Genomic DNA, 101408 nt, shown 5'->3' with positions numbered 1-101408 from the left:
CTTGCATAACTCTCAAGGATAGGCTGCAGTCTGGTTTTTTTTCTTCCTCTATCTTGCCGGTGCTGTTCCTAGCAATGTACCAAAGCAGAACACCCATTTGCTTTCTTGCTGGTGGTCTCAGTGGAAAGGCAGAGGCCAAACCAGCAGCCAGGGTTGCTGCAGAACTTTGATCAGAGGGCATCTCGGTGTGACTGCAGGAAGCTTGTTTGGCTGCAACAGGCATTTAGGCTGTCTGGGCTCTAGGGGAATTCAGTCCCTGCAGGCAGTGCATTAGTGTCCCCCTACACAGTAAGGCAGCTGCCTTTTTATTGAACTTACATGTGTTAAACAACACTGAACTGTTTCACCTTTGCTTGCATTTTTTGTGCCTTAGTGCAATGTGCTTGCATTTCTGAGACTCTGCTTGAGACAAGTAAAAAATGCAGGTTTAAACTGATTACTACATAAGCAAATCAAAGAACCACAATTAACAGTGGAGTTTGGCTCCTCTGTCAAACACTACTGGTTCAGTACCCTCTGAACCAACCCCGCCTGCTTCAGGTGAGGATAACCTCTGCAGAGCAGCATGAGGCTCTTCAGTCTTACTGAAAACTCAGAGTAGGGTGGAAATAGACCTCAGTGGCCTTCAAAATCCATCTTTTCGTATTTGGAGTTGTCTTAAGGTGCTAAAAGTATGGGTTGGCTTCCTTCTTGCTCAGGCTGTGGCTGAGGGAGCAGCAGAGCCAGGCTCCAGTGTGGCATCTGCCTCCGAGGGAGTCCTGTGAGCCAAGGGCTTGTTCAGTGCTGCTCACAGTGAGCTGTCAAAGGGTCAGCCCTGCAGTAGGGCAAGTGGTGGTGGGGAGAGAGCCCTTGGGGGACTTCTGGCTGTTGGAACAAGTGGTGCCTTTCTCAACATGTGTGTACTGGGGTGGGGATGCCAGCCAGGAATTGGTGACCTGTAGCAGTTGCAAAGCCCCGAGAGGGCATCTCAGCTGGCAGTGCAGAGCAGGTCATACAGACCTAAAGGTCAGCTGTGGGAGGGCACCAAGAAGACCCTGGCTGGCCACCACTGCCCTTGAGAAGGTGTATGTTCCCACCTGTGGCACTCAAGGAAGCATAGACACACAGCTGGTTGGGTTCCCTGCCAGCCTCACAGCCCTGAGTGAGCAGGCAATGGCAGCAGAGGAGAAATGTGGACAGAGCAGGCACTACTGGCTGCTTGCAGAAGTGGGGACTGGAGAGGATGGGGTAGAGCAAACCTGGTAATTTCCTGAGAAAGCAGTGCCCTGGTCTTTCATTCAGCTCTGCCACAGAAGGAGGGATGCTGCATAATAAAGAACACACTGTAGGGTTGTTAAAGTTATCTTTAAAGCAGGAAACCTCAGAAGTTCAAACTTAAAATGGCTCTTGCAAGACTAGTGAATAGTTATGCTAAGTAATTTAGAGCAGGAATATGCAAGGGTGGACCATTTATATCTAACTGACCTTTTTTCCAGTCAGTCAAAAATACAAAGTGCCAAAGACACAGCTCTGAGGAAGGAGGAGCTCCTTTAGGTTGCGGAGAAGCAATGACACCAATTAATGCCTGAATGCAAAGCGGCGGGTCTATAGCTCAGCTGATGCAAAACACTCCAGATGTATCAGTATCCATCATTTAAGGAATTACTGCCCTTGGGTTGTCAACGCATGGGACTAGAGAGAAAAATTGGAGTGTGCTGGAGAGGCAACAGGTGCTGGAGGTTGTCCCATCATGCCCTTTTCACATCTACTGGTTTTTATCAAACCACTGACTGAGATGGTCCTGAATAATTTCATATCTTTCTGATCCTACCTTGCTTACACTTACTTTCAAAGTATCTTTTTTTTCCTTACGAAGCAATTGGAACAAGGCTTGTATTATCCACTGCAGTGGCGTGACTCATGCATGTGGCTGGCCTTCAACATAAAGAGCATCTGCTTAAAGCCAAGTGCCATCAAAAGAAGACTTGAAGAGTAAAGCCACTGGATATGGACTACAAGTGGATTGCAAAAATGCAGGCCACAGAGATTCTGTTTTGAAACACTCTTCTGGATCTGGTGGCTGTAGCATAGCTTCCAGCAGAAAATGTTATTAAGTGAATTAGATGAACCTGATACTTAACACTGAAGTGAATCTGTTGTTGCTTATTGCTACATTGTGTTGGCAGAGAATCTATGCCAGTCTCTCAACAGAAGCTGAAAATCTGCAGAGCAGGTGATCTTAGCAAAAAGCAATAGGAAAACCTTTAAAATTATTTTTAAAAGAAGCTCTGGACCTTTTAAAATATTTGGTAAGGGATAGAATTCTGATTTACCATTAGTCTTTGTAACACCTATCACCTATGTCTGAGTTGGTGGATGACTATATATATATATATATAATGTGATGTCAACATAACACATGCTTTGAAAAGGATGCTTTATTTTATTAAGTATTGTAGAAAAGTTAGTTGCTGGGAGCTGTACTGAGTGCTGAGGGCAGGTTTCCTCCAGCTCCTGTAAGCTAAAGGAGATGTTGGGTTGAAGAAAACTCCATGGCGAATTTGCCTTGCCCAGAGCTGAATGAACAGCTTTCAAACAGATCATCTGCTACTGTGAACAAGGCAACAGGCTCAGTGTGAAACTTTAATCCTGTTCCAGAGGATAGACACAGGGACAGGCTCATTTGGTTTGAAAAGAAGGCGTGGGTGAGGGGAAGGAGATTGCGGGCAGGACTGAAAAAAATTGCGACTGAAATACTTTTGTACAAGGAGATAAAATAGGATGAGATCTGCTTCTGAAAATGTGTTTTTTATTCATAGGTTTGGGGGGAGTGGGGGCTGGGGCTTTTCTTTGTGGGCTTGTTGTTTTGCTTTTTTTTAAATTAGGGTGTATTACAAATACATATCTGTTTAGTCCCAAAAAGGAATTAGAGGAGTCTATGAAGGTTGTGTAACTATTTCCATATTATTTGACTGGTTTGAGAAGCTTAACCCTTTTTTAAACTAAAGTGTCATTGTGTAAGCCTTGATTTCTTCTAGAAAATGGACTTGTTTTTTTTGTAATAATGCTGGTAAAAAAGTTGTGCTCTTCTTGATCACCAAGATGGGGAGACTACCTCCTTTTTAGTATCTGTGATGGGAAGGAGTTACACTACTCTTCTACCTTTTAATAATTGCCTTGGCTTCCACATAGGTGGGAGTAGCCAGCCAGCATGTTAAGTTCTTGATTTGATGGTATACAAAACCCCATTGAAAGCCACACTGGGAGCATGATTAGCAAATTTTGTCTTTTGTTCTGTCATTAAGATTTGAAAACATATAGCCCAGGACTTGTGCAGCTGTGAACTTGCTGTCCATATAGAGAAGGCTGTATATAGAAGAATACTGTGAAATGGGTTTGAGTTTCTCTCAGTGCCTCTGCCAGGCAATGGCTGAAATCCCATTACTGCACTCACAGATGTGGCTGTGGCAGACCCTGTGACTGCTTGAGCTTTCCTGCTTCCTGTTTGCCATCAGCAGTCCCGTAACCTTCATGACTTCTGACAAACATCACTTTGAGACGGAGGAAAACATGCACATTCATAGGTGAGGCTGGTGAAGAAGTGGTTGCTCTACCCTGAGATTCATGTTGGTTCAAGTACTTGAGGGCCAGTACAGCTTGGGAATCAAAGGCTAGGCCCATTTTCCTGTAGGAGTTTGATCCCTGTTTACACTTAAACTTTGGATTTCCGTACTGCTGCCAGTGGGGAAAGCTGGTGCACCAACAAGTTTGTTTATGCTGGAGTTGCAGGCAACCAGTGCCTTGTGATTCCCTGTAAGAACAGCATCTGCCTGGAGCAAGCTGGCTGAATAAAACAACCAGCACAACCCTTTTGAAACTGATAAGGAGAAAGGTTGACGTTGTTTGGAGGAAGTGGTTATTCAGATTGAAACTGGGTCATTAGGCAATGAAGAGGGAGAAGAAAAGTGGAGAGCTGGGAATGTTGTTTGCTGGGAGTAAGCACAGAAGAAGTACCACCAGTTGGACTAACAAGAGGGTTGGAGTTTCTGCTAAAAGGGCTGTGTTTCAGACATGAAGTTGTTGTTAAGAAGAAATGTTTTTGAGACTTGTAGATGTCCACTGTAAGGACTGTGTGGCTGTAATTAGCAGTCACATCGCAAAAGCAGAAAGCATTCATTGACTGGGGTGGGAAACGCCTTGAGGAAAATATTTCTCAGACCAAACTTTGAACACTGTGGAGACCAAGCTAGTCTGGCTAATCATCCCTCTAGCCCTGGCTAGAGACAAAAACCAAAAGGGATTTTTTGCTATTTCTTTGTCACATACCTTCTGGGACACCAAGGGATGAGCTTGGCTTCAAACATGGGAAACAACTCTTAAGGAGTCATTTCTCCCTTACTGATCACCTAGAAATTGGTCTGTTCTCTGCCTTCTCAGGGGAGAGGTCTCTGTGCCAGTTACCACCACAAGTTCACAAGTTAGCAAATTAAGTTCCTTCAGATTTGGGCAGACAGAAGAAACTTTAATTGAGACCCTTCATGCCCATAAGTCTGCAACCCTGTGGGCAGTCCAATGCCAGGAAAAAGATTATCAGCACGTTGCCAAGGATGCTCAGCATGATCAGCCCTTACAGTGAGTTTCTCTGTTTAAGCTGAGTGACAGAAGTGACAACCCCAATTCAGTGTCAGTGGAAATCAAGCTGGAGGTACTGCTTTTATGTGACTCTGCAGGCATTGCCCTGGGTCTTGCCTGCCAGCCCTTGAATGACCGGGTCTACTTGTGCAAGTTTCAGCAGTTGGTAGAGAACATCCCCATAGCTGTAGTGTAAAAGACACAACAAATTTATCAGGCAGAAGCAAACAGCATCCGAGTTCTTCGCTTCTCCATTCTGCTGCTGACTGTCCCACTGCCAAAGTCTGAGATCTACAAATCACTGCCATAATGGCCTCTCAGAAAACATAGTTGAACTTCCTTTCAAACATTATGTTCCTTTTGGGGGAAGTTAATTGTTTTCCTTCATGTGATGTCTCCAGTTATGGTCAAAGAATTAGGATGTAGGATAGACACAGAAGCTAAAAATTTCAGCAAGGCAGCTTTTATTTCTTTATTATAGTTGTCTGTTCATACTGTCTTCATCATGGGTGCTCCTTGGTCTTATTATTGATGATGAATAAGAACAGACTGTGCAGAGATTAACACAGATGGTTGTAGCCTCAAGACTTGATGAGCTGTTACCAAAGAAAATAAATCTCTACTTTGAAGGAGAGCCTTACACAACAGAATTTCATGTGGTTCAGCTGTATTCAAAGGGGAATATTAAAATTGCTGAGCAAAGAATTGAATGGCTCCTGTTGTGAATAGCTGTCTGTATGGGTAAGTTGCTTACAGCAGTCTCTTAGATGGAAAAAACTCAACTGTAGTGTTTTCTTTTGGGTTAAAACAAACAAACAAACCCATAAAACAAACCTTCTGTGATTCAGAAATGTTTGGAGAGAAGCAGTGTGGCTCACCAGAGCAAATGCTGAATTGCAAAGGCAGTGCCACTGAAAATTTTGAGAGAGGAACCCTTAACCTCCTGCTACAGAACTAAGTTTAAAAGCTATAGAATAACTTCCACTTTCCCTTCAAAACCCCTCTCATATTTTTTTACTCCTCTTGTTTCTGAAAATGTGACATAAAGGCACCATTCTGGTTCAAACCCCTCTTTGAAACCATAGAAAGTAAGTTTTAAAGGTGTATATGCAGTGGAAAACAGCTGAGATGGCTGTGTAACCTCTTGCTGCAAGCACATGGGGCTCCAAGAGATCGTGGGAAAACAGGGAGAGTTTTTTAGACTAAAGGTAACTTGGGTCTAGTACCATGTTCTGCACCATGAGCTAATAAGGCAATCTTTTAAACTGAAGCAAATTAAATCTGCTGTATCAATCATGTCCCTCTCTTCACAGTGTACGGGTTTCAGGCTAGATACAGCTCCTGTAAACAGATGGCTGTGCTGATGGGAATGTCTTAGGCTGTGACTTCAGCTAGCAGGAAGAAAAGAATGGAATATTCTGTTGCACCACCTCCCAGTCCATGCAATCATTTCATCCAAAAGTAAAGACTGGAAAGGTTTTGCAAGTGTTTCTGTGTTTTTGTGTTTCTTAGAGAAAGGAGAGGATGCAACGTGCTCTTAATCATGTTGGTCTTTCTGAGAGACTTCATGAAACTCACTTCATGACAAGTTCTTTCATGGGCTGGAGATTTGTCTGTCTTGCCTTAATAGGAAGGTACCAAGTAGCTTGAAATATTTTTGACCACTCCAAAAATATGTTCCTGCTATAGAATTCTATCATCATTTTCCATGTAAGAGTTTAAAAACAAACAATAAACCTAGACCATGGCATGAGATTTCAGCTAGAGTATTCTTTAAGGTTTTGGAATTTGGGAGTGGGGGGTGGTTGTAGAATGTACTGAGTTTCCATTTCATCATACTGGTTTAATCTTCTGTATTCTGTTACAGTCTTACATAAATAGCCATAATTACAGTGATACTTTTACTTTATTGCTACACTGTTAACTGCAAAAAAAAAATCATACGAGAACAGTATGGTTATTATATCAATCAGTAGGTTTAAAAGCTGCAATTCTGCTTGGTTTTACAGCTTTTAAAGTATTTATTTCCCCCCCTAGGAATCCCATTGCTAGGCTCTAAGCCTGGTTGGGGTTTGAAAAGTCTCTTCACTGATTCACTGTCTTCTGCTCCATGGACAGCAGTAACCCGGGTATAGATGGTTTTCTATGTGCCTTGATGGGCTTCCCCAATGTCTGATCAGGTTTTCAGTAAAGTTGGCTTCTCTAAGCTGTTTGTTCTACTGAAACTGCAGAATGGTGTCTCCGAGATTCTTATCACTTTCTCAAATCAGTTGGATGTCATCAGATATGTCTCACATCTTTAAGAGGTGAATAACTTGGATGGTTAGCAAATGTAGCATCACAGTGGTAGTGGTTCTATCCTATGTGCTCAGTTTTGCAAAATGTTTGAACTTCCTGCTGGTGAGGAATATTTTAATTCTGCGGTCCTGTGGCCTTGCAGACGTTTGTGCTCCCCTCCTTGTGACCCAAGGATCTGCTTTAGGTCACAGACTTCAGCCATTTCTTCAATATTTGTGTGCAATTATTGCACTGCCATCATCAATTAATTTCTCCAGATATTTTTCTTCCTGGTCTCCTGCAGCTTTAATCTGAAACTTTCCATTTTCCTGTCCATGGACACCATCACAGCCTGAACAGGGTCCAATTTTCCATTAATGGACACAGCAGGCTTTTAAAATAAATCAGACGAAGGGTGGAGTCTGCAGCTCCAGATGCACCATGTGAAAGGGTCAGCCAGACCCAACTCCCAGCACAGCATCAGCTTCTTTCTGTTCATCTTTGTGCTTATTGAAATAATAAAAAGTGAATAAAATGGTGGGGGGGGTGGGCGGGGGAAGGAAAATAAGATGCTTAAACAGCATCAGTCAAGAGCACATAACAAGGAATAAAAGAGGAAAAGGGATGTAGTTATTAATCCATCTGCATGATCCATAATTTAAACTGTGATCTGAAAAACGTTCCTTAGAAAGTACGTCTGAATGCAATGCCTCCTATGCTCCACTGACTGATGGAGATCTGACTTGGCATATTTCTCAGGTTTGAGGAAATGAAAGGTTATGTACTAGACAAAAATATAAGCGATTTTTTCTTCTTTTTTCTTCTTTCTTCTGTGTGGTTGCTGTCTTAATTCACTTCCATTCTCTACAGATACACAGGTTGTCCTGGCAAGCAGATGGCAACTTGCAGAGTCTTGTGTTCAGAACACATTACTGAACCTCTTGGGCTGTTGTGGGAGATGAGCACTGTGCTGTTCTGGTGTTGGTTTTTTGTGCACTGTCATCTTGGCCTGTGGAAACACCCCAGATATTGATACCATAGTCTCTGCTGCTCATGGAAGAGGATGTTTCAGGACAGCTGGGAGGATGTTGCTCTGGAAGAAGGCATTAAATATTGAGCCTTCAAAAATATGCTGTGCTTTTGGAAAATCTGCATGTAAATGATATAAATGTCTTGGGGTTGCTTATTAAGCTGGAGTTAGTCTAGCTTTGACTAGAAGAAATGTTCACAACTAGAAGAAACTCACATTGTCACAAGCAACTGATGTTTGGAAATGTGTTGGACTTTGTGCATCTCAGATGCATAAGTCTGTGCTTTGAAGTTTTGCTGAAATGCTTGTGTTCCATGAGGAGCCCCAGTGCAGTCAGTGCCTGGGCTGCATCGTGGCAGGCCGGAGCTCAGACTAAGCCCTCTTCAAAAAGCTCACTTTAGACCTTGAAGGCAGAAGGACAGTTGCTAATGGTTGCATTTCAGTCATGCTGTTCATTCAGTACCCTCTTAGTCCTCTCACAGCTGCTGGGAGAAGAGAGGCCCACTTCTCAAGAAGAGATGAGGGTGAAGGTAAAGATGATGCTGACAATAATGATGATGATGGTGATTATGATGATGATGGTGAGTGGGTAGTCATTGCTCTAGTTCTCCTTTCTTCTCCCTTTTCCTCTAGGGATGTTACCATGGACAATTGTGGTGATGATCTTTCTTCCCCTCTTGTCAGTGCTGTGAATTCCTTTTCAAGGGAAGCTGAATGGGCGTGGGTAGGTGCACAGCCAGGTCTTATCCCAGCATGCAATTAAGAGGCAGCAAAAGCATCCAGGTGGGAACCAGGTCCACCATGTGCTCTTGTCCTGCACTGAGGACAAAACTGCATTTTTCCCAATTAAAAAGGACTGCATGAGGCAGTTTAATTGACAGGTGTTAATTGCTTCACTGGCTGTGCTCTCACTCACAGATGCAGGGCAATGTGAAGGAGGTGTCTAGGGTTCAGGCTTCTGTTTACAGATGTGCTGGCAAGTGGGGAGGGATTGGGGAAATAACATGGTCTAGACCATTAGTCCAACTCAGATGGTAGCAATTCTGTCATTTTTGACTGAGTGGGATGAGAGCAGTTTAGAAATAAAAGCATCATATGTGTCTTTTTAAAGCTTCACAGCTACTGTTTCTTGATTAGCTTTTTACCTTTTTAAACAAAAATCCTACCCCAATATTCATGCTTCTTTGGTTGCCAACAAAAAATATCACTAGAAACCACAGCCTCCTGTTGTTTTATGCATATTTATAATTTTGAAAACCATTCCTCCTTCCCTCATGCAGCCTGTTCAGCTCTGCAATTCTTCTAAATCTATTCCTAGTGTTATCTTCCCTCCCCACTGAGTGGCTGTTTAAGTTAAGAGCATGTTGAGTTGTGAAGGGCTGGGGGAGGCCGTCACGAGTGTGCTGCTTCCCCAGCCAGTGGCTGCCACGAGCATTCCTTGCAAGAAGGGAGCAAACCAGCATGAAAGTCTTGTGCTTGCTCTTTTCTTAGCACTCTATAAATATGTTGAGATTTTCCATCTTACCTCCTTTTTATTTTAATTTGCATGTATGTGATGATTGGAGAAGAGTGAGATAAGGAGAAAGAACTGAGACCTGCACACTCCCAGGGATTCCTGATACACAAACAGATGGGAAGAAATCTAGGGACCAGAACAGGGTTCTTTTAGTCTTCTGGTGTGAGAGATTAAAAGCTGATGTCATGCCTGTCATTTTTGTGCCGTGAAACACTGCCTTTGTCTTTTGTAAAACCCAAACACAGTTCAGCCCTGTGGGCAACAAAAATGGTACAGCAACAGGGGAAGAACAGGTGGCTTAAGCTAGTCTAGATGTCTCCAAACCCTTCCTTGCTGGAAGGCTTCAGCCTAAAGAAAAGTTTAGCTAAAGCTCTGTCTTAAGATCTAAGAGAAAATCCCAACATTCCTCTCGTAAACTAATGAATAGACTCCATTCCTGGTAAACCAGTCTTTGTTTTTGAACACGGGTTATTTAATACCAGTCTGTAAATAAACCCTTCTGCCTCTTCATCCTTTTGCTCTCCCAGTTAACTCTCAAGAGTAAAAACCCTCCAGCTGTTGGTAAAGAGAAGCAATGGAGAGGAGGGAAACTTCCCCTTTGGGTGAAAGAAGGAATGGAAGGATATAAAGGCTTGCTCACGGATGCTGCTGCATTGAAAATGAGGGAAGTTTAGGTCTTGTGTCAGTGTTTCTGAAAACCTGACTTGCACAGCTTCTTCCACAGCGGTTGTAGCCACTGATGTTAATCAAAGCAACACTTCACTACATGTGGAAGCCCCTGGGAGAGGATTTGTTTTCTTACCTCTACTTTCTCCTTTTAGTGTCTTGCTTAACTAAATTCCAGGACTTTAAGGATTGCTGCTAAGGAGCACCACACCCCAGAGCTCACTTAGTGAAAAGATTTCAGTTTCAAGTTAGACAAAATACTAACATAAATTCAAAAAGGTATAAATTGGTCACCAACAAAATTTGACTGCAAACTGGAAGACTTCTTCAGGTTTGAGAAATTAAGCCCTGGAGCATCTGTCTAAACAGTGTAACAGAGGCAAAGGTCCTAGCTGGTTTAAGATGATGTTTAGCAAGATTATGGAAAGGAGTGTATGACAGGCTAGATGAATGTGTAGGAAGGGAAATTTATGATAGCAGCCAATATTTAGTGTTTGCTGCTCAAGTCAGCAACAGCTTCTTGGTCCACCCCTGCCTTGCTTTGAAGGTGTGCAGGCCATTTTCCACGACCACAGTTCCGGCTCTTTCCCAGTAGCACGCTATAAGCATCGCTTCGCTTCTCTCTCTGTTGGTCCTGCTGGGGTCTGGGCAGGGTGTATGTTTGTTGGTTTTTCTCAGGGACTGAAGAGCTCTCCTCTGAGCTCATCTGGACCATCAGGTTCCAGGCTGTGGTGGGGGTCTCTGGCTGTTACAGGTTCACATGAAGTTGGTGGGAAGGATCACAGTTTAGGATTTTGCAAAGGCCTTTTTGCTTTGCATACAACATAGAACAGGCCGCACCTGATGGCTTTTTCTCTTTTTTTCTCCCTCTGCAGTGCAGTTTGCAATGGCAGATCAACAAATTAAGTTCAAATCTGCTTCCCACACTCTCCTGCCTTCCCAAAGGTGCAACCTGGGACAGATTTCAGTCTAGTGATGTTGGCATTGTTACTCCGATTGCTCAGTCTCTCACCTCGCTCAACTACTTTTACCTTGTTTGTGTATTTTTACATGTTTATTGTGGGGCCTGGTGCCAAAATCCTTTAGCATCGTGGGAAGGTGCAATCGTGTCTTAGCAAACCACTCCTCACTGCTTCCACACAAGTCTCATGCTCTATATTTTAGGAGGCTGGAGCAATTAGCTGAAGTTGTGTCATTTAGATACGTTACAAACTATCCCAAATAAGCCATTGCAAGCTCATAAGTATCTTAGGAAAATGATTGCCAAGTATTTTTCTGTATGTTTGCATGTTCTGAAGTCTGTGTAAATCATGGTAATGTTTGCATTGTCACAAATATGATTTAAAGCTGAGGGTCTCTGGAGTGATAGGTAAACGTAGGGAGGCAAACCTTTCCCGTAACTTTATTAACATGGAATGAAAATACAAGCTAATGGTGTGTTTGGTAAGACCACCTAGATAGGCATTGGATTTAGGGGGTGTCATAGGTGTAAAAAACATATCTTGAATGCAAACACATGGTGGGTGTGCAACACACAAATGTCCAAAACACAACTTTCAGCCTCCAAAGAGAAAGCAGATGCTTGTGAACTACAACTGGCACGTGGGCTGTTTTACCACCACCTGGGATAAACCAAAGTAATGCATTCCTAATTCTCCTGTGAACAAAGGGTCATGAGGTATGAACAATGCTGAGGAGCCTGCCTTTGCCTCATCCTCTGGCATAGCCACAGCTGGGACTCAGAGACCCTGCTTCTGGCATCTCCAGGTGTTGCCAAAAAAGAACGGCTTAAAATCCCAACAAACCCAAAACAACAGCCTGGAAAGAAGGTTATGATGTTGAATGGAGGGGAAATGTTTGAAGTGAGGGCCCTGCAGGGAGCTGAATACCAGGAGATGGCCAGGGTCCTTTGGCAATCCCACCACTGGCTTATTAATAAGCAGCTGTGTGTCCCAGGGGGAGACAAAACCAAACCACTTTTCACAAACAGATGAGAGACAGAATCATTTTACATATGGTCACTGGTGGAAAAGAGTCTGTGTTTTTCAATTTTTTTAAAACTTTTATTCATTTTTTTTTAGAAAAGGAATAAACTCTGCATGGTAGAGTGTATGGTATATAATTTCAAAACAGAACAAGTTATATGGAATGGATTATTTTCCCAAACTATTTAAAGTTGAACCTAAAATCATTTGTAAATCAACACGCATTGACATGTAAGACAAAGGAAAACAATCAACATGTTTTTTGTTTGGTACAGATCTTCTCTACCTCTTCAGTCTGAATTTTCCCAAGGTTGGGCAGAAAAGGGGGGAAACTTCTGCCCGTTGTCCTAATCATAACTGTACTGACCAAGCTTTGTGCTCTGAGATCTAGCAACATATGGCTTTATATACGTTCCTAAGTGAACAGTGCAACATCATCACCACCTTAAGTGTTTATTCCACATTCAAACTGTAACTGAACATCACTCTGAAACCCTTTTCCGCCCCCAAAACAACAGCAATAACAATGAAAAGCAGAAAGTCTCCAGCAATCAGATTTCATCCCAGAAATCTGTGTAAACTGTAGATCAGGGTTGGGTAGCAGCACAGAAGGCAAAAAATGTGACAGCTTGATTCAATAGCATCTCTGAAGACTACTGTAAGACTGTCATTCTTTAGTCTGCATCTTGCAATCACAATTTGCTTTTTCCCTGCAATACTATAAAGCAATATAAGAAAAAAATCAGACTCAAAAGCAAAAGGGAGAAGCCTTTGTGGAAAGGTAAAGCTTCTGCTTAGTCTTGAGTGGTGGCTATTAGAAACAGATCTCTGCAATCAGAAACAAATCTTGAATGTATATACACAATTTGGGTGGAAAGGGATACAGCCAAGGGCAGAAGCCCTCCTAGCTGACCCACAGACTGTTTTGAATCATAGGCCCACACTACACCCACTGCCTTTTTGGTCTGAATAAACCAGCAAGGCAGCCACGGGCTCCAGGTGCGCTCCAGGCTCTTGGCTCCACTGTTCCATGGCTGTGTGGGGGCCAGGAGAAGGAGGAGGAGGGAGTAAGAGTGCTGTCAAGGGCCCCCCTCCCTTCACTTTGCAGCTGGCTGAGTGACGCGTGCGTTGCAGCAACACGGGATGTTACACTGGGAAGGTTTAAGTGCACACTTTCCTCTTCATCCCCTCCTCCCCAACCCTGTTGGAATGTATCTATATCAGTAATCAGGTAAGTATTAATAACTGTAAGCTAGTATAGTCACCCGCACCTTTAGAATGGGGGAAGAGCAGTAGCATCAAACAAACTCCCTGTTTGTCCTGACGTGTAACCTTTCCAGATCCTGTAGAGCAACTGTATGCAGGCTTTTTTCATACTAGAATGTAAAGGAATCAAAGCTGGTAAAGAAACTGGATGTTTCCTGGCCTAACTGAAGGAAATAGTAAAACTGATTAAAGTAAGAGTGAAAGAAAGTAAGCATTAGTGTGTTTGCATCCTCTGGTATGTCCCACTTCTCTGCGTTCTGCTCACAAGCCCTTTCCATACGCTGAGCAAGCACTCCTAAACTTAGAGAGGTAAGGCTTCAGCTGAAATCTCACAGTTGAGACTATTATTTATTTTATAATTACCACAAATGTAATAACTTGACTTTAGTGGATCCATGTGGGGCACATTGAGGGCAAGGCTTGGTAAGTGAACCAGCACAGGAGAAGATTGGGCAGGGGTGGAATCCCACATGATTACAGCAATTGAACCATGTCCATCAGCATCGCATCAGCTTTGTGTGCATATAGCATCAGGAGCTTGGATAATGCCTGTGAGCTCTCCAGGTGTCCAGTCAGAACCAGGGAAGCTGCAAGAAGTTTTACCATAGAACTCCAGTACTGCAATGTCTAAAGGAACTGAATCTCAACGGGCACAGATTTTAGGTTTTGCACAGTCAATCCTAATTAAAACCCCAAAACTATAATGGCTGATGCCCCTGCTGTTGGAGCCTTAAGACACCCATTATACTGCTGAGCCCTACTCTTTTTTTTTTTTTTAATAAAACACTGTTTTAAGATAGAGCACAATAAATGTGCTTAGTACGCACTCTAACATAGAGCACAGAAATACAACACTACAGAGTGCAAGTCTAACCATCTCCACAGTGGGAAAAGTGCGAAGGTTAAAAATATGCATGTGGCTTAACACAAGATATTTTTAAAAAACATGACACAGAAATCTTATACTAATGCTTTCATCTTTACCACAAACATGACTGAAAACTTAAGGTCAGTTGCTGATCCTTCTCTCGCAGTAGTAGTAGTGTAATCCTTTCAACGGTACAATGTTGGAAAGATCAGAGAATAAAAAAACCCAAGTGTCCAAAAATGATCCCATTTACCACTTTTCCAGTAGTTACATTTTTCACGAAGTAAACGTGTAAGGTCACCTTGATCTTCACCATCAGTAACTGATACACTTGGAAACAGCTAAGCCAACCACCTGGACTGAGATCAGTTCGGCGTTGCACACGCACACACACACACACGGATACACACACAAATACCCCACAGGAAAAAGTGCACTTTCAATTGCTGATACAAAAATAGATTGGCACATTCTTTTTGACACAGTGAAGATATCTTCTTTAAAAGCTTTTGCACTTTTAGAAGTCCTCTTGGAATTTGCAGCAGGTCTGTAGAAAAAGCGCTACGAGAATGCACTCAGTGGGCTTCCAGGGTTTGTGTGATGAAGAGAGGGGTGGTCATGGAGGCTGCCCTTCTAATTTTTGCCTACTTTTATAGCTGTAGTCCCTACAGGTAGGGTCAGTTGCCACCCAGTTTCAGCACGTGAACTATTTACCAACAGCTCAGTCTTCACCTGCTTTGAGAAAGTAACGATACATAAATTCATCAAAGCCAAGAGTCGATGCAGTATTTCCTGTAGCCAGAAAAACTGTTTTGGGGGGGAGAGAGAGCGAAGTGTTAGCAGTCTGATTTTGCATTTCCAGTAGTAACTGCGGCTCGGGAGAGCCAAGCGGGAACAGTCGGGAGCCCCTTCCCCACCGGGCAGCCAGCGCTAGGAGTTCTGCACCAAGCGTCTGTAGTGCGGCATCACCTCGTGCTCGGGAAGGTGGAGAGCGAACTCCAAGGCCACCAGCACCGGGAACTCGAAGGCGATCAGCTCTCGCCTGTTCAGCCGGAACTTCTCTTCCAGTTTCTGCAACCACAGCAAGGGGAAAAAAAGAAATTAACAAAAATTCAATGAGGGTTTGCCTTTCAGAGCTTTCCCACAAATGACATTATTCAAAACACGCATGCTGCTGTCACTAAACTTCTGTCCTGATCGACTTGCATGGCTCTAGCTTTAGGAAATCAGAGCTGTGTGAACTGGATGTACCGAATCCTTACTGTGAAGGTGAACTCATAGAGCTCAGCCAGCCGTGCTATTTCTGACACGTTCGTCACTTCACTCATTCCACTGTGAGCAGATACATCTTCTAACGATCACAGTGATTAGCACTGCAGCAACAGGAAATTCCTGGCTTCATGCAAACATCAAAATCACTTGTGTAATGGAAGACATGCATCTTGTAATTGTCCACAAATTTCCTGCACTCCTTGAAACCACTAGTTTTCCTTTGAGCGTTAGGCTGTGCTACAACGCCCTGTTGGGGAAATGATTCTGCCACAATTTGATTTTAATACTTCTGAGGCAGAAGGTGTCATAAGAACAGTGAATAATAGAAACTGCTATCCTCAGGAGGGATGAGATGGGTTTTATAGTTGTTTTTGTGCTGTAAGGTACTAAACCTCCCATTGGCTCCGGTGTTTTCACTGGATGTGGATGCTACAAGTAGGCTTGTAACCAATTGCTCAGGGATATTTCCACCCCTCATCCTCTTAGGATCTCCCTGGCTTGCTGCTTCTCTGCCCACTGGGTCTACTGCAAAGTTCAGTGTCTTATGGATGGGCCAATGTTTCAAGATAGCAAGAGAGGCCAGATCTTCTAGTTCCACTTGGCTGATTTTTTTTTTTTTTTTTTTTGTGATTATTCAGAGGCTTTCTAACAAACTGACTGTCAGCCCAGCTCTGTGACTGCAGGAGGAGGGCATGAGTCCAGCCTTGCCCCCCCCCGCCATCCATGATCCCATGTCTCTTCCATTGGGTGAGCCGGTTCTAGCCATATGCCAAGACAACAGCCTAACTTTCTGTAGCATTAAATCATATTGGTACCTAGGTGCTTGCAGAGGATTATGACATAACACCCCCATGCTACCCCTTTCATGTGAAGTGGGTAGAAGACCTATCCCCTGCAAAAAACATCTGGAGTGAGGTGTTCTAATGGGAACACCTCCTTAGGCTTTCTCACCCAAAAGCTGAACTTGATAAAAGAAATACAAATGTCTGTTGGACTCCATTTGAAATTAGTATCTGCATTTAATTCCCAAAGGAGAATCCCTACTGACACTCCTGAAAACACAATTAAAGGCAAAATTAATTTCCTGAAGGTTCACTTGGTACCTTGAATTGCCAGAATGACAGCCAGATACACCTCAAACCTCACAGTATCTGACACCAGGACCTTCTATCCCATTAAACAACCATACCTCTGCAGGGACATTGATCACTACTGCTTCCACAAAAATGCGTAACAAGAAAAGATATTTAGCTGGCTGTACAGCTGGAAACTCAGAGGAGAGCATGTCCACTGACAAACAGACTTTCATAGACCACACACTGGCACTTCATGCAGATGGAACACTGGAGTCCTATAGATACGTACATCTATAAGATGCTTGACTTCATGTTTTCTGAGGTCACTGCCAATTTTGGCTGCTAAAAGAACACAAGCTCCAGCACAAAGCTTTCTATTCTGCTTGTTCAGCTTCCCCTTGAGAGCGAGCTTCTCAAAGTAGACAAAGGCCATGGCCACTGTGGGCTCTTCAAAACCACATTCTTCTTGAGCAAGCTTGCGCATTTCTCTCTTCAAGCTGAGTAAAGAGACCAGACAAATATGCTGTGAGGTGAATTTTAAAGCATTTCTCCTTTCACCCTAAGAGCCACGCTTTCAGAGATTCCTCCTGAGTCAAATGGCAAGGAAAACATAATTTGCTGGGCAGATACCCTTATTCTGTTTTGGGGGCACATTTCATGGAAAATTTCTACATCACCCCCACTGCCCCCAAAAGACAGTTGTGTCAAACTATAAAAGCAACCAAAAAAGCTCTGACATTTTTAGCAACAATATTTTATCAGAGGTCCTACACTGCATACATTTGTTTAGTGTATATATATTTATATCATAATAACATTTTCATTACTGGTGCTCTGTATGTTGCTTTTGCTGCGGGATATGGTCGGTCAAATCCAAATTGACAGTTCTGTCCATCTACTGCAGCACTGCCTGGTTACAGAGCAGTGTGGCTCAGTGTCCTTCTGGCCACTAGGGTCAAATGAAATTATCATTACTTCAGTGGAGCAGTATGTCTAGCCTGCTACACCAGAAACAGAGATGGAATATTACAACTCTGCTGTGAAGCCAACTACTCTTTTTGCTTCTGGCCAAGGCACAAAAGTCAGCACTTCTCTTTCCTCAGTCTCTTTTTAAGCCAAGTGCCATGAGCTTAGAGACTCCTGTGTTATTTTTCTGAGTATTTTAATATAGTGCATGCCCAGCTCTCATCCTCATCCTGTTAGATGCTGTGTTTGACAGCTGACCAGTGCATGTTTGCACATTCCTCTATCCTGTTTACTCATCCCAGTAATCAAAGCAATCATCTGACTTACTCTGCACCTCTGCTGGTCACTGCTCCTGGAAGATCAATCAGAGCTGTGCTTCTCTCATGTACAGCAGGAATTGCACTGACATGTGAGACAGCTGCATCACGTTGCAGCCTTACTGAGCTTTGCAACGTACCTTCTTATTTTACTGAGGGTTAGCTTGATGTGAGGGAACTTCTCCTTAAAAGTCTCATTCATGTCCTTCTTGAGATCTGATGGCTTCACGTAGTCTATGACCGTGGTCTGTAACACACGTGAAGAGAAAATTACTCTTTTAGTTTGTAACAAAGAAGATCACTCGATTCCCAGAAACAGGAAATCCCAAACAAGTGCCAGTCAGTCCCAATGCTTTCAGCAGACAGGAAAATGAAGTCTGAACTAAGGCAACTATTTATTTGTGGCTGACAAAACAAGTAACCTGTTCAAGCCTTGAACAATACATACCTCATTAGCATCTTCCAAGTACTGCTAAGAGTGAGTTTAAGATAAATGTGTGTGGATGAAACCCACCTGAGAAGTCTTGTAAGATAGAAAAAAATCATCACAATAACTGATATGATGACTAGATTTTGGTGCATACCTCCATGTGGTTCTGAGATCCATTCTGAGTTTCTCTCAAATTGATTCTTTAAAGAAACCACTTTTAAACAAATTTTGACTGCTGTAGCATATATTTATGATAAAGTAAGTAATCAGCTTGTACGGCAGGTCACTCAGTAGAGTGGAAGGCAGCAATGCTGCAGTAAGTTAGGCAGTAAATGGACAAAAGAGTAAGGACAATATTCAAAGTGTACAGCTGTCTGTCTCCTTTGGGCTTCCTATTCCAGCCTAAGGAATCTCCCCAATTTGCAGACAGTTCTCCTGGCCAACACAGCACCTGCATCTGTGGGTGTCCAGCACTTCTCTTGTTCCCTTAGTCTTTGTTCAGATAGCACTCTGCCCAAATCCTCTGTCATCATTCACCTGGCAAAAATCTATCAGCTCAACAACAAACCAACCTTTCTTTTGGGAATGTGTAAATTCTCTTCCAAGCTATGGCAGTTCTGCCCATTGGACAGAGGTGGAGAGGAGCCCCAACTTGGGCACCTGGGGGACAGCCAGGCATCCAGCAGCTCCCTGCCAGCTTCAAGTGTGTAAAAGAGCAGCAGTGGTTAGTGCAGTGAATTCTCCTGCTCATAAAACAGTATTTCCTTTCTGGTTTTGATTAATCTGTATTATGGCAAAGGGCTGTTAACACCAAACAACAAGAGGTGGAAAGAGGCATGCAAAACCCTTGCTGTATGTTATGTCATTATAGAAGGTGGAGCTCTGTAGCAATATATCCTCATGTGAATTGAAATCAGCCAAAAAGACTGACTGAATATGCTTTCAGACATTTTTTTTATAATTAAAATAATATATGGAAGGGCTTGGGGAATACAAAGTGCAATGGCTCTAGAAAGAAACCAGACAATTCCCTTTATCCAGTCATGTTCTCTGTTTCCAAAATAAGCATGAAGGAGTATAAAACACACCTAACTTTTCCTGCACTTTATTTAGGAGATATGGTACTGACCTTAGTAGGACTTTATAACAGAGCAGAGCGTGGTTTCCCCTGAATAGTGCCCAGCAGTATTTGAGGCAAACATAATAGAGAGGAAAAGCCCAAGTTTTTGCCACAGGATGTTGTTATGGTCATGAACACATTTTAAAACATGGGCCATTCTGCCACACCAACACTCTTCAGCCACACCTGCATCCCTGCATGTGTATGGATGAGTCTGACTGCAGGTTCAGGCAGACAGTGCAGTGCCCCTGAGGTTAAAAATTCATAAGCTGCCTTGATGCTGAAGCAGGCAATGTGCTGCCACACCTGAATAAAAGGAGGAGAGGAAAAGACCAGGAGGAGAAGCCTTGCCCTACCCAGGATCACTGGGAAAGCCTTCAATGGAATGTGTGGGTCTGCCTGGTTTTACCCCCACTGAGGCTGGAAGGATGTATGCACACACCATGCAGCCGTGGCTCGTCACTGCAGACAGCTTCTGACATGCTTCATCTCACCTGGCAGGCCTCAGACCTCTAAAGCAGAAGAATTAAGATCTTAACAACTACCCCTTTTCCCTTCTTTCCCTGGAATGTTGCAGCCTGCCTGCCTACTCCTTGGTATTGTTGCCAAAGGATCATCAGCAAGCTGGGTGCTGCTGATGTACAGATATGCTGTGAGTTTAATGTGTTAAGAGGCTTCCTCTTGGTGCTGCTGCAAGAGGACACTAAAACAAGCCACATCTAATTTAGACCACTGCTGTCTGCTACTCAGGGTATAGAAACATGGGTTCATGCTGCTCTTGCTTACAGAGCCAAGCAACACTAACCAGATACTTCCTATTAAATGTAAAGATGATTTTAGTTACTACCAGTATTTTTCAGTTGTCGTGAGCAATCCTACAAATAGGGAGCTCAGTGTTAGTGTGCAAAGCTACCTGACACTTTATTTCATGCTTCACTACCTAAGGGCCCATTGTTTGTTCTTCATTACCACAGAGCTCACAGTTTTATCTTAATTAACTTGCTTTTAGCTCTCTTCAGGTTATCTTCTTCTTTTGCTTATGTGCACAACAGAAATCACTTCCCCACAGAAAGGGCACAGCAGCAGAGGGAGGGAGGGCCTGTCCATCCTCCAGACTCGGCTGAAGGGCTGCACAGGAGTTGTGCCAGACACCAAGTTTCAGCTGTTCCAGCTCTAACAAGTGGGTGTCAGGGTGGCTCTGGGGGCCACTGTGCAGAGGGGGAGCAAGCCCTGGGCTCTGCCACTCAGCTGCAGCAGCAGCCCCCTGGGATGCACCTTTCCCTGCTCTGCAGGCACCGACTTGTTTTACCTGGGACTCCTCCAGCCTGTGGGAGGTTTGCCAGAATTCAGCTACATTCTCTTTGGAAGGAGAAAAGCTCTTTTAAAAAAATTTCATTTAAAGCAAAGTGTTCAGAGGCTTGAGACTAAGCAGACAGCTTAAAACTGAGAACAGTAAAGAGGTACGGTTATTTTTAAACATGGAGATTTGTCAATTTTGTCCTGTTGATAAGGATCTCCCCCTCTCCAACTCTGAATACTGCCGCTTCCTGTGAGACAACAGTCTCTACAATACAAATCACAGTAATGAAATCCAGATGAAAGCTGGTGTGTGCTGGTTTTGATTCATGTAACAGGATAACGGCAGCATGTTTGAACACACTGGCTCTAAGGCAGCTGCCTCATCTTGTCAGTGCCATGCTGGAGAGCTCAGCTAACTGCCCTTATTCTCAAGGAAAGGACTTGTGCAAGTTTACTTTTTTGTCCCTAGATTTTTTTTCCTTCACAGCTGCTGCAGAAGCTGAACATTGAGCAACAGGATGCTGCTTGTCCAGCTGATACCTACAGAAATGCCCAGCAGAGAGGCAGGCAGAAAATACTCCTAGATATAGGAGTTGATATCTGTTGAGAAGTAGTTTAAAAGCTAGGTATTAGCATCTGTTGAGTGATCAAATCAGCTACCCTTCCAAATGGTTTCTGAGCAGGCACCTGAGTACCCCCTGCTGCTGGGGCACAGCATGCATGAGGCTACATAGGAATCTTGGTCCCCAGTCCTGAACCTGCCCAGGGTATCTCATGCACCCTACAAACAGCTTGCCACAGAGCAGCAACCCCCACTGCTGCCCCTGCCCACCAGTAAGGGAGTGGAAGAAAGCTCTGGGGTGGTCTAGCAACCCACAAGAACCAGCTGGGATCTGACAAAGGAGGGCTTGGACACAACATTATCCTTCTGTGCCTGCTCCCTGCTCAGCGTTTACGCTTCTCTTCTGTTTTAGGCCACGTCACTGCACTTGGGCTGCCTGCATGGCCCACATGAAGCTGCCATGTGAAGGAAAACACATCACTGTCTGTCCAGGACAATTCTGGTATTGCCTGGGTCAGGGCTCTGGTAATACTGATGCTCCAAATTTCATGAAGGGTTTTCAAATATTTCCCTAAAAGGAGCACAGCTTTTCTCTATCCAAACATGCTTTCTATAATACATAATATTATTCCCTACCAGGCAGGCACTCTGTACTCCCAGAGCTGTCAGACACACGAACAAGGCACTGGGAACTACTAAACTGTCTCTCTCATACTCTAATCTCCAGTGTTTTTAACTTCTGTCATCCAGAGCCGTCTGTCTCGTTTCTCACAGCTTATTTGCACGGAACACATTTCAGTTCAGCATTCAGAAAAACTCCTTCATGGGCTCTGTTATGTTCCCTGTATACAAATCTGTGTATGTATATTTTAGTTTGGCAATGGAAGCTGCACAAGACAAATGAAAGCCCTGATACATGGCAGCTGACAGATGCCTGGACAGCGTGATAAACGCTTCGGCCCAAGTCTCTACTCTGCACACTTTTTTGCATGGCTGGCAGTTTTGAACTTGGGGAGCTCAGCTTGTGTGTTATTCACAAGAGTTTTAAAGCAGCTGCTTTCTCATAGGAAAGCTGTATATATAGTTTCATAAATATGAGAGGAGAGAGAATGCCTGAAATGGTTGGAAAGACTGGCAGGATGAAATATTGTTGAAAATAAATCCTACTTTGGCACGCAACCAGTAAAAGATGATCTAGGCTTGGATGCCTCTATCTCTTAGTTTAAGAAGGATAAAATCAGAATAAAATAGGTGAATAAAATGAAAGATGTATGATAGGCTCTCTTCAGCTGTTGTTACTGTGTACCCCTGGTAAATCTACTTCACAGACAGCAGACAGAATACTGATACCTGAAACAGACTTTTGGTAGGTCACTGATAAGTTCTAAGCCACACAAGAAGAGGAAAGCAGTCAATAACTCTGCACTCTCTGACTACTTTAATGCATCTCTTAGGTGACCTGCTACGTACCTATCAACTGCTAGTAACCTAATTCATATACTTATGGTTTATGATGCATATATATGGGAAATCCTAATAGAGAGGAGACTTTACACCGTGATGGGAAATGGGAATCACTCCAGATTATAAATAAAATTCTAAAAAGGGAAAAGATAAGACTAAAATAAGACATTTCTGTTGTTACAAAGTTATTAACATTCAAGGACCTTAAACTGAAAGATTTTGAATTTCACAAGGCAAATAGTCTCCAAACTGCCTCTTTGTAATTAAGTACATGGATGGAAACCAGTTTATTTTATATTGTTATCACTATGGAATTATTCTCAATATAGTTGTTTACTACAGTCAAATGCATAGAGCACAAGATTTATATATGATTATCTATCACTGCTATCCTCTGCTCCCTGAGACTTTTGGGTACAAGGTCAGTAGCTGATAAAAAAGCAGTCTGGAGATACTTAATATACAGCTACGGAAGTGGCTTGAAGAACAGGGTGACAGCACTGAAGGACACTGGCTGCAGTGGAGTCTGCCTGACCTTGGTGCTCCTTGTGAAAGACAGAACGGGGGAACGAGAGACCAAATGCATTATATCATCCTGCAGGGCTTTTGTTAGACCAAAGGGCTGGGGCAGCAAGCAGTTCTAATTTTAAAATCACACTGGAGGACTAATATTAGGTAATGCAGCCCGGCTGTGCTCACCACTAACACAGTACCTGGCAACTGCAGGCTGCCAGACAGGCACTGCAACAGCTCTGCAGACTTTTGTGACATGCTTCTTTCATTAGTGGTGTGGAGATGTCAATTTGCTTTTATATAATTAAACCAACACGCTGACATTGTAGTTCAGTACCCAAACCTAATTCCACGTGTATCCCTTGAGCACAGATATAGATGGATATTTCAGGGATGCGACTACAGAAGGGTCACTCAAAGTTAACATGCTGCTGATCTGGGCTTTCCTTCTTCTGCTGCAAGTTTTGGCAGCACATAGTGACCAGCTAGCATGCTCCTGTGTTACCAACACAGCCTCAAGCCTGTTGAGAATGAGTTTTCTAGATCAGCACAGAAGGAGTTTCTGCTGGAAAGAATGCAGAGAGACCGGGGGGCCATTGATGAGTCTGTACGTATGCTAGCCAACATGAGATTCGAGGAAAGAAATTAATGCTTAGTCTGGTAGATAAAGTTCCTGTTCTAGAGAGATTTAAGAATCTGCACAAATTCCTGTTTTAGCAGTATCAGCCAGGAAGACATCTGTTAACCATGACATGATGTTTCCCTTCCCCCCCACCCCCCAGCATGAATTTTTTCTATCTCTTACTGTTTATATTGTGGCAGAGATTGCAGACTCTCCTACAAAGACAACACAAAATGAAATAATTTCTCCAGGGCAGACTAGAGTTTGAATACAACTCATACAATTAATACAAGTCATAGGGCTTGTATTGGGAAAGTATTGAAGAATACTTTCAGAATTGCCCCCTGACAGGCAATTTATGGGTATTACTTTTAGAAATGCAACAGGGAAGTTTATGCTCTGTTAAGCCTAGGACTTCACTACAAAAAAAAAAAACAAAAACCAAAAAAAAACCCCAAACAAAACAAAACAAAACCAAAAAAACAGACCAAACCAAAAGCACTTCTGCTTCCCCAGAGCCATCTCCAAGGAGGAAGCTCAGCTTCTCCTTGAAAACAGCTGAGGACCTGCAGCTAACACTTCTCTGCAAGAATCAGGGCTAATTCAGCTCAGTAAAATTAAAAGACTATAAAGTCAACATCAATGATGATAAATTCAGGCTCCACAAAAATTGAGCACACAGAGTTGCATGTATTTCTTAGTAAACTCCAAGCTGGACCAACCACACATTTTGTCTGTCTTATGCCTCGGGATAAAGCCTGCAGTGTTTACTGATGCAGCATTCACACAGATCTCAACAGAGCTTTCCCAGAGGAGAAATCCTGGCCTGCAAAGCACAAACCAGGCTCATGGGAGTAATACCAGTGCATGCGGCTCTATCCCGCAGGCAGTGACGCAGCCCAGCATCCACTCCTCTTCCACACCTTCCCCCCATTAACTGCTCTGACATCCATAAGGAGGGGTGAGGGGAATATCTACAAGCTTGCAGCTGTCAAGCATTAATGCTAAATCCTGGCCAAGTAACAAAACTTTGATTACAAGCTGCAGCTCTCCGCGCACAACAAAACGCTGGGTGCTGACATCAGAGCCGCTCTCAGCTGCTCCGGCACTTGGGAGAGGCAGCAATTACAGCCACATTCCACCCAGCTCCTGGCCTCTGCAGGCACTTGGCAGAGGGCTGGCACTGCTGCAGTGGCTCTGCATGGTCAGGAAAAGACCACAGGTCTCTCTCTGGCCCCGTACTGCAATCTGCTTTAATTGCAGTGTGCGCTGATTTTTATATCTGGGGGGGGATAAAATGACTTGGAATTATCAACCTATTAAGATCTTGCTCACACTGATGTGAACTGCAGGGAGAGGGGGAGGGAATGCCCGTAGAGTCAGGAAAGCCTAAAACAGATGTGAGTAAAGTCTCCTACATGGCAAATATGGCCTTATACTCGGCTCTATGAACAAGCCTTTGCCCAAACTGAAAAATCCTACTTAACCTGCAACCTCCCAGGACACTCCAGCAGTACTTTTTCTCCCTTCTCTTGGCTGAAAGAAGCACCAGCACGTTATAAAATCTTTCAGCTGACCACTGAAGAACAACCATCTACCCTTCAGTTTCTTGCAAAGCTGTGCAGCTGCTGCATGGCATCACAGCTAAGCTGCTTCAGCTGTGGGCAGGCAAAGACAGAGCCCTTGGCACCTGCCTGGGATCCCCCTTAACAAAAGAAACAGAGCACTTAATGTCCTTCAAACCCTTCTTAGATTAGTGTCTGCCTTCAGAAAGGGAGATGGGAGTCCCACAGACCCTCAGGCAGTGTTGAAGAAGTGACGTCTGGAAGGCAAATTCAGGAAAAAAACCCTCAGCTGTCAAATAAGACATTATTTCAGACACAGCAGCAAATAATCCCTAGAGAAAATTAAAAATCAGGGAGATCCCTGTCAATGCAAATATATTCTAGACAAACAATGACATTGATTTTAATAACTGTCCTTGAAGCCCATTTTTCACCTTTAGGGCATCTAGTCATACCCCTTTTCAAATCCCCAGGCAGCTCCTTTTACAACAGAAGTACAAATATAAGACTTTGAAGTGCTTTGGTCAACCACCATACAGAGAAAAGTGGCACTGAATACCCTCTCCTGGATGGAGAACTTCCTTGCAGGATGCCATCCTGGCTGCCCCATTTTGACTCACTTAACTATGTCCATGAGAACATCAAGTTAAAAAGGGATCAAAGATCTCAGGTGATTTTAGGGGACCTGGCAGACACTCACAGCCTGAGGAAGGTCAGAAACACAGCCATGACTGCTACAGCTATGTTCCCTTTGGATGTTGGCTAACAGTGTCCTTCTCCTTGAGGGAAGACAGTTCCCTGACCATGACAGTAAGCATATCAAAACCTGACAAATATTTTCCCACACAGATGCAGCTGCTATAAAAGCTACAAAAATGCCAAAAAATAGCTCGCCAACCCTTAAAGGAAAACTGGCAGCAAGTAAGCAGAGGACATTCTTGACTTCCCATTTGAAAATCTAGAATAAACACAGCTTTAGAACTCAATTAAGCCTCTGTGTGCAACAGACAGAATATTCCTGCTAGCAAGGAGATAATCTTCAATCCCCATGAAACACTTAGAGCTTATTTTGAAGAAGGAGCACCTAATAAAGAAGGAGAGCCAAATTTCCCCTGGGATGGGGGGCAGATGAGAACATACAAAGGCTGTACCTTTACATACATTAGCAGTTTCTTAAATAGTGTCTTCTGTTCCAAATTAAACAAGAACATGGACAACATTTTAGACCTCAATGTTCCAAATCCTATCATATCTGTATATAGATAAGAGTAGTAGGTCACCACTTTGGGGGAGAAAAAATAAATCTTTTCCCTACTGCCTATTATTACTCTGGATGTATAATCCAGACAGATACAGGCTCACATGTGTGTGACTGCACTGCATCCTGCAACAGTCCTCCCATATTAATCTACCGACTTGGAACAATTAAAAAAATAAAAAAGGCTACAAAGTCTCTCACCACAGAAAACATTTAGTCAGAGCACAGACCATGGAACAGTTATGCGTCTGTATTGTTAAGAGTTTGGATATAGTGAGAAACACACAGGCTCTGCACATAATTGCTGCAATTAAAGGAAGGACTATCCCATGGTGAAATAAATACCTGGGAAACCAAGCTGTTCAGAGAAGTGAATGATTATCATCAAAACACAGAGTAACTTCATGACTTCAGAAAAACCCCAATGGGCATCTTCCTATTTTGTAATAGGTGCCAGTTTGAGGAAGTATAAATTTTCCTCTGAATGCCAGAGAATGAGTGTATTGTTTGAACAAGCCTTTCATCTCAAGCATTTATGAAATACAGCAGTAATAAAAGTGTTTGCTTTTGTAATACCTCCACAAGTTTGTTTTAACATGTCTTGAGAAGTAACTGTCATTTAGAACAAAGCATTCCGAACAGCTCTTATTAGTAGATTAAAAATAATAACAGTCCTCTTAAAATATGGCCAAATGAAGCCTCAACCTTCAAGTTTTTGTTACTGGAATTTCTCTGTCCTACACAGAATCACTTACCATATAGGAAGGAAATATTAAAACCCGCTTATGTTTGCCACATGGCCACTGGGGATCATCTAAAAGATTTGGGTCGTATTCAACAAAGTCTCCCAGGTCGCTACCTATAAAACAACAATTTAGATACAGAATTCTGAGAGGAATTCATTACACCAAGAAATCTCTGGACTTAACAGAAGTGGCAAATGAGTTCACAGATAACGCACAATATTATCTCCATTCAAGATTTTTTAAAGAGATGAAAAATTGCTCTAAGTCTTGACAACTCTAAGTATTTCTGTACTAACATGATTTGCCAAGATACAGAGGACCTAGAGCTTACAAATTACCCTAAATGTGAATTTAGGGCTTAGAGAACTGCAGAATTACATAAAGCTCCACAGTGACTTTTATTCCTGGCAGCAAGTTTTCATCTGTTCAAGCAGATGTTTTGATTTGTTTCATTTATCATGCCAAAGTATTTTAAGCATATAGTGCTTTGGCTTATGTTTTGTGTCCGGTTTTGTAAACACAGCCCTTTCCAGCCTAACAAAGGTCACAAGTGGAATTTACACCTTCAGCTTATGACTACTGTGTTGCCACTGTAAATTTTCCATAGCAAAGGAAGGTAAGGACGAGCCTGGTGCAGGAGGGACAAACAATGCTGCTGACAGGAGGAGGCATGCTGGGTGCCATCGGGGCTGTCGATACGACCAACGTGCTTGTTTATCTAATTTCCATCCTCCACAGACAAGCTTTCTAAGCAAATATGGAATAAGCTGTGCTTCACCCGCAACAGAAGACTGTATCTTATTTAGTTTAAGCTCATGGGGGGACTCAAACACATGTCAGTCCTTTGCAATAACTGCCTACCATCAGGGTACCCAAGGATATTAAAATGAGCTACTTGAGAAGTTACCTGCATCAATGCTCCCCTGGGTGCTGTTAGCTCTTCCCAAAGAAAGGCTACGATGGCTTGCATTGCGAAATTGGGAGAAAGATGAGGTGGAGTCTATCGTGTTCCTCCGAGTTCCCAGAGCATTGGTGGGAAATAGGAACTGTGTATAAGAAACCGTCTAAAAAAAAAAAATAAAAAAATCAGAATGGACAGACAGTTGCTTTCAGCCCAGCTTGGATGCAGTGGGATGCCTTTGGTGCATTCTAACTGGAAGCAAGAGAAGCCAAATTAGTGGAGGATTTTCTGGATTTAGTAGTCAGGCCCAGATGAATAAAAACCAGTCACCTACATTTGCTTTAGTGCAGTCAGTTTATCCATGCAAAAAATGCTTTTGCAAAGGTATTAATTCTTCAGCAAAACACACACACACAAGCTCTAATACACTGGATTTACAAAATCCTGCTCAAGGGTCAGATTTAAAAATATATCAGTTTGGTCAGGTTTTTTCCGGTGGGCCTTCTCTGTAGCACATTTCAGCAGTTTCTTTACTGAACTAGCATCATCCATATGGGTCCCTCAGCACACAGCTGCCAGAGGCAAATCACTTAAATGTTGCTAAACTGAAGCACCTTCTCCTCTATTTTTCTTTCTCAGGACTTTTTCTGGCAGAGTCTTATTGATGTAATAAGTGAGCTCCAGTTCATAGCAATGGTTGTGGGAGATCATTTACTAGCTCCCCCAACATGGACTAAGTGTGAATGAGTAACTTGTGACAAAATTATTTTTAGAGTGCACTGATTCTCTGCCTGTACTCCTGGCCAAGAAAAAGCTATGCCTTGCTTCTCGTTGGCTCATTTTCCAACAATAACATTGCATTGAAGAAAAAAAAAATGAGTTTGAGACTCTAGACTGGTTTATGAGGAGGTCAGAACAGGTATCAAATAAAACATGTGAGCTTTCATTATTTATAAGCAGACAGATTGTCCTCAAGAATTTACAGCCTGTGGTCTGGCCTGACACCTGGTTAGGTGAGCACAACATGTGTAGCAGCATTGACCCAGGGCCTTTAAATCCATATATGACAGCAGACTGAGTAAAACTGAACTGTGGAAAGTAAATCAGGCATTCAGGAAGAAATATTTTCTTCTATTATTAAAACCATTTCTCCTCTACATTTTTCTTTAAAATCGATCACTTCTCTAAAGATTCATACTTGCTTATTCTATTCAAATGAATGAGCTCCTGGATTTTGAAAGACTCATCAAATTTGTCCCACTGTCTTTCTGCTCTCTGGAAAAATATTAAGCAAAATGTTATTAAATACAATTGAAAGCAAACAGAATTAGAGCTACAACTCTCACCAGAAATTATTCTCAAGCTCCTGACAATATACCCTGCAGTGATAACTCCTGCTAGAGCCAGGGGAAGGCTGTGTAATTCAGTAATGCTTTGCACACTCAGATATTGCCAGAGGCAAACTTCTTCAAGGATACAGAGTTGTCTGTGTTGACAGCTTGGACAGTCCTCATGAATTTCTGCTAAGCTTATTTACAGTTGCACATACTGTGCTTTAACTACTGTGTTACACTACATGTTATATTTGTGCTTGTTATTAGTTAAGCCAGGTTTCCCCCTTATAACATAAAATCTGAGGGAGTAGGAACTGAAGCATCCCCACCTTCCCATCTGCTCCAAGCTCCACACCTTCAAGACCAATTATCTCTTTCAGGCACACTCCAGTAGAATGGCACTGGCGTCCACCATCCAGCTTCATATCCCTGGGAAGCAGAAAGAATAGCAGAAACAGCCCTTAATACACGCGCCTTGTTCACCTCCCACCACTAAATGCTGAAATTAGGTGCAACATGAATCCAGACATGCCAATGCAAAGCACAGACCAGACAACTTTTCCTATGGGAAGCACCTGCGTTGTCTAAAACACTTTATAGAGAAAACCCCCCGGTTTGCTCACGGTTGCAGCTCACATCCCAGCCCACAGTGCAGAGCAAGGTTCCCCATCTCTGGGTACCTCTGACAGAAGCTGGCACTGGGGAGGAACTGGAAGTCATATACACTTCAGGTGAGACACAATAATCCAGCCTGAACACTTGACTGCCATACATCCAGCAGACAGATGTTCCCAGACAACATACACATGTTCCTCTATGTGAAACAGAGATAAATTCCTGTGGAAGATTCCAGGAAGGATTCACAGGAGTGGCCAAAGCCCAGTGACCCTTCAGCTGGAGGCTGACAGGAGAAAGCCAGTTTTCCATGACCCTAGCACGGAAACTTGGGGATCTACTTTAGAAGGACTGACCCACCCGGCATCTTCCATTTGGAGATAAATGAGATGCCTGAGACAAGCAGGCTGTATCTCATGCTTTAGCCTCATGATCAAAATGTGAGCAGAGGTAAAAAAGAGTAGGAGCAAATCCGTTCCTCACAAATGACAGCTGTATAAACTCCATAATATTTATCCTGCAATATTTTCCTGGCTGATTGCTGCTGGGATCCAAGTGTGTGCTCAAAACTCCGTGTGGGACAGATGCTGACGGAGGCCAGGAGAAGCCCTGCAGGCTCTGCACCCAGTCACAGGCTGGGCTATCTCCTGCTGTGACATACAATACACCCTCTTTCCTTTTCTTTCCTCTCCAACCTATCAAACATTTTATTTCTCAGGCTATCCTGAGTCCCCAGTAAGTTATGTACCTCACTGCTGGAAAAATCCAACACATCTATCGTCTGGAAAACATACTTCAGTGACAAAGGAAAAGACTGTATCGAGTTTCTAATCCCAACAAAGTTCTCTTAGTTTCTTGATTGGAGTTCACTTAGCACAGTGTCATATTCTCATTCTTGTTTCCTGGTATCATGTTACTGAGGGGTTGGACTGATAATTTTGTAAAAATAACTCTCAGTCAGAAGCATGGTATTAGCCTCTCTGCTCCTGCACAGAAAGTGCTTAAGGGAACTACTTCTCAGAGAGATAAATGCCAAATTGTAACTACTTCAGCAGGTCTTATCTATGAAACAAACACACAGCCTGAGGAAGCCCCTGAACCCCAAAATGAAAACAAACATCTAACTACCTGAAAACAGAACAGTGTACCTTCTTTCCATTCAAGACCTTACAGGCAACAGAGCAAGAAATAATGCTGTTACAACTCTGAAAACACGTCATGGAGAAATTTTTCCATGTAATTAACAGACATGGATAGATAACTCTGACGCTCATCAAATGGAAATCCATCACCCTTTGAAGAGTCAGCACAGCAGCTTTAAAAAATAAAAGGCAGCTCTGACGACTGGAAAGAAGTGAGTGCTTTGAAGCAGGGAGCAGGGTCAGCTGGCAAGTGTGAGCACACACAGGAATGATTCCTGGACATCAGCTGAAGATCGATGGACACTAATGCCTCCATTTCCACATCTTTCTGATATTTCTGAAGAGGATTCTCCTTTCAAGACCCTGTGAACAACACTGCAGTAATTCTGCTTGTTTTGCAAATCTGCTTGGAGTGTTCCCCTTCTCCACATATGCTCTTTGTTTCTAGAAAATATATGACTGCTTGTGTTGTAAAATGGAGTAATAAAGTGTTACTGTTTGGAGAGAAATCTGCCCATAAAACAGAGAATTAAATGCTCTCTCTTGAGGAAAATCAGTACTAAACAATGTGCAGTTTCTTATGAGCATATAAATGGAAAGGCTCATCCTGGCTTATACACAGCCTCCTCTCTTGTGAAAGATCTTGGTTAACACCTCATAAGGAATTCCTGAGCAACTTTACTGTATCCTTTTTGAGCTCCCTATCAGTGTGATCAAGAGCAAGCTGAAACAGCAAAAAATAAAATTTTTTGCACTACAAACCTTTATTTTTTTTCTCTCACTCCTATTAAAGATGAAGAGCTCAATAAGGTCTTGGCAAAGCTCTTGCTGGGAGAGCAAGCCCAAAGGCTGCCAGCCCACTGCTGGGGGGAGCCCCACACAGCACAGCTGCTTCCTCCACACAGCCCCAACACCCCAAGAACAACTAGGAAAGGTCTGGGGGATGCTTTCCCTTAGACTTCTCCAAATGGGTGAGTTGTGCCTGGGGAAGGGTCAGGACGCCTGTTTGGGTACAGCCACTGCCCCAGTGTGGCCATCCACTGACACCAGGTTCTTTAGAACACGTCCTTACAGGGTCAAGAGGTCCCACAAAGCAGGAGCATACAGAGGACAGGTACTTCATAGAAAAAACAAACCAAGCTTTCACTGTGTTTAAGTCACTTAAATTACTAATTGGACTGAGGAACTGCACAAACCACTATCCAGTAGTAAATGGTGCTTATAAAATGCAGAGAAGGAACAACAGTCCTGGCCAAAGAGGCATGTAAGTAAAGAAAGCTTCCTTCCTCCTCATCCTCAGTTTTGATTTTCCTGCTTTATTTCCAAAAGTGCTTTTTAAGAAACTTCAAGGAATTCAAGCAGACACTCAAAACCAAAAATAAACCATAGGAACTTACTTTTACTACCTTCACTTAATTTGAGCAGGGAAAGCTTGAGCAAATGAGAAGATCAGGGATAACATTTCCTTAGAAGGCAAAAAACTAGATCTCAGTTTCTGACAAAGTTTGGGGAATTACCCTGATTTACATCAATGTCAAGCTCTAGATATTCTATTCATGGATATGGTATCTGGAAGACTGAGCAGCGTTAGCAGCTACCCACAGAACTGAATATATTGTCTCAGTTACCCATGACTGCAGTGTTGAGGAATACATGGGTACAAGTAGCCAGGCTCACAAGCTGCAGACTGAGATGCAGATGGGAGTGCAGAGCTCTGGGCAGGAGCCTGAGAAGAGAGGCCATGAGCTTCCAGCCTTTGGGATAACACAGGGCATGATGGTGGGTGACACCAGCCAGGTGAATGAACACCGGCAAACACTGAGGGATCCAGGAATTGTGGCCTTTTGGATAACAAAGGAGATGAAAACCAGTGAGCCAGCAAGGTGGATGCACATAGGGAGGGGGCAAGAGCCAAAGACTTGGGAAGAAGAGATTTCTGGAAATTGTGAGGGTATAAAAGCCATGGGGTTCCTTGGCTGGGGATCCTCCTCAAGGCACCAGCTCGGGCTGTTTCTGTGGTACTGCACCGTGAATAAATGGCTTTATGGAACAGACATCTGAGACTTTGCCATGGGAAACCTGGGGCCAGTGAGGAAATCTGGTCTGAATGGGCTGTGTGAGGAGTCAAGTGGGGACCCATCGGGTCACCGGAGCCACCCACCGGGAAGTGGCTTCAAATCCAGCAGTGAAAGTCTCTGGCATTGGAATGTGACCAGCAGTCTCTTGAGCAGTCAGACTGGGTAGTTTCCTTAGCAAGAAAAAAAGAGAAAGTTTCTCCATCTAACAGAGTTCACAGATTTTCTTGGAACCATACCAGGTGACATGGGATCCCAGATTTGTTTTCAGATGGTGAAAAGTTTTACTGAGCAGATAGATAAGGATGAAAACAAGCAATCTCATCATGTCTTTTATTAGCCAGGCCAGGATTAATGGAGTATAAACTGGATGCTGTTACCTTTGGAAGTATAACACTTCTTTAACGAACCAAATGTTATGCTTTGACGTGATCTACGAAGTCCCATGCAACACTCCTGCTGGGCACTTGCTCTTTAAATGACAGTAACAGTTGAGCACTCTAACCTGTGAATAATTTAGGAGTCCATGAAATATTAAACAGACTTCTAGATGCATGAAAAAGCCTTCTGCTTATTGCAAAAAGGAATCTGATAATTGTTGTTTAGAGATGTCAGCCTTCTGTGCCCGAATTTTATGCTTAGCTATTCCCCCCCACTGCTAAGATTTATTCTGAAAGCAAAGGATGTTCATGAGACATCAAGAAAAGATGCCATTCTCATCTGTCAGTGTAAATAATTTCTACTTATCATCTCTGTTTATTGAGACAAGGACAGTGACAGCTCTGGAAAAGATGCACTGCCAGTCAGACCAGCAGCAGATCTCCCGCTGCCTGAGACTGCGTGCTGTAATTGATCAAGAGCTTTCAGATCCTAATGCCATTAGTGTTGCCAGAATAACTTCAGCTGCAATTTACAGGCAGAAGGAGCGAAAAAACTCCTAGAAAGATGCCTCTAATGCGCCAGCCTTCTTTTTCTTTCTCCAAAGATGTTTAGCTGTCAGCATGCCAACTCTTTTCCTGATGTTCTGCCCAACACAGAGTAAAAGTTCAAAATTTAAACTTACTAGCTTTTGGAGATTCATTGGTCAATTTCAATCTAAGAGAACAGGGCAACTCACAAGAATGAGCAATGCTGGCTCTATAAAATTGTTATATGAGATGATCAGTTTTGAAATGTCCTTTTGTGAGGAAAAAAGCTTCAGATTTATGTGTCTTTCTGTGAAGCTAATATGCGCTTGGTTTCATTTTTTGTTCAATTTCTGAGAAGCAGGGAAAATGGGCAATGGTAAAGAAATGCAGGGATATTTCAGTTTCTCTGTCACAGGCTAAAACCAGATAGTTGTTCTTCCCCAGGCCTACAGAATGATAAATGCTCAGGAAAAGCACTGAAGATTGATGACTTAATCAAAACTGCCTTGCATACAAAATCTGTTGGGGAAGAACAGCATAGAACTTGGTAACAAATCTGAAGGATGTAACAGAGTATCCTGCTTTGCTGTCTGCTTATTGCTACTATCCATATGGCAAGTTAGATGCTCTCATTTCTCCTGTAAGTATTGCCCTGTTTTCCACACTCACTAACCTGCCAAATAACTGATGGCAGCAAGACAACCACACAAGTCCTTTTCGCCTCATTTTGCATATGACTTTCTTACTCAGTTTAAACACTAAATATGAACAAAGATTGCAGAGTTTAGGTAAAGAAGGCTGTTGGGAATGCCAAGTCTGTGGACTAATTAATCATTTTGGTTAGAAATTATTCGGGGTGATGGCATTGAAAACCTCTTGCTCTTGGCATCACTTGGCATCAATATTATTGCTCTGGGCAGCATTTAGTTAAATTCAAAGTTAAATTCAGCAGTGACTTATCTTTAGAAACTGGATGAAGCTGGTTAGTATCATTTCTGAGAAGGACACAAATTCTTTTTATCTAGTGACTTGCTGCTTTACTTCAGAAGAACGGTCTGTTTCCTGGGCTTCAATCCATTTGATTACTCATACTGCATTATTTCCTTTAGTTGGAGGCAAGTTTCGCCAGATGAATACCTGTATTTTTGTCAAGACAGCAATATTCAGCAGCTATTCCTGCTGCAGGTAACCACTTAATGAATTCAATGCCACAAAGAATAAAAGATAAGGTGAATTTGCCATCTGTATAAGGATGTGCATTATCTGATGCTCTGAGTTTTCTGTCCTGTAGCTCATCACCTCCAGCCCTGCTGTCAATCAGTCACTGCAAGCCCAGGTCTGAGTGCTCCATGTAAGACTAACCAGGCTGCAGTGCTGCATTTGTGTCTTTCTGACAGCTGCTCTCCTCCCCCAGGTCCTCCAGATTCATCTTCTGGACAGGACTTCACAGAACTAGGAAGCTCTTAAAAGAGTTCTTACAACATCACAAAAAAATATCATCAGAATAGGTATGATTTCAATCTGTGGATGCTTTTGCCATTGATAAAATCAAGCTTAAAAAGCACCTTCTCCAAAACATGTTTTTAAATCATGAAGCATAATGCTGTGTGCCAAAGATAAAAAACAAACCACCACATCAGAACAGTAAACCCAACTAACTGCAAAACCTTTTATTCTTGGGGTGAAAAACAACACGGTACCTTCTTCCTCCTTTATAACACTTCTAACAGTGACAGACAAACACTGCCATTGTCATTTTTTGAAATTGCTTAGGCTACGCTAATGAGGACTGGATTGCTCTCACTTGGCTGCAAGCGTATGCAGCCATTTTTGCAGGCTACCATGTCCTGCTGGCCACATGAAGCAACTTCAACAACATCTGTGAGCACCACCAGAGTTGTACCATCTCCTTGGAAGCTGAGGGAGAAGCAATGCCTGGAGAAGCTTCATGAACAGGCAAGCAATGGAGAATAGGCTCCCTTCTCCCCTGGCCAGGATATCTGCTTTTTCCAGGATAGCCAGAGTTGAACCTGGTTCTTCTCCATCCTGGCTTGGGCCACATGGTGGGTCCACAGAGCGCCCTTGCACACACCAAACTGGGGAGTGGGGTGGTCAGAAACGTTCAGGAACGTTCCCAGAGAGTCTGGCTGTAACAGCTCCTCTTTAGGGACTCGAGTGTCCGGAGCATGACCTGCCTAATGGCTAAAAGGATAATATCTGCTGTGTCTGATCCCTGTCTCCGGTCTCAAAGGGCTGAAATCCAATTCACCTCAAACCATCTGGAGCCCATCTCCAAATGAATAATTCCTTCAAGTCTTATTTAATCCATCTGCAAATGGCTTCACTCTTTGGTTTGCCATGACACAAATCCCCTCTGAGGGCCCAGAGCAGGTCAGCATGTGGGTGTACTTGCCTGTGCTGAGGGTGTGTGAGGTAGGACAGCTACCTGCTGCTGACCTGAGGCATCTTCCCCTGCCCTGGAAGTGGAACAGTATCGAGGCTCAACTCTGTTTGTTGTGAGCTTCCACAGTGACAACCAGCCTCTGACAGAAGAGGTGTGTGCCACAGCAGCTCAGGGGATGCATAAGGTGCACCTCTGATAAAAATGGGAGGCCAACACCTGCAATTTTCTGCCCATCTACAGAACTAGATGGGGATTAATGCTTATCTGTGGCAAGGAAGGTATGAAGTGGATATTGAGGCAATTTTAACACTGTTCACAAAGTAGATATTAGAGAAGAAAGAGGAACCCTCTATCCATTAAGGTTTCCAATGCATTGAAAAATGAGAGGCAACTGCATAACCCAAACCTGCTAGCACTTGCCTCTAACCTGTGCATCACACAATGACTTTGTCATAAAGCCAAACATTCGGACAATATCTTCCTCTGTGTCTGTTAAATTAAGAACAGAGGCAGTAAGGCTGCTACAAGTGTTTTCACATCACTGCATCCCTCCCCTTAGCTACCACTAAACCCTGCCTAGGGTCTGATGACTTTGGGCTGTAACATCAAGAGATACTGTGGGGCAAGGAATGCCAGCAGGCAAGATGCTCAGCACCTCCTTCAGCTCCTGACTTGCAGTGAAGCATTCCTCACACTGTTTTCACCTGGCTAGATCTGCTCTCACTTGCTCTGCTGGTCTAGATAGAGGAAGAAAAGTAAGCATTTAGGAAACTTATTCCAGGGGCACCTCAAACTTCATCCCCTCATGTAGACCTACGGCTCTCTCCCCAGACCTCCATTTGTATTGGCACAACCACTTAAAACACGGTTTGGAGGTTTTTGGGGAGGGTTCTTGCTGTTGTAGTTTGATCTCTGCATGGAGGGCAGGCAAGTGAGGGCCACAGTCTAGAGTACACTTCTCACACCTCACTGGTGAGGGGTGATGCTGCCCCACCCACACAGGAGAGGTACAGGTACATAGAGTGACTTCAGAAAGTGCCTTTTGCCATGTTTTTATAATGGACCTGTTCCTGCACACTGTATCTACCATCCTTGGTAGAGTACAGCTCTTCTGCACTGCCTCAAGTACAACACTGGCTGGCAGCCTCCACAAAACAGCTGTGCCTGGAGGTTTCCTCACTGGCCACAGTACCTGTGAGCTGAAGCAGAGGTGGAGAAGCAGCAGCAGCTGCACTATGTGCTTGCTCCTCTCACACAGAACAGTTCCTCCTGCCTGCTCATCCATCCTACTCTCCCACTCCTGTCAGGGCTTTCTCCAGTTCAAATTTCAGATGTGTTCATGGCTCCCAGCAATGACCTGTTTCTTTCCATTTACTATTCAGTGATATTTGCAGAACACAAACCAGTTGGGACATCTTACCTGGGGACAGATATCCAGGGATTCAGAGAAAGCAAAGCTAAAGGATGCTGTCATTACAGTACTTCATAAGAGAATATCCAGTGTCTCTCCCCCCTCCTATTTCACATCCAAAATGTGAAAGTAAGCAAGCACTGAGCAGCCTGAACAGAGTGGCTATAGTTTATGCTATACTGCCTCATCTGTTCTTTGCACCAGCTGTTCCTGGAAGGAGGTGCCACTGAATTGTTTCTCTCTTCCTCTGATGCTCTGGAAGAAAGACAGAGGGCATTTTTTAAAATCTTGGCTTTTTAGCCAAGGGAACAGGGTTGGATTGTTTTGTACTGGCACTTGCTACCTTCTCATCCCATGCCCTTCTTGCTGTGCAAGCACAGTACAAGACATGACATGCTGAAATAATATTTAGTTTTGCAGCTGGGCTCATTACTGATGTAATTTAGAAGGTATAACCAGTCATCAGAATTTCAAAATATGTTCAATTTTCAATAAAGAGCCATTTTCCACAGGATGATGACCATAAAAGAATGACAGTGTTCTCAAGAACAAAGAAAAAATGTGCCAGTCTGTCAAGAATTTGCCTGATGTGTCATCACAGCTTAATTAAAGGAAAAAATTTACTGTAAGACAGAGCAGACAGAGTCAACCCTCTGACAAAGGTGCTTCCTTTCCTTTGCACATTAAAAATAATCTCCCTTTGTTTTGAATTACTGGTGCACAAGGAGATTGTGACAAATCATTCTCCAGAATTAAACTGATGGCTGGGAAGTACGAGCCAAATTTGTCTTTTATACATTGGATAGATTTGACTGTAGATGATTTGGGGATCTTTCAAACCCCCCTCAGTGTATTAAATCACTATTTCCCATGCATTTTGTGCTCTGCAGTCCCTGAGTCAACCACAAGGACTTCTCAGGTCTCTGACAAGTGGCCATAAGCTTTTCTCCCCTTGTCCCAGGGTCACAGAGCTGCTGCCCACCAGCACTGCTGATCCCAGCCTTGCACTGCACCTCTAAAGGCCCATCAGAGCCTGCCAGGCCACATCTTCCAGCCAAATCCAGTTTCTTCCACTTCTGTGGTTTCAGTGGAAGAGCTAAATGTTTTCTCAGTCTTTGGAGAACTATTTTGTTCTAAAGGAACTTTTCTATCAGAGTTACAGTGATTCAGCATGTCAGGGGATGTGAGGCAGCTGCATGGACAGCTGTGAACCTGTATAATATCATGGCCAGAATAATGTTTTCACTGACTGAATGATCTGACCAGTGACTAAAAGTCTTAAATAAAAAAGTAATCTGTTAAAATCCAAGTATTTCTTTATAATTCTAGAAATCTAGATACATCATGATATTTCATGAGTGCATGGAAGAGAAAAAGACAAGATGGCTTATACAATCAAAGTGGTGTTGTCTAGAGTAATTGTTTTGTCAAAGATGAGTGAAGCCAGAAGAAACAATAAAAAAGTGTATTTTTTCAAGAACATTGATTTCATGGGGGTAGTTTTCTCCAGCTTAATAATAAAAGATACCACAACACATATAAATAAAGCGGGGACTGAGAGCTGTAGTTTTAACCTGGTAATGGTCCACAAAGCAAATACACCTAAGAGCATTTATCTCTTCTCAGAGCAGACATGTAAAAGCATTATCCTCCATCATGCTGTTGTCTGTTATCAGGTCTACATGCAGGCCCAGAAAGACTATGCAGTACACGTATAAATATACATACCCGACTTGGGTACAGTCTCGATATGGCAGCACTGAAAATATGCTACAGAAGGATCTTCTGCTGCTGATAAGGACTATTCTAAAATATAAAAGAAAATAAAAGAAATCAAAGACTAAAATTTAAAAATCCCACCACAATAAGCAAAGCAATAGATGTTACCATTGAGGAATTTGCAATCATAAAACTTGCATAATCGACGATTTCTCCATCCTCTTTTACATCTCACAGATATTGTGCTATGGAGTTTTTACAGAAGTGCTGAAGCCTGTGCTGCAGCAAATGAGCAGTGAATGAGTAGCAGAGCCCCCTCTACAGGCTTTCTAGGAAGACTATCTTGAATATGTGACTTGGAATCCAGGACAGATGCTCTCCTAGTGAAAGAAGTCCACCCACAGAGGCACAGGACCATTCTGTCAACTCACTACAATGGCTGAAACTCAACAGACAAACCCAGCAGCAACCCTGGTTATACACACCAGCAATTACCACTGATACACACTCTGGCTGCTGGTTGTGACCTTCCTCTGCTAAATCCAAGGAATCCCTCGGTTATCAGCTTCTTGTTCCTGAAACAGACTTCATCCATCCATCAGGCTAGGTTTGCCTAAGTTTTCAGATCCTTTCACTGCTTGCAAGCTTCTTCCTTGAGTCTTCTCCAGTTTTGCCCCATCACCTTTCTTGGTCTCCAGGCATTATCCCTGACTTCAGAAGCTGCACATCTTCCAGTCTTACCTTTAGGATCAGTGTCCAACCATGACACTCTGCCAGCCTCTGGGCTCAATAATCACACTAGCCCTCTTGGTTATGATATTCCATTGACACTCAGTCGTAACCGATCCACAGCTCCCTGCCACATCTATCTCAGTCACTGTCAGGGCTGAATCCCTTCTCCTCTAAGCATGGCTTGCCTTTGCTCCTCATAGGCAGTTAGCCAAGATTTGGCTGCATGAAATCATACATCATCTGCCTGCAGAGAGCTTATCTCAGAATCCAGGACGCTCTCAGAGCAAATGCCTTGTATTTCTAACCAGTCTCCAAATCTCTGCAACATCTGCAAAGTCACTGTGTGATACTGTCCTGGTTTCAGCTCAGATAGAGCTCATTTCCTTTAAATCAAATAACTTGGAGCCACCTCTGTCTGTTACACAGCCACACTGTTGCCTTCAGCCATCAGACTATGACATATCAAGCAACATCAAAACCACCTTGAAGTCAAGACCCGCTTCCCATAAAACAGAGTGGAATGCCAGCAGCTACATTAATAAAGATTTGGGAGATGCAGACTTGCAAGAAGCCATGAGAAGCTTGGTCAAGAAGTAAGATATAAAATGCCAATAAGTAACTGCTTACAAATATACCCTTTTCCTTTATTGCCTTCACAACACCGAGAATTGTACCATTGTAGAACTGACTTTTCTTCCCTCTGAAGTTGGCTGACAGGCTGCACCATGCTGAACTCCTCAAAGACACAGTGACAGCAATTTGTGATGTTTTCTGACCTGATCAGTGTTAGAATTTACTGATATTTAACCTTTCTAAAAATCTCCACTTGTGGTGAAAATGCTAGGACCTACCACTACGTTGGCTGTCAGGTCTACTGTACTTCCTTGCTCTGCTCTCCAACACTGATTTTTCTGACATTATGTCCTACAGATCTGTGTGTGAGGATTTAACCTGAATTTTTCATCCTTTGTCCTGCACTGGTCAAAGCTGGACAACAAACCCTAGCAAACTCTTTTGTTCTTTGAAAACCAGCACAAACACCTATGAATCTCATCGCAGTTATGCTGTTATTAGAACACTGTTTCCTTAAGGGACCAGCTTAGTCATCGTTCTTGGAAGAGGTTTAGCTCCCCAAGAGAGCTGCTGCACATAATCCTTGGAAAAATGCAGAATGATCGATTTTTCTTCTCCTGGATTACTCCGTTATAGCAATCCTATTTCCTTCCTTAAAAGCCCGTTTGAAAGCAAAGAGGGATTTACCCTTTAATGAAGAAGGGTTTCTAATAGTAAACACACATACAGCTTTAGGAAGTTCTCTTGCAGCAGATGAAGTACAATTTCATTGTTGTCTGAATGCTGTAACATTCCTTACCTAAAGGAAATGTCTCAGATCCTACAAGATTGTCTCATGGTGCAGCAGTGAGCTACAGAGCAGGGAGGAATAATTCTTCCCATTTGAGAACAGCAATCCACAAGCAAAAAAACCCTGGCATATGATTAATTTTGTGCTTGCCACTGCTTACTGCTGAATGGTTGCTACTCACAACAGCTTGCTTGTTCACTGGAAGCCTTGTTTGCTGATGTATGAAACTTGGCACAGGTTTTGAGGCTGACATCAGAAAGCATCTTTGAATTCGGAAAACCACAGTACCCACTAAGCATATTATCCCCCTCCCTCTGGCTGCTTCTGGAAATACAGCTCTTCCACCAACGCCCTACACCTCCCTAAAAATACCTCTCAACTCTTAATACTTAAAAGAAAAACAAACTGGTGCTTCCATGTCCACAAGCAAAGACAACAGTAGGAAGTCACCACAGAACTGTGTGTATCAGGAGGAATCAGACAAGAAAGGAAATAAAAAGCACCAGCCCAGCCTCTATTTTTTTCAGATTTCTTTCCCTTGGGACCCAAGTACTGCGTCTCTTTCCATAAACCAGCAGACCCTCTTTACACAAAGATCTCCCAGGCAGAGCATGAGAGAAGCCCACAGCCTCCACTGCCAGGACACCACAAAACCTCATCTGCAAAGCTGCCGAGGGAGAGTGATGCAAAACAGCTTTAGGAGCTGGACTGGAAAGGAAGCAGGGAAAGCAGTGGTCAGATACTCATCACAGAGGGATAAAATGGCATTTTATGTACAGGTATGATGACACGCATGGAAGCAAAAAAATTTCTGAAAGCCTGAAATGGTTTGCTGGGGCAGAAAGTCCAGAAACTTGCCACAAACTATGCTTTGGAGAAGAAGTTGTAGTGGAAGTCCATTGCTGTTCAAGAAAATCAAATTATTGCTTATGGGAGAGAAGTATTTTCCTGGACTTCAACTCTTTAACAAAGGGCATCTGCACACCTCTGAAGGAGCTATCTCAGAAGCTGTGTGAGACTGTTTACATGCCTTGGTTCCAACTGTGCCACCTAGACATGATTAAAACCACTTCACAAAAAGGTTTTCATTCTTTAATTCTCACATTTCACCAAAAAGTTGTACTAATTACTATGGTTCAGAGCAACTGTTATTTTGCAAGAGAATTTTGACAACGTTCAAAGGCTATAAAAGCTAATCCTTCAATTTCTTCATGAAGTGTATACTGCAAAAGACCTTAATGAGCAGGAAGCTCTCAACAGAATCAGTAATTTGTTAGACTTGAAAAATAATGTCTGCTTTTCCAAGCATCTGTCTAGGTTTGATTGTGTCGGACCAAACGGCTGCCATCAGGCAATGTGATATACATTATATATACCATCCACAAGTGGAATACCACAGCCTCTTTTCTCGTTCATGAATGATGACTTTTGACTGCCAGGGCTCTGTTGCCCTGCACACAAAGGTGAACACACAAACCACGGGTGCTGTCAGGGTAGCAGCCTTCATTTTGGAGTCTCAGAAGCTCAAGAGCGATTAGAAGGTGGCTGAGAGTTATTATGAACCCTGAAAGTGCTGCCAAACCTCTTAGTCTGCATGTCTGTGCAATTAAGAGAGCAGCAAAAGAGACATTTCATGATGGCATTCCCTTAGATATGTTTGCTAACAAAAACACCTGAGAAAGCAATGGCATGGGGGTGGGAGGGGAACGTTGTTTTACTGCTTTTTACACCTGCTATATACAATATCTCTAGACTTGTTCTTGACCCATTCTCACCAGTAGCTGTTTGTTCAGCTGGCTCAGGTTGCTGTTTCAGTGGCTCATTTTTACTAATCCTCTGCTTCAGTGTTTATGGAGGATATCACCAACAAACCTGCTGAATAAAGCAGGTAAAACCGTATGCTGGTGGCTACCTGTGCTAGTTTGTATGACATGACATGGTTGATCTGTCTTTAAATGGTAAAATTTATTTTGTGCTGTTTTACAAGACTGCTTTGCTACCACAGTCTAGGAACCCTAATTCTCTAACTCCTTTAATAAGCTACGACCTAGAAATCCAAAGAAACTGGTTTAACCAGTGATCAGAACTATCAACAGGAAGCTTTACAAGGACTTGCTGATTAAGCTCCAGTCTGTGTATTTTTTCTGTACGAGCTTTTTCGCCATGCTAAATAGCTGAACTCTTATTTTAACCACAACAGTTCCTGCCTTGCCGCAGGACTGCCAAAGGCTGGACACAGAGCATCATTTCACAACACATGTCATCCCTGAGGCTGAGAGGGGAAGAGCTCTCAGTGCCACAGTACAAGGACACATCACCTTACAGGTTGAGAGACACAAAGAAGGGCAGCTACTTGTGAGAGAAGCCCTGAGCTATCACTCACGCTGCAGTTTCCTTTGCTGAGACACAGCCACAAGCCAGTGAAACAACTTCTGAAACTGCTGGCTATTTTAAAGCCCAGTCATCAAATTCACCACCCAAAAATATATTCAGTGTAGATGCTTTCAAAGCTGGGTTCCTTCTCTTAAGTGAAAGACTGGCATGCTGTGACAGAAAGGGTCAGGGATTTTGGAGGAAGCTCAGAGCCCAACTCCAGCCCAGCTCAACACCTGCATAACCATGCATGAGCCAATTGGGGCAAAGTCTCAGACATGGAAAGGAGCTCTAGGAAGGTTTTCTATCCATTACAACAGCTGTGCTCCTCTGTGTCACAGGCAACTGGGGAGGACAGCTTTGGGGATCTTAACGTACTCAGAATCATTGTTGATTTTAGGATGAATAAACAAAGCAGATCCACATGCATTTCTAGAGGTCCTTTTCATCCCAAATGCCTATTAACTCCAGTGACTACATCCAGACCCCTGGGAAAAACAGAGTCTGCACTCAAATTACTTACTGCTAGACATAGGGGTGACACAAAGTATTAACTCTGCATTTTATTTTTAGCTAGTATCGTTGTGGCTCTACGACCATAGGATGAAAACTATTGCCAAAACTATGTCTCTCATTGTATTTGTATTCCAGATAAAGAGATCTTTATTATGATTGTGGAAATTTTCTGGAAAACTGTGTCTGCTGATAAAGATAAGCCAGCTGAATAACAGAAGCTTTCACACTGATTTCTTAGCAAGAAAAATATTCAGTTATATTGTCAGACATAATGACTGATCTTTGAATTAAGATAAAATGTTGCATATATGCTACAAATATTTCTTTGCAAAACATGGAGAAAGGAGTTTACAAATCAAATATTTATTCATTCTTTTGCAGGTATTATTTCTATCAAGTTTATGCCTAGATTTTTATATACACATCTCAGAAATTGTTCTCTGTGGAATTTGCATAATACCTTGTAAGTCTATTTGGCTGTAAGAAATTCCCAGAGCATACATCTAGTTATACACAAAATGAACTAAAATTAAAGGGCTGCTTTTCAGAGTTTGATTCCAAATGTATTTGTTATAAAGACAATAACCGGTGGCTAGTCAGACAACAGTCAAGTCAATAGTTCTGCATGTGACTGTTTGATACAAAAGCTGGGTCTAAAAGCTGTTTCTAAAATCTCTCAGGGCCACCTTGTGCAACATTTATGTTAATTACTACCTTTCACTGCATTGTATGTGTGAGAATAACAGTGAAGAAAATTTTTCTTGAGACAAGTAACACCTATCATAATTCAATTCATAAAACCTGTGTTTCAGTGCAATGTTAGAATTTCTACTGATGTGGTTCCACGTCTGATGGAAATCAAAGGCTATGGGCACAAATTGGTCCATCAGAGCATACATGGTTCTCAGCCATGGCAGTTTTATGAGAACAGGCATGTGCAAGGGTCAACTCTCATTGGGATAGTTTAGTCTACATGCAACCTATTCAGGCAGCCTAGTTCAAACCTACTCAGATTTGGAAGAATAAGAATAAAAAAATCATGAGGCACATGGAGAAATGGTTTTTGAAGAAATCAGAGAGGACAGGTATGTCCTTAATAAGCAGGAGGAGCCAGTTTCACTTCTGTGCTGAATGGTAGCGCAACAGAGAACCCATTTTGCTGATGGATACACCTTCAGCTGATGGGAATACCATGCCTTTGCAGTAAGCCAGGTCTCAGTGGCTGCTGTACAGGTCCCACCAGTGCCAATGGCTGTAACCTGGCAGTCCACATCCCAGTTCAGGGCATGCTGCAGACACAGGTGCACCTCTCACACATCCCCTGGAAGCCTCTCTGCCTGCATCTGCCATGGAAACTAGGATCCCATGCCTCACCTTGCCACGACCATCCTTGGCTGTGCATTTACCAGCACGCTGTATCCACTAATAGATATTGGCAGTATCCTTGAACCATTGCTAAACTTGGTCCAGGCAGGTTCAGCTGTGTGCTACTCTCACACTTAAAACACGGCAACACCCTTGAAGAAATGCAACCAGATTATGCCTAGTTTACTCCAACAGCATCACAGATTTTCCTTTTATGCAGGTTATTTATATTAAGGAGACAAAGGTCTTAAAATCCAAGGGCTAACACTTCCATTGACACATGCTTCCCTGAAGGATGAAGCGTGCACTGCAGCCGGCACCCTCAGAGATCATTTGAAAGACCATTAGGAGATATGTGATGAGTGGCAGTGGCTGTGCTCTTGCAGGGGGATGCTGATCCTGCCCCTTCCCTCACATCCCATGCGTTGCCTCTGCAGAAGCAGCCTTTGCATGCACAGTACCTGCCGTTTCTGGTGTCGTGTTGCCGCATGTTCTTGATAAAATGAACCTTCTTAAAGTTCTTTGGTCTGGGTGATCCTGAGAGTGTCCGACATCTGAAAAATAAATCAGTTGCAAGGGAGGGGAGGAGAAGGAAAAAAAAAAAAAAAGTTCTCAATTCCCTGCTGTACCGCCAAGAAGTCTACACAAAAGCAGGAAGGAAAGACGAGACAAATGATTCAAGTCACCCTGTGCTAGGAATCAGCAAGAACAATAAAGACAATAAGTCTGGAAACGCGACAGCTCAAACAAAAAATAATATTTAAAATAATAATAAGAAAAGGCACCATCCCCCTCCCTTCACGCAAAAAAAACCACCAAAAACCAAACTCATAAAAAAACTCTGCAAAGTAAAACTTCCTGTAATCTGCCATGACAGCTTAGCCCAAGCTTTCAGAAGAAAAAAAAATTAAACCAAACCAAAACCTAGTAAATACGCAATTTTCCCCACTCACACCAACACCCACGCTTTTGTACGCTCCTCAACTATTGATAAAGGAGCCATTGAGGGAAGTTCTTTCTTGTTTTAATTTTAGAAAGATTTAAAATCTCCTATTTGCAAAGATAATTCCTATTTGATTTTAACTCTAAATATCACTTTTCATGTTCCTGACAGTATATGAAACAACTGAAAATAAAATAAACTACCCCAGGAAAAAAAAAATAATCGTTCTTCAAAACATTAAGCCTTAAATCTATTTTACATCTGAATACGCTTTATAAATTGCAGTTACAGAAAGAAATTGCCAGAGGGAGGAGAGATGAGACAAACAGCAATATCCTCCCTCCCCCTTGCCTTCCATCCTTGCTCTTTCTAATCAGCTGAAACCATGGCGCATGTGAAAGCGCGCTCTGTTTCATCTCAGGGCTGTTTGTTGCAAGGCGAGGCAGAGCTCCCAGACACTGGAGATGAGTCCTGTGCTCACAGCACAGCCAGGGCTGGAGTGCAGCTGCTGCATCCTCCTGGCACCCACAGGACCAGCATCCTCTACGGTGCATGGGACCAGCACAGTCCCTTGGTGTTAAGCTTCCCTAACCTATCTTTTCCATCTTCTCCCTAGCACAGGCAGAGTTCAGCAGCTTCTCAAACCTAAGAGGTCATTATGCTGGACTGAAATCACAGGCCACCATGCCAGTCCCTACCACTGTACCCAAACGCCATCATGCTGCACAGGCACACCCCAAGAGGAGCACCCCATCACTGCCACTTCTGCTTTCCTCCTGCTAGTAAAGGCCTTAAGATTCCCTCACCCTCTGATTGCAGTTAGCCTTGTTAGCTTCTCCACAGGAAAATGGCACCAAGAGAGACATTCTACCACCAATTCTGCAAATTAGCAAGTAAAAATGCTGCCTGGCGAACCATACTTTGTTTATATCTTTTACCAATTATACACATTTGAATCACTTATGGGAACTATTCATAACATGCTGGTAAGCATGCAACAGTAAGCTTTGTAAAAATAATCAAGCTTTGGTAATAAGCCAATTGGTACAGCCTCTGCTACTCTTTGCTTCGAGGTAGGGAGAGACAGCCAATTTGCATGCGGATAAACAAGACTAAACAGCAGTATAAACCAGCTGAATTACAGGTCCTAAGATAAAGAGGCTGTCAAACTTAGGCTGCCGTCTTGCCGAACAGCTGACCTGGAAGCACTCCATGCACTGGTCAGACTACTGACCAGCCAGTTTCTGAACTGTTAAGCAGTTGCTCCATTTTCCATCACCCCAGAGGATTGCCTAGCAACTAATTACTGTGGTCCCCAGACAAGGAAGCTGTGGTCTCCCAGATGCACAAATCAAACTGCACTGAAGCTGCCACTATTAACAAGGATGGGAGCAGATTTATTAGTGGGGTAGCAGTCACAAACCTACCAGCCAACACGCAGACAGTAATGCTGGTAACCAAAATAAGCTTGCTTGTGCTGAGAGAATAAATAGTAAAACTTCATTAAAAATACTAGGCTTCATAAACTTACTGTTGTAAACCATCTCTACATACTTTTTAAATGTACCACAGATGTTAAGGTACTACTGACCAAGGGCTAGTTATTCGTATTGGTGCCAACTAAACTTTTCTATTAATCAAATCTGGCATTTTAATTCCTGGCATTTCATTTAAATACTGCCTTTTTGTTTAATGACCTAAAGCCAGGGAATGTGCAATTCCTATCAGCCACCACCACGCAGGGCGTGTGGAGTTTTGACACTTTCACTCACTATGATGAATATCTTAATGTGAAGACCCAGCTACTTTTCAACATGAGGAGGGAGAGAGAGCAAGCCTGCCCATGAATGTGCTTTACAGACAAGAAGCCAGAGAGAGAGAGTAAATAAAATGACCTCCGCAGTGGGGCGTTTTCCTCAATGTCCTCCAGAGTCTCCAGAGAAGATCGCTGGGAGATCAGCCGACGTCTGCGGAGAAAGCAGAACACAAAACATCACTGCTGATTAGAGGGCACAAGAAAGTTCTCAGAGCTGTTATTCAGTTAAGATCACACCCCTCACTAGCCAAGCCATACCTTTTGTTATTAATAAATTTTGTTCCATTCTGCTTATCTTAATCTATTTGATTCCACCCAGAAGCCAACTCACTCCATACAAGCTGCTACAGCAAAGCAGAAGTTGCAGCTTTGCAACAGCTCCTCCTCAGTTTGTGCTCCCCTTCCTTCAAGGGTTTAACACCCATCTAACACAGTCCCACATGTGCTGCAGTACAGTTGGCAGTGCTACAAGTACAGAGCTTTGACAAAATAATGCAGACATAGATTCACAGAGACTGCCTGTCCTTCACACTGCCACAGGGGACACTTCTCTTTGCCCCTTCCACTTTCTACTAAGCAAGTGCCACTTGTTTCTCCATGATGTCCATCTCATCGCCCCTGTCAGGAGTGTCTGAAGTGACATGAAAGATGATGGTGCCAGCAACACTGTTCATAAAGCAGCAGTTTAAACATAAGCTCTGACCATCCCCATGAGCTGCACAGGTGAGCTAAGCTCTGTTTTAAACCATTTCCCTATGTCTGAGTCACGTCCTTCCTCTACCTTCAAAGAAATAATTATGGAAATCTTAGCATTACAGGTTTTCTGTCTGTTCTAGCAGACAGGGATGCCCCAGTACAGGCTTTCTTTTAGCAGCCATTACTGCTGCACAACCTCCAAACACCCAGACAGCAGCACAAAACAAGGACTGCACCCAACCCTCCAAAAAAACACTGTAAATACCAAGAATGAATGTGTAAGACACGGCCCACACGCAGGCACATAAAGAGAAATTAAGCTGGCAATCATTGAAACTACTCCATCGTTGATGGGCGTCAAAACAGCTGCAGCAGCCAGCAGAGCCGTGGCACTGTGCCCCAGCACCTGGCTGGCAGGAGCTGTGCCAGCACCCATTGATCCCAGGGCCATGGCTGAGACACAGAGCACCTCACCAGTGACTTCACGAGTAGGAACAACAGAAGTCCTCAAAGACTATCACTGTTTCTTGCCCAATTCCCACTGAGTTGCCTTACTCGCTTCACCTGCAAGCAAAGAGTTTCAAGAATGTCATGAGCACTCCTATATGCTTGGAAAGGTGCTCATTAATTCATTTCTGGGCTGTATTTTCACAATAAATTGTTTTTCTCTGATGCCAGTGTAAGCAATTTCTAATCCTTCCTGCAATTCCCTTGCCCCTTCAGTTGTGCTGCTACAAATGTTCCTGCAGTCGTGCTGCAAATCTGCTTACCAAAATGTTTTTCAGTTCAAAATAACCCTGAGGTCCAGTCATTCCATTGGTTGTTAATTCAAACACCCAATTTCTATCACTTTCCCACAGACAACCCACGTCAGGACAATTTGAATGTGCACACAGTTTTTCTGTCCTTAGAAAATCATAGAAAACCCCTCAAACAATGTTTAGATCAATTAAGTGTGAAGTATAATCCTCTTAGGAAAAATATGCAAACCTAAATCTCCTCAGGCTTTGTCTAAACTAGGATTTTAGAAGATCTGGTGCAAGATAGGATACACCTTCAAAATGCTAAAAAAAAAGAAGTCTGCATTCCAGGGTGTGCTGGCATAGACAAGAAGAGACCAAACACCTGTCTCCTGCACCCATGGGTGCTCCCACAGCTCCATCCATAGCCAGAGAGGACACAGAAATGCTCTTATTGGGAGAAATTCAGATCAGGAGGAGCTCCTCCTCCTTTTTTGGTTTCACTGATCCATAAGCAAAAGCTGGAAGTTTCAACTACCAGCACCACTGGTAGATGAGGTGGCAGATGATAGCTGTTGGCTTTTTAATACCTCTTTATACATCATTAGCTTAATAACACAAATAATGGCATGCTCCCATCTTGCGGTGTTACAACACCAAATCATACTTGGCATGTTGTTAGTCAAAGAGAGATAAACAACGGTACAACCTCGCCACCTTCTTCATATTAAATTTATCAAATTAGTCATGCTGTAGATGCCAGGTGCTTGGTACAGCACCAGGTGCATATTCCAGCTGCCACTGAAGCCTTTTTCCAAGAGTCTCCTTGCCCAAAGTTATGCACCATCCTCAACTTCATTGATGATAGTTTGTCAGACATGGGTTTGAAGATCGTACATTTGCATCTGTCATTGAGGCAGATGCGCTGGGTGGCAGGAACACACACAACTGCATTTCACCAGCTGGTCATCCAGCTGCCTACTGGAGTCCTCTGGCTTCCCTCTCTGGTCTCAACTTCTTAAACCTGGCACCAGGGATGTTGCCTCCTGATTTTTGCTTGCTAACCTCACATAGGCTGGATGGGAATCACTGCCACCCCTCTTGGTGTGAAAGACCTCACACCGATTTTCACCAGTATTGATTTTGTAGTGTTTTGGGTACCTTACATGACAAGTGAGTCAGCACAAAGGAGTGGGGGAAGCTCTTTGTTCACCCAAACTTGGGAGAGGAGCACTGATGCCTGACCTCCCTCCCAAATGGGACATAATACAAGCATAACTCTGGATAAATCCATCCAGGAAGAAAGGAAGAAAACACAAACAAAAGGTACTGGCCCAAGTAGCAGTGAGAGCAAGGATATCCAGCCCAGCCCCCAACCCAGCTGAAAACTGCCACATTTTTCACCTCTCCCCGGAATTATTAGTTTTAATCACTTCAACTCTCAGCACTGTCAAAGGAGCACAGAAGAGGCGGATTTGGAACAACTCTGTTGAAATCAGTTCATACTGTCCAGGAATCACACCCTCTTTTCACTGAAGAAGCTCAGCTGCGATGAAGGATGTGCAATTATTCCACTTTATCTTAAATCTTTATTTCAAGGCCTAATTAAGATGACCTAAATACCAGTATTTTATAAGCTTTCCACAGCTGGATATTATACTAGAAATGCCAACTAATGAATCTACCTGCTGTGAGCAAAGTCACATCCTGTGCCACACACACAGGACAAAAAACAATTTTGGGAAAGCAAAGCTTTTGAAAGGATCTTCCAGGGAATACAAGAAAAATCAGTTTTTCATTGACTACATTAAGAATTAATCACCTCAACTGGTGTTTAGTATTTAAATTAATCATCTTTCTCTCTTCAGGCAAGCAGCCATGGTTTGTCTATACAACTCCTAAAAGGGTTATTTTTCAAAAATTGATTTTCATGCTATAGCAGCTGGTGTATGTAGACACTTGCACTGAAATAACCCAAACTGTTTTATATCACACATCACTATCATTCTGATGTAAAGCTGTGTTGATACCTATTCTGTATTTAAAAATGCCCTATTTCAATAATAATTATGGGAAAATCGTTATATTGTGGAGGAAGAATATATGCAGAACAAAACAAAACAGCACTACGTGACTCACACAGGATTCAGGCTTTGGGATAAGTCTCTAAGCAGATGCAATTTCAATATAAAATGCTTTAAAACTTTTGTAGAGTAAATGCCAGTCAACTAATACACAAAAATACAATTGCCCTTAATAAACAAATTAAAGATGTTCCAATAAAAATGTTAATTTCTGCTAGTCCACAGAAAGCCTTAAAAAATTCCTCCTAGCTTAACGATCACATTCTAGGATTACTAAACTCATCCTCACTCCCCACAGCCAATGCACACAGAGAAAAAGGCAAGTCAGCACTGGAAAGATGGTGACCTCCTTGTTCTAATGGTCAGCCCCTGTAGGACAATGGTCATGGTCTCATGCAAGTTACAGATTTATTTTGTTTAAAAATCATGTAGTACCACTTTCTCTTAAACACCTATATAAAATATTTTTTGTCTGTCTCCTTGCTGTTGGTTCCCTGTGCATGTGCCCAGAAATAACTAGTACCCTGCAATCAAATTCCAAGTGCAGAGTAAAGAAACAAACTAAAGAGACATTTGATGCCATGGTATTTTAAATGGCTGTTTTCTAAGGTACTCATGACCCTGCTCGCATACTGGATTTATCTCTGACCAGCTGTCTGGATCTCTGTGGAAGTTTCTTAAAAGCTAAAATGTTGTCTTTGTTTCCCCTCTCCAAAGTCAGATTAACACATTGCAAAAATGTAAAATATAAATACAATATATAAATAAAATACAAGGGCAAAAAAAAGAAACTATATACAAGGAAAAATGAAATAAGGCAGGTCTGTAACCAAAACTGCAAATAGCCAAAGCAAGTAGACTGCAAATATATTCACCATAACCACCCCATCTATCAGTGGAATATTATCTTTGCTCTCAGCTGCTGCAAAATACTCAGCTCAGTTATGTTAAACATACAAAATCTTAAGCCACATGCTGTCTAGCAGGTGATAAAAAAAAAAAAGAAGGAGCTGCAATCAGAACACTGGATAAATTCATCCAGGAAGGAAGGAAGGAAGGAAGAAAGCCAATGATAATCCAAGAGATAAGGAAAAATAAATCCATGTGTAATGAATTTCTAGCACAGCTACAAAACCAGGAAGAAAAAGCTGCATTTTAAATACAACTAATTTCTGTGAAAGTCAGGGGTGCAATTTTTTCCCCTGCTTCTGTTAAGATTACAAACCTGTAACAACTGAAGCCAGCAGTGTGAGTGCTGCCTGCTCCCAGAACAAAAAACATCCCTGCCAGGACAAGCTTCTTCCCTTTGTCTGGAAGAACTGCATCCCTTCAGAGATGCAGTGACATGGGATACATAAGTGCCAATCAACCAAACACCTGCTGGCTGCATTAACAGTGATGGGAGAACTTGGGAGGACAAAGGCATTTCCAGAGCTGAAGACTGTTGGCAGTTCCCATGTCCACTGGGCTACCTCTTCCCTTCAGGTGGCCAGGCAAAATGGGCAAGAATCACGGGGCAGAAACCTCTGGGCTATTACCTTCTGCTCACAGCTGTGTTTATACTGATGTGGCTTGGAAGTATCAGAAAAGCACAGGACCGCTTGACACTTTGAAAATGTTGGATTCTTTACTTCCACTGTACCTTCATCACAGAAGATGTGTCTTACACACAGAAACACTACCCTGGATAGGTGCAGAAGGGGAGTGGAAAGAAAGTAACCATAAAACTTAAGAGTGATTGGGAATGAGGTCAGGATACCTGTAAGGATACCTTGAGGCCTGCCTAGAGGTATAAGTGAAGGGTCTCCCTCTGCATCCATCCACCCTCTGAGAGGTGCCAGCTCCAGACTCAAAGAGGTCTTGCTCAAAAGCCAACCTGTCTTTTGCAAGCACTCTCTGGGGAACTACCAAAACATACTCTTGGACTTGCAGTTCCCATAGGTCAATCCAGACAGAGCATCACCTTGATCTTCTATGGGAACAGCAACACTAGGGCTGTTTTTTCATTTGGACTTCATATTGTTCCTTCTAGCACCAAAATGGCTTGAACAGTAAAAGGAAAACAAGGAGAATATTCAGTGAGATCTAAGATTAGGCTTCCATGTAATAGAATGAATAAAAAACCACTAGAGTAAATATATATATATATATATATATATGTGTGTATTATATTATAATATTATGGCTACAAACATATCTTGCAGGCTATTCTGAGTAAGTTATCATTTACCATTCTCTTCCCTAACTCCTTTGGAGATGGATTTGGGTATAAACAGAAGCACAGCTCCTGGCTCTCTCCCCACTCTGAGGCCACAGGAGTAGGTATAAGCAGAGCTGCCAGACACAGGCCATGCCCTGTCCCCAGCAGCTCCAGCCCCTTTCTCACTCCAGGGAAACTTAAATGCCACTTCACTCCAACTCCTCCTCAGCCTGCCGGCTGAATGCTTCTGCCCAAACTCCCAGGCAAAGCTGCAACAATTAATACACTCTTCTGAAATATTACACAAGACATCAGCCGTGAACGAATCCCCATTCACTTCCTGACCCCTAACTTCATGTCCCAGCATGAACCCAGATGAAAGACCCGCTAATGAGTCACCTCTCACCCTCCCTCTGAAGTTTTTACTGGGATTCTTATGTCCCAGCTCATTTTCTTCCTATCTTTTGCCAATATTACAGGAAGACAAACACAGGAAAAACAAACCCTGAGACTATTGAAAATTATTAAGGGAAATAGAATTTCCAGGAGCTATCCAAAGTGATATAAAGCCGTTTTTAATTGTGTGCTATCATAATTACACAGCAGAGCCATTATCTGCAAAGAACATCAAACTCCATTTAGGACTTCCACACTGCGCAGTGTATTGTCAAGGCTGCCCACAATGGGAGTTAAAATCATCTGGCACATGCTGAAAACGGGTTATTTTGTTAATTCAGCAGCCCAACCCAAACACACAGAGAACATACTGAGAGCCCTCCATTTAGCTCTGCAGTGGGCTGTGAAGAAAGTCTTTGAAGCAGAGATCCTCAGCTAGCAAGACACTCAACAACCTCCTTTCTTGGGATATGCACTGCAAGGAGACAGACCTTCAAATCTAGTGATAAGTAGGAGAATGATGCCATGCCATGCCAAATGTCTCTACAGTCTCCATCAACCTTTTGGGCATAAGCAGGAAGATGGACAGAAACAAAGAGATGACAGGAGAGCTATGGTATGAACATGGCTCTACACACTCCTCCTAAACCAGGGGTACCCCCTGCACTCAGTATTTTATCTATACTGTCATCCAACTCCTTCTCCAAGCCTCATCCTCCTACAATATCTGAGGCAGAAGCTCTGAAATACACAGTACTTGAACTGCTACCTCCTGCAGCATTACATCTGCACATAACATCTCAATGTGAAAAACACTTACACTGCCATCCCAGAGGTAGGATGTAAGTAAGAATTAAGTAAGAATGAGGAAAGAAGTTAAAAAACAATGAAGAAAATAAACACGTCAATTCTGAAGTATCCCACTGACCTTTCACAATGCAACACAATGCTCTGTTCACATATGATTATGTAGCTTTACACACATGATCCTTCAAATAGCACACAAAATTCTAGCACAGCCCTGTCCCAATACCCCGGAGGGATCATCTGGGTCTGGTTAAATCAAATATAAAATTAAGATTACCAGCACTCCAAAGAGATAAGGAACTTTCACTACAAGTGCTGAGTAGCAAGCTGTTCACTGACAAAACATTTGTATAGTGTGAATGTGTACATGCAATTGTGCAGAAAAACAGAAGGTATGGTAGAGCAGGACTTTTTGGACTTTTGGGCTTTTTTAGCATCATGCACAATTCAACTTGACACACTATCAGTCCTTCTAGAAGACATGATTTCAAGAAATTTCTAGCAAGGAAAAAAACTCCCAGGGTTTAGTCTAGGGAGAACAGAAGAGCAATCACTACAGGCTGTTAACTCTGGGAAACATTTAATTTTCACCTTCCCCAGTAGGATTCCAAATTCTCCAAAGATGTATCTTGTTTGAAACCTACCATCATGGTCTAGTAGTGGATTTGGCAGTGCTTGTTAATGGTTGGACACAGAGAACTTAAAGGTCAATCTAAATGATTCCGTGATTCAGTGATGCTATCTTCCCTCTGCAGGCAGCTGCCTCTGCACCCAGTCCTCAGACTGTTGGCTCTGCCCGAGCCCTAATGAGGAGTTACAGCCACAATTCAGTAAGATTCATTTAAAGACAGCAGAGCTCTCAAAGATGCCAAAGTGCCAAACATCTACATTCTGTTACCTTTAACCAATGATTTACAGATTCACTGTCTTCACTTTACTGACTCTGCAGCAGTGTGATAGCTTTCAGAAGGCTTCTATGCAGTGATTTATCCTGAGTATGCCCAAACACTGGAAAAACTGTATTTTTCAGAACAACCATTACCTCATAACCTAACACACATTATCATGGTAAGACATCAATGGGCATCAGCTTAATTAGAGTCATTCAAAACTAGGAAAGAAGCAAACAACAAGATTAATCACCTGACTTTATGAAAACAAGGATGCTTGCCAAAGCAGATACAATAACACTGTAAAGAACACACAAACTGTCCATCTTTATGTCTTTTTGTTGCAGTAAAACCCACGCCCTAATAGCCTTCATTGGATTAACATGAATCTAACAGATTCTTCATGCATCATTTATCCCTGATAAAACTCAATGCATTGCAAAACAATTAATATTTGGCTCTTTTCAAAAGTAGTGTCTCCCCTTAAATATCACATCCCAGTGAAATGAAGCATCAATTAGGCATCATTTAAACCAAGTATTTGAGAAAACCACACACTGCCAGAGTATGTGCAAGTATCAAATCACAAAATGTTGCATTCCACAACACCCAAAGTCCTGTAATTAAGTAAGAAACTCTCTTGCAAGTCAAGGCCATATGTTGTAGATATTAGAACATGTGAGAACACAGACATGCACTGCTAAGTCATCTGAAAAAAAGACTTTAATTCTAGCCAGCATAACCATGCATTTCCTCTTTCATAGGAGGTAGTTTCTAGGTTACCTACATCCCAACCTCATATCCTTGTCTTTCTTCTAGACACACATGTGCTATCGGGGAGAACATATTCCACAATCCTACATCTTAATATTCTTAGAAGAGACATGAACATACAATTAATTGCACTGTTAAAAGAATATATCCTAGATACTGTGAATGGTCTGGATAGAGTTCTTGACAGAGAAAGAAAAGTCCCCTCTGTGAGCAGGGCACAAAGAACAAACAAATAGGACAAAGCTTATTAACATGAGGCACTTCGGGCATGAGATATGAATGCTGGCACAGGTGGTGGCAATCTGAGCGTTTACTGCTGTGTACACATTCCCTTGGGATCAGCCACTTCTCCCAGCATCTCATTACATACCCAAGAGTCAATGTCCTGCTTTCCCTGGCCACTCATGGCTGAAGACCAAGCCTATGTGCATTGTTCAGAGATCAGTTGCCATATTGCACGGCTTAGACATCTTAACTTTTTGAGATCTGTGATAAGGTGAGACAGTCCAGCGCCACAGTTTTAAATATTATTTCATCTACAGGAATTAATGCCTTGTTGCTTGTTAGTTCATGCACAGTCAGTTTCAATGCCAAAGGCCTTTGGGTACAAAAATATGTATTTACCTAAAATATTGCATTTGCTTATGCTTTACACTAAGGAACATATTTGCAATACAGGAGACACATTCCAAACACAGTACCACGAGATCCATTATTAGGGTAAAGGCAGATCCTTACTGTCCAGCAGAACTGCTTCAGCATACCAATGAGCTTGTGGACATGAGTCTTGCAGGGGGAGAGCTCAGTTCTTCCCTGCTTGTCTCACTAGGGACAAATCCTGGAGCCACCCAGCATTTTTCACTCTGGGAAAAGCAAATATCCTCCTTGTTCCCCCATGCCTGCCACCATGACTGGGCACAGCCTCTTCCTGTTACTTGGCCACTGGGTTTCTGCTGGTAGCAGAGGGTTAGATCATTTTCTTCACTCTCTGTTGAGGTTCTTTGCTCAGCATGGCTTACAACAACTGGCTCATTCCTTGTCTGAAGTTACTCTTTCCTGACACAGAACTCTAATAAAAATTTAAATATTTTCAGAAAACCAGTTTACTCCATTGTGAACATTTAGTTCTGCAAGGTGAAAGGCCAGCTACAGACTGAACACCATGCTTCAGCCTATCACAGGTGCACAAAGACTAATTGTGGTTTAAAGGGTGGCATTTAAGAGACTGGATCTCCTCAAGGAACCCTCACTTCCCCCTACTTCCAATGGGGAAGTATTGTAGGAATTGTCATAACACTGGTAACATTTGGTTGTGTAGCTGTGTCATTGCTCTCTTTTAAGGTGTGGTGGGTACAGTCATGTTCAATATTTAGAGAAGCTGGCCAAGAAGCCCATCCCACCTGTTTTTACAACAGAGAGTACCCAGCAGTCACCCTAATGGACATTTCATTGACTTGGCAAATGCAGCCTACATCTGCAGGCTGGGGAACTGCCTTTCCCAGGATCAATACACCCCCAAGAGCACACACAGCAACTGGCAGAGGCCAGAGGCTAGAAAGCACCTCCCTAACTCTCTTCTGAAAACAGCCTCTTTCCAGGGCACCATCCCCACTCACTCAGGGAACACATGGTGCTCTGCCACCCCACAAATAGCTGGATATGCAGACTTGAAAGGTTCCTAAATTTATGGCCCTTTATTTTCCCATATTCCCCACATACTGTCACAGTGCTGGGTTATAAAATGTAATCTGAGAAATCTTCTGCTTAGTAAATTATGTAATTATTGGAGGACTGCATTTTTGTGGATGCCAGCAAGTTGGCCAGCTAGGAAACATTCAGCAATGAGGTATCAGTTTTCAATCAGTTTCTGGGGGATAAAAACCCACAAAAAACTTCAAGAACTTTGGACAATGCCCATAACAACTTGCTTTAACTTCTGGTCAGTTCTGAAGTGGTCAGGCAGTTGGACTGGATGATCCTTGCAGGTCCTTTCCAGCTACAATATTTTATTCTATAAGCAGATTCATTAACACATCAAAGTGAGGAAAATTGCCAGAGCATGCTGTTAGACTGAGTCTACTGATACTTTGACAAAGCTGGCCAAAAACAGTTTAGGGGACTGATATTAAAATGCAGCACAAGACACAAATTTCACCTTTTCCGTATTCCCCTGTCTCGGTTTCCTCATTCTGCGCCAGAAGGATCAGAGGCAGCAGCTCTGGCAGATGCAAGAGCAGGCAGTCTCCTTAAAGCAGCACTGATTGCTGTACCAAATAACCTCAGAGATGATTCCTGACTTGCTCAGTATCTTGCCAGCACATCCAAAAGATACGTTGCATTCATATTATGCAATGAGGAAAAGTAGAGGTTGGCTGACCAAGCCCAGCATTCACAGTGATCCACTTCAAATGTGTATTGAGCCCTCAATTTAATCTAGTCTATAGTGCATATAAGCAAATAAATAGATAAAGCAATCATTAAAGCAAAATAACCAACAATTAACTGTAGTTGCAAATCCATCTCCTGGAAGAGACGATTAATTGAGAATGGGGTCACACCCTGACCTTACAGGAAATCTGGAGGACCTGAGTCACTGAGCTCTCCCCATCACAAACAAACAACACAACATTAAGCTATGGTGAGTTTATATAATCCATACATTACTTCAGACATCTATATACACAGGAGTTGGGGGCAAAAAGTCTAAAAATAACTGTAAAGTCCCATGACAGGCAGTTTGCTAGTGCATCTCCCTCCTCCTTCTCTTCTGAGGCAGGGATGGCTTCCATAATCCCACATTCGATGAAGGACTTCCCCCTGTCAATAGCTTTACTAAAAAACCATTCAGAAGGGCATAAAGCACCACTCAACTTTATTAAATCATCTCAGCAGTCAAAGCTGTCTGCCCGAGGTCTCTGTCTCCAAATATCTGGGAAGCCCAGGAACAAATCCCAGCACCAGACCTGAAAAAGACCTGGCATGGGACCCTAAGCTGATGTGGTGGTTGGTTCTTTCAAGGGTGAGGTGTGGTCCGCTGACTTAGTCTGAAATGATTTCGTTTAAGTGATTTCCAGTGTCTGGAAGAGTATTGTTGTGGCTATAACTGTAGCCATGCTAAGCACAACCTTAGGCAGACCGTTGGGTGAAAAATGCCATGACTGCAGATGTAAAAACATATTTAATTCTTCTGAAGCGGAGACCCTTTTTTTGTGTGTGTTTTTTCTTGTTGGTGTTTAATTTCTTTACATACATGCACTTTTTAAATGGATTTTTGGAATAAAAGACACTAAGCCAATACAGAAATGGATATATTTTATTTTAAAGGCTCTGCCTATTTACATGGAACAAATCAATGACATACATTACCATTTCCCTGGGATGAAAAGGCATACAGATAGAACCTATGCGGATGTAAGACTTCTAGTTTTTCTGGTCTCCCCCTTCCTCTCTCTTCTCGAATCTCTGCACTTCCACCAGCAGCTTTTAGAGACAAAGGGTCTGTGACTTTTTTTCAGAGTTGCATTACCGCCTAGTCCTCCCTCAGTCAGAGGACTTTTCTTGATAACATAAAACAACGCACTTTGTCATCTGATTCAGTGGCAATTTTAAAGCTCTGCAACGAATTGCAATGAATTTGCAGCTCATTTGAAATGAATTAAGTTGATGAAAGGTCACAAGGAACCAAGGACAATTTTTACAAAGCATCTCCAGGCAGTTTTTCCAGACCATCAGCTCTCTTTTGCTAACCCAGGAACACATCTCCCACTCTTTAGAAAGCAAACCGTCTGTTTCCCCATAAAAAAAAAAAACCAAAGTATTGCCTAATGAAACACACAAAGAGTCCTTCTCATGCTATGGGAACACATTTCAGGATTCTGCTCACGTGCTTTTTACTCAGGCATGCTTTGATGTAATAGCAGGGGAGAGAAATTTTGAAGGATTTACAGATTAATCAGCCAGAGCATGGATGTAGGTTAGGACTATGAGAACCGTGCTCCTCTGGGATATTATCTGCAGCTCAACTTACCCAAGATGAAATGAATCGTTGCTTTGGGAATGCAAATGAATTAGGATGTCACAAAAAGTAATTCAATTTGTAGCAGTGGGGTTTTGAATTTGGTTACTTACCTACAAGATCTTTATTTAACTGTAAACCTGGTACAATACTTACTGTGATTTCCCATTTGAAATTAATTGTAGTGCTAATTTAAAAATCAGGCCTGATAAGTACTAACAGATTTTCAGGTCATGTCTCTATCACCTGTGCGTATATCTCTATGCCACTGCACACTTCTGGATGCTCTGTAACAGATCTGCACAACAGTGGGATCTCTCACACATAAAAACAAGGGTAAGACTTTCATTAATTTCACCACTGTGGAAGAGGTAAGTGGAACAAGACAGCTAATTAGTCACTCTCCATTTCAATCCTCGATAACCACAAAGAGAGCTTGTTTTTTTACTGCAGGCATTGTCTTACATCAAACAATTTGTAGATAAGAAAAAACAGTTCTCTTCCTGAAGGCACACAAGCAAGTATTTTGATGGAAAAGATGAAACAGCATTAGAAATTAACTGTAACACTTCTTCCCTTCCCTAGCCACCAGAGTATGTCCATTAGGACGCAGTGCTTACATACAACTATATCATCCAGACTGACAAATTTTGCGCAGTCTGCTGTTTTGGTACTACAGAGCACAAGCCATTAATAGCTGACTGCCTCATTCAAATGAAACAAGACAATTATCAGCTGTAACTTACACAATTAATAATACTGCTGCCAGCATTTTCAGCAGAGATTTGATTCTTTTATAGCTCATTTGAAGTCTTTAGGGAACGTGTTATTAGTACATCTGTCCTGCTGTAAACATAATTATCATGCAAAATTCCATTTATCATGCTGATCAGGAAGCACTTTCTATCAGCCTTTCAGCCTGGGAACACTGATAAACAGGCAAGGGAATTTGACTGCTCCAGCTCAGTGGGAGTGTGCTCACTGCCGGGACAAGTGCTCTTTCCGGCTGAGCCTGTGGCAATTTTCTGAATAAGCACGAGACTTGTGCTGACCTCTGACTTTGGGGTACATCATGTTTGAACTCGGGGTATATCCTACTGGACACTGCTTGTTTGTATGATCTGTTGATTTTATGTTCTCCTGTAATTCCTTGCTCTTCTCCAAGACCACACTCATAGGTGGTTCAGGCTTCTGGAGCTGCTGCACAGGGAGAAGGCAGCAACTGGATTCACCATGACCATGGCTCTTAGTCAGCAGCATAAATCAAGTCCGTGTCACAGACCAAAGGCGACATCTGCTTCAACAGAGTGTTACTTTTGATATACAAAACTGGGCTGGGGCCAGCTGTAAACAAACATCAGTTAAACAGATGTCAACGAACACGGTGTTGAATTTCGGCTAAAATGGGTATGAGGTTTTTGATAGTGAATACTATCAAGACTTATCAAACTCTGATGCCTTACATGCAGAACAGCCCACAGCTGCAGGCTTGCTGTGCAGAGAAACTGTCTACATGGACAACTTAACCCTCAGAGACCTGCAGAACATCCTGACATCAAAGTAAGATTAAGCAAAGTAAAGGTCAGCCCCTGCACAGACCTCCTGCAAACTACAGCTTCAAATTGGTTTAAAACAGCCTCACTTACATTAATAAGCTGATGCTGTGACCAAAAGGTGCCTTGCTGCTTCAGCTATCTACCACCCCCTGCATCACACCAGCAGAAGGTCTCCTGCAGCCAGCCAGGTAAGGGAAGCACACAAACAATTAGTGATCAGCTTCTCTTGGGTGTTGTGAAGGAGGAAAAGATCTGCTGTCCTCAATGGGACCAGCACAAAACAATCCTCAAACCACAAGAAGTGATTAACTGTTCCTGCAGGCTGCTTCCATAGCTGCTGGCTGTCCTCACGCCTTCCTCCGCTGTGGTTCTGGGTACCTCCTTCAACTCAGCCACTGAGCAGCACCTCAGTCACAGGAAACAGACTGGACTCCTTCAAGCTCAACAGATAGAGATGGCAAACAGGTCTGTGGCTAATACTGATACTAATACTGTGGCACATCCAGTCTTTGGAACTTATTTTTTTCTATTGGTTGAAACATTCTTTTTTCCCAGTGTTTGAAAATTGCCTGACAGGATATAAGGGACCTGCGGGTACCCTGAGGTTGATGGAATCAGACTGCCGCAGCAAAGGCAAAGGAGGAGGAGACCAATTCCTGATGATATCAGAAAGCAAATGTTGTTTCAAAGAGAAATTATTTGACTGCTGATAAATTTGTGATAAAGTTATGTTGTTTTTTTTTAATGTGGGAGAAATTCATAAATCTAACTCAAGAAAACTGCTGTTGCAGGCTGACATTGATACGTGCAGAACAGCTGCATGACCACAGAAACTCCTAAGTTCACTATGTTAATATATTGAGCCATTATGGATTGTATTTTAGGCAACTTATTTCCAGATCATTCTGATGTTTCATTTAATTGTATTAAGATGGGGTGACTGTGAGAAATAAGTGGCACAGTGGTTACATCAATTACTCTCTTTAAATTCAAGAATCATGCATATCCAGATTGCTTAATTTCTCCCATACATCTGCATTTGCATATCTTTCTTCTCTGAAGAGCTTTCAAAAGCTCAAGTTTTAATCAGAAGACTATTTTTGATCCTAATTTTCCAAGCTGCAGTAAAGCTGCTTCATGACCTAATCTGATGGCAAACGTACCATCATTATACTGTGGCTTCTAGCAAGTAGTACAATAACTAGGCATAATGTTTCTTATTTTTAATCACTGATACACCAGGTGCCTTGTGTCTAATTAGAGCTATCGATCTGCAGACATTGCTTTAAGTCAGACTGGCAGATGACTTGTTGGAGCAAGTGCTGCCTGAGGTGAATAAAATACCCTGCTGGGCAGTGTATGCACATCAGCTCCCTCAGACACACCCCAGCACACCAAAGCTGTGAGCCAAGGCACCCAGCTCCGACTTTCTGCCTTTATTTTTGATGCTATTCACAGTAAAATCAAAAAATCTCCTATTTCATGGGGAAGGGAGCATTTTGATTTGCCTGAAGCCAAAGTTTCACCTAGATTTTTTTTTTTTCTTTTTATATACACAGAAGCATACACATTCATCTGCACATATGATACGAAAGATACATACTCAGGAAAACAAAAGAATGTTTCCCACTGTTTGAACATGCCTCCTTTATGAAGAAGAATTATGGAAAAAAAGTTCACAGAGTTTCCTCTGGTTTGGCTTAACAGCTTTAAACGTTGTGCTTCCAGACAGACAGAAAATCTGGCTTAACCACAGCTTCCCCCCCTCTCTGCTCCACATTTAACAGGTCGCTGTTGTGACCACAAGAAAGATGGCAACTGCTGCTAAAACTTTAATCTCCCCCTAAAGTTGTAATCTTTATATAGCAAATATAATGAGCTTTCTCAGTGACATACTTCAACAATGTTTAACAGGATTGCATAAGCAAAGTTATATTTAAATCCACTGAAAATGCAACCCAATTCTCCACAGTCTGCTCTGGTGATAATTAATGACAGATTTCATTAATATTCACTTATCCAATATTTTTTCTTGTAGGATTGTGTCCTGCTAACACCACGAGAGTGGAGAAGAGCTGTCTTCTATTAAAGAAGCTCTGTTAGGCATCACAGATAACATATGGAGCGTGACCATGCTGTTCTCTATCCTCTATTACCCCTCAATTTTATTCCCTAGAAATTATTTCAGGTGCTAGTTCCAGGCTGTAACTAGAGTAGGAGCAGGAGGTATTCTGCCACTGCTGTCAGAGAAGCCAGTGGAGGACAGAAAAGGAAAAATGAAAAGAAGTTTCCAAGTATTTTGCAAAGTAGTCAAACACTTGGAGGTGGCAAGGTTTCACCAGGAAGCACCAAATTATCTATCCTATTCTCAAACAGGAACAGTCAAGAGACACTCTTTTATGCCAGTGAAATTTCAGTTTCCCAGGGCAACACAAGGATGATACCACAACAGGACACAGGACACAGGAATGTTACCCCCAGCTCTGCACTTAATGCAAATGTAGGAAAAATCACATGAACCCGTATCCCCCAACCTCTCTCACAATCCACATCTCACCACAAAATAAGTCTTGAGCCCAAATCTCTGCAGCATTCTGAGATCCTCCTAGCTATGGGGGAGGACAGGGAAGTGAGGAGGAAAGTGGGAGGAAGAAGGAAACAGCTGCTTCCCCTTCCCAACCCGGTATTTCTCCTGAAAGATCTGATTTCAACCTCATACACAGAGTGTAACAGGAGCTACTTTCTTTTCCTCTGTCCTGGAAAAACATGGATAAAAAACCTTACTCTCCTTTACTCTTGCAAATCATCTACCCTGTCTGTGCCAGTTTTGCTGGGAAGCTGAAGCAGCATCTTTTGCTGGGCTGCAGAATCCTGTGCAAAGACAACTGTCACTCCCAACATTTAGTTTTAATTCCCATTTGAAGCCCAGTGAACTACTCCAGAGCATAACAAAACGTCCATTAAACTTTGTAAAGAACCAAGTCTTCAATTTCAAACATATTTATCTTGATCTCAAAGATGCTCACTCTAACTTCTGACTCCATGGGCAAATTATTTGACAGACCACACATACATAAAAAATCAGAAACTGAAAAGAAATTCAGTAACACCAACCTCCCAGGCTATGCACTGGGAAGCTGGCCATGGAATTGCCTGATTTCTTGAATACTTGAGAGGAGGTAAGACATTATTTCAATTCACGGATTATGGCAACAATTGGAGAGAAATTCTTATAAATAAGGCTCACAGGTTCAAGGGGCAGCTGTTTGTCCCATCCCGACATTACATGTTGGCACAATCCTGCAGTGCCACTGCTCAGTTTTCAAGGTTCTTTTATTATTGGCAGTAAATGTGTTATTGTCAAAGACTGTCAAGTCAACCACACCCAGGCATTTTAATCAGACACCATACAGCTGGATTCATACCCCAAAGCCAGGACTGTGGGCAGCTGTCAGCCCCACAGCCACCACAAAGCGAGCAGCTGCTGCTGGGACAAGTTTCAGCAAGAGCAGGCGGTGAGCTACTCACAGGCACTGCTGTCGGTATGACCACAAAACAGGTAATTGTGAACAAGCTCCAAGCTGGATTTGAACAGCTCAATCCAGCAGGAGGTGACACCCCATCTCACGACAGGTTAATGACCTGTTGGGGATTTGGCATGCCCCAGAGCAGCTGGCTGGTTTCGTTGAGACAAGCAATGGTGCCCCTGGGTCACATCCACAGAAGAAAGGCAGTTTTGAAACAGGAGGCAATTGCCTTGCTGAAAAAGAAATGTAATAATAAAATGAAATAAAATCAGAAGTGCCTCCTGATGGACTTCAGTATGACAAGTTTCTGGGAGAAGACAACAAAAGCTGTCCATGCATCCAGGCCCTAACCTCAAATACCACTGGATGGATGGAGGATGTGAGAACAGAGTCAAGCAGCCAGAAGGATGCCTGGCTCCCCGTGCATTTCTCTTCACCTCCTCCTATAAACTCAAGAACCACACTTCTGATCATCAGGGTGTGGTGGCTTGTTTTCCAGTTTCACATCTACCTTACCCTGGCTCCTGCTGTGGGAGATGCCAGTGCAGAGGCAGCTCCCCAGACAGCCCTCCATACTCCTGGGGCACACTTTGCTATTGAGCTGTCCCCAGCAGCTGCATCTTCTCATGACAGCAGGACCAAGGCAGACACTAAAAGCAGCACTGAGATGGGCTCAGTTGTTACCACTTCCATGGTGATATCCAGCATTTTCCAGAGAGCCTCATCTCCATGAAAAACATATACACAAGGACTCTGCATGTGCATATGTTGCATTCAGTATTCATTGCTGGTTCTCTGAAAGTGGAAGGCATAAGAGACCTGTGACTTGGTTTAAACAACAAAAACAGAGCTAAAACATATTAAACATTCATGAATTTCTGTGAATCCTTAATGGATCTTATTTTCTGCCTTCTGTTACGTAGCTCTTTAGGGCTACGTCCTTTAATTTTTTATTTCTTTTATCCAGAAACTTTGTCAAAACAGCAGAATGCAAGGGGATTAGGCTGAGCATCTCCACTTCTTCTCAACAATCCATTAACTTTGAAAAGCCTCTACCATAGATTGGAAGACTTTGAAGCTGGAAATACTGGAATAACTTCCTCTGCCACAAAAATGGAAAGGAGACATGGGACCCTTTATCAGGTCATGTGACTCAAATGTTGCTAATGCTTCCAACCGTCACAAAAAACCATTAAAATCTTATGCAGAAAGAAAAGAAATAAAGTTTGAGTCCTGAAAATGGATAATATTCATCTGTCTCCCTTACTCCATTCAATCAATTAAGCTGTGTACTTCTGAAAGCTGAAAAAATTAAATGTGGGGTAATATGAGAGCAGAGGCAGACCTCTGTGCTGGCTAAACCCAGCAACTCTTGGAGTTTAAGGTGATACGTTGGGTTGTGAAATAAAATCCTGGAATTTTGAACATATTTGCTTTAGTGAGCCTCTGCTTTGGGGCCACTAATCCCTTTAATTGCCCCAAATCACCTAGAGGCAGAAAAATCTTTGTTCTATAAGCAGCATTAGGCAGACAACAAAACCCTTAATCATAAAACCAGCTGGGGAAAGTTTGACAGCAGCTCATCATGTCTTCCTATATTAAGTACATTAAAAAGAACATAAAGCATGAAATGCCTCGAAAAAAAAAATCTCATTTTGATCCCACTGTGGATAAAACTTATTTTTTGTCACAGACTTCAGATTTAGTGTCCAGTATTCTTACAGGCTACATTCAGCTTTCAGTACTACAAGAACTAATTGCACACAATCGTTTACAAGAACATCTTGAACTTTCCCTTTAAGATTTTAAAATATACCAGCCCAGTAGTGCAGAGAGGTCACTTACAGCAATAAATTGCTCTGATCCTGTCAAAATTCCCGCACTTCAGTATTCGTAACAAAGGTGCTAACTGCTTGACTAATGATGCATTTCTGCAGAAACCTCAGCTGATGGGGCTCATGCTCTAATCAAACTACAAAACTGCTCCAATTTGACTATTTTAGGCAATGTCTTTATGAGCCAAAGGCAACAAATTACCTGGAAAAGTAAGACTGAACATATCTGCAAGTGTTTGCAGGATCAGGCTCTATTTTTATACAGCCTTTTATCAATGACAAAAGCTAATTTAAAAAATTGCCTCTTTCAAGAGATGGTACTAAATATCATACAAGATTTATTTTATAACAGCCTTGAGGGTGTGTTAAAACACACAAAAAACTATCTTCTAAAAAGGATTAAGACATATTTAGATGGCACAGACATGAAATGCAGACCGAACAACTCCAGTACAGATACTAATCATGTGAAATGGATAACCTCATAATATCACACATCTTAGATCATCTGACTTGTGTGTCTGTCTGCATATTCAACATCACAGCCCCAAGCTGAAAAAACACAGACAGAGAAGAAAGAGATTCTTGTTTCCTGGTAAAGCTTCTTGCATTAAAGAAGTGAATGCAGGGCAAAAGGCCCATTCAAAAATGTGTCACAAAACACTTCACCACAGACCTAGGAGCTTTGTTGTGAGAGGAGAAAGGAAAAAAAGAAAAAAGGATTTTGAGCAACAATATTGACTAATGGGATTATGTATATACAACAGTCTCCCATTCACAACACCCTCCCAGGGAGCTGAACACAAGCTCAATTTTACCTGTGCCAGTAACAATTACATCATTTTATGGCAGATATTAAGCCAGCAGGGTACAGACCACAAAGCTGCTACCAAAAATACTTAATCTTCCAAGGAGGATATCAGACAGGCAATTAAAGAAACAGTAATCCTCCGCCAAACATTACATTTTATCATCTGTAAATGTACATCTGTAAATCTCTCTCTCTTTGCTTTAAGTAGGAGCATTTTGTAGAGTATTTCTGGTAATTTAAAGCTTTCAAATTATATATAATGTGCTAATAGTGTGTGTATATATATATACACGTATATATGTGTATTATATAATGTATATAATTATATATAATGTATAATATCTGGGTAAGTAAAACACAGAAAATAGAATCCTGATGACAACACAACAGCACATGAAGACAAACTGTTCAGCATCCTCTTCTGCTTGCTTACATACAAAATCTTTCCTGTATTCATACTAGACAGAAGGGGTATACAGAAAGAGACCCTAGGAGTGAGCATCCCTTCTTTTTATATATGAACTAATTTTTCACCCAACCACAACAAGCATATATGCTTTGAAGGTTTTTAAGAAAAAGAAAAAAAAGCCCAGAAAACAAATTTGGGAGTAGAACGGCTCCAGCTCTAGACAGGAAAAACAGTGTTTTAGCAACTGGAAAAACTTATTAATGCACCTCATAAAGAACAAATACAGCTATGAATACAGAATAAACATCCTTGATTGTACTAATAAGAACAAATACAATGTAGGCACACAGCTACTGTTTGAAGAAAAGCACCTCCAAAGCTTTCACAGTGACAACTCCAGCCCCCTGCCACGCTCCAACAGGTGCTGCGCAGCCTTGCAGACTGCCAGGACAATGTCAGCAAGGAAAGGAATGGTCAAGTACTGTGATGGTCACCACCACGTGCCTGTGGTGAAGCTTTCCAGGGCAAGAAGGTGTCAGGAGTGCAGCAGAGGAGGGGGGAGCATAGTGTTTGCAGCCAATGCTGAGGTTCCCCCAGAGGTGTTGTGGCGCAGTGAGTAGCGCTACCAGCAGTGGTAGTTGGGATACTCGATCCTGACGGCAGGAAAATATCTCCACAAATTCAACAAGCAAAATGAGGGATGCAAGAGCTAATAGAGCAGCACTCAGTTACCTCTGACAGAGCAAAAACAAGAATTGTGAAGATTTCCTCTCCTGGCAGGATTTGCTAACAGCTATTTGGAAAACAGGAGATTCATATGCCTTTATTTTTCATTTTGAAGCAGCAGGACGTTAGTAATCTGTCCAGATATGGAACCAGAACTGCACTTCTGCTGCTGTCTCTTTGCCTGAGAACCTGCAGCATTTTCTGTCCTTCCCACAAGTCTCTGCAAAGGAAGAAGGTTGAACAAAGTGCCACTATACGAGGGCCATTGCCCCCACAGCAGCAGGAAAAAAAACAAATTATGCAAAACTTGTACTGTTTTGCTTCAGTCACCCTTTGCCTCCTCAGACCTGAACAATAATGAGCTTGTCTAACATGGGGGAAAGGGGGGAATGGCTTTGTGCTTGGCTGGGTCAGAGCAGATAAATGCAGAGATGTGCTCACCAATCACCACCTGCATCTGGCTGGGATAAGGAAGAAACACAAAGGTGTTTCTCACAAGGGTGAGAAGCTGCAGACAGCAGCACCAAGAGAAGACCACAACCCTCCCCCTCTGTAGAAAATCTTGGTGTGGCTCCCCCTACCAAATCTCTGGAGGGATAAAGCATGAAGGCACATTTGAGAGCTACTTACATAGAAGTCATAGGCAAAATTTTGCCCTATTGCTTCCACTGAAAGTGAAATCAGCTATATTTTGTATAAAAGTGGGGCTTTTTATTTTCTTTTGATTAAAAAAATGAGCCCCCCTTGCCAGACCACAGGAACAGAAACCACTACTTCCTCAGTCACTGCATGTTCACATCTAAAAAAAGCCTTGGACAAGGATAAAACCATGCTGGGTATGGCATCAGACCTCTGCATTGATCAAGCTCACAAACTGCCATCAACATGTGACAGACAATTTTGAAATTTTGGTTTTCCTGTTTTACCTTTTCCACTAAACAGACAGGAAATATATCTGTTAATGTGAACAACTGAACAAAGAAAAGTAATATCCATTTTTGCAGAATCTACCACATTACAAAATGAAAATCTAGAGAGCCCACAACTGACCAATAAAAAAACAGATCCCTCCTCAGTTCCCTAGGGACCTGAAGTGAAGTTTTCACTACCATAACCCCTCATCTTGGGAACATGGATGCGAGGATCAAGAGCCTCCCAAAAGATAGTTTCTTCTAACATACGAAAATGACACAAAAATAACCCCCAAAACAAACAAATAAACAAAAAACCAGACAGGAGCACGTTGAAATATTCCTGGGGAATCACACAAAACAAAGAACTGCAACAACTGCAAGGCAAGTGCCAGTTACACAAAAGACCGTGCCACCCTTTACTGTTGCTATCGCATTCATTTATCCCGTAAGATATTCAAGATACGCAATCGCTCAACGGGTTGGAAATAGTACCTCTGCACTTAAAATAGAAAAGACAGGCCTAATCCTGTTCTCATTTGTACCTGAGCAACCCTGCAATTAATTCAGAGGTTGTTCGTTTTCAGGTGCCTTGATCTTTGCAGACAGGCAGTGGCTTACAGGCGGTTTTTCATGCCAGCCTCTTTGCTCTCAGCCCATCCTCCCCAAGGGAGCGAATTCCAATTACAACCCACACCCTTCTTCAGTGCCCTATTGCACTAAACAGGTCATGGGCTTGGGGCTTAGCCCCTAAGGAATATAGAGGAGTAATGGCATTTTGTACAGCACTGAGCACAGCACCGGTACTTGCAGTGGAAAAAACATCCTCGCTCCTGTTGCAACTCCGCATCTTGCAGGAGAAGGAAGCCTGCGAGCTCACAAACACACTGCAAGAAAATACACATTTCCATTCACATCATTTATTCAACCTTCCCACTGAGCATGACGACAGCATCAGAAAATACTGCCTTGAAATTGCCTGTTTAAGGGTGCTGGCAAATTCATACAATTTGCCGTTTTTATTCTCAAATGCATCTGCTCAAAGTTCTTCCCTGTTGCACCCTAGCACTGTCTTTGACTTGAATAGCCTTACATCAATAAGGAAACTAATGAACAAACAAGGAACAAGTATTTATAATAATCTCTTTAAAACAAACAGAAGCAATTCAGACAATGAAGTCTGTTCCTTAAAACAAATGTGTGCAGACACTTGCTACTTGTGAGGCTGCTCTTGAGTTCTGCAGTACCTGGAGTGCCTTTTAAAATAGAAGAATATTTTATCTTGAGGCAAGTCATGCACATGGAAAAATACAGATTTTCCAAATAAATCTCAAAGGTCACAATGGAGGTATTTGACAGTGGCACTTTGTGTTCTGCTGTAAATAAATCTGCCTCTTTAAGCAACCACCTCTGAGCTGCCACTTCTGGATTAGCTTATGCTAAAAAATGGGATTCTACAAAGCAGTGAACACCACCAATTAAAAATCAAGCCCAGTTTTGCTTTAGGAAAACAGCCTCATATAATTAAGGAGGTTCCACAATGCTGAAGAAAAAGGTTTACGTAAACTCCATTTTTAAAAATACAAACGCAACCCTTTGTGCTTTAAAGGCCACAGTTCCAAGGCTATTAACAGCAGACGAAGATCTTTCCACACCTTTTTATATAACCTGATGCAGCACCTGCACGACTCACCTACCTAAGTAATTAAACTGCACTTTGCACTGTAACACCTGAACACTGTTTTGCCTCTCTTCCTATTATCCAAAAAACATCTCCATGTTTTGCAGTCAGAAACACTATCATTCACTTAACTAAATTCAGGGAACTATGAAGCGTGCTTGTAACTACCAAACCTCCTCAACTGGGCCCACGTCCCAGGTATCAAGATGGGTGTCTTCATTTTCAGGTAGCTGTCACCTAATGAGGACTTTAGTCCCTGTTGTGCATGTCCACCACGCCCCATGGACACGTGGGCAATACCTCTGTCACCCTGTATTTGTCTGGGTGTAGCTGATTGCAGCCTTGACTGGAAAAGGAGGAAATTAATCTACTCTTATGTTGGATCTGTAGGTATTAACTGAGGCGTGAAAGCAACAGGAAAATAAAACTTTGACAAAACATAAGGAATAAAGTTGGCGAGTTAAAACCCCAGAAAGATATTTTCCAGATGCATTTCAGACCACAGCTGACATCTGGCTTCTGCTCTACCCTACACCCTTCACACAGGCTGAGTACAGTGGGGTGGGGAGTGCAGGTTCCTAGAACATGTCCTGTGAACAGGGAGCAATGAGAGCTTTATGAGCTGCATTTGTGCATACATAAATGTATGTACGTGATCCAAGGAGGCCTGAAGGCAAAGGGCTTTATGTGACATTCACCTCCTGGCTCCCCCATTCTCCATCCCTATATCTGCTGGGGGTACTGCATGAAACCAGACGACCCTCCAGCTGCCACAGGGGCAATCCCTGAGTGCCAAAGGCATCCTGTCTCCTTGGGGCAGAGAGGCTCTGCTCTCCCCTCCTCCAGCACCATGCACCCAAATTCAGCAGACCTCTTTCTGAAGCAGGCTGGTGAAGCTGTGCTGCTTGCACCCTTCTATGGGCACACCCCAAGGCTGGGAATAGAACCCACTTCTCTGCTAGCAGCTGCAGGGGGCAACAGACTGCCCCAGTGCTGTGAGTTATCTCTGTAAAAAGCAATAGTAATAAAAACCCTTCAATCACGATGAAACTAAATCCATGCCACTGTGCCAGCATGTACACCTCCTGTCAAAAAGGGAGAGAGCTCAGCTCAGGATCTGTGCCTTCTCCTCTCCCCTTTCTGGTATATGAACCTCTGCATCATCCAACCTCATTGGAGGGCTGAGACATCTCCCTGCACCTCCACCCATGGCAGATCTACCAGAAGCAATGATGCTGGAAATGATGGAGCCTTCCACATTTGTCCATTCAATTTCCTTACTGGGAGTTACTAACCCTGTTAGGTACCTGCAGTGGCTCTTTCTTCATCCTGGAAAGGGAAAGGAAATGATGCCCCAAAGAGGGGAGAGGATAGACAGAATCCTGTCACCAGCCTTCCCACACCGCAGAAGATGCAAGCAACAAGGACAGCAAAGATGCCTGTGGTTGGTACTTACTGAGGCTGCACTGGTACCACCACCACATCCCAGTATCACTTCTCTGTCCCTTGTGTACACAAAAAAATCTGAAGGTATGACCTGCACAGTCATGGGTGAAGCTACCCACAGAAGACAGCACATGGATGGCAGAAAAAAAGAGCTCAGTGCAAGTAGGCTGCTAACCCAGTGGCACTGATGAATTCCCAGGAATTCACTAGGAATGCCCAACATCCTACTCTAAGCCCAGAGAAAGGGAAAAGCAAGCTCAAGAGCTTAAGCCCTGCTTGTTTCATACAGCTCAGTTCCTGCTACATGGTGCAGAAAGAAGTCATCATAATGTCACCTTACAGATTTTTCCTGTTACACAATAAGGGGATGTTTTTTTTTCTTTGCAGGAAAATTTATGCTTCTTTTGAATGCCTTTACCTATAAACTGATGTGCCTATGTCTGATTTGCCTTGACAGCATGTAGATCTGAAAACCTAATCATATTTACCTTGGTAATATGATTATCTCTAGGAGCACCAAAACATAATCCATTGTTGACTGAAAAATTATGATAAACTTCTCTAGCTTTCCATCTTTTAATCCCACCAATACTATAGAGTCAAATCCCTGATATTGCAAAGATTTACTTCCTAGCAAAACATCATACACTGGTGTTTGATTTAACTGAGCAATCTTATATATAAGTAAACATACAGTCCAGGCTTTTCAGGATCCCTTCTCAGAGAGGACATACCTTCCTCTGTCATCCAAGACAATGAGTGGAAAATATATTTCAATTGTGGTGAGTGAATCTTTCCCCAAACCTCAATTTCACAAAACTGCTAGCTTGATCTATAACAACACAGGGGGAAACACCACTGCTTGCTAAGAACATGCAATTGTGCTTTATATTCATAGATGAGGTGAAAAGTTGTTTGGTTTTTTTTAAAATACTGCTGCTAGAAAAGAAGATAGCCTTTGCTTCACTTCTCATTCACTTCTCAATTTTCCACAACAGAAAACCTTCCCTAGGCAAACACTCCGAAACACTGCTTCTAAAAGCAGTGCTGGCTTTGAAATACATCATGAGAACAAAAAATACATTTAGCATTGATGACAGGAAAGCAGTTGCTGTGAACATAACACGGCAGCCCTTGTAAAGGAACTTCACAGTTCCTTAAATATGTATCCCCCTAAATCTGCATATTGCACACTGAAAAGCAGATCCCAGGAGTCCTAGAAAGCTCCCACTGGCACATCACATTTTCTCCAACTACAGTTGAATTTTCTTCTCCTAAATGCTCTACCATGCTCTCTATCCTACCCTTGCAGAAAAAAAAATAAAAAAAAAACCAAACAAAAAACCCCAAAACTTCTGAAAGCCCTTCGTTACGAAAACAAGTACCATTCCCTAAACTTCTCAGCATGTTATTTGCAAACAACAGGCCAGCAAGCAGATATTCTCCATATGCCAAATTATGTCATTCCCATTTTCTAGAAAGAATACTTCTCACAGCAAACTGGCAAGGGTTTTTTTCAGTTGGGTTGTGAAAAGAGCCAGCTCTGTGTCTTGCTGCACCTGCTGCGTTGCTAAGTCTGGTATCTGGTGGCAGCCCCACAGCCATCCATAGCAATTCTGGGTCCAGAAAAGAGTTTGTCATAAAGGCTGAGTACACCCTCAGAGGTACTGGCAAATGTTCAGGGGTGAATTCTGTGGATATTTGCATATAGATTCCTGCAGACATCAGCTTGTCCCATTTGCAAATAGAATCTGCTTTCCCACGCTTCTCAAGGGACAAGCTGGTGCATACAGAAGTTTCAGTGTACCGAAGTCCCAACATATAAAACCAAACTTCTGCATTTTTAGGTTAAATATAAAAAACAGCCTTTTCGTTCATGTGGTGGAGAACTTACACTACAAGAGTAGTGCAGCTGAAACCAGAGGAAGAAAATAATTAAAGAAAATAAATAAATCAAGATTTGGTTCTGCTTCTCATCTTTACCTTCCATCCATTTGCTGCACTACTGAGTCTCCGGACAGCCCACCTGACTTTTACTTTTTTGAAACAAGGAAATCACAGAATTTACAGAAGATTGGGCTGTTTTCCTCTTTTCAGAAAGCACACTTGGGCAATCTCATATTTGTGTTTTAGGTGTTTTGAACTGTTCCAAGCTAAGCAGTATCTTCTGCCAGAAGAGTTCTCAAAGTCATAATTGCAGACTAAAGCATACTTCATATGCAAAAGCTATCATCAAACTATGATCTGTCATTATCCTATTTATCTACCAATGGAACTATGTTTTTGTGATGGTCTGCAGGGCTAGTGACTCACATAGCTGCTACCCATTTTCACCATTTCAAGGTGCTTTCAACACTCTTATGGTACAGACGAAAGTTATATAGCAGGCTTCTAAGGAAAAGATCAAGTTTGGCTGCCTGCACAGGAGATTTTCTGGTAAATAAAAGGGTGAAAAGACAGATCAAGTAGTGGAAATGCACCCAGCACATAAGCAAACCTGCTGAAATTTGTTCCTTCTGCTCTCCTATAACCACAGCACTATAACCACACATGGCAGGGTTGGATCTGGAAAGCTTTGCATTTGCAGCCAGTGAGGGCAGCCAACACAAACAAGACTTCTCATGGGTTACCAGCTCAGGTTTCTTCACAGGGGTTAATGTGTACCCACCCAGGTATATCCCTGTCACCTGTCCAGTTCTAAGGCTGCCTCACTCTGAAACCTGCAGAGTCCTGAGGCTCTGGCAGACACAGCTGCCTCTCAGCATCTGTCCCTCTGTAAAGCTCCCTCATTAATTCCCTAGTACGCATGAACACCATGTTCTGTCCCACTGTTCCGCTCTTCAGAATTGACAGCAAAGGGTTTTTTTCCTTGTCTGAAGAAATATTAACCTTTTTTATCTGACAGAGATGCTCACTAAATAGTATAATAAGAGCCTAAAATATGCCAGAGCAAATTTCTGTGGGACTTGTTTTTAAAAGCTTGGGTACTAAGGGAACAAGGCTGCTGCCCATCTATCTGTGTCATACTCCAATGACTTCTCAACCACTGGTCAACTTCAACTAACACTGGAAGATCTTCCCATTTCCACCAGTTTCAAAGGAAGTGCCAGAGGCAGGCACAAACATCTGTGCCCTGAACAAGGGAAATGGCTGGCAGAGACCAGCGGTGGTGAAAGTTCATCTGTGTGATGTGGGGCAGGCTGTGCTCAGCACAAGCACAGCTCAGAGAGCCCAGCAGCATCAGTGACTGCCCCTGCACAACTCTTGGTGAGTGAAAGGACCCAGCCTCTCAGCGTGCTCGTGCTGAAAGACATGGGTGCACCCAGCCCTCCTTACAGGACTCACAGAGGAGCTCACACACTGTGTGCTACTACTGAAACAGCCCTTATTTCCCGAGTCTTAACCCTGCTGCTGAACACTCCCCCTTCAGGGTGGCACAGGAATTTAGCCTCCTGAAGTGACAGCTGAGGTCAATAAGCATCCCCTTCTTTAGAACCAGCAGCTATCAGTGGTATACATGGTCTCACACCTAAGAAAAGCCTTAGTTTAGCATGTGCACTTCCCATTGACTTCTCAGACCATTAAATTGCTGTCCTCTTGCTATGCTTGTATACATCATTCTGAAATCCAGGCTGCCCAAAGGGCTTTAGGTTCAGTGAATAGCAGAGTGTCCATCACACACAAAAGGGCTGATGTGCTTTCAGTGACTCACAGGCTACCTCCTGATGCTGGGATGACCCCACCGGGTGGAAAGTGCCCCCAGCTCTTTGTTCTGCTCCCATTTCAGGACTCTGTCTGTAAGACACTTGTTTCTGAGAGACTCTTCTTTTGTCTCTTGTGTGTTCAGTTTGGAGGCATCTTCTGCTGTGGGCTGAAACTGCATTGCCCGCCTGCCCAAGGCCATGGAGAACTGGATTCTGACCCCTCAGCCCTCCACCACAAATACCCAATGGAGGGATTCAGCCCCTAAACACAATCCCGGAGGCTTCCTGCAGCACTAACAACCCATGGAACTTTGCAAACCCACTAAAGTCAAGGAAGTCAACCATTCTAACATTTCCCTTCATTGCATCTCTCCAAAAGATAAATATTGACCCCAAATGCAGCTCTGTCCTTTCTAATAGGTAGAAATAAACTGAATTTTCACAAGCTTCACTAATTATAAATTAATTTTAGAATTAGGAAATGAGATTTATTGTAGGTCAGTAAATTCTGAAGAAAAATCTGTTTGGACCATGATAACCTCAGTGTCCTTCTGAATGGACCTCTCCCCAGTGAAAACTCAGCAGATACTCTCTCTTTGCTTCCCAGCACCTGCTGCTCACAGAAGAAATTCTCCTGCCCATCTGCCTTCAAACCTGACATGGTGACACAGACAAATGCAACTGTAAACACTGTTTAAACTCCAAATCCAATCACCAATTTGCTTCCTTATCAAAATACAAAAAAATCCAAAAACAAACAACACAAAAAAAGAAGCATGTGCTTGTTTCTAATCACCTGGCCCACTGGGAAAGGAAACTTCACATATGGAGATAGCAATACTTTTCCCAAAGAAAACTATGGCAACAAGAATTACAGGCGCACATAAAAACAGGCACCTGAACCATCACCTAATCCGCAGGATGTGAAATTATTTTAAACCAGTGTTGCTGAAACCTGGTTTCACAGAACTCCTCACTAATTTCAGATTATTCAGCTATTAAAATTAATTATAATATCATATGAAAGAAACTTAGTTTCTAATAAACTCATGTCCTTGTCCACTTATTTACCACAAACTGAAACAAACTCCTTCTGCAGGAAAACAGGAGCCTTTGGCACCAAGCAGCCAACTTCTGAACAAGCCTATTTTTTGCCATTTACATATAATTACATACTAGCCTCCAAGCAGCTAGAAGCTCCATGCTCCTTTTTTGTATCATTTGTTTCTTGTGAATACACATAGAGCACAAACCCAAACCACATTAATGATAACCTTGTTAAATATAAACTAGTATGCAATTATACAAACTGCTAACACAAACAAAAAAGCCAGGGAACTCTGATTATATGTTCACAATGGTTTCTGAAAACTAAATAAAAATAACATAAGGCTACCTGTCTTGCCTGATATTGTAACAGAAAAAGGTTTCACTTTGTAACTTACCTGTCTCAGCACACAGGACTAGTCTGTCAAACAACCCCTCAAACTCAATTTCAAGCTCACTCACTGCACGGAGAGCAGAAGGGTAGGAGGAAAGGCAGCCGGTGCACAAGTGAACTACCAAAAAATCTGATTTTCCTCTCTGCATCATCCTTCAGATGAGCTAATGCCTGTCCCTGGGCAGGTGCTGTGACTTTCACCCTGTCACCCTGAGAAGGGCTGGCTGTGTGCTGGGGACTTGGCTCCTTCCTCTCCATTAAGAGAGCAGCAGAAGGGCTGCTCGAACCCTCTGTTCTTGAGCTTGTGCCAGCCCGGTGCATGCCTGTGATTTAACTTCTGTGCAGCCAAGGGTGAACCCAGCAATCAGAGCTCCTACCACACCTTTTCATTAAGAAGATGAGGCACTGGCGTTCTGTGCAACCTCCCCGGTCTGCAGTTGCCCGTTCCTGCTGTTTAAAAATATATCACCTTTTCCAGAAGAGAAACAGATCTGTTGAAGGCAGGCCAAGGTCTGCCCTGGACTGCACACATGCAGCATCACAACAGACAGCAAAGGCAGGGGACATTTCCCAGACCTCTCCCACACAAGTGTCAGCCTTAAGCAAGTGCTACAATGGAGAGCCTCACACTTGTCAGTGGAGTAATGCAGTCTCCACCACAGCTGTATCTGGCTCTCAAGAAAACAAAACAGCATGAGAAAACCAGCACGTTCCTTGCAGCCTGCACCACAAGAAAATACACGGCAAAAATGACAGCCGCTATAGGATGGGAGGAGCATCCTGGAAAGGTTTCCTTAGGTGATTTCCCTTGCCATGGACCTGGGCTATCCATTCAGTTTGTTTGCATACTAGCAGCGAAGCTGAACTTGCAAGACTCTGGATTTCTAGGTTGTAAACAAGACCAGTAATTACCTTTCCCTCTTAAAATCCACTCTGTCCTCATGAAATAGAAAAAAACCCCAAAAACCAAAACAGACAACAAAAAGAAACAACAAAAAAAGCCAACCCACATAGGTTGTAGAAGAAAATGTTCAGAAAGTGAGCAAAAAGGTGCATGGGAAAAAGTAACTGGAAGAGGAAGGGCTAAGTGAAGTGATACCAGTGAGATCTAAGCATCCTTCCCATAACCAAGCACAGGATCAAAGCATGCAAGAAAGGAAAATCAAGGATGATCCCTGGGAATCCAGAAAAGTAACACTGGAACCATGCATCAATAATAAACTCATTAAGTAGAAGGTCGAGAAAATGCAGTGTCTTGAATGCTAAGTAAGTTCAAGAGTAGAAACGCAATTCCCAAATCATGGTCTTTGGGTCACTTCTCCCGCACAAGGCTGTGGGTAGAATCACATCACAGACTGAAATGCACAAGAGTGGGTGTGTGTGTGAGTGTGACATAGCTGTGCAGGTGATCCACGGAGAATTTAAATGGTTGTCACTGCAGAAAATGTTTTGAGAAGCACATGACTGGGAGAAGAAGGGTGGTAACCCACCAGCAGGCACTCTGCTTGAGAAGGTGGGGCTCCCTCTAGCACAGCACCTGAAAAGGGGCTCAAAAAAGCCATCAATACAACCTAGATGGAAAGTGAAAAAAAAACAAACCAACCAACAGTGGGGCATGCAACTAAAATAACTTTCTTCTGGAATACCTCCAATTCCTCCAAGCTAGTTGGTTTTGAAAGGGACTTTTCTACAGCGATCTATGCTCAATTACCCTTATAAACCCTTGCAATAACATGTGACTCAAAGTCTACCTATTTGTCCAAGGGAGAAACAAGGAGGGAGTGTGGCAAATGGGGAATGTGGGAGTGGCTGCCAATGTGGGCTTGGGGAGAACAGTCATTTCCTCCAGCTTCTTCCCTGCTTCTTCTCCCCTCCGTCTCTGATATCTGAGTACGTTGTTAGGGAAGTGAAGGAAGGTGATTTTGTATCCACAGGCATTTACACATTTTTACATGATCGCACCTTCTTAGCCAGAAGTCTCAGCTTGAGAGCTGAAGCAGGTGAGCTTGTTCCTTTGGGAATTAAAAGGCAAAAGGGTACCCGGCGGCAAGAAACGACCCAGAGGAACACAAAGTGCTTCGTGATAAAGAGCTCATTTAGGGTGGTAGCGAGACGCTGCTTAAACCACGCGTTCGCACCGTAATCCGTGGATTTCGATGCGAAGATTTCCTTGCCCCTTGTGGGCTACCAGACCGGGCTACAGCCCACTTGACTCAGAGCCGGTTCCCAGCCTGCTGTCCATAAGGACAGGCAGCACGGTGGGATGAATCCACCGCCAGTGGGGAGGGCAGGGTGACAAGCGCTGCGCAGCTGGGCTGGGCTGCGGCGGGGCACGGCGGCTGTGCAGCCGCACGCCCGCACTGCTGAGCAGTGGAGGAAACTTTCAGCCACTCGCACCCAGGCGGGACCGACCGACCGCCTGCTGCCGCCCGGGAGGCTCGGGCACCTCCGCTGACCTGTCCCTGCACGCTCGCACATCCCCGCCGCTGCCGCTGCTCCCCCGGCCGGACGGCAGCGGAGCCGGCCCCGCGGAGAGAGGCTCCCGCCCCGCGGCTATCGGGCCTCCCTCCCTCCCCACGGCTTCCCCCGGCCGCCGTGCCCGCCCTTCCCGAGCCCATCGCCATCCTGCGCATCCCTTATCCCCGCATCCCGAGCATCCCTCATCCCCGCGGCGCGGCTTACCGGGACCGCTGCAGCTCGAAGGCGGCGGCGGGGCCGGGCTGCCCCAGCTCTCCGCTGCCTCCGATGCTACCCTGGGGGCTGGTGCGGCCGAAGGGCACCGGCAGCACCCCGGCCGTGAAGGAGTTGAGGCGGCCCCGGCTGCCCGCCGCCGCGGCGCCCAGGAAGGCGGCGGGCGGCACCTGCACCGCGGCGAAGGCGTCCTCCTCCTCCTCCTCATCTTCCTCCTCCTCCGGGGGCTCGGCGGGCGCCGCCGGGGGGCTGCCCAGCCGCGGCGGCGGCTGCGCCTGGCGGGGCCGGGCGGCGGGGCCGTCGTTGCCCGGCGGCGGGGGCCGCCCGTCGAGGGAGATGCTGGTGAGGAAGGAGAGCGCGGCCTGCCTGCGGCGGGGGTCGCTGCGCGCCGGCGGCGGCAGCTGCGGCGGCCCCGGCGGCGGCTGCGGCGCTTTCCTGGGGCAGGGCTCCGCCGGCGGCGGCAGGGGCCCGGCGGCGGGACTGCCAGGGCTGGCGGCGGTGGCGGCCGCCGCCATTGTCGGCCGGCTCCCCCTCCCCTCGCCGCTGGCCGGGCGCTGCCTCTCGCTGCCGGCCCGTCAGGCGGGCGGGCGGCGGGGCATGGGCGCCGCGGTGCCGGCGGGGTGCATGGGGGTGTCGGGGGGTGCGCTCCGCCCGGCCGCGCCGCGCTGCCCCGGGCCCCCGCCGCCCGCCCGCTCCGTATTTATAGGTGCAGCAGCCGCGCCGCCGAGCGCCCTGTGCAATAACACGGCAATCACGTGTGGGAAACGGGGCGCTGGAGGAAAACAAAAGCCCGGCCAGCAGCCCGGAGGAGGAGGGAGAAGGGTGGGTCTCGGCGAGCTCCCTCCTTTCAACCTCTCTTTTTTTTTTTTTTTTTTTTCTTCCCTTTCACCCCCTTCCCTCCTCCTCCTCCTCCTCCTCTTTTTCCCTTCCTGGATGCGTGGGGGCGGGCGGGAGCCGGGGAAGGTGGAGTCTGTGCCCGTAGTACTCGGCACATGGCCCTCGGAGCCCGGCACAGACCGCCCCGGACCCGGGGCTGCGGCTCGGCCCGGCCCGTCTGCGGCACCGGGAGCAGCGCTGGGAGCGGCACCGGGATGCAGCCGTGCCGTACCAAGCGGCCCTGGAGCTGCCCGCTGGTTTTCCCGGATGGGGGCTGGTGCCCGGGACAGGCACTGTTAGTGCCCGATGGGCACGGAGGACAGTCGGGGACTGGAAGCGGCCCCCGGGGATGCGCTTGAATGCCGACGGTGCGTTCTACGGTGCGGCAAGCCTGGGCTGTCCCGGCCCCTGCTGCCCCTGCTGCAGTCTGAGGCGTGCGAGTGCCTCTGTGTGTGCAAGTAACATCTCACGGGTTCCGTAAACCATTAAAGCAACCTCCTCCCAGCCTTTCCCTCAACTCCCTCCCCAACCCTTCACACTCCCCTGCACCAGAGAAAGCACATTTACTTTGCCGTTTCCCAAAAGGACATATAGCCCAAGCCCCAAATATCTGCATTCGTGTCGTCCCCGAAGTGATGGCTGTTGAGCAGCTGCCTCATCTGCAGCTGTGGCTTGCGAAGGCGGGCAGCCAGTCCCACCTCAGCATAAAGCTCCTTCATTCTTTCATTACTTTATTGTGATCAACTCAACCGTGCTACAAGTGTGCTTGTCCTGTGATGATAATTTCATCAACGGCTTATGTAAGTGTTGGATAACAGATAGATACAAACAGAGGAACATATGGTTGTCGCAAGATAGCAACAAGCGCTTTCTTCGTAAAGCATTACAATGGCTTGTATTACATTCCAGTTATAGCTGGTGGATGATTCACAAGCCATCCCAAACTGTCACAAATTATTGTGATGTCCCCTACAGTTTTATCAACTTTGCTAACTTGATGATTAAAAAAAACAAAGATGGATCAGAAAGGAGAACCTAATCCCATTGTTAGAGGAAGCTATGGACACAGGTATGTGTTCCTCTCAAAAGTGGTATTTTGAACATTCAAAGACATTAGAATCAAGCTCTATGATTTGGATTTATTTCTGAACCTTTGGCCTCTACTAACACTGAGTACCATAATCCCCAAATTTAGGCACCAAGTCTCTACTGTGTGCTACTTCTGTGGTAGGGACACTGCACGGACAGCATCCTAAGCAGGGAGCAGTGAGGAAGGGAAGGGGAAATGATGGATGAAAGAGATATTTTCCAGAAAGTGCTATTTTGAGGTGGACTTTCATATTTCAGTCTGCTCTCTTGAGGTTTACACTGATTTTGTCTTTCTTGTGCTTCTGTGCCTGTCCCTGTGGCGTGTCAAGGACTGATCATTTGGGTGGAAAATGGATAGGTGAGAATGCTAAACTCTCCTCTCCAGAGAAAAGCCTAACTGACATATCCCATCTGTAGGAAGGATGCTCTGTACCCCTGTGGTTGCAAAGTGATTTCTGCAAACTTCTGTTTTGGAGAGGAAGGCAGAGGAATTTCAGGCCTGCCACCTTCCTTTGATGGCAATGCCTCTTCCTGACCAAAGGCATTGTCCCTGCAGTGGCAACCAGTGATATGTCAGGGCCTTGATGCACTTGGCTCCTGTGGAGGAGTTCCAGGCTTCTTTTGAGACTCCCACATTTAAAAGAATTCAGGACTTTTTGGAGGAGGACTCCTGGGTCACAGAAAAATGTCACAGCTCTGTAGCCTGGTAGTTGTTACATTACTGAACGCTGACCCCCTGGTCCAAGGGCTACTACCAAATGATCAATAGGTCATGAAAGTCAGGCCTCCCACCTTAGAACCAAGTAAGATATACACTGGGATATTTTTTTTTCCTCTTGTATTTCTGAGGGGCAGCAGCAACAGTGTGTATTTTCCTCTGGAGCTCAAAAACTGTGTATGGCAACTGAGTGCTGGTGTATATTTCCCAAATTCAGCTTCTCACAGTACACAGGTCTGGGAAAGAGAACCACCACCAAAATGCCAGATGGGGTTCCAGAGGCTGGTTTAACTTAGGACATTTTTTATGTGTGCAGAAGTGTGCACTCCTTTCACAAAATTACTCTTGTGATGGGATAAATTGCTGTCTGTTGGAAGGATTTTTTTAAATAAAGCCACAACCTCTGCTCCAGAGCTCCTCTCTGGCTGACCCAGAAGGAAGTGTTACCCTTTCCCTTGTCCATATGTGCATCCCAATGATTTTGGCACCTGAATTCTACAAAAACATTTTTTACAGTCTCTGCGATCAGGAACACTTTTGTGAATGGTTGAGCCTATCAATCTTCTTGTATCAAAATTAGAGTGGTCAGGATAGATTGTAGGTCTTTCCTGACCTGGCTTATGCAGCTGAGCTCACTTTGTCACTTTGCAAAGTGCTTGTCACCTGCCTAAATACTCCCATGGACCCAAACAGATGCTCATGGTTTAATGTGCACCAGCTGCCTCTGGGGGGTACTGTATTTTCCAAAAATCACATTGAAGGTTGGTTAAAACATCCCTTCTACTGCAAGTGAAAATAAACCCATTTGAGAAAGCCACATACAAGAAGAAAATTACTTTTTTGGTCTGAAGTGAAGCTATTTTTGATAACGAGTGGGGTACGACAGTACAAAGATAATTGGCACGTTAGAAATACCCAGCTCTCTAGACCTATTTATACATTTAGTAGCAAATTTAAATTAATGTGCAAAACATAATGTGAATTCTTTTTTCCAGTTACTTATCTCCTCTTGATCTGTGCTTAGCAAAACTTTAGGTGGTCTCATGAGCTATAGGAGTCCTGTGTGCTGGAGGACATGTGAAAATGTTAAACAAATTCATTTTGCTGGTTGGAATTTTTTTGTTTGATGGGGAAGCAGTGGTTGACTAGAGGAAATAGCAAAGTTGAAAGGAAAACCAAAAAGACACATTCTGGAAGCTTGCTTCTGGGACTGCTTTTCCAATTATTTCCTTCTCCAAGTTCTCTTCCAACCAACCAGCTCTACCCAAGTGCAAGTAAATGTTTTTATTTCAGAGGTCACAGGCTTATGTAAGCGGTGAGATGACAAGTGGTAATGGGAGTGATGGAGCACGATGGCTTTTTCACCCAGTGCACCAAGACCTGCAAGAGAGACTCATCATTTGTGGGTGTTCAGGGGCAGCATGGAATTTGGGGGGGCTGTTAATACAGGTGATGGAGAGGCTTTCTTTATAGAGATTGGAAGGAGTTTGGACAAAAACAAAAGCTCAGCAGTTTACCATTCTGAGGAGTGGGATTAGAGAAACAGTGCCTCACATACCTGCTCTCAGAAGAAAGTTAACACATGTAGAATCCTCATGTTGTCTTTAGTTTAGTTTAACTGGTGTGAGTGCAGTCCTGTTGCAAGGCAAGTATGTGGCCAGCAGGATGTGAAAAGCCAGCCAAAAAGGCCACAGACCTTAAGCTAAAGTTGGGGTCCTGAGTAGTTTGTCAGGCCAAGCTTAAAAGTATCTTTGCAGGTGAGTTGAAAATGTAACCCAGAATTTTAGTTAGCGGCAAGATTTGTGTTATAGTGAGAGTTAACTCCGTGGGAATAACCGGTCCTGAGTCACCAGTGTGAGTCACCAGGCTAGTTCTTGAGTGGCCTCTGCACAGTGCTTGCCTGCTTTGGGGACAAAAACAAGTTTTGTATTGTCACTGGTACTTGTTAGAGTTGCAGCACCTAGGCAGCTAGGGGAAGAAAGAGTAAATGCAATTGCTCCTTGTAGTTTTGACAATGGTGCTATGCAAAGCTCAGCAAAGCTATCTGGCGATAATGCTCCTGTAGGTGAGAACAGAGATTATTATTACCAGTGGTCTTGGATATCACTATCAGATCCCCATAGCCAGGCAGGGTTCCTGTAGCTTGTGAGTACTCTAATCTTGCTGTGCAAGATTTTGGAGAAACAATCCAAATTCAATCTTCATAAACACTTTTTTTTCCTTTACTTTGCAGAAGAGAATTGCGCTTCAAAAGGGATAAGCAGTTGTAACTTTGGAGAAAGATTTGGAATGTGAATTTAATAATCCTTATGTTTAGGAGTGTCTGGCAGAAAAAAAGCTGGGGGAGTTTGAACAAATTTCACTGAGAGCCATATTTAAGAATGGAAATTGGATAAAGACAGTACAAATTCTTTACAAAAGACTAATACTGCATTTGGATAGCAAGACCTGTTTTAGTGCCAGGTCCAAACCTTCAGTCGGTTGTAAAATTAGCCTGATTCTTGGAAATGCTAAGTGCTTGCGCTTTTCATTGGTGATTTTTCAGGAGCCTGAAAGTTTTGTGTGTTAAGAGTCACCTTTGCTAATTGAAATGTAGAATTTTGACACTAAGAAGAGGGTCACCTTCTTGGAAAAGCAGGGTAGGATTCGTCCATGCTTACCTCTTTGTGCAGAACCTAATTTTGCTTGCATCATTCCAGGGTAGGTGCCAGCATTGCCAAGCTGACATAAAACCAAATTCAAATACAGTAGTGGGAAAGTGAGAGAAATCTGTGAGTACTGAACACATCATGGTTGGAGTGGTGTGTGTGACTGTGGGGCAGGACCCACACACAGAAGCAGGTGCCCTCAGCAAAGATGAAACAGTGTCTCCTCAGATCAGCCGAGGTGTGGATGGTCAGGGCACCCAACCTGCCAATTGTTTTGGATGTCAGAGGTGTAGCATGCATGGTGTTTGTGTTTGTGTTGATGAGTTCCTGAGATCATCAGTAAGCTGGTAGACCACACACGGGTGGTAGAGCCAATTTGATAGTTGTTTGCCTCTTAAAGAATTTAGGGCAGTCTAATTAAGTCAAAATTGGCCTCTGTATCATTACTCCAACTTATTGCACCTTCACTAAGGACACTTAATATTTTTCATTGCTAGATCCGATTAAGGCCAAGCATTTCTTGGAAAACTGGTCAAAATGGTTATGCGAGCTCCAAGGGCAAAGCCATGAAAAACATATCACTTTGCCTGGATTAGAAATCCTTGTGATCTCTCCTTTGAGATACCTGAGCATCCCCACAGTGAGATGAGAATTCAGGAGGTGGGCTTCTGTCTCTTAGTGGGGCTGGGGAATGAAGGGTGCCCTTCCTGTCAAAATCCACCCACCTTTGTCCAGTTTTAAGCCTTTTGAATCACAGCTCATGTATGCTTATTGCTTATTTCTACCTGGCAGCTAAAACTGCCAGTGTCTGTGAGGATATATCTTCATGGAGTGAACTTCAGGCTTCCACCTTTGCTGAAGGAGCTGAGCACATGCAGTCCCCAGAACTACAGGATCACTGGGAGGGATGCTCTGGAGCATGCTGGGGGTGGCTGCTGGAGCACAGGTGCAGAGTGGACAAATGAAGTGGAGGAAGGATCAGCCTGTTCATATGGGGAGAGGGAAGGAGCTGCAGGAGCAAAAAATACCATCCTCAGGTGGGATGCATGCACGTGGCAAGGGGGCTGTGGTTTTGCACATCCAGCATGAATTCCTCCTCACTTCTTTCTTGCATCCTTGAGTTTTTAAAGTTCCTCATTCAAACTTAACCTCGTTTGAGGTTTTTTGTTGTTGTTTCTGCTGCTGTTTTTTCACTTCATATATTATTGGATTCCTTAAAGACCCACACTAAACCGGAAGCTCCATTTTACTCAGTGCTGCAAAAATACTCTCTCGTGTCTCAGTGGGCTTGCAGGATAACTAGACAAAGCAAGAAAGGTGGCCATGTAGGAACTGCAACTGGAATGTGGCTGTTGCTGGCTCCTACTGGCTCCTACTGGAGTGATTAAATGGGAACAGGACCACATAGCTCCTCCCTCCCTTGAAAAACAAAAACTGTGGGTACTTTTACAGAAAACAGCCCCTGTTTCTGTTTGTCCTTGTCTTCCAGCAGTTTTCTTCTTTGAAATCAGAGTTTGGGTTTTGTTTTTTTTTCAGTGTCATAATACATGGCATGATGTTCAGAATGGAGTCATCTTTATTGAAACTATGTAGGGGCAAATGTCCTGTTTGCTTGAAAATCACCTTAGGCAGTGGTGTAAATAAAAATCGACTTCTAACTGCAGTAGAACAGAATGACTCGTTGCTAAGAAGAGCTGTTTTGAGGTTTTCATTAAGTGACAGCAATGATTTATCCTGTGCTTTACCATTCTGAGGCTACGTGGAATCAAATATGGAATCACTGGATGTTAAGATTTCAGAGGGAAGCCTGGGAGAAAATCCATCTTTGTCACAGTGTCTGTTAATTTTTAATTGCCTCAGGATAATTTTAAAACAGGCTGCAGGTTTCTGAAACATTCATGTCAGCAAGTCTTTCAGTTTGCTGGTTGCTGAGGGTAAGAAAACCCTCCAGTTCACAGGACAGTCAGACCAAGGAGCTGGATGAAAAGGAAAACGCTATTGACACCTTCTCAGACACAGTCTTCAGTGAGTGAAAACACTAAATAAATAGAATCTAAAGTTCCTTGAGGGACATGCTGGTGAGTATTTCAGAGACTCCTACAAGTTCAGCTTGACTGGAAATGTTTAATATCCAAGAAAAAGGAAAAAAAGAGTTCAAAGGTTTTTTTTTCCTCTTGAAAATATTCAAGGAGTGTGACTCCAAGGGGAATGAAGGAAGCAAATGGAAAACTTCTGATGGCAGAAGCTGGGTTTTTGCATTCAGCTTCGTGGCATTTTCCGGTCTGCAGGCAACACGATATCCCATGAGCACCACACTCGGTTCATTCCAAAATTTCAGGGAAGCTTTCAGAGCCATTTAAACTTTGGAAGATCCTCAGTGGGTAGTGCTCATTGCAGGCTGGTGTGGAAAGCTTGCAGTCAGATGGGAGAAATAAAACCTGTACCTGCATCCTTATGGTCTGTCACCTTGGGCCACCCGCATGGGGGTGCCAAGGCTTTGCAGCTACTTTACCTTGCCCCCAGGATAGTGCACAGAATCTGCCTGGATCCCCTGGGCAATATTCCCAACTAAATATTTGCCACTGGCAAATTTCCAACATGATAAAACCCAGCCAGGTCAGCTCTGCCTCTGCTCCAGGACGGTCAGAAAAGCTGGCACAAACGACTGGGCTCCTGAGAAGGAAGGTGCAATGGCAGTGACTTTGGTGGCAGGGGAATATGGGTCCAGCTTCACCTGCAGGGTGGGTGGGAGGAAGATGATGGGCAGCTTCTCCTTCCCCAGATCTGTGAGCTGCCAAAGGCTGTGCATCTCTGATCTGGCATGTGCCCAGCTGCACTTCTCATCACAGCCAGGTCAAGTCTCAGGACTCCCATCACAGCCCTCCAGAGGTCTTTCACTGCTCCCTGCAGCCCTGGGCCACGTTTGTAGTGCTCATTTGGGGCTGCTGCCTCCACTTCCCAAATCCTCCTGCTTGCCTTAATGTGACAAGGAGAGGGAGCCCATCTACCCGCTGCAGGAGCAGCAAATTTACCTCCAGAGGAATGGCATGGGTGCTCCAGCTGCACAGTGGGGTCTGCCAGGGCCTGGGGGCTGCCTGTGGGGTGGGGATGTCTTGCTGCCATTGCAGGGGGAAAACAGCAGCTCAGTCCTACCCCCAGTAACCACAGCTTGCCACATACATGTTTTACATAGTCTGATAGCAATTAAAGCTGCTAAAAATTGGTCTAAACAGGATATATTTGTGCTCTGAATGTTTTGGCAAGTAAGTTTTGTAAGCAACAAATGGAAATTATATAAATCAAAAGGCAATCCCCTGGCAAGACAAATCTAAAGTCTTCTGTTTTCTCTGCTCAAATTGCACCTCAATAGCACCTCAGCATAATAATTTTCATGTTGAGATCAATGAGGCTGTTAAATAAATTAAGTATTCAAGTGTAGAACAAAGTAAGGAAAGTGAGAGATGGCATTCAACTTGAAAGACTAAAATTCAAGCTTCCTTGAGCCCCAAGGAAAGGATAAATCCCTTAAGTTGTGAAGAAATAAGACTGGAAAGAGTAAGACCTGGAAAGAATCTGTCTGATCCATCCTAAAACTTATGACAAAATAAGACTTATTAGGGGCCAGAAAGGAAATGGAAAGAAATGTCAGTGTAGGGTGCAGCTCTCCTGGCATGGCATTTTGTACGTACTTGGTACATCTGCAGGTGTCTCTGTTGGGATGTTTGATACACTGGTAATTCCTTCTTCCAAAATAAAAATAAATAGTTTATTTCTAATATACCGCAATGTTTTTGGAGATGGCTGTTTTTTGGGCCAGTCCCTCATGAAAAAGAGAAAGGAAATAGTTCAGATACATGGCAAAAAGAGTAAGATTTTGGTTCTCTGTGTGTGTGTATTTGTGCATATATATGTGTGTGTGTGTGTGTGTGTGTGTGTGTGTATGTGTGTGTATTTATATATATTGCACTTTGCCCTATGGGCATATAATTCCAACTAGATATAACAGAACATAATACATATGCTCAAACCAGAGCAGTAGAAGGAATACATAGCAGAATTATTCTGCTGGCTGATTTTGGAAATGTTTGAGCTATCTCCCTGTGGCCAGTGTGACTTTGTTCCTATGGGAACAAGCTCCTTCAAAGCAAGAGGGTTCAATAGCAAGAGTACATAAATCCTGGCTAAAATCTTGGTGTTTAGCACAAAATGAAATATTCTGTAAATATGAAGCATTCTGCAATATTCTAATTAAATTCACTCATTTTCAATACTAATTGAGATAATTCTTTTCTACTCCGCTAATGAGGCAAGATGCAATCAGTCACAGTCAAACCATCATTAGGACTAATTAGGGTATCCAAGGTAGTAAAAGCTGGTTTGCACCTTCTATGCAACCATAGTGTTACTTCTTAGAGCTGCAGCCTAGTGATGCTATCGCTTTTGAAAAGCACCTTACTGCGGGGGGAATCCCATAGGCTTTAATGGGATTTATGCTTGATTTATGTACTGTTCTGTGAGAGGAAGCACACTGGAGTTTGGCTTTTTGTTAATGTTTGCCTTAAATGCAGATCTCTTCTGAAAAACAAGGTCTTGTGTTGTTATTATTGTTACTTATTTTAAGTGTTTTATCTTGTCTTAATGTTGACTTATAGCAGCAACAATGCTTATAGAAGAAAGCTCTGGAACTTCAAAGCTCTCTTGAATATTATAAACACGTCATGGGATGGGAGAGCGACTGCTCACGGGTTGGGTGCAAAGTGAATGGGGTGATATCAGACTGGGCAATCACCAGGTTGTATGGAGTTTAACAAGGGCATGTGATGGATTTTGCACCTAGAACAGGGCAACCCTGGATTTGTGTACAGACAGGAATGAAACTCTGCAGAGTGGCACTACAGAAAAGGGACATGAAGGCCTTGGTTGATGGCAGGTTGGACATGAGGCAGCCGGGAGAGCCAGCCATGTCCTGGGGTGCATCAGGCACACCGTGGCCAGCTGGGAAAGGATTCTGGCTGCTCTGCTCTGCACTGGGACAGCCTCACCTTGAGCCCTGTGCGGGCACCATAATGTGTGAAAGTTACAAAACTATTAGAGAGCATCCAAAGGAGGCTCCAAAGGGAAGGACCTAGAGGGGAAGCTGTATGAGGAGTGGCTGAGGTCACTTGGCTTGTTCAGCCTGGAGAAGAGGATACTGAGGAGAGACCTCATAGCAGTTTACAGCTTCCTGTACAAGGGAAAATGAAGGGGCCTATACTGATCTCTTCTCCCTGGTGACCAGGACCCAAGGGAGTGGCATGAAGCTGTGTCAAGGGAGGTTTGGGTGAGATATTAGAAAAAAGTTCTTCACCCAGAAGTTGGAACAGGCTCCCCAGGGAAGTGGTCACAGCACCCAACCTGATAGAGCTGAGGAAGCATTTGGACAATGCTGTCAGGAACATGGAGTGACTCTTGGTGTGTCCTGTGCAGGGCCTGGAGTTGTACTTCAATGACCTTTGTGGGTCCCTTCCAACTTGGGATATTGTTCAATTCTATGATATGCCTTGAAAAGAAGGGATTCTGGGGAAGAAAAGCATTCATCTGACAAGATGGTCAGAGACCAGAGCAATTGCTGCATCTAGCTGAATACTTATTTGATTCTATATATTCTGAGTGTTCATTCCCTGATCTGAAGCTGATCAAAGGTATCTGTGCTTTACTTTTAACTCCAAGCTGCTAAAATTGCCAGCAAAGTAGTTTTTATGTCTGCAAGTGATAGGAGGGACACAGAACTTGACCTGCAGTTCTTTGCCAGCAGGTAATGAATGAACAGACTGGAAGTTAGAGGGAGACTGGAACTCAGATTTCAAGGCAAGATTGTAAATTGGGGGAAATACACAGTTAAATGAAGTCAGAAGTCCTGTACTTCAAGAGTAGATCTGTAAATGAAACCCCACTGTGGTCTCATTATGTTCCAGCTGGTACTAGGAGTGCAGAAATACCAGGTTTCTAATGGAAAGAAATGAAACAAGGATGTCAGGACTGTGTCTTCCAGTCAGAGTCTTATCACTTCAAGATAAGACCTCTCTTAATCACTGCTCAAATGTCTTCTCTAGCTCTGTTCTTAGTCCTGGTTCATCTATATCTTGTCTCTGCTGACACAGCCCTGTTTTGCCTTGCTGCTGCTCTTACATCAATACAGCTTCTCTTCAACCCTGCTGGAGGTTCTGAGGGGCCAGGGTGAGACATTAACATGCTGCAGGTGTGGGGACCCTTTTGAGTGCCATTTCCCCTGTCACCCTTAGGGAAGAGGGTGGCGAGGAGGCCCTAAGAAGAAAATCCTAAAGGTGCCTAAGCAACCTTTATGTTTAAGGCACCAGTAGAAATATTCAAGGAGGTTTTACTTATAATGTGGTGGGATTGACACATGGTGCTGAGAAACTTGAAGCACATTTTCAGGAGCTGTCTTCACTGATTTTTGTGGTACTGGTGTTTTCAGCCGCCTCAGCAGCTCACGAGGGGCCTTGAGGTGCCACCTCCCTGTACTGTTTCACCTGAGTGATTGTGTACTTTGGGAGGTGTAAGTATGTTTGTGAGAAAAAAGTGAAGAGGGACAGGCTATAGAGAAATGTTTAAAAATGGCAGAACTTCAATTAGTGTTGAAATTCCTCTTTCTAACATCAAGAAATTTCCTGGTTTGAATTTCATGCTGTTCTAAACAGTAATCATATGTTGTCACCTCTCCTTGTTTTTGTTCTTAAGAATGTACAGGAATTTTAAACTGACACCTAATCAGCATTTTGGTGGACCAAATGCAGTATTTGATACTATATCATGAAACATACTCTTCCCTTGGAAAAAACAATTTGTAGTTTCTATCTTCAGAGCAGCTCTTACAGCTCACAGGAGAGCCACACAGTGAAAACATGGGTGTGCCAATCCTTTCTGGGCCCGATAAGACCTGAATTTGTTTGAACAGCCATCTGCTGGTCTTGAGCCTTTAGTGTTTGCCTGCCAATAGAACAAGATAGGTGAGGGATATGTTGTTTCTATTGCTCTGTACAAAGCATACCTGGACTGCAGAGAGAAGCAGGAGAATGATGGCCCATAAAGGTAAGAGGAAGACAAATGTATGTAAGGCAATCGGTCCCAGAACTTCAAATGCTCAAATTCAGCTTGCAATTGTTTCTGAAGTGGACATTTCTAAAGGCCATCAAGCCAAGTAATTTTAGGACAAATCTGTGGCTATTTAAGGAAACACATTACAGAGCACTGAGTGACTCCTATGAAACATCATTTTTATTGTGCCTGAATCTGTGCAGTTTTGCCCCAATGTGGAGCCAGAGAAGTGGTGGGACAAGGCGCTAGTGCCAAACAAAGTGAGAGCCAAAGCTCTTAGAGTAACAAATCACATTCACAGACGATCTTTCTTTTCTCTCTCCGCTTTGAATATTCCCTTATAAGTGTTACAAAATATAAATTCAATAGCCTCCTGTGGGTGAAACCTAGAAAGAACAAATCCCCGCGTGAAACCTGCCAGCCCATTTGCAGGATAAACCCTGCCAGAGTGTCCTGCTTTGAATAAGGAGTTCCCTCTCCGAGACAGCACCAGCGGGGGTCATCAGCATTTCCCTGAGGGTGTTTTCAGAGAGGAAGAGGTGCACAGGTGAAGAAAAATGGTTTGCAAGAGAAGAGGGACATGGTTCCTGACCTGGGCATTGCTCCCCGCTCAGGCGCCTGCCCTCCTGCAGCATCTCCTCTGGCAGCCAAGTGGCACTGCGTGCACAGCAGAGGGTTTCAGCAGGATCTCTGAAGTCCATCAAAGCCATCCTTAACACAGTGTGACCAATTTACGGCTTTTTTTCTTTTGCGTTAACTGTCTGAGGAAGAAAGCACAGCTACCACACGCGGGACGTGGCAACACTTTGTCCTGTGCTGGAGCACGGGAGCTTCATCAGGACCGAAGAACATTTTCTCTGCCCTCTCATTCTTCTCGACCAGGGCCGATGGAGATGTTTTTCCAGCGAATTTCCAACTAGGAAATTTAAATAAACTTCTTCCCAAAAGCTTCTGCCTTGAAGCCTGTATTTACCTTTGTAACTCTCTGTGATGTTCACTGGGGCTCTTCTCTCTGAGGCTGTCCCCTGTACAGCTGAAATTAACCCCTATGCAATCTTAGAGAACACTAATATCTCATTTCTGTCACACTGTGACACTATTTGAAGGACTTAGAGGTATCCTGACTCTGTGACAGTCTTCCAAATGCCGCCCATCAGGTATATCAAAACCCAACCTGGATGTTCTGCTGTGCCTCACAAATATTTTGTAATTAAGTCACTAGGCAAGATGGTTGGGTTTTGTCTTTGTTTTGCTTTGTTTGTGTTTTAATCTTCATTATTTGCACCCAAATTCTAAAGTCCATGGTTAGGGCACCAACGGTCAAATTTCCTTTAACTCTTGCTGAGGTAGAAAATTGAGCCACGGCCTTATGATCTGAATATAAGCAAATAATCTGTTGTGACAAACTCACAGGGGGATAAAAAAATATGATGATTCAAGGCAACAATATCCTCAACCTGAGATCATCATTTTCACAAAGGCAGGGGGTAACAGCTGCTTGTTCATCAGAGGATTATATCTTCCCACTGTTACTGCTGTGACCCTAAATAAAACCTCTAATGCCAGCACAGCAGCGTGGCCGGAGAACACAGTGATGGCAGGATAAGGAAGGGAGGATAAGTTCCTCCCTTCTGCTTTGGGGAGGTTTCTGTGGACAGTGTTGTCTTTCTGGAGCCTTAACTGAATTATTTTTCCTGTTAGTTCCAGATTGTGGAGATTCAAATAATCTCCCACCTATCACAGATCCCTTTCTAAAATCAAGAGTGAGGTGGTCCTGCCCTGCTGAAAATGTAATTGAAAGGCACATACAAATGTAGGGTTTAATTCCAAGACTTTACTGTATTTTGATTAAAAACCTTCTGGATTCTAAAGCTTAGGTTGTGCTAGATATAAAAACACATGTTCATCCAAGAGCACAACATGAATGAATGCAAGCATTAAATTCTGCTGACCATTCACTTGAAATTTTTTCTGCCGCATGTGATTCCAGGACAAATATTGATTGAATAACCTCTGTGTGTGTGTGTGAAGTGTGGGCTAACACCCAGAGTGACCTTTCTCTTCCGTGTCTAATCACCAGCGATAGCTGTAAGCTTCCTTTTATATCAAAAATCTTGTTTCATAACCCAGCTCCCCTGCTCTTTGGAACCTGAGTTTCTCCATTTGTTTGTTCAGCCAGTTGAGGTCTGCTGGGATATTTCTCTGTTTGATTTGCTTGTTAGCTTTGTTGCTGGCTGAAATGGCCCGGGGATGGTTTGTTCAAGGCTTTTGTTTTCTTTTCTGGAAGAGTTGGCAGAGGGTTTTGTTCTCCACAAGTCAGGCAGCATCACACACGTGAGGTTTGCCTCGCTGCCTGCTGCACACCCACCTGGGCAGGTGGCACCGTGTCCATGCACACGCGTGGGCTCCCGGCATCACCCTGGCCTCTGAGGGGGTTATCCAATGGCTCTTCCTTTTTATTTATAAAAGCACCGGCTCATGTTTTGACATGCTGACTTTTTGGGCCACTGCCTGTCTCTTTCCCTGTCTTTCCTCACAGAGGGGCTGAGCCTCAGGGGCAGATGGAGAGAGAAACGAGGTCAGGGCTGGTGTTTGCTGGGACTGGCTTAACCAAAGCTGGGGAGATACAGGGTGCAGCAGAACAAAGCAGTTTGAGTGAGATACCTGCTTGCTCTCTCTCTCCCCACCTCCTCTCTCTGTCTGTCCCTCTATTAGAGATGCTCCTTATTACAGGAAAAGGAGACAGATATGAAAACTGCCCTTATAGTCACTTTTCACATTCACAGAGTGCAGTGTATAAGGTCTTTATAGAACACAAATCTCCCCTGAAGGCTTCTCATGGGAAACTTGGGGAAGATCTGCTGCCCCCACTCTTGCTTCTCCATACCCAGCCACCCTCCTTGTCTTCAAGACATGAGTTATGGTGGCAACTGGAGCCTGGATTTAGCTGTCTTCCATTTGTGCCATCATCAAAACTACAATAGTTAAGGCCTCTGGTTCCCACAAGAGATGTGTGCATTTGTGTGCACGCATTGCTCACTTCCAGTCTAAGGAACAGTATTATTTATTCTCATGCTAACTAAAAATACTCATATTGGTTTTTCCTAAGATTGTGATTCTTACTTCTCTACATAAAAATATATAAATAAACATGTACTAAATATATACTGATAAATATATACATATACACACACACACATATATATATATTCCTTCCCTCCCCTTTCCTTTTCTTCTCACAGTCTGAGCAGTCCCAGTGAGAGGACAGTAACTTTCCATCACAAATGCTTTTCCTGTGACTGTTTCTGTTTTCTAAGCCTGTCACATGAAAATAGACATAATATTTTCATTCTGATTGTCTGTAAATAAACAGAAATTTAACTTCCAGAATGTGTTCCTAGAGCAAATCAAGTTGTTCTAAGATTACTCCCTTTCTAAATAATACTTAAACTTTATGTGAAGATAGCCCCCTAATTTAAAAGTACTGTGATGATGAACCAAAATCTCTGTTACACAGTGGTTAATTACAACAGTTTCGGTTTTGGTTAATATTTGCTCCATTAGTTATTCATACTGCAAACAAATATGCTAACAGCTTTTTGCTATATTCTCTTAGAGACGTGATTAAACCCAATTTTAGCCTTCACAGATCCAAGCCTGTGTCTGGAGCCATGCTTGTGCCAAAACGAGGAGACAAAGGGCTGTAGGAAACCCTCTTCCTCCCCTGCCTGTCCTAATCCAGCTGGTCAAGTCTGGTGGACAGATTTCAGCTGCCAGCAGGACTTCTCTGGGGACTGCATCCTCCTCCTCCTCCTCAGCATAATGGCAGGAGATTGCTTTCCCTGAGGATTTTTCAAGGAAACAATCTATATTTTTAACATGAGCTCGGCTGGTGGAAGGCAGCAGTGCCCCAAGGTGACACTATGATTGTCAGGGAGAAAAGTACCTCTCTACGACTGAACATTGCACCTCCTGAGGTCCTCCTGGGACCTCCAGGTGGGTCACAAGTCATTTTGATAGTGTCAGCTTCTGCTGGGCGGTCTGCTCCCTCTCCTTGGCTTCAAGTTGTTGCTGGACTACAGCTCATCCCCTCTGCTTGAGGGACCTAAAGCGAGACCTAGAAGGGACTTCACATCACCTGACACTTGGATTTTTTCTGCTGTGAGCAAGCATTACCAAGTCAGGCACACAGCACAGAGGCAATCTCAACACAGTCTGAAAGGAAAATATGGAAATATTTCCTTTAATGTGCAGCACAGGGATTCTGCTATTGACTCACAGCTTTAGCTCACTCCAAGCTGCACAAGCAGTTGGAGGGATGGTAGGATGCTGATGAACCTTGGTGTTGGGACATATGAGATAGCAGAGTCCCTTGGAGACATTTTGTTCACTTCCACTGAGGTATCTGCTTATTTCACATGGGAACAAACCTCCCTCCTCATGGAGGGTGAGAGTAAGATTTATATTCAGATGATGGTCCAATGAATAACCTCTAGTAGAAGAAATCTCTGAGCTTCAGGAAGCTGGGGTGCTGTGCTGCAGGAAGAACAGCTTGTTACACTTTACCGTGTTCTTCTTCTAGACTCTTTCTTCAAGGCACAGCAGTGGTTTAATGGAGCTGCTCTTCCTGCTGCTACCTTTAAACATTTGGACCAAATCTTGAAGCTGCTTTTCATTCTTAAAATTTCAACCCAGGTGAAAGGGGAAGTTTGTCAGAGTCTGTCTCTGAGTGAGGAAAACCATCCCTGCAGCATGTGTAGATGCTCAGTGTGCTGGTGTGGAACAGATTGTGTCAGACCATATTGCATTTGGGTCTGTATTGACTGCTTACTTTGACCTGTGGGATTCACTGTCCATCTCCCTGATACATATTTTAGAAAGCCCTACTCCAGAAGTATTTACCTCCTGAGGGAGAAGATTGAATATTAGGTGGAGGCTAAAGAGATCTTTGTTCCTTTTCTTACAGCATGCATAGTCAGAGGTTGTGGTGTGTTGACCTTGGCTGGATGCCAGGTGCTCATCAAAGATGCTCTAACACCTATCCTCAACTAGATAGATGCTCTATCCCCTTCCTCAGCTGGATAGGTGAGATAAAATGTAACAAAATACATAGAAAAGCTCATGGGTAAAAATAAGGACAGAGAGATCATGCACCAACGATTATCACAGATGAAATAGACTCAACTCCAGGAAATTAATTTATTACCAATCGAGTCAGAGTAGAGTAATGAGAAATAAAATCTAAGTCTTAAAACACCTTCCTCCCCTCCCTTCTTCATAGGCCTAAATTCACTCCCAGTTTATCTCCCTCTTTCTCCAGCTGGCACATGAGGATGGAGATGTGGGTCTGCAGTTAGTTCATCACATTTTGTTTGTGCTGCTGCTTCCTCCTGTGTTGGTCTCCTTGGAAGCTACAAGTGCCCATCTGCTGCTGTGCAGCATCCTCCTTCCCTCCCTCTCTGCCCTGTCTCTTGTGACTGTTCATGGCTGCTCTGCTGTCTCAAGGAACTAAACTAAGAAGAGGGAGCTGCTTATTTAAGCATGGGAAGAGATGAGGGAGCTTAGGTCTTTCTCCTTCCCAGTCTCAGGGAAGAGAGTTCAGGCAAGGTAGAAATGCTCTGGCATTAAAGAGAAGATTGGGGATAAGGGCACAAGCCAGGGTGTCTTGCAAAAAGAAGGGGACCAGTCTGAGGTGTGCAAAGTGCTGCAGAATGGGACAAAAAGACTTGCAAGGAAAATCACATGATGGTATTGGGCCCTGGCAATGTTGTTCTGGGCTCCATGTTACTCCATGCAGCTGGTGCATTATCCACAGTTTCTGTGTTATAACTTTTAAATTACTATGCTCCTCCAAGTTTTAATCTTTTTCTTATGTTGAGGCTGTTGGGTGGAATTAAATCCTACCTCATACCCATCTAGGAGCTGAAAATGTCAGTGGGGGCTGAAAAGTGGTGTCTGCTGAGGGCCTATCATGTTGAGATGCACTCCACTGCACTGTTGGTACAGCCACTGGAGGTCAGAGGATGCTCCTGCTTTGTTGCAGCGTGGTCATACCTGTGTGTGGGAGGTGGATGTCAGAACAGTGTGATGCAGATATGGACAGATGCCTGTCCCCATCCTGCAGGCAGAATTCTGAGTGAGCTTTCTGCCTATCAAACCACCTGCAGAAGCACAGCTGCAACAGAAGCAAACAGGAGATGACAACATAGGAAAAGAGGAGGCCAAATGATGTTGCATGCCCAACTTGCAAATGCCATCAGATAAAGCCAAGCTTGACTGCAGAACACCTCCAGAACAGCCCTATGGAACTGACATGTTTATTGCTTCCTTTATGTTGTCATTTTTGGGCTTCTTGTGTGTGTGTTTTCGGGGGGGAGAGGGGGCTTTTTGGTTGGTTTGGGGTTTTTTTTGTTTGTTTGCTATTGCCTCTTTCATGGAAACCATTAGAAATCAGGAATTAACGCTTCTTTTCTTTTTTTTTAACCTAGGGCTGCAATTGAAGCCTCCAGCACAGGACCATGTCACAGCCCCAGCTGTGCGTGCATCTCTTGTGGTAGGACTGCCTTGTAGCAATGCATGGCTTTGAAAAGGTTACT

General features: G+C 43.5%; 1 protein-coding gene across 2 annotated transcripts; it reads right to left on the bottom strand.

Annotated features, from left to right (window-relative positions):
• Window positions 1–13670: 13670 nt before the first annotated feature.
• CABLES1 (Cdk5 and Abl enzyme substrate 1) lies at window positions 13671–83256 on the bottom strand. 2 transcript variants are annotated; one of them, XM_058832584.1, is made up of 10 exons: window positions 82378–83255; window positions 49126–49197; window positions 46749–46841; window positions 39948–40025; window positions 29994–30093; window positions 28337–28493; window positions 27439–27542; window positions 17991–18097; window positions 16857–17064; window positions 13671–15290 (listed from the first exon to the last, which is right to left on the bottom strand). In XM_058832584.1, the coding sequence occupies exons 1-10, from the start codon at window positions 82899–82901 to the stop codon at window positions 15150–15152; spliced, it is 1584 nt and encodes a 527-aa protein (XP_058688567.1). In that variant the 5' UTR covers window positions 82902–83255; the 3' UTR covers window positions 13671–15149. The 2 variants fall into 2 exon arrangements, with proteins under 2 accessions (XP_058688567.1, XP_058688568.1); XM_058832585.1 differs by lacking the exon at window positions 39948–40025 and having other exon boundaries at window positions 82378–83256.
• Window positions 83257–101408: the final 18152 nt, after the last annotated feature.

The sequence above is a fragment of the Poecile atricapillus genome, chromosome 2 (genome assembly GCF_030490865.1).
Source record: "Poecile atricapillus isolate bPoeAtr1 chromosome 2, bPoeAtr1.hap1, whole genome shotgun sequence".
NCBI classification, from domain to species: Eukaryota; Metazoa; Chordata; class Aves; order Passeriformes; family Paridae; genus Poecile; species Poecile atricapillus.
Note: the sequence above shows the minus strand (reverse complement) of the source record. Positions and strands in the feature narration are given on the sequence as shown.

Bases quoted from the DNA above. Each gene is read 5' to 3' on its own strand.
- CABLES1 (XM_058832584.1), bottom strand. From the start codon at position 82,901: ATGGCGGCGGCCGCCACCGCCGCCAGCCCTGGCAGTCCCGCCGCCGGG. The intron at 40,026-46,748 runs GTACTGTGCATG...TTTATATTTTAG, and splicing joins CACGACACCAGAAACGGCAG to AATAGTCCTTATCAGCAGCA. The intron at 15,291-16,856 runs GTACGTATCTAT...CTGTGGTTGCAG, and splicing joins AAGTCAAGCATCTTATAGAT to AAACTGGAAGAGAAGTTCCG.